Here is a 144179-nt window from a genome sequence, read left to right on the forward strand (position 1 = left end):
TGAATAGGATTAAACAACTCAGGTCAAACTACTTACTTAATCACTGTATATTCTTCATACAATTGGCAAGAAATTATATTTCATACAGCATTCTTTATAGTCTCAACTTTTAGTATTCTGAGAGAAGAAAAATGAAAGGCAAATATCATGACCTTTTGTATCTCAATGACCTGAAACTGGAGATGAGTTGCAATTTAAATACAGAATTCAATCCTAACTTAAAAGTATCTGTAGGCACTTGTAAAATATGTCTGGGACATTCAGAATGGAAAAGATATAATGTAATATCCTTCCAGGGAGAAGAGCTCTGAAAATTGCCATTTTCCCTTCACACATTAAGGCACTTACTGATTAAAATTCATGAATTTGATTAAGAAAATGTCATAATTTCTCCCAGAAGCAAAGCTGTTTTCCCTTTTAATTGTTTTATTTGTTTCTAGTACAGGAGAGATGACTCATGTTTTGGTTTTAAGCCAGAAAAAATGCTGATTATTTTACTGTTTTTCTATGCAAAAGTGTTTTACTTTTTAAAGTTATCATTAATGACATGAGTATGCAATTTCTGCTCAGTATTCTTTAATAGATTGAATTCTGACAGTCAAACATCGGAATTTAATTTAAGCACATGAGTGTCACTAGGAAAAAAATAAAATCAGACCTTAACAGAGGTGTGTTCCTTCTCAGTCTGAGCATGTGTTCAGCCCCATGGAAACCTGCAAAGGAGAATTATACCTCTAACACAGAGAGTAAATTTTAGGAATGGAGAGACTTGAAAGAATGATCTGTTTCCCCCTGAAATTAAACTTAGCAAAGACTTTCCTGGAATGTACTGCATGGGCTAAGAGGTCAGTGAATGCAGTGGGACATGGGAGGCTGTTCCCTGCAGAGGAGACCCCAGTGGGTGCTGGCCTCGCTTCTGCCTCTGACAATCACGTGTTGAGGGTCCCCTGCAGCTCCAGCAGTGGGATATGACGATTCCTCACCACACGAGTTCTCCAAATGAGGGATAAGGTGTTAAAATCTGAACACTGACTTGAACTGCCTCATGCTCAGAAGTAACTGCCTTGAGTACCCTTCAAGATTCTTAGAAATTGCTGAGCACCTACGTTTTAAAAGTCGTGATTCACTGGAGGTTCTTAGCTCAGGGGTTCAAGTTCATTATTGATGTCGAAGTGCTGACTGAAGGCAACACTGTTTAATGGGATAGAAAGAGGATGGTGCAGCTGACCAGCAGGAGTGCAGTGTGGTTGTGATGGCACAGGCCTGCATTAGGGGATCTTAAGTGTTGCAGATGATCCAGACAGGTTCAAAAGTGTGTTTCAGCTCCTCACTCAAAGATGCAACAAAATTGTGACTGGCAGTCATTGAGATGTAGTTCTGCAGTTATTTTTCCTTCCCATCTGGTGCCAGGCAGGCTCTGAGGCAGTGGGCTGGACCAGCTGTGCTTACACAGCTCTGGTCACAAGGAAATCAGAAAACATGTCATGATTTTTCTGACTGGAGTGGAACAAAGGCAAACATCTGGGCTGCAGCAGGAATATGATGGACAAAGGGAAACCTGCCAGCAGTGTTTCTAACACATGTGCCTTGTAGAAGAAACCATTGTGTTGAAGGTGTTATTAAGAGTTCTTGCTAGTCATTTCTCTAATATTCCATTTTCTTCCTAAGGTCATCAAGAGTTCTGTACCAGTAAAGTCATGAGCAGAGTATATTTAAGCATAAACCTTCAGTGAGCTTTTTCCCAAATATGAGATGCCTGTATATCCAGTGTCAGGGAAGTAAAATTCTCCAAGTCAACAAAGGTATTTTTTGGTAAAATTTTTAGATCTCATCAATGTCTCACCTGTATATTAGTATTTTTTGAAGACACAGAGAGAAAATGCCAGAGTTAGAAATAGGATCTTGAACCATGTTCTGTAGTTTTTTGCTTACTAGCCCAGCATGCAAATCCCAGGAACAACCATGAAGATACGAGTGCAGGATGTGAGCAAAGAGGAAGGGGCTGGTTGGTCATCTTTGACTTCTGGGTTTTGCTGACAAAATTTATCTCCTTGAAGGCAGTTTGTCTTTAATGTTCTTTCACAATTATTTCCCTAGTTTGTATTTCCTTGCAGTATTTGATATTGTTTATAAAGCTCCAACTGCCAGGCTGATTCAATTTTTCAAGAACCAGCTTTAATTTTTTTAAGTGTTTTATTTTTTTTTCTTCTCATAGTTCCAGAGAAGTTGAAACCATGAACCATAACACCAAAAAAGAAAATTAAAAAAAGAGTGGAAAATAGAGGAAATAATACCAAAGCTATTATTTTGGAAATAAGATTTTTAAACCTTTAAAAACTTGCTTATAATTTGGAGGGAGGGGGATTTTTTTTTATTATCACTTTTAGTTCTTGTGTTTCTTTAAAAGGAAGAACCCTATCTTTCAGCAGTTATAGGACCAGTGAGAGACATCTCTCTCTTAAAACACTGAATAGAAGGAACAATAAATTGATAGTGGCAAATTAAGGAAAACAAGAGAAAGCAAAAGCAAAATCAGATCCTAAAGAAGATATGATACTATAGGATCCTAAAGTATGGATTTTAGTTGGTTTATTAAGAAAAATATAAAGCAGGGTGAGAAGCAATCAGGAACTGTGGAAGAAAACATTTGCCTCTGTCTCAGTTAACCTTTTTAACAGCACCCAGGCTCTGAGCAGGGGAAGGCCAAAGAAAATGATGCCATCGACTACAATGCTTTCCTTAAAAGTTCTGAGTTTTTTTAGAAGTTGGGATTTTCCCCCCCTGTTTTTCTTCAGATCCTTCAACAGACTAGCATTTTTCTTCCTGTAAATAGAACAGCTCATAGGAAGAAAAATGCTAGTAGTCTGTAACACTTTGGTCAAAATTGCTCTTAAATTTTATTCAAATTATATGCATTTTTTTGTCTTTTCCTATTTTTTTCATCAAGCTCATTTCAGAAAATGAGGCTTTGTCCTTGGAAAATGTTTTGAGATTTTGTGTAATTAAAAGCAATTTTTCTAGAAGTATTAGTTCTTTAAAGAAAGAGAAGTTTATCTCTTATGGAAAGAAAGACCAGCACAAATAATCCAGTGAAAAGAAAAGATTGAGTCAATTGTTCTGTGCTTCCATTTTTAAAATTGAATTATTCATTATTTCCTTTAAAAATGCACAGAAAGTAACCTTTTTTTTTTAAACTTAAGGCTGCCACTGAAGTTGCACATTAAACAAAAATAAATCCATGCCTAGGAAGCATCCACGGATTCTGACTAATTATCATACGTTGAGAGTTACCTGTTTTGTGACTTCTCTGGGTTTATATTTGAAAGCAAAATCAGATGCCATTTCCCAGCTGTGGTGCAATCTTATTGCAATTCCTTACACGTTTTTAGATGATTTCTTTTTATCATGTTATTTTTTGGATATGGAGATTCTACAGTCTGGTCATATTTCAGGTTCACTCCTGTCTGTATCAACTGGCATTAACCTAAATTGTTAGGGCATGAAAATATAAAATAAGTGAATTTAAAATATCAGCCTCACAAAGCACAGATCTGGGAGGTTGGTGAAGGAGGAGCAGTGCTACAGAAGGGCTGCTCCTGGAAGGGAGGTGGGCAAGTGGCATTTGTCTGTCTATGAATAGAACCCCTACTTTTGACAGCTCAGTTACACCAATAGTAATATGTGAAGGATGCAATTCAGGATATAGTAAACCTCTTTTCTGAGTAGAATATTTGTTTATGAAAGAATCAGACTGTCTCTGACAGTGTTAAATGACTTGTGCAAACAGTCTAAATGTGAGCTGCAGTCAAGGTGAGCCACAGGGTGCTAACCCACAAGATTTTGCCGTCCTTTTTTTATTTTTTATGACCTTCCTTTTGTCTGATCTCAACAAATTCCATCATTTGGCAAAGTCTCTCTACAGCTTCCACTTTTCTCCTCTCTCTGCCTTGCTCTTCCCTGCAGGATGTCATTTTTCAGCAGGTTCTGGGGTGTGGAGAGGGAGGAGATATTTGGGGCACACGAGGCTGAGCTCCATGGAGCGCTTCACACGGTGCCATTTTCCACTAACGCATTTTCCTGGGAAGCCCAAGAAAAGATGGATTGTAGTGCTTTGCATTTCTGATGAAATATTTTGCATGTGGTTTTTACCTGTTTTCAAGGTTTTGGGGTTTTCCAAAGCTTGGAGTGGATGTGAGCAAGGCACTGGAATGTCCTTTCTTGATGGCATTGTTTTCCTAGGCCTGGGTACTGTCAGACTCTGAAGCTTTTGTAGCAGGGAAACCTGGAGCTCTTTTAAGAATCGTACCGGTGCTTGTAGAAAAGAGGTGACATTTCACATTAGAGGCAGATGGAAGAAGTATTTATTTGGCATGTTGATTTCAAGCAAATGATGGATGCTGTAATCTGCTCGCTGGATTGGAATGTTGAAGCTCCAGGGAACACAGAATTATCTGGCCAGTGAGGCAACAAAAAGGACATAAATAATTTATTTATCATGTGTGTCTGCAACTTTGCCCAAGGTTTTCATTTCCACATCTTAAGATATGTGTTTATTATCACACATGATATTTCACATAGGTGGAGTTAATGTATACAAATGCATACCCAGAAAGCTCACACATTAAACACCCTATATGTATTATAGAAATCAAGCAAACACATTATTAAAATTCTAGTGATAAATATAGCATTTTACATGGAAGTTTCTTACGGGGAAGGGGATAGAGGAGGACCAGTAGCGCAGGGGAAGTACTGCCAGGTCGTAAGTCTTGAACTGGGAAAAGAAAAGCTTTCCCTGCTCTGCAGTGGGCTGAGATTGTTTCCATCTGAAGAAAAATTATTTTCATGTCATTGATATTTGACCTTCACAGTGGTTAGTGAAAGAAACTTCATTTGCATCTTCAGATAATCATCTCACTATTTTTTTCACCAAAGAAACAGCTGCTGCCTTGTCCACTGTGCAAAGGAAAACATATTTCATCTCTATTTATACTCAGAGAAGGTCTCATCTTAATTTATGACCTATAGTAATAATAGCCATCATCATTTTAATGAACTAATTAGATTAATTGCTGTTATTGCTCAGTATTATTATTATTCTTACTATAATCACCATGGGGATAATTTTAAGTATTAGGAATCAAGAATTGTATTATTACAACTCTAATTTGTAGTGTGCCAATATTTCCCCTGTAGGCCCCAACTGTGTGGTGTAATAATAGAATGACTGCAATTCATAATTTAGCTGCAATATTATGAGCAGAGTTTGAGTTTTCAATACTTCTGAAGTTTTTTTTTTCTAAATTCTTCACTCTTTTTGAACAATATCATGGCTGAATAACTTTAAAATGTGTGTTTACACTGTTTCCTCTATTTTCTCCTATGTATCTTTGAAGCCTTATGTTGTTTTATTCATGCAATAGGATCACTCTTTGTCCTGTTTTTCGTTAAATGGATATAAATTTGCTTTTAGTTTAAAGAAACTAAGTAAGGAAAACACCTGAATACAGATGCCTTGGTACATGAGACATTTTCCTCTAAGTCAAGAAGAACCTAAAGTCATTTTTCAGAACCCATTTTTACAATCTCTTTTACAGAGATGGTCTTTTAGCTGAATGTTTTGTGTGTGTGTCAAATATACAATGGGATTGTCACCCCGGGATCAGTTTTGCAAGTCACAGGAATGGAAATGATGATGATAATAATTAGGCCATTTCCTTGTGTTAACACAGTTCTTCAAATCCTATTGAGACGCTCAAGTCAGGCATCAGAAGATGTAAAAAGAGGCGCTGTGAGAACACCTTCAGACTGACATGAAAGGAGCTGGGAGCCAGAGAACAAGGGAATGATCAAAACCTTACTTTGCAGGGAGGGAGCAAGGGAAGGAGTAGAAAATTGAGACCACCACAGAAAGCAGGTGTAGCTCTCGATTTCTGAAGGACGGTTAAAAATGCACCTGATGAACAAGAGTCGTGTCACAAGGCTGTGAGGGCAAATCAGAGAATGGCAGAGGAGGGGTGGCACCAGAGGAAATGACTCCAGCTGAGGGCTGAGACAGCAGAAGGTGTGCTCTTCCACTGCTACTGGGACAAACAGGCTGTGGCATAGGAGTCTGAGTGGAAAGGAAAAGTCAGACCTAGTTGAGAGTGCAAGGATTAGGGATTAGATTGATTGAGATAAAATTCGTATGATGTTGAAGAAAAGTTATTTCAAAGATTAATTAATTTTGCCCCAGCTGTACCTCTCTAGTCCATGAGAAAGCAATTTCCTATATTTCTCACAATTTCTTAGCTCTAATTTTAGTTTAACTGGACCAGCTATTTTTCGTTTACTCTAAAATCTGTGACACAAACTTTTGTCCCTGAAGTCAATAATGCTGATGTTGAAACCTGTCCTGGTTTAAGCTGACAGGTGGCTCAGGATCAGAGTTGCTTGCTTTCTCCTCAGCCCCACCAATGGGATAGGGGAGAAAATTGGGTAAAAAATTGTGAAATTTGTGGCTTCAGATACAGACAGTTTAATGGAACGGAAATGGAAGGTATAACAATAATTATTATTAATAATAAAAATTAATAGGATATACAAAACAAATGATGCACAATGTAATTGCTCACCACCTGCTGACTGATGCCCAACCAGTTTCTGAAGCAGCTACACCCTGGCCAACTTTCTCCCTAGTTTATATTCAGTGAGCATGATGCCAGGTGATCTGGGATATCCCTGTGCTCAACTGGGATCAGCTGTCCAGGCTGTGTCCCCCCAGGCTGCTCACTGGTGAGGTAACATAGCACTGTACCAGGTATTAGGAAGAAAACTAATTCTATCCCAGCCTAAACCAGAATCAATCAAACTGACCTTCAGGTTCTTGCCTTGCTTTTTCTAAAGTCTTATCTTGCCTTTGCCTAAATAATGAATCACAGGACAGTGGGAAAAGATGGGCACACTTGGGCAGTGGGTGTAAGATGAAAATAAACATTAATAAGATTGATTATTCATATAGCAACTCATCTATTTGTGTTTGGATATGAAGACATGTTGGAAAAATCTCTAAAGTCAGTTGGTAAACTCATGACAAAAACCTAAAATAAAATAAAACCCATCACAAAGTTGCAGCATCTTAAAATTGACTGTAAAGAAGCCTTTTTATGTGCAATTTCACTATCACTCAATAGGTAAGTAGAACATATTTGATTTAGTTGTGCCATTTTCAAATTGTGTTATCTGACAAACTTAGTAGAGAATACATAATTAGATCATACTACTGTATTTATGATAATGAATGCTACATTTGCAATACTTGAAGCCTCACATTAAGCAGATATTTAATTTTTTATAGCTGTTTTTGACAGGTAGCATTTTTTATCCTGAACATAAATCTGTCAGAAATTCTATTTGTACTAAAGGCTTACATGTAGTATATGACAATTTTGATTTTTAACTGGCAAATTTGTGCAGGCATTTTATTTTCCAAGCAAAGAAGCTTTAAAGAAATTCATTATAATTGCCATTTCTTTATTGTATGACCTCATTAACAGTATAAAGCAGGCTTTAAAGCACTTAAAATTATAGTATTTATCAAAATGTTATATATTCCACAAGAAAAAGCCTTATGATACACCAAAACCCCCCCTACTATTAGTTGCTGGCAATTGATAGAATGTGAATGAGCAAAAGCACAGAAATTAGAAGTTGAGATCTGACAACTTTGAACTGGATGTGGTAGATGAAAGTGCCTGTGTGTATTTGTGTTCAGGTTAATTATATTGGGTAGTAAAGTAGCGGAAAATATGTCACGGAGAAGAGGAACAGAAAAGTGAGAAAGTTCAAACATGGAACTGAGTTTCCTACCTAAATGTAGAATGGAGGGTTCAAACACTTTGCAGGAATTGCCTTGTATGTGCTGAATGCAGTGACTGTGTACCTGGATGCTAAACACTTCATTGCTAATTAATTAATCATAATACTAGGCTTTGATGACCCCTCATGCTGCCCTGCTCACCTGTTTTCCTGAAGGAGAAGAATATTTTGGACACATATGTGTCTGATACCGAATAGCTGGATTCACAAAGCCAAATTTCTCTCCTAGAGAAACAAGATAATCTACCTTGGCACCAGACCTTATCTTCTGTTTGTCATTACCAATATGAATGTAATGAAATCACTTCTGGACCTGATGCAGAAATCAGCTTTAAAATATGTAGCTACTCTAATAGTAGTTTCAGCACTCATGATCTCTCCGGTTATTTTTGTTGCCAGAAAAAAAGTGAAACAGCCTGGAAATCTCTGGATGGTCCTTTTGGCTTCTACAGTCCCAGGCTGTATTTGCCACAGGAAGATAATTTAAAGGGGGGAAAGTAATTCGTCCTTATTGCAGTTGTGTGTTTTGCCTTCAAAGGGCATTCAAATCCTCTGTGGGCTGAATAATCAGGAAGCAGGGTGAATAATCAGTGATGTGACTGAATTCATATTACATTTACTGGAAAAACTCTTGTTGATTTAATGTGGACGTTGGATCAGGCCCTGATGAGAGCACAGGGGAAAGCCCAGCCCAGCAGACGAGGGTTTAATAGACCTTCCTTTCTTTAAGATGCTGTAGAATGCACAGAAATACACACTGGGGAGCCTGGAGAGTACACAGATAGGTATGTGGAACAGAGGCTTATCTACAAATAAGTCCAAGAAGAGGAAGATTATATTTATCATAAAGCAATTGGGAAAAGCAGTGTGCCTATGAATCAGACACTGCATCTTCTCCTTTATCTGTAGAACTTATAGCAGGAGAAACACAGAAATGCCCTTGTCTGTGAAGTTTGCATTCCTGCCTCAGAATGGAAAGTCTCCAAATCCTGGGAAACAGTGACACCAAAGTGATGATTAACTTTATAGGCTAAATCACCTTCATTAAGTTTCATTTGATCAAATTAAAGCTCTTCTTTTTAAGCACTGCTTTAAAAAAAGAAACAATTAACACTGCTACTCTGAGGCCTTGAGTACAGATACTGCAGTCCCAGAGATTGGATGCTGTCAAAATTTACTGCCTGTATCAACTAAAATATGAATATTTTATTCTAAATAGTTTGTTTAAGGCTTGTTTCTCACGGTATGGCAGAATTTAATGAACATGCTTTCCTAAATAATTTTTTTTTCTATAGTGCTTTAGTGAAAAGGCAGGAGCACATAATTCTCAGCTGCATCAAAAAAAATGAGTTGTGCCAATTACTTAAATTGTACTTTGAAATCTCTGCAGTTAATTAATAACTTCTACACCTGGCTTTTGTTAGAGATACCCCCCACCCCACCCCGTTTTTTTTCCCTCATCTTTACAATTATGCCTTGTGCATTGTTCCTTCCAAGACTGTTAGCTGTAAATTTGACAAAGATGAACAACCAGGATGAATGCAGGTGGACGAAGATGATGACTGCAGGTGGCAAATGGGGGTCAGAAGCATAATGGGCACAATTTCAAGGACTGTTCAGTCATTATCTGGAGGAAATATTTAGATACCAGCGTGGGGTATGACAACTTCTTCCTGCTGGATGAATAATAAGAAATGGTGTTGATGGCTGATGTGGTCAGTTTAAATGACACCTTGCTCTGTGTACACAGTACCAAAGAAATGGATGACAAGGAAGCAGCTGTGGGACAAAGGGACAAATGCTGTGTGGTCTGGGCAAGCTCAGCAAGAGCCTATGGAGGGTGACCCCACCCTGCTAGGGGGCACTGGCAGAGGCCAGAAGGGAAGAACAGTGACAGATTTAGTAGAAATAGAAGTAAATCTCTCAGTTTTACTTAATAGGAAAAGCCTTCTTGAAGCCAGGAGAAAATGAGCTTGTTGTTGTTTGAAGTAATGTGGGATGAGAGGCTGCGAGTCTGGCTCAGGAAGGGTGGGAAGAGCCTCATCTCTGGGTGCTGGAGGGATCTGTTGCCTGTAGCCAAAGGGGAAAGGACCCTCAAGAAGCAAAAGCCCCAAACCAAACCCAAATAAGTGTGGGGGCTGGTCCTACTTATGTGTGGACCTTCTGAGCCTTGTCAACCTTAATTACTTTCTGCCAAAAGCCACAGAAAAAATAGACCAGCCCGACTGGGTCACTATTGAATTGTGGGACACGAAGGAAAACTGGGAGAGTTCTACGAGGTAATTGCTAAGAACTAGTGACTTAAGCTTTTTAAAATCTCACAGTTCTGAGCTGGCCTAACAGAAGGTGATTGTCATCTGGTTTCAGAAACAGAAATATTATGTGAATTAATAAGTTTCCAGACAGTCTTGTGGCTGATCACTTTTATTTGCTGCTTGTTTCTCTTGTTTTCTTCTTGAGAAGTTTCCTTGCTGTTCACTGTTAACCAACTTTTAAGTAAAGTAGTTATTAGACATTAGGGGATTAAAAAGAATATTCAGGTTTTAATCTCTGTAAAGAAATTCTCTTTATAAGGAGAAAGGTGATGATGTATTGAAAGGTAAACCTCAACATTAATTGTGTTTGGTTTCGGGTTTTGATTGTGGGCTGTGTCTATTTTAAGATACATGGCCAAGAATGTAGGATTTCAGATACTTGGAGCTTCTTGGGAAATCTTCAGGAATTAACAGTAGGTTGGACATCTTTGCAAACTATATTTTTTTCAGAAACTATTCAGTAGTAATTTCAGTTTTTGTTTCTTCTTGTGCATTTAGGCAAGTAAGTGGGATCTCAGCTTGGTAATTCTTTTTCTGAGGAATATCTGAATGAAAGTAGAGCTTAATGCTGGGTTTTTTTAAAGTAAGAATCTTTATGTGAGCTGGTGAACTTTTAAATTATTTTTCCATTTTAATTTTTAGCAATTCTGTGAAATGGCTGCAGGCTAAGTAGTGCACCTGCAAGAGTGCAATTATGTCACAGTGAGCTAAGGACCTCTAGTCGAATTACTTGAAGTGTTTTTTATAAGCATTGCCTTCCCTAAGCCTTGGACACTTCAAGATGTAATAAAAGTAATCCTGTGCCATTTCCCACTTTACTGTGGTGCAGCAGTATTATAGTTACAGCCTTCTAATGTAACTGCACTAATGGGGAAGGGAGAGAAGGAAAAGGAAGAATGGGACAGACAAATGATAGGAAGGAACCCCTTTCCCAGCATGGGGAGGAGCAAGTGGTTTGCATGATCTCTTCCTTGGTGTCTTGGGACTGCTCTAAGATCCTGTTCAACTGAGGACAGAGGACACTTGTATTTTCTTGCTGGGGCTGTTTTGGAAACAGCTCAGAAAGGAAAACAATGTCAGTCCAGTGGTTATCTGTCAGGGAGGAACTGACAGAGACATCTCTCAAAAGCTTTCTGTGGCTGTGTCCCTCTCTCAGAGGTGCTTCCTGTGTTCCACATACATTGATGGCATGAAGAGTGGGAGAGGATGGTTACCTGTGGCATACATATATTAAAGACAGGACAAGCACAAGTTTTGGATGGCACAAGGCATCAGTGACACAGACCTGAGGGCTGGGAATTGCAGCCTGCTGAGAGAAGCAGCAGAATCCAGGCAAAAGTGGGAAACTGGTCAGAAATCCTGATCAGCAGCTTTCTATGCAGGGTCCTTCTTGCACACTTAACCCCTAATTTGGGAAAGAAGTACACAGCTTGTCATATCAATCTTCAGGGGTCGTTGACCCCTCTTATAAAGCATTGAAGAATGTGTCAGCTGAAAAGGCCTCTTTCCAAGCCATTTGCAATTTGGCTACTACAGCTACTTCTTTCTCAATTGGGCTTTTCCATTGCTTTCAGCAGCAATTCAGAAATGGAGCCAGTTCCAGTTCCAGCTGTGATAAGCAGCTTAATGGTTGCTCTTTATTTTTTTTGGTTTCCATGATGTTGTGAAGGACTGTTCGCTTGTGGCTTATATTCTCAGACAACTGTTGATTATTTTCTTGTCGTTTTCAGTCCACTAGCTGAGGGAAAATGGCTCTAATAAACAGTGACAACTGTTGGGCTGGCAACAAATCCTACTCAGCTTGGGGCCATATGCATTATAGTCCCCCCAACAAACCCAGTGTGCCACCCAGAGCCCAGTCCTTGTTCTCCGCTGGTGAGGTACATCAGCACTGCAATTCCTGAACGCTGCTTTGTCACCCTTAGTCTCACTGAGGGCTTCTCTTTGTGTTCTCATCATGAATTCCTGCCCTCCTGGTCCCAGTCCAGGAAGTTGGTCAGGTGCTATTAGAGTGGAGTGCTCATACAGATCGTAGAGAACAAAGTAGTTGGCAGGTACATAGAAGAGAAAAATGTTAATTTTGGGGAGCTCCACTGATTATGCACACACCTCACGTGGGTAATTTATAAAACAAAGTATCTCTCTGGATGTTATTAAAAGTTGAAAACAAGTAGTACACTTGAAAATATCTGTTAGCAAAGAAAATCTCTGTTAGCAATGAGTGCCCTCAGGCAGCTCAACTTTTTAATCTTGATTTTATTTATTGAACAGAACATAAATAACATATCAGCAAGATGAAAAGGAGTGAGAGGCAGAGAAACTCAGTTACCTGTATGCTTTATGTGAACTAATTTGTTCAGTCAACTGAAATGTGTTTCTCAGAGCGAAAGGAAAGTTGGACATTGCTTCAGATACTATTTCTGAAAAATATTCTTATTGTTAGACATAGAGACATCTGATTTGGAGGAGGGATGGTAGAACATTGTGTTCATAGAAAATAGGAACTGTTCAACCAGTGTTGTCGGCATCCTGCGATTTTTCATTAAGATGTGTCCTACCTTAAGTGATGGAGTATCCAGATAAATCTCTGGACATGAAAGTCTCATTTCTGATTAAAAGCAATAAATTAATGAAAATATGCTACTGTGATTTGCATTTGCGATCAAAGTGTAAGTCATGCATGAGCCTGTGAAATGTGAGGGAGTGGCACCTCCAGTAACCTTCAAACTTAAAGAAAGTGGATTAAATATGCTCAAAAACAGCCAAGGGAAAAAAAAAAAGTGAATTGCATGGAAAATGAGAGAGCTTTTGGGAATATCCTGCTGTAAAGAGGAATAATCTTGGATGCAGCACACATATGTAGCCAAGAATAAAACAAACAGACTGACGTTACCGGTGTACGTTGTGCCTCTAATGTGACAGCATTCGTAGACCTTTTGCTGCTACTAAAGATCTGAGTAATAATTACAGATAGGGCAGAGGAATGACTAAGCAGACTTGGAGAAGTAAAATTTCTTCCAGCAGAATGGAAGCATAATCCTACTCCAAATGGGTGATATCTGCCTGGGGACCCGTTGGCTGACACTGATCATACCTGTCACAGGACCAAAACTGCTGTAGCCCAGACTAGTCTAGACTGGAGTTTGCCTGGTGGCCAGTGGGGTCTGGCTCAGAGAAGCTTTTAAAACAACAACAAAGACTCTTTTCAGATGCACTACTGATCCTGTCAGCAGGCAGATAACATATTTTAAGCAAAATGTCTGAAATGTGAGTCACTTAGATGTTGTGTTATATATATATATGATTTTTTGTTTAGCTTAACTTTTCTTTCCCTCCAAATGTGTGAATCATATGAAATCATTTTGCACTTCAGAAGATGTTACCCAAGAGCCTATTACTAAGATCCTTGGATCTTACAAATTCTGAAAATAGGGTAGTATAAGGGCTTTTCTAAGCAACCATTTTTTTTTCCTTCTCCATAAATATAAATGTTTAATGAGGCATGTATGCATTCCCTTAACCCTGTAGGTGTAGGATACAAGAGAATTTGGCCCTTTGGATCTAGGTGAGGGAATGAAAGCCTGTGTGTGTAACTCAGCATCTGTATCACCAATATTACAGGAAGGGATAAAAGTCAATTAAATGTTTATGGCTGTCTTAGCCTTTAACTAGAGGAAAAGAGGATGGAGACTGTGAGTCAAGTAATTTTCTGTCATAGCTAATGAATATTCTCTTTTACTTTGCAGTACAGAGCCCTCTTTTGTGGTATGGGGGAAGTAGGTAATGACTGTCATTGTAGATGTCAGTGACAAGCAACAGATTGCTATAGCAAAACAGAAATACTGAAGCTTTAGCAACTGGAAATCAATAATAAAATACACATTTTTATTTAAAAAAAAAAAAAGAAATGTAGAAACTCATTGCTGGAATACCAGCATATTCTAATAGCAGCAGTAGCCTCTTGAACAGAAGCACTGTGGCTTCTCTCTTTTCAACTATGGAACTAATTAGCTGTTGCTACTTCCAATTTTTAACCTCGGTCTATTGGTTCATTTCATTTTTATTCTGTCTTTAATCGTAGCACGTCCATCTCGGCTTTATGTGGCATCCAGGCTTAAAATGCTGTGAATGAGTGAGAGAGCGGACAGGAATGCCTGCAAGCTGAGCACACCCCGTGTGAAGGTTGTTTTCTATGGAATCACTGCGGACGCCCAACAGAGACAATTAGAATATATCTACTCCAAAATACCCTCTGGTAGAGCATTGGTGACTAGCTAATTAGAGGCACTTTTACAGCCCACGGAGATAATGAGACTCTGCTGCCACCTCAATAGAAGGGCACACAATGGGCCAGAAAATACCTTGTTGCTGAGCTTACAGAGGGCTGAAATCTGGCAAAGGACTTGCTTCCTTTTAAGGTTACTTCTCACTCTGATGGCTCATCTGGTTCCTGGGCTCTCCTGGCTGTCCCTTAGGGCCTGCACTCTTATTTTCTGTTGCATTTCTGATGTAAGTCTGCCTTAAAGAGGGATGTATTTGCCAAACTCTTTGTCTACTGGTGTCTCAGTACGCTTCTGTGTGGTCTTCGATGTGCTTCTATGGTTTTTCCATGTTATTCCAGCAACATATTCCAGATGATTTGCGTGTGAGCTTTGAAGCATTTCTTCTACTTTATTGTTGTCCTGATACATGAAATTCAACATAAAAATTAGAGGTGTTTACACATGCTGTGATTAGAAATAATTGATGTTTAGCAGCTAATAACACAGGCTAATGCTTGAGACATGAAATTTGTGTCAAAGCTTGTTTATGCGACTGGTCAGCTAAAATCTGTTCGGTGTGGAGATTGACTGAGTCTTTACAGGAGAGTGTTTAAGCTGTTGTGAACTCCTCAGGGTAGTAATAGAAGGTGCAGTGTGTGTCCAAAGCTGCAGAGTTGGGGACATTTTTGTTTTTTAGCTCAGAAGGGAGGCCCTGGGCTCTAGTGCATCTCCGTGTGAGCAGCACTCCTGTGGTACCAGGGCTGACTCCTGGGGGCTGCTGCCTGTATCCTAGCTAGGGAATATAGAATCAGAGCCTGGAAATATTAACAGGTACATGTTAATAAAAAGAGATGGTAGAGGCTGAAAGCCATTCACACCAACTTCTTCAAGTATTGCAAAATGTGTGTCTGGAGAGGCAGCTCAGGGATTCTTGCAATAAATCTAGATTGGCCCTTGGCCAAGAGAAGTTATTGAGCTCAAGGATCTGGGCTTCTCCTGGGGAAATAAAAAAGCCTCATACTCTTGTGTTTCTGGTTGCACAGTTTACGTTGAATTAAAATATATTTTATCCATTTAGCAGCCTGAATAATAAAAGCTGTATACAGCTGCACTAGCACTGTGCTGTGCATTTTAATGACAAGCTTGTGACTACACTAGAATTGCAACTGCAATTCAGATGTTTCTTAATGCAGCCCAAATATTTTATTAGGGCTTCTTTTAACTATTCATGCCAGAGAAGGAGGGGAAAAGAAGAGAAAATAGCATTTAAGATTTTAATAACCCTTTGTTAAAGAGAGTTAATGTAAGGGAAATATGGAAATTATATGTTTCCAGACTGACAAGCATAATGATTTTGCCAAAACATGATTCAAATAACTGTCTAAATATTTGGAGTGTCTTCTAATAAAAATATACTCAACCTGTTTTCCATGCTAGGATTAATTTGAAAGCAAAAATGACATATGGTTCAAAAGAAAGTATTAAATCAGAAAGGACCCTATTGTTCTCTCCTGGAAATTGTGATTTAATATTCAGACTTTAAAGTCTTAAATGTTTGTGTATTTTGCCAGCTGTTTAGCAGCTTGAGGCACTTTGAATAGTTTCAACAAAATGACAATAAGACTTGGGCAAAGTAAGATTCATTAGTGGAAATAACAGAGTAAAGTATTCAAATAACATGAAGGGGAAGAAAAAGGAAAGAAAAAGGAAAATGGCAAAATTCCTTCACTTTGGGTTGGTTTTTTTAGTTTGAAAGGTGTGTGTCTGTGTGTAAATTGGAGAGTATTCTGCACACAAGGGAAAGCCTATAGACTGAAAATGGATAGTTACATATGGCTTGCAGTCCTCTTAATAATCTGTGGGAAGAGTGGCAGTTCTTTATGATGACTTTTCCCTACAAATACAATAGACACAAGTTATAAAGAGCACAGTTGAAGAAGTTTCAGGCTTTTAAAAAATATCAGCTTCTTACTGCACTAGTTAATGATAAAGCTTTATATAACAAACATAATTTATTAAAGAAATGGATGAAGTAGAAGGTGCCACATGTTATAGTATGTCAGGTCCAAACAGAGCTTTAAAACAAATAGTGTAACTGCACCTCAACTCCACCTGTGACACAATGTACCTGTGGTTTTTGGTCTTCAGACTGTTGCATAATTTGTGAAGTGCTTTATGTGAGCACAGGTGGTTGTCTGCAAATACAGAATACTGGATCAGGATAGTCATTGGTTCTTTTGTCTTACAGCTTTGGGTTGTGGATCCATTTTGATTGTGAGTAGTGTAGTTTCTTTGGGCTGCTTCTGTTTGGCTGTTGTGTCAGATTTATCTTGTTTATAGGAAGGCTTTGCTACTAAGTTACCAAACTGTTCAGTCAAGACTGAATAATTTATGTCTGTAGGGAGAAAACACAGAGCACTTGTGTGTGGTGAGGCCAGTGGAGGTCCATAGCCACCCTGGGGAGCATCAGAATAGGGCACTCAGTTCTAGGGAAAGTCCAGGGCATAATAAAACTTGTTTATTCCTTGTCACACTGTATTGCCAAGCAACATTAGATAAACATAATAAAGGTTGCATATTAAAATCTGTTGCCATCAAACTATAGAAACTATTCCTCACTTCTGGTATTAATACAAATTTAAAGTTCAGATTTCAGGCAGTGAAAATTGCAGGTTTAGTTTGCTCACTTGGCCTTGGAGTTGAATAGTCTGTGATTTGAGGAATGTAGATTTTGGATCCCTTCAAACTAAATAGCAATTCTGTATTTAATACTTCTCATGACCTTTCCACTCCCTTTGCATACAGAACACTGCTGCACATACGCTCACCAATGTTTCATCTAGGCTTTAGTTACCTTTTTGATAAGTGAAGAAATGCAGCAGATTCCTGAGGGCTGTGTTCACCTCAGAAAATGCCTCACATGCCCCTCCCTTGCAGCTCTAAATGAGGAATTATAAGAATACCTATGTACCTGTCTGTCCCTGAGTCTGCCTCGTTACCATGCAGTGCAATGACAGCTCAGTCAGTCAGTCTGTGTCCAAGACAATTCCTGGTGCTGTGGAAAAATGGAGAAAACTGCCCAGGTGGTTTTAATGTAGAGGTAAATTAATAAAAATGCACTGAGGGCAGCTAATATTCAGTCATCATCACTTGTCTTTATGAAGGTAGAGGAGGCCACTGGTAAGCCAGGAAAGCTCTTTGGAGCCTGATGTAGGCAGCCATCGGATGTCACTGTTGCACTGCTCAACCCCGGCTGCAAGACCGGCCCTCCAGGAGAAATCCTCTCTCTTAAGGAAGATAAATAGATAAGAACTGGGGGAGGGGGGATTCCGAGTCAGATTCATCCCCGTGTGTAAATTGAAGGCAGGAACTCACAGAAGATTGAAACGAGATAGGCAGGGCTTTTTCCATCGGTGCGAGGGCAGCAGAGTCCATTAAGGCAGGGGGGCGAGGAGCTGCTTGATTGTAATGAAGGAAGGAGAAGACTCTTTCTCAGCGACAGACCCTGGCTTGATTCTTTTTAATTTCGATGGATGTATGAGGGACCAAAGCACAAAAAGCTTTAAGCGAGGAAGGAAAGAGGGACTAGGCAGTGTAGAATACTTTTTTTTCCTACCTCGGGATGAGGACACTTTCTGTGTTAAATTGGAGCATTTTCTTGTTCATTTAGTCTTCGAGACATTGAAAATTGATCTTTGAGGCTTATTTTAGTCCCCACGTGGTTAACGTGTTCTTTCTCTATTTCTGATTAAAGCAGTGTATAAATGTGTTTGTGAGCAATAAGTATTGTGGACCTGTTAAAGAAACAGGAGATTTCCTTGTGTCCTTGGGTGTCTATCTATAAAATATGTAGTCTAATAATGTAGGGAAGATCAACAGCAATGGTTAGTCTAGAGATCTATATCAAAACTGATCCCTCCCAGACTACATTGGTTTTATGGTTCGTATTTGCATAGTAGCATCCAAGAGGAGAATTAAATCTTGTAGATTGCCATAGCTTACTTGGGAAAAAATAGTTCAAATTATCTTAGATATCAGCATTATCTGTCACAAAAGTTGGTAAATAGATACACTGAGTTACAGGGAGATATCTCAGAGTTTATTGTTACACCTGGTTTTATTTAACACCTTAATAATCCAGAAGGCACAGTAAGCAGCATGGCAAATAAGTTCACAGGTTGTATTAAATTTTGGAAGAGCTGTGAATACCTGTGAGATTGGATGATAACTTAAAGATCCTGCAGTTAGAAATAGGACAGAAAATAATAAATAAAATAATCTAAAAAGTGTGCAAATGGAGAAACTAGTGTTTAATGTAATAAGAGAGAAATACTTCAACACAAAGGAGATGAGATAGTGAAACTAGTATGGTTTTACAATGTGAAATGTGTGCAGAATAATGGGGAAGGGATTGTCAAGGAATAGTTACAGGGCTATTATGTAATAAACTAGGTGCAGAATAATGGTGAAGACTGAATTCCTACATTTGCTTGGACTTGCTGTGGATTTGGCATCTGAAATTCAAAATCAGTAGTATCTTCTTTCTTAAAAGCCCCTGTGTTCCTGATGCTATTATTATTAATTTTCAATTATTATTTTTAATTTTCAATGAGTTTTTAGCTTGTGGCATTTAAATAAGAAAAAGAATTACCTCATAAGACTAATAAAAAGAAACTGAAGTATTTTTGAAAAGCACTGTGTTTTCAACCTTATCCTGGTGTATTTGAGTCTTAAATTGTAAATAACTACTTTGACAATACTGTTCCTTTATGCACATGAAAAGTTGACAGCAATTGCCAGAAGTGGAAGTAGAGTAGAAAAGGTCAGCAAACATGATTGATTAAACAACTAGAAAGGCTGATTAGGAGGAAACAGTAAGCTGAATAAATAAAAACAATTTGCCAAAATGATGATAAAATATCTATATAATAAACATTTGACAACACTGAAGGATAACGAGGTTCATTCCTGCCACCGGCACCTTTGCACCTCACCACCTCCTGGGCAGAATTGTAACCTTTGGTATGTCAGTATGAGACTTTGGGGGTTTGTCTGTGTTCCTTTATCTTTCTTTGAGAGGTAGAGGACGGTGTCAAAAGGCTCAAGTTTTAGGGTAAAAATACCAAACTGCACAGTGTGAGGGAGCTAACTTGGCTACAAGGAAGTTGGCACTTGTTAAGCTGTTAGACTGGCAAAACCATGTTAAATCTTCCAGGGAGGGATCTTTACCACTTAATGACAATCGATGTAGAGTGTAAAACATCACAGCATGCTGCATATATACCCAGGAGCACGGTGGCAATGGACATCAGAGAATTTTCTTGTTTTGTGAACAAGGAGCTGTTGCGTTTTCACACAGAATTGGAAATGTTGGCCTTGACTACACAGAACGAGGCAAATAACTGCTAGCAGCAGGTTCTCCATAGGTGCCTCTAGAAAGGACAGGAGTTTTTGCATTTAATGACTTTTCAGAGCTGGCAACAGCATTAACAGTTTTTTACTTTTAATGTTCATGTTTAAAAGGACTGCTTTCTGCAACATGCTGGTGACGGTTTTTTCCAGCCCCATCTGGAGTGTCTTAATTGGTTCTGTGCATGTTTAACTTGTTTTGCTTTCCAATCAATTACTGAAGGCTTCCTGTCCAGTAATGTCCAACTGGGTGTTCTTCTCTCCTATTATGCTTTCAGCTCTGTGTGTTTCTTCAACATATATATACAAATTTACATTGCTAGACAGTTTTGTCTCTGATTACAAACACAAATGCTTTTAAATGTGTGAGGTAGCCTGTTGCAAAGTCTGAATGTGTATGCAAGTATCAACAAGAGGAATTCCTGGATAAATGTATAATGATTAGGTAGGAACCTTTAACTGAGCTAAGGAAGATGGCAGATGTGCATTCATAGGCTCTGATGCAGCAAAGTGCTTAAACACCTGTTTTACTTAAGAACACAGGCAGCCCAATTGACGTTAATGGGACTATTCACGCTTAAAAATAAGCACATAGATTGAAGAGCTGGATTGGAGCCAGGAATATTAACAGGCAGCAGCCACGGTATTTATGAATTGTCTTTCTCTCAAGCAGTAAGTTCATAAACTAATACCTGCAAGAGAGGGATTGTTTCTGCTTTGTGCAGCCACAGAAATGGAAGAAACAGGAAGGCTGGAATAGTTCTACAAAAGGAATTAAAAGCTGCTGAATTAGAATCTTCTCCCAGACACCGAATACTTCAAAGATTGAAAAAGCCACTGAAATCAGGGATTTGGATCAGGCTCACCATTTGATAGAGTAGCTCTAACACAGACTAGGCATACCAAGACCTGAAGTTTCCCTTCTATTAGCTGTAACTTTTATGATGCCAAATCAAAACACTCATGACAAACTTTCATGTTATGTGTGGATCTATCCCTGGGCTTCTAGCTGCAGAGGGAAGAAACCTCAGTTTGGTCAGAGGGGAATTTTGGTGGGTGTCTTTTGCTTTTCACTCAATGAAATGAGCCTTGCTTACATGGTATTTTTCAAAAAGCAGTAAGAGAGCATGTGTATGCCTTTAGCTCTCTTTGGGCTAATGCTGCATCTTCAGACCCACTTCTACTACTGCTCTGTACAAATGTCTTTGGATGTCTTGCAAGGAAAGAAAATGATGCTGATGAATAAAACAAAAGCATTTGCTGATTCCTCTGTCTGAAATCACACTAAGTCCTAATAAAAATGCTAGAACTGCTTTGTTTGAAAGCAACTCAACACAGAACCTCCACTCTGAGTTCTTTTACCTGAATCACCCATTCCCATTGATAATAGGAAGAAACTCCTTTTCTTACATCCTAATAAATCTGAAGAACATTATGCAAATTGAAAAATGCACCTTTGTCAGGATGCTGTCAGGTAGCACCTTTCACTCTGGAGAACTATTTGTAAGCACAGGGAAACATCGAGAAAGTAGTAATAAATTGCTGTGGTACACTGTTCTGGCAGCCGTTAATAAATCAATGTGAAGGGGAGTTCTGAAGGGCAAAATGTTGCTGTCGGTAGGTGTCCAATTTAATTTTGCTCAAAATTAATATTTCGGATATGATAAGTGAGCTGGCAGGAACAGATTTCATGATTAATTCTATGGAGTCAAAAATGCTTTGATGGCACTTTAATAGCAGCTTCACTGATCTAAAAGTCCCTTCAACTAGCCCGTGCGCTTCAGTTCCCAAATTATATTATTAAACCTCTTTTGTTGGCTTGTAAATAATGAAATGTTGCATATTAAAAGGTGAGGTTTATACTGCTTCCAGTTCTACCATGTAAAGTGATGGAGACTTGGATGTATAGTGGTTTAAACAAAATCAGGTAAAGGTCAGCCCTTTTGAGAAAACAACCATAAGTTATTTTGTTAGGTACCTAATTGTCTTGACCCTGCTAAAGGAGAATTTGGAAGTCCTTGATTTTGTGCTGGAATGAACTAGAGAAACATCTGAAGGTTCATTAGTATCTAGTTATGGTGGGCTGGGAAAGCTTTTAAATGCAGAATGATGTTAACAACAAATGTGCATTTTGTTTCATAGTGAAGACCTTTCATCCCTGCATCTTAGAGACCTTTGCAAATGCTAATCAGTGAAGATTTGCTGTACCCTTGTCAAATTTCATACCAAACATTTGTACGTACAAAACCATTTCTTTAATGGAGTTGTCCTTTGTGTTGGACATTTGCTGATATGCCAGCTTCTGGAGGAGATTCTTCTATTATCATTTTACTGATAGAAAAACTGAGTTACAAAAGGGCAAGTTCACATCTAAGTTAAATGCTGCCTTGAATCTCTAAGTATTTTACAACCTTTTGCTGATAATTTTTCTTGTAAGCCACGGACTCCTTAAATCTTGAGACAGGCGTGGTTCTAGAAATTTGTAAAAGCAAGAAGGCACTGTGAGTGGAGTGTTTGGATGTACATATGCATATTAAAAATGAGAAGATGCATTTATGCAATACAGATGAAAAATCATGCGGATGCATAAAATGTATAAGAAAACTGATTAACTTTAGCAATGTAAATTACCCTTATGTTTATGCATTTCTTGAATTTAGAATATTCATTAAAAGCCATAGAAACAAGACATGTTGCTAGTTGTTTCCAAGAAGGTAGTACTCAACCTGATTAACTTATATTTTGAGCATAGTACATATATATTGAATTTGTGTAGAGTCTGCAGTTTATGTCCTTTGTAGCAAAGTGTACACAGGATGAGCAAAATGAAGGCTTATGACAATTTTACCCTAGAAGGGACTGTTTGGGTGGGGTTTACACCAGCTCATCTATCTCAAATTTTATCTGTTTATATTAGAAGATGGATTGTTCCAGATTCAACATGCAGCCATTAAAGTCAGCAAACACCAGTGGCAAAAGGAATCTCACTGGCAGCAGCAGTGTGTGGGGCAGAGGTGTTTGGTGCTTGGGAGCCTCTGCTTTCCCTCTTCCTGTGCTGTGACACTGCTCCAGACTTCCAGCTGCTGGTACTTCTTCAAACCTGTCAGACTGGAGAGGAACCAGGGTTTGTGAGCAGCTCTGAACTGGACCCAGGGTACCTCAAACCTGGGTGACAACACTGGGTGTCCCCTAATTATTCCTGGTGACATCTGGGCTTGCCAGAAAGGTGTTTCCTGCCCTGGGTGCATTTCCTGCATTGTGCCCACCCTCAAGGACGTTGCTACCATGAGCTGTGATCAGTCTCTGGATCCTGGCTTTGTCTCAGAGGACCTGAGCCCAGCTTTGCCAGAGGCTGCCCAGTTTGGATGTTCTGCTTTGCAGATACACAGAGTGCTGCCACTGTCACTGCTGTCAGAAAGCCATTAGGAAAGAACAATGTAAACCTGGCACTGCTTGGCATCCAAACTCCAGCTGTCAGTCACGGGAGAAGCACCATTAATTTCTGAGGGGCTTTCTTACATATCTGGATAAGTAAATGAAAAGGTGAAAATGAAAAATAAATTCCCTTATATAAATGGAGCACTTGGATTATAAACTAGCCATAATGTTCTGTTTCTGTGGCAACACAGAGGGACTGAAGGCTCTTACAGTAGTAGTTCTCTGACTCACTCCTTGAAATTAATGCAGTCTTTTAATTTGAGGCTGTTGGTTTGGCAAAAGAACTTCAGAAGCAGCACTTTGATGTTTTTTTGTTGCTGAGGAAAAGCCTTTAATTAGGTCACCTAAACTTCATTTTCTTTTAAACTGTTCACTTTCACAATTCCTTTTTCCTTTTCCCTCCTTTGATGTTTCAAAATATATGCCAGTGATATTTATTTATTATGCACTGGCATTAAACCTTAGCTATTAACATTTACTTATATGCTTGAAAATTGATTAATTAATTAAGTGTAGAAGGAGAGTTATTCATTCATGTTTCATTTAACATTCTACATGCTTGTCATACTATACAGGTGTCGCATTCTGTAGCAGTAACAACTGCATAGGGTGGAAAAGGATGTTATGTCTCTCAGCACAATGGCCTTTGTGGATTTAATTCCATATGTAGGATGAAAATTAATTTTGACTAAGTCACTAAGAATGGACTAGTTTCTGAGCTGAGCTGCGAAGTCAGACACAGACAGATAAGCCTCTATGTGTGAAAATAACATGTAAAGAATTCTATAGGAGGTATTGGTGGAGTATGTGATTGCATTATCTAACCGTTCTTTATTGTTTGGGAGGTTCAGAGGAGGAAGGTTTTGTTGCTGTGCGTGTTCAAACATGCACAGTTTTGATCTGAAAGTTTACACAATTATTCTCATCCAAAGGGGGAGCAGAAACAGTACCAAATGACCTGTCATGCAGTTAAAAGGATGAAATTCAGCCTGTGCAGTGGTACAGACCATTACCCTCGCACTGTTAATGTTCTATATTAGCAGCCCCATACTGAGCACAGTACTGGTTGTGGCTGGAGATTCAGCTCTGGTAAATGCTGATGAATATTTGTAATGCCAGTCTGTGAGGCATCTGATGAATGAAATTAATTTTCATGAAGCATTGAGTGTCTTTTCTGCTTGATCTGAGGTTTTGGAGCTCAGGAAACAGCTCCATTTGGGGGATGATGTGTTTATGGGCAGTTCTTCAGCCAAACCAGGAGCTGGTGGTGGTGTTGGTGCAGCAAAGTGGCTTCTCTTTCCAGGCTTCAGTATGTCCACGTGTGTCTCACCCTGCAAAGGACAACAGGGACATGTGGTACCTCACCTGGTACAGTAAAATAAGTCAATTGATACAATAAAATGTTTAGGAGTGAAAAAATAGGTTTGGGAGCAATAAACCAATGGTTTCTATGAATATAATGCTGTACTGAGAAAAAATTAGTGAAATGTCTTTCATCATTTTTAGATCTGTCCTTTTTTTAAAGATTTGGTTTTGGTGTGGGTTTTTTTTTCTGTTTTTCAAGGAAATTCCCAGTTTAAACCACAAATAAGGTATATCTATAAGATCAGACTACATAAATGTGTCCCTTTTATGTTCAGAAATATGTCTCCTTGTCAGTGCAGTGTTATGTGGCTCTTGTTTTTTTATCTCCTGATGTGGTGATATATCAGAAAATCAGAACTAGGTAGCTAATAGCAGAGCTCTATTATGTCGAGAACAGGCTTCTTAAGAAAGGGAGAGCTATTTAGGAAAAGTAACTATGCTTGTGCATGATAGGGTATAGAAAAGAGTTATTAGTCATCTTAATGCCTCTCTTTCTTTACCAAAGCACCATTGTTCCCTGCAGAACATTCCCCTTGTTCTCTGTAGCTTTCAGTAATCCAGATGGACAGAAATCCATTGTCACTGCAATGATACAAAACTCTTAACAAAGAACGGGATCACAGCACCGTGTGCTGAGATTTCAGTCAGGTGCAGTGGTGGGCAGGGAAGCATTGAAGGTTTTTGTTTGTGTAGAAGATGCAGAGACAGAAAGTGAAGACATCGAGTGTGATCAGGAGCAAAACATTGTTCTTCCAGTAGGTGGTTTTTTTGCACAAAGAATAATAGAGGAGCAGGGGAAGGGGGTAGTCAAATGTGAGATGAGTGACATATAACAAAGAAGATTTTATGATCCACCCTTGGGGAAACTTTGGCAGAAAAATCTGACACCTGATATATCATCTGGTGCGTTCCAGAGAGGAAATAATGTCTTCTTGGCAGTTTCTGTAAACACCTCAGAGATAAGAGCTGCCTCTGGCTGGGGAAGGCACGATGGTATTGAGAAAGAAGGGAACACTTGCAGATGCAGGGAGATTATTGTGAATTTGGTACTGAAATGCTCATGGTCTCAGCAGTGCATCATAGGTTGAAACTGAAGACACACAGTATGTTACATTTGTTTTTCCTGTTCTCTGGTGCTTTGATTAGACTACGTAAATAGAATCGTATTAATTGTATGTCATCTTACCATCTGCAATTGAAATTCAAGACTATAGCTTGCAGCCTTTTGATTGAGATGTAGAAGAGCTTCTGGTAGTACCATTTTGTAAAAGAATTTACTGTCCTTGTTTTTGCAAAAAGATCCAGTTTTCTCTCCTTTAAAATTTTGTCAGTCCACTGAGTTATTTCGTTGCTCAGGGATATTTTTTTCTACTGACAGGTGATGATTAAAAAAGAATAAAACTCCTGCTCCAAAAGGTATTCTCAATACTCCTGTTATTGATAAACTGAGGTCAGATTCAGTGATGTACATACTGAAAAATAAATATGTATAATGAAAATCTTGCAGGCTTAGGATGATTGTTGTCATAACTTCTGCCATGAAAGAGAATGAGTCTAGGCCATACACAAAGAAAATGAGGAAAAAATGGTATTTGATATTATGTCCTTTCTAGCATAGATTTTGTGATATTTCTTTAGAAGATGGCTTTGGAGGTACTGGTAGGAGATTCTTACTGGAAGCAAGAGAAAGAGTCAGATCTGTTTGCCAGCCCACAGAAAGACAAGGGTCAGCTGTACACAGATGTTCTTCCCTGTAAAGTGAGAGTGTGGAGCTCCTAAAATTCTAGTGTGCTTAATGGATTTGTACTCTGGATATTCACTCTTGTTCATAGCATGCTTTTATTTCTATTTTGTACTCTAAGGCTGAACTGGGATAAAACTTACACATCTGGGTTCTTGCTGACTTTTTTTGTTGTTTATGTAGCCCTACATACCTGTGCAAAATGACAGTCTAGTGCAGTGGGGGTTTGATCTCCGGGGCACAAACAGGCAAAGCAAGACCATTTTCAGACAGCTGCACTGAGTTTACACCTGCACTAGCAAACTGTTGAGAGTTCACAAACTGAAAAGGCCTGATGGGTGTAAGATGCTGCCTAGTCAAGCATCCTGACTTGCTGCTGTCCTGTCAGCATTTGTACACTGCTCAAGTGGGTATGAATTACTCCCATTCAGATTTAGTAGTAATTATGTGCAGGATGTCAGACACTTCACACAGTCTCAGTGTCTGCACCAACATAAAAGACAGTAGAGAATTTAATTTGTAATCAGCGTTGATGTTTCTGATTTTAGAGTGACCTTGAGCGCAGGTTGGTTACCCTTACAGAGGCTTTGAGCAGGCTTACCTCAGATGGGGTCACTACCCACTGCTGTGTGTGAGGACAAGGAGTTGTGAGTGTTGATGAGAACCTCCCCTTGACCTGGCAGTGTGCACTTACAGCCCAGAAGGAGGGGGAGATGCTGAGTTCAGAGGAGGCCAGAAGATGGTCAGAGTGCTGGAGCTCCTCTGCTCTGGAGACTGGCTCAGAGAGCCAGGGGTTGTTCAGCTTGGAAAAGAAAAGGCTCTGGAGAGACCTTAGAGCACCTTCCAATCCCTAAAGGAGAGCTGGAGAGAAACTTTTGACAAGGACCTAGAGGGACAGGAGAAGGGAGAATGGCTTCACATTGGCAAGAGGGCAGGTTTAGATTAAATGTTAGGAAGATATTCTCCCCTGTGAGGGTGGTGAGGCCCTGGCACAGGTTGCCCAGAGAAGCTGTGGCTGCCCCATCCCTGGAAGTGTTCAAGGCCAGGTTAGATGGGGCTCTGAGCTGCCTGGGGTGGTGGAAGGTGTCCCTGCCCATGGCAGGGGGTTGGAAAGAGATGAATTTTAAGAACCCTTCCAACCCAACTCATTCTATGTTACTTTGTGGTAGTCCCTGTAAGGCTGTGTGAATCTGTAATTTCTGGACTATTTCGATACCAGTCATCGTTAGTGAGATTCTGTGAAATAAAGAATCAACAGTACCCTTTAGTTCCTGCTTGCTTTTCTCATTCCTGATAAGCTTGGACACTCGGGACCTTGTAGCTAATAAATCATTGACAGCAAAACATAAGAGTACCTGCCCAACACAGAGGTTCTTTCATCTTTCATGAAGGATCTGTCATCTAATTGACACCTTTAGTCTGAAGTTTCTGAAACCATGTTGCTCTTAATAAATGTTAACTAAGCATTAACCTGTCATTGATCTGTACGTGTTAAGGAAAAGCAAAGCCAGCATGCTGTGGAGCACTTTAGATTTGCATTTTGTGCTAAAGTGCTCTGATTTTCACAGAATAAAGCAGCGATGCTCAGTGATATGCAAAATAATCCCCATATATCATCTCTGGCAAATAAAGTGGCATAGCTGAAGGACAGGCTGCTTTCAGGATAGGGTGACTGCTGATTCAGTCTGCAGGTGTAGTCTAAGTCCTAGGCTGTCAAGGAATAGCTGGTTTTACTGGTGTGCTGTATGCACAAAATTATTTATATTTTTTTTCTTGGTGTTCTGAGAGGTCCTGAACATCTTGAACATCTGTAATTCTTGCTTTCTTACCTCTACTGTCTCTCTCCATCTTACTAGTGTTTTCTGTTACATAAACATGTGATTCAGTGTTCAACACAAGCAAGGATAAGAAGTCTCTTCAAAATGCTAACTGGGTTGAAGGCAGTGTTTTTTCAAGAGCAGGGAAGCTTCCAGTGACCATGGCAGTTTTTAATGTACAGTCAGTATTTAGTATTACCAGTTGTGCTTAGAAAATAAAATTGAGAGCTCAGCCTAATGTTGTTAGAATAACTGTGCTGAAACATAGGGCATATTGACAAACTGTATGGGGCAGCTGTAAGGCACACTGGGCTTTTTTTGCTCTTTTTTGTTCTGATTTCTTGAGAGGATTAATTTATTCCATTGTAACTCTGTCCACTATAAAGCTTTTACAAACATGACTGAAAAATGTTGCAAAATCATACCCTTTGATAGTGTTACCTTAAAAGGTTTTGTTATACCTGTCCTTATTGCCATTATTCAGTTCTTATAACCTGTAAAACATGGGCATAGAGGAATGAGAAGAGGAGAATGGGGCTCATAGTTGTGCTCTTCTAGCACCAAGTAAGTTTATTTGATTTTCTGGCTGCCTCTGTGTCATTCTTGTCTGGTTAAAGTGCTGAAGAGGAAGATAGTTGTGATATTTAAGGAAATATCCCATCTCTGGCTATTGGAAGTGTCTTGTTTTTCAGAAAGATTCATTCCACTTTAACCACAAAAGAGAGACTTCTAATTAGACTTTTGAATCCCACTAGGAAAAACAAATATCAATACTTAACTACTCATATATGACTTGATAGAAAATTGCTAATGTAATTAGGTTTTAATAGTGTTAATGACTCTCATTTCTTATTAATAAGAATTAAATCTAACACAAGATTGTAGGAAAAATTGTTACTGCCTGCTTTCCTACCCTTAAATGTAAAGTAGTAATATGTACTTGATGTCAGTTTTTTGCTTGTTCTGGGAAGTCAGGTGGTGCTGTGGTACTTTGTAACATAGCTTGACTGACCCATGGCAGGAGTATTTTCAAGTGGATCCTGTCAACAGGTAGAATATTTGAAGTGTAGTAAGTGGGATTTGTATTCTTAGAAGTATTGCAGCAAGCACTGAGATGCTGTAGAAGAGAACGAAGAATAAAAACTTAAGGTCAAGATTTACAGGAAGTCTGCACTAACCAGCCAGTATAAGTGCAGTAATAAATAGCCATGGAAAGGTTTTTCATTAAAAAACTTGCCAAAATTTGGCCAGTGGAGGAAAGTATGATGATAAGTGGGGCAGCATGATGATGCAATTATAAAAAGAAGTCTGGATACCTCTGCTGCTGTCAACACTTCACAAGTGACCTTGTTGAAAATGTGAATCATCTATATCAGGTGACACATCAAAATGCTTTCTGGGAGCAGCCCCAGGCTTTGGCCTTTCAAAATCCAAGTCTGGACTGCTGGAACACGAGCGTAAAAATTGCAAATGAGTTGTATGACTCCAGCAGCAGACTAAGGAGTAAACTATGTGCTAGAAGAGAAGATTAATAGAAATTGTGGATATTTGTACAAGTAATTTGAAACATGAGAAGAGCTACAAATTAAACTTTGTTAAAATGCTTAAAAAGTATAATGTTCGTTGTGATTCTGGATAGAAATACAGGTAGACTAACACTTCTGTAATTCCTATTTTATTTGTACAGACACAAATGCAAGAGACAGAAATTAGTCATGAGGATTTTATACACACATTCTTAATTTATATCCAAATCCGGGCTTTACATGTCACTGTCTAGGCAAAATTGCATAAAACTTTCTCTTAAAGCAAAAGCCAAACACCCTGCAAAAGAAACCCCGATACTGTGCTCATATTTCTTTCCAGCCTCATATATCTTTACTTTCAGAGCCTGCCATTACTTTTGCTGTATTTTCTTTGTGACAGAACATTGCATTCAAGCCCTTAGGCTGCCTTTCATCCTGGCATTCAATAATAATGGACAGCGTGTAAAGATCTGTAATCAAAAGGTAAACACTGCAGCATTGTGTACAAATAACTCTTGAGATATTTATCCTGAAAGACATCCAGGTTAACATTTTAGCTGAGGACACTAGGGAAAACCTTCCTTGTGGTGAGTGAATTCCTTTTTTTTTTGTTTTGTTTTTGTTTTTTGTTCTGTCTTGTACTCAGCTGTTTCCCAAGCACACTGAGCTGTGTGAGCTTGCAGCACAGAGCTGCAGCACTGAGGCCATTTTAACCTGACAGCTCTCTGAAATTCATCCACTCCTGTTTTCTTCTTGTTCCTGTCCTGATCCCCATTTAAACAACAGATGCTGGAGGGTTCTACAACCTTGTCTAAACATATATGTTCTATTAGCTTTATGATACTGGTGTCATTTAATCACTCCTGTCCTCTCCAGATGTAGTTATCCTGGTGCAGGCACACTCCTATTTCATAACCCATTCCTATTTGCCAAGAGGAATAAGCCTTATGGTATAAGGTGCTTTCTAGAGATCTGTTTATTGCTGTGCCATATGCCATTCTAAGAAATTACACCCTAACTTGGTTATAGTTGGTGGTAGTATAAGTGTGCAAGCAGAAGAGACAGCTGTCTAAGGAATGGAAAATATTAGAGCCAACACAAATGAAGATAGATAAAGCAGAGTGGTGAAAAGCAAGGGACAGCACAAATTTCTTTGGTTTTGCTGAACTATAAGAAATCTGTATCAAGTGCCATGGTTTAGAGGCCATCTGAGGAGACAGACCCACTGAGCTCACTGCTGCAAGCCCTGGCAGGGCTCCAGGGCTGCTTTGGGTCTCACCTGTGCAGAACAGAGCCTGCTCTGTTGCTCTGGACTGTGCCTTGTGCGTGGGAAGGGGCCGTGAGGATGAGCTGCAGCCTCCTGCTGAGTCTCTTAATCAGACACATTCCTTGGATGCCTCCACTTCTTTATCAAAAAATTTTACTTCATGGCCATATGGCACTCTGACAACATCTGTGACATGACCCTCTTCTTCATCATGTGAACTTCTGCAGGGGCTCTCTTAGCACCACCACTCACAGAGGCCAGCAAGAAGCAAACAGCAGTAGGAGCAGCTCCTGTGTACTCTTGGCATTTGCACGCCTCTGATCCCAGTTTAACTTTGTCAAAACTTTTGAGCAGGTATTGCAGGAGCCCATGAAACCTGTCAGACTAACCTCCTTCTATTTTAATGTGTGCTAGACCCCTAGAAGCCGAACAAGTCGTTTAAATTTTCCAGGTGAGCTACATATGAGCTTTGATTTTAGGAAGCTTCTGTTTCTTCTCTGATGCCCTTGGATTTGCTGAAATGAAGCCATATGAAGAAGACTTTCGTCTCTTACCACAGAATGGTATTGTTTACCTTATCATTTATTTGAACTTGGATTAGATGCAAAATGAGAGAGTGAAGAAAGTGAAAATTTAAGTCTTCTTTTCCAGTCTTTTCATTTTGCTTCTACATTCCTTCAGCTCTAATGTGCATGACAAAGTCAGCGCTCTGTACAAAAGGTACTTAGGCCTTGGGCAAAACACCAGGTTAACTCATGACAAATGGAGTTGTCCCAGCTACAAACTCATGATTCAGCTCCTAAAATTTATTTAGTTTGACACCAACAGTAGCAAACAGAGCCCTGGATCTAAATGTCCAGTGCTCTCTGATTCCTGCCTCCATACTCAGCTTTCCAATGCCCTGGCTGATCTCCTGTACACAGCAGCTATTCTGCAGTTTCCTTCAAGCACTTCAAGACTGAGCTGTCTCTTTTTGTGTCTGTAGTATTAATGTCCTGTTGTGGTATAATCCCAGCTGGCAACTAAGCCCTGCTTACCAAAAACCAAAACATCCCTGTGTTATCAACATTCTTTTCATACTAAATCCAAAACACAGCACCAGCTACTAAAAAAATGAACTCTATCCCAGTTGAAAGCAGGAGGAAGCAGGCTGGACGGGGTGAAGTACAGATGGAGGTGGGGACTGAGTCATGCTCTGGCTCTGTCCTCCCTGCCAGCACAGTGCTTGGCAGCTCAGCCTCCTTGTCTGTGATCTGTGGAGGATGAGAGGAGAGCAGGATATGTGCCCTGAGCAAGGTGGAAGCCGGGAGAGAAATGTAGTGTTCCCAGGGCTGCTCAGGAAGCAGGGTGAGATGCTGACATGTCATTAGCCTCCCAGGATTGTGTCTGGGCCATCGAATCTTATTTATCACTGTTAAGGTTTTCCTTTCAAGGTTTCCTTGGCTTCCTGTATCTCCTGTTTTGTTTTCTGATAAAGAACTGAAATACCATGGAGACAAACTCCTTATAAACACCAAGCAGACAGGTAGGTCAGCCAGTTTTCAGCACATTATTTTACATGACATATTGAGTGGGAGCATAGTGAAGGCTGGCAAAACATCCAGTTACACTGAAGCCAATCAATTGTCTTATGCAGTGGATAGAGATGATTCTGTTCATAATAAAAGAAGAATAAGCTTTCTGAAAAACCAGAAGTGACATGCTGTGTGATGCATTTCTGTTACAATTTGAAAATCAGATAGATAATTTAATTATGTTCTCTCTTTGTCTGTGATGTTTTGAAAAGCAGCAACTTTAATCTGCCTTCCCATACCAAGTTTATCCCTCTTAGTCAAGGATTACTAACTAAGTCATCACTAATTACATCAAAGTTAACAGGACTACTTACAAATTAAAGCAACACTCACTAAGACTAAGTCTGGGTGAGTCACATTCATATTTTTACCCTGAGGTATAAAATAATAAAAGAATTAAATGAAAAACATTTAATTCTCATGGCAACCTGTTGGTGACAGCAAAGTTACACTGAAGTGCAGCATGCATTGAAAAACAAGCAGAAATACACCAAGCTGAGTCCTGCATATTCTCAGAGAGAGGTGGACACAACAGATTTTCATTAAATTGCCTAATTATGTTTATATAAAAAGCACCTGGTTTCTTCTAGTTTTAAAGTGACTGTCTGACCCAGCAATGCCTTGGCTAAGTAAAACAGTGACTGCAAAGAAAATTGCAGATGCTGGTGGGGGGAACCCTTTTGTTTCTTTTAGGGAAGAAGAGAAATTCTCAAGAGTGCAAATTAAACCTCGTCTTTCAAATGGAGTCACTGTGTTGCCCCACTTTGTGGGCAAACACGATGACTGTGATCAGGTGTGGGCAGACAAAATGACTGACTGTGATCAGGTGTGAGCATGATGTAGCACCTAATGTTGATGAGATCTAACTCACCTGTGTCTTAAAGCCTAGTTGGAGGGTAGGGAGTGTTTGCTCCTATTGTGCTTCTGGCCTGAGGAGACAGAGGACCCTCTTCAAAGTTCTGAGTGGGCATCTAGAATGGGAGGATTCAGGTAAAAGTTATTTACTTACCTAAGGCATCTCTTGTAGAAAATTGTCTGAATGTGGATCTAGTTGATTGGTAAATAAGTTAGTAGGATTAGATATACATCACGTTTCTGCTGAAATGTAAAACTATTCCAGAGGAGAAACTGTGCTCTCTGCCCCATTGAGTTCAGTGGAGTTTAGGGCAGTCAAAATTGTTCACTTGAGTGTTTGTTGAGGCCTGAGATGTTGCCAGTAGTTAAATACTGAACAAATAGGGTTGCTTTGGCAAGCTTGGCTTGATGATTGAGTAGTGAACTATTTATAATTTTATTAATAAAACTCCTTTTTCCCTTTTCTTTCCCCTCCATCCCTGGCAGAAATAAGCTGTTTTGTTCAGACCCACTGTATCTAAGCAGGATGCTGGGAGCAAAATGCAGCTGAAACACAGCCACAAAAAGGTTTATGCAAGCTGCTGTGAAGAGAAAACAGTGAATGTCATAAAGCAATAGCTGAGTTATAGTACCTGGTTATATCTTGAATTCTTCCTACCTTTCTGCAGAAAAATGGATTGCAGTGGATGTATTTGGAGTTAAAATTGATGATGAAAGATGGAGAAAAGTAACTAAAGAAACTTAGACTTGTTTTGGGATTTGTTTTCTTTTTTTCTTTTTTCCCTCCAGCATGTATGTAAAGATACAATAGTGTAAGTGGCAAAAATCAACTGATTTGCGCCTTTAATTTTGTCTGATCAGCTGTAACTCTAGATTTTCATACAGATTTCCTGGAGATGAATCATTCAGTCTGCTTAAAAAATGTGAAATGATTGATATCAATTTTCTGTTGAGAAAGCCACGTTTAGTTAAACTGCAAGCTTCCCCTAATGAAATAATCTGCCAAAATCTGGGCTGTTGTCCACAAAATGCAGAGAGGCTGAAAAACAAAGCAAGTTGATTGCTAGCAAAGACCTATTTTTGCTGTCAATCAGGGCTTTTTATTTCAAGCTGGACAAAACTTTTAGATGTAATTTTGTAAGCCTTTTGCAACAAGTCTGTGGCATTTCAGGAAATGCAGGGATCATTTATTCAGGAAAAAAAACCCCTTCACCCCAAATTTTGTCCTTTTTCATCTTCTTTGTGCCAGTTTGAGCAGATTCAGTTCTGTGTTTCTCATTCCTGCTGAAATAGTATTTGCCCTCATGTTCTCACTCTGCTGTAGTGCAAATGTACAGAAATGATTTTAAGAAATCAGGCTATCTTTGTGTCACCCCATAAACCATATTATCACTCCCTGTCTCTGGAGGAAAAGAAGGGTGAAAGGCTTCAATTTTTCTCCAAGGACATGAATTTCTGAGAACTTTAAGTACTGTATTAACAAGTATAGCCTTCAGTGCCTTGTTCAAAGTGTAATTCATTCCTAGTAATGCATTGTCAGGAGAGCAGATTGGAAAAGTTACAGAGATGTTATTTTTTGATGTTTGCCAGAAAAAGATGGCAGGTTTGTTTAAGAGATAATGTTGGGTGAGGATTTGCCAGTTAGGAATTTTTGGAGTGATCTCCTCCACGCTTGTGAGACAAATGGAGTTGGCTCTCTCTGGCTTGGCTTTGTGTCAGTGAAGCTGAGTGATATTCTTGTCCTTGTGGCTAACCTGGACTAAGGCTGTACCTTAACACAAGAAACACATCAGTTTCCAAAAGAATTTGTAGATTCAAGGTACTGTGAAGCTATATTAATTTCTTCTATGCACATTGCATTTAAGTGGAGAATCTTTGATAATCACCTTAAGTTGCAAGCAAAAACTCAACTAGTTCTGATCAGCTGATAACATAGTAATGATGGAAACTTTTCATCGAGTGTGTCTTGACATTTTATGTTATGTCTTTTGTAATCCTGAGGAACAGAAATACATTCCTTCTGTTTTTTGGGTTTGTAGGTAGGAGCAGTGCTGTCTGAGGAACTGTTGCTGCACAGCTCTGTGTTGTGCACTCTAGTAATGTTAGTCCTGTTTGGGAATTCAAGGGGAAACCTGAGGTACCAGATTTACCAAGCACTTTTCACATAATAAGCTTTTTCTCAGATTCTCAAGTGCTGAGGATGACTTAGTTCTTTGATTAAGAACCTATTTAAAAGGTGCAAAGACTTTTCCTGCCTCATAACTCTCACTTGCACAACTAGTATCTTCCTCCTGTCCCCTTCCCTCCTCCAGCAGATGACCTGTTCTACTAAAAGGCCAATTTAGTCATCATAAAGGGATTTTCGTAGTTATGATGAGGTAAAGCAGAGTGTGGAAATGTAGATGTTTGTATTTAATGGGGAACTGATTAAAGGAGGATTGATTGCTGAGCAGATAGCTGTTCCTGCACACAGGCATACATATGTAAAGAGAAAATACACACATACATATGTATGGCTTTGTCAGCGTGACACTAATTGATGGAGAGACTATAGATGTTAAATAGACATCAACTTGGAGGGCTCACTGGAATGTGGATTACTGGCAAATCCAGCTGCCCATCTCGAATGCCATTATGCTGCCCCTCATGTCCTGTTGTGATGTGACACTGTACAACATCCCAGCATTGACATTACACTCCACTGCAAAATGCAACCCTATTGCATGGGGAAGAGGGAAAATAAACATTTGCTGTCTATCAGTTTGGATAGCAAGACTCTTGTCAGCTCCTGCAGTGTTTGAAGCAGGTTAGGAGGGTAAGTGTCCATGGTTCGCTGCTTCAACATGTCTGTGCTGATAATGCAAACTAATATGTGGTGAAAGCTACTAGCAAGTTATTTCTCTCTGCATTGTTGCTCTGGATGGGGAGCTTGAGGTTCATACTCTCACCAACAGACACAGGTTATAGATGCAAGAAGAATTACCAAGTCAATCTAATGTAGACTGTATTCATACAAGTTGGTTTCTCTCGGCAGATTCTGGCAGTGGGGAAATTGCAGATAAATGCAGATAAATGTTCTTTTTTAATCATTGCATTCTCTGGCAGCTAAAATAGACAATTTTGTGTAATTCTTAAATTCACAATTGTACCCCTTGATTTGGGTCTCTGCTCTTGTAACCTAAATGATTAGGCCAGGGCTGGTGTGGCTGCTGGGGCAATCAAGGTCAAAGGAAGCCCAGAAGCAGGAAAGCCTCCACTCCTCAGTCCCACTCTATTAGCTGACAAGGGGGAGCATGTGCTCTGCAATTTTGCTGGTAAAGATGTGTTTGGCTGCCAGTCATTCATAGCTGATGAAGAGGAAAGCAAAGCTACGAGGAACTCTGAGAAAAGGTAGCAGGTTTTTTGCCTTTTGAAAGGCAAACAATGAACTTGATTGTTTTCCTCAAGACAGCTGGCATGTGAACACATGGCTCTGCCTGCTCTTCATTCAGAGTTATCCTGGAGGGTGGAAATTAATTTTCACATCATGTGTAGAAGTCAGCTCTCGTGTGTTGGTGGTAGAAAGGCTCTGTGAGTTACAGAAGCACAGTGAAGCTGAACATTGAATGCAGGACATTCAATGCCCTGCATGGGTAAGGAACCACATGGCTGAGGCCTTGTGGGGTGGGGGAGAGGGAAGCAAAGGTCACCTGGAAGGAAAATGAGTCATCATGGTGTTCTTCATGTTTATTTGCAGAATGAAGGTGCAGAATGCCACTCAAAGCTTGTGTGCACTGCCAGCTGGGTACAGCCTGGGCTGTATTCCTGTTTTTGTCGTTGATTTATCTCAGTAGAAGTTTCTGTTTCTCCCAGATGCATGTTGATATTTGAAGAGGCTGTGATAGTTACTGTGTGAAGGTGATACTGTAAGTTGTTTTCTTAGTGAGACAACCTGGAGAAGGACTTTGCATTTGAGCAGAGCATGATTCTTCTGTGTCCTGTAATAACAGAAATGGTTGGTTTGCTTTTCCAGGATCTCAAACCCAAGAGATTGGGCAAGAGGAGTGTGGGAGTTAATTTGTATTTTGTTTTAATTCAGTTTGTTTCTCTATCTTTAATGTATTTTATTGTGATCCAGATAATGTAAAGATTGTCTTGGAAATGTCCCATTGACTGATCTGGAAAGGAGAAAACAGCACATGGAAATGCTTTTTAAAGCAGCATAACAGCTTCAGTGGCAAGAAACAACAGGCTTGGTTCTGCTCCAGCATCTGCCAAATAAAGTAATTGAAACTCCTGTTTATTACACAGCATAAAAGAAATGGAATAATACTGTTAAGAGTGTTGTCATGGGAAAATGACTCCACCTCACTGAAGCATGACTGTAATGATGAGGAATTACGCTGCTAAAGCATCCCAGTTTTGTGGTATGTTACTAAAACATATACTCAGTGGTGTTCTTCGTAAAGGCTTTATTGCAGATCCTCTTGTATTAACATATTGTCATGAGGCCAAACTTGGCATTGTCTTTGTCTGGAGCATTCTGGAGAGAAACCATAAGTTGTCCTGCCCCTTTATCTGGGGCTTATGAAGGAAAAAGCACTTAGTAGGATTTGTAGTCCTCATTAAATGATTGTGATACTGGATTTATCTTGTCCTATGGGTAAATTCTGCTTGTCCTTTCCATTTCTTTGCAGAGCTGTGCAGATGAAGCACTCTCAGGACACAGCAAATTCTGATGGTGGTAGAATTACATTCTGCAGGGAACGAGACAAGATTGTTTTATAACTACTTTGCTGCATGTCATAATAACTGACTGAGCAGTGTGGGTATGAATGTGGCTGTTGGCCACTTCTGTGTGTTTTCTGACCCAGAATCTTACCAAGGGCCAGCTATTCACTGTCAAAATTAAAGCCCCTTTGACAGTGTTCTGATAAATGCTGTTTTAATGGCAGCAATCTGTTGATGCCTGTAGCTCCAGACCACTTCTGAAGTGTCCTCTGTCTTATTATCTCTAGTGCTGGATGCCAGGTGATGCAGTGAAGATGTATTGACTTCCCACGAGTTGAGAACTCCATTCATATTTGCATACTGTTTGACTTTTTTGAGGGAACCTTTTTTAAGTTGGGCCCTCAGTTTAACCATTCACTGCATCAACTTCAAGGAAAGGACCTCGTTTCACTGCTGGACAATAACCATGATGGTGTGTGTACTTAGCTGTGAATTGTTAGGATGGTGTTCTCTGTGCTCTGTGGCTTTTAACATGTGAGCAGGGACAGTGGTAATGCAGCCTGGAGCCCTGGCAGCCATTCCACCTGCAGCTCAGCATCCTGCTGCAAAATGACAAGCATGCTCACTGCTTTTTCATGGAGACTAAATGTTTTTGGTGATTTTATTTCCCTCATGAAAAATGAAGAGCGATTGTCTGCAGAAATGTGATTTCCCCATGCACACAAAGCAAGGGAAGGTTCTTTGTTTAGTACCTGCTTTGCTGTAGGCAAACTTGTCTGATTGCAGGGACTGTTTCATGGGAAGCTTGCTGGAGAAGGTTTTTGGGATTGTAATATAAAAGCTAAAGAGGTATGATGCTAACAGGGAATGACTTACTCGTGGGAAGATTTCATGGTTTTAGTGCTGCTCTGACATTTTCACAAATAGCCCTTGTACCAACACAGACCAGGGAAAGCAATGCCTGGTTCTCCCATCTTCAAGTTCTGGACCCTTGAGGGTAGGAACTGCAAGGTCATCTCAGAAAAGGAGCTATTTGTCTCCTTAATTTTTCAAAAGTAAATGTAACCTCCTCTCCATTCTCCTACACTTTCCATTTATTTTCTGCGTGTTTCAAAATGAACCCTTTTCCCTGCATCAGTATGTTCTGCCACCCTCAGTGCTTGGGGCACAGAATGTAAATTTTGTTCCTTCAGAGTTGTCATATAGTCATGATAAATACAACCTCTTTTAAGAGCAATGAGAACAGAGACTGGGAGGAATGGAAAACTGTATTATATATTTAAAAAGGTAGTTCATCCACCCCTACCTGAGAAGAAATAGGCAAGTCCCCCGGGAATGCTTCCTTTCCCTTCCTCCTCTGTAGTCTTCAGACAGGCAATACAAGAAACTGATAATAGCTGTGAATAGGTTTTGATTTATCTTCCCATTTCCCTTTATCCCTGTTTACCTATTTTGCTTGCACATGCCCATCTCTGTTACTGTCATAACACCCTTCCTCTTTGCACTGTTCTCTGTTTCTCGTTCCAGCTCCCTTTTGCCTCTTCCTCCAGGCCTCCTTCCAATCCTTTCTACTCCTTTCTCCTTAAAAGTGGAAGCACACCAGGGCAAACTGCAGGTGTAGAGGACAACAGTTTGAATTCAATCCTAAAACCTTCTTCCTCACAGAAACATTGGTAATGCCAGTTCTCTGATTTTTCCATCTTGTTCTTTCCACCTCTTCTTTTTTTTTTTTTTTGACCCTTCTCATGCTCTTTGGTGGGGCAAATACATTTAAGGTTTTCCTCTCATCTTAATACAAGAGAATTAGTGCACACAAACATGAAGAAGCCAGGGATTAGTCCTATCTACCAGTGACAGTCTAAACTTTGAGTACCTTTGGAGCACAAGAAATTCCTCTGCAACTTGCTTTCTCAACTGCAGGCAAACACATGCTGTCTTCTCAGTGCCTCCATGTCTCTCCATGTTTTCTTCATGTCTCAATAAAGTATTACAGATCACCTCATAAGGGACTGGCTTGGCATGACGGTCTTGTAGCTCGACCTGGAAAACATGGGACAATGGAATGGGTTGTGACTGTTTCTTCCACCTAAAATTTGCCTTATAACTCCTGCCTTGACTTTTTTTTAAGTACACAGATGACCAGCAGCATGAGTGTGTGTGCACATCCTTTTAACTATTGGTCATGTGGTGAATATATGACTTAACCAAGACTGATTCCCATTAGCCTTCCTTCAGTACTCCAGAGGGAAATTTGTGTTGAAAGAAGTTGATAATTGCACAGCCTGTGCTGTTTCCCTTTCAATGCTGTCTGAACCAGTGGAAGCCAGACAGGTACCTGGAAGTGTCCTGCAACCTGTCTGCTCACTGGGACAGTGTTGGCAGCCTGTGCAGCTCTTGGTTTGGAGCAGTTCTGCTTGGTCACCACAGCCAGGAGTGATGTGTTTTGCTACTCTGTAATTGTTTTCTGTGGTAAGACTTAATTTTGGGGTGGATATCTGAGTGTTGAGCAGTATGCATGAGCTATAGCCAATGGAGAAGCAGATTAAGATATGGCTTTCTGGCTTTGTATCACTTCCTCCATTCCCCACCTCTTCAAAGAATTCTGTCCCTCACCTGTTTTCAAAAAGCTGCAGTAACTCAGAAGCTGCTGCTGAGCTAAGAAGCCTTCAGCCATTTCTTTTGCCACTTACAGAGACTTGAGGCATCCCAGAATTTCTCTGGAGGAGTATTTTCATATGGGTGACTTTAGCCTTAAGGATGAATAGTAGGGCAAATGACAGAAGATTGCGTTTGCTTGTTTTTAGTGCCAGCAGTGCAGTTTTCCCCACCTCTTACCCACAGTCATGGCACACAGTTCAGACAAGTTACTCACTTTTGGCCTGTTCTGCAGCCCTGTGGGCTCGTGGAGAGAAGAGGGTGTGTTCTGCTGGCAGGAGCAGCTCTTAGGGTAACCCTCTGTAAGAGCAAGGCATTACTAATCTCAGTACATGTTACAAATGTCTCTCTGCATCTAATGTCTATTTTATATATTCTGACCTTTATTTCATGGCCTTTATCACCATGGTATCTTAGAGCTGAAAGAAGATTTTTGGCTTTGTAAGCTTTAGATATTGATTTTTTTCCTGTAACTGTCTCCTCTGATTCAAGGAAAAAGAGAAATATGTAATTTTAACTAGTGCAACTCATATCACAGCCGGATTCAATATTAATGTACTAGATAGGCATACATCAAATATTGCCTTTTAATACCCTTATCAGTGCTTTTAATGCACTTCTTTGTTCTGCCAGCTCAATATGTGGGGATTTTTTCAATTTTTTTTTTTTTTAATAGGATGTTAAATGGCATTTCATGTTGATTCTCAGCACTTTAATAGGTGTCTGCTATCAATAGCAGTGTCCTGGAGGCACCCATTGAAACCACACTGCCTACACCATTTCTTTAACTGGAACTGTGCTCACACTTCTAATGTGGACGTGATATTAATTAAGATAAGTGCTTGGATATCATATGTGAGTGCAGATGTCTGTAAATAGGAATGTCAGTGGTGCAGGCAGTGAGCTGAGTGTGAGGTCTTGTCTTTGTTGCCCAAGTTGTGCTGTGCTGTGTCCTCGGGTGGAGATGGTGGAAGTCTTTGTTTCAGTCTGTTCCCCAAGAAAATAAGCTGAGTGCTATCCAAGATTTGGAATATTTAAAAAGTATTAATCAACCTTCCTAATAGTTGCTATTCAGCTAATCATGCTCAAAATGGCAAATGGTTGTAAAGATGTCAAAGAGATATGCAGAACACCCACTGTTTGAGCTCTTCCCATTCTCATTAAAATAGGCTCTTATGGCCCAGCTAGTGTAATCATGTGATAAAATACTCAAATTAAGAGTATTTAATAAAAAAACATGGTGGGGAGCTTTGTTAAAGATCTTTTTAGTGTATTTTTGCATTCATGTTGAGGACATTAGAAATAATTTAATCATTGCCTGATTATAAGAACGTTAGAAATAATGGGATCATTGCCTTATCACACGTGGGCTAATTCAAAGGCTCATTATTTATTTGTCAAGCATTAAGCATCAAATCAATTTGGCTTGATACTTGAAAGTAGGAAATTTAAGATGAAAGTTGAAATGAAGATTAAGAAGTAAGATTAAACCTAACAAGAGCAGAACAATTTTGCTTGCTGGAGTCGAGTCACGCCTGCAAAGAGATAGATGGATAAAGTCAGTCTTAATCTAATGGTAATATATTGTGCAATGAATGGCTTATGGGTTTGGACAGAGTGCTGTTTTTAGTGTCTCCACATGTTTAGTTTTCTTCTATTCCATAGCTAGGATTACTTTGAGGTTTCCAAACAAACCTTTTTTATACTTACCCTTCCTTTAATGAAAGTATTTCCTTTTTTAATTAATCTATAAACTGAATACTATTATACGCAATCACTAGAATAAAATCCATTCCTTAGTACTTTGGGTTTTTTTTGTGGTAAAATGGTTAAGGCTGAGTTTCAGAAGTCCAAAGTTCAGTGCAATGCTCTCCTTTATCTGTAGCAGTGTGGATATGTGTGTCTGTCTGGTGCTTTGTTTTTACTACAGAAATACATTCTTTTGTGTGTAAAAGTAGAATCAGAGAATGGACCTTCCAGGAGCTGGATACCATGCCCATTTGAAGGAGGACAATAGGACAAAATAGGAATTCTTTAATGGTGGCTTTGATGGAATTGTATCAGTTTTCCCCTCTAGAGTACCTTGGGTTAGGAAGCTTTTCACAATATTAGAGAAAAATGGAAATATCAGTGTTAATTATGGAGGAGTGATCCTCTGCTGCTATTTCTTGGTGGAATTTTGGTTGACTGTGTTAGAGGTATTGATTGTGAAAGAATATTAAAAAGAAAAAAGAAACAAAAAGCTTGGGGAGAGGAAGATCTTGATTTTGAAAAACCATTTCCTTTTCCTCTGAGTTACCTAGAAGTTCTCTTGTTTGTCTGTCCCACAGATTGGACCATTTATAAACTTACCTAGTGGTCAGTTTACAGCGGTGTAAGAGGCAGAGTCTCTGCTTCACTTCTCAAGCTTCTGCCTTTTCCAGTAGTTGTGCAGAATTCAGTGTGTCACACCTCGCTGGGGCTGCAGGAATGCTCTGTCTGCAGTGCTGATCAGATGGGCTCAGCCTCAGAAACGAGCTTTCCAGAGCCATCCAAGAGCCCTGCCACTGCTGAGCAGCCAGGAGTTGGACTTGCTTCTTTGGGCTTTCAGTCCTCAGCATCTTCCTTGGGCCTGGAGTTTGTAAGATGCACTGGGATACGTGGATTTGTTGAGTCCCCAGCATATTTTATGCTTGCTGAATTAATCTTACTTAATACAAGCTGTCAGACAACATTACTGTAATTTATTTACATAACTTGAGGAACTTAATTCACATTAATCTGACCTCGCAGAATGTGTAATGTGTATTTGTGCCACTGCCCTCAGTTTCCTGGAGTCAGCCTGCTCAAGTGTTTCTCAGTCTGTGATTTGATTTGTCTTCCAGCTCCTAATGTGAGGGGTGAATCTAAATACTGTTGTTACAAAGATCTGATAGTTGGAGCTCTCTTTGTTGTTTCATTTATTGAATCAAATGAACTGCCCTGTCTTGTACTTAATTCAATAAAAAATGTTCTAATTAAATTCTTTTTCTCCTAAAGCAACGCCCACAATGCTGACTTTGTTTTATACAAAGTAAAAATCTATACTTTTAAGGAGGAAAACATGTATTTTGTTAAGTGCTTTTTTTGTGTATATTAAGAGGTTGATTTTTTTTCTCACTTGGGATGGGCACCATGTCCTGCTACTTGCAGGTGGTGTGTTCATAGATATATAGACCCCACTTCTAATGAAGCAGTTAAAATGTTCATGTCACAAGAAAGCAGCAATGGATGGGTCCCTGCAGCTGTTGCTTCCTCTCTCTGTGGGCCGTGGTTATTATATTGTCTTAATCTTAAGGTCTATTCTCTTTTTTCTTTCATAAAAAAAAAAAAGTCAAAGCTGACACTTCTCTAGCTTCCCTCCTCCCAGCTGTATGCAAAAGCTCTTATTACTGGGGTTTATGCCCAATAAAAAAGAGAAATCACCTGTGCACTCATCCCAAATGTCTCAAAAACCTGAAAAAGGGCCCATTTCTGACAACATCTCAGCTCCTCTTGCCTCTGTGCAGGGCTCTGCATTCCCCCTTCTCCTCCAGATCCCTGTCTCCTCTGATGGCAAGCAGCTGGCTCTAAGGCAAGAAATTAAACTTTCTTGAAATAGGAGAAACAAGAAAGCAAATAAGCTTTTGCATAAATCACTGTCACTGTGATCAAATTGTGTGTTTTCACATTAAGGAAACCTTTTATTTTTTGTCCCTTTGCTGCATAGGGGAGAGGCCAGTTCCTGCTTTCAGGAGGAGCATGCTTTCTCTATGAACACAGGAAATTTGCCTCTGACATAGAATTAAACGCAAGACACCTTTTAATGACTTAACTGTAGAGTCAACCTGTTGTTTCAGTATTTTACAGTCAGATTGTTTCTTTGTCACAGGAAAACAGGGCATGAAGCTATTTTTGGCCTTGTTCTCTGAGCCACACTGTTTTTCCTTCCATGCCATCCATTCTTCCTTCCCACTGGTGGCAAGTTCAAGGAGAAGCCTGGGCATTCAGAGCAGGCTGAAGGTTTTGCTTTAAAAGTATCTGGTCTGTTTTATGGAGGAGGAGGAGGAAGATTGAGAGGCAGTGTCAAGGTTTCCTCCTGCCCTTCCCTGCCACTGTTGTAGCCCCATCTCAGAGATGCCACCCTAGGGGAAGACAATGTGCAAAGGTAGAAAAGTAATTTCAAAATACAAGCAGGCATCTTTTCTGGTTGAAAAGAAATGAAAACTCTTTGCTTTTCTGATTTTGAAACAGCATCTGAATTATGAGGAAGGAGAATATTTTCTTCAAAAGGACAAACAAACTCAGATTGAGGGCCAGGCATGATGTAGTTCCACATCAGCTCTGCTGGGGTCAATGGCACTGCAGCAATGCTCTGTTTGATGGTATGCCCCATAAAGCTTAGCACTGGGGGAGAAAATAACGTTGCAGGAGAGAGATTTATGTTTGCAATTCCTTAAAGCAATTTTATTGTGTTCTTGGTGGGTTTTACCATATTGGTTCAGTTGCAGCTGCTGCTGTTATGGAAGTTTCCTTTAGTAGCAGAAATATTAGCACAACTTTGTTTCTTGCAAGTCACTTGTCAAAAAAGATTAATGAAGTTTCTGTTCATCAGGATAGCACTTAAATGCTTAGTTATCCAAAGGTGCCCTGCACGATAATTTTGAATTTCCTCTTTCCATTTCATTTCCCTGTCTGTTCAATTCTACTTTCTAAGTGTCTGAGTTCATTTTCATTATTTCTTTGTCTGTTCCAGTTAAAATCTTGATTTTCTGTGTGTCTTCTGCAGTTCTCTAGAGCATTATTTAACACCAAAATGAAGGGGATGGCTGTGGCTGGCTGCTGAAGTTCCTTACTTTCTCCTAATGACCTAAAACCTTTCAGCAGGATGTGCCCCAGCTCTTCTCTGCACACATCCACGTGTACTGTGTAGCTTATCATTAGGGTAAAGCCCATCCTTTTTCTTTCTGCTTTTCAAGTGTTTATTTCATTTAAAACACATTAACTACGTATGTAACTCATGGTAATGATGCTATATTTTCCTAACACATAATCAGAAGTTCATAATGTTCTTTTTCTTACTGAAAGAGTGCAAAATCCTTGTTTCAGTATAGTACTCCCTTGTTTATTTTGAGTGTAATGGAAGTATGGATTTATTGACATACATACATACTGTGCCATTTATAACTAGATATTTTGCAGTATCTCATATTTTAGTTAGAAGGCACTGTTGCCTCTGCTGAGCAAAGGAAAGATGGACCTGAAGTTTTTCATGTAGTGTTGAAATCTTAGAGTTCCTGTGAGAAACCTGTTGTGTCAGGTGCTGAGGCCAAGGGCATTGTCCTGCTGTCAGCTGAGCAACAACCCAGGGAAGGGAGCAGTTCTAGGAAATAACACGAGGTTTCCTGAGACATTGTATAGCTCTCACATCTTATCCTGGTATGTGTAGGATTGGTTTTCCTGCTGCTCCATTCTGCAGCTTTGTGGTGAAAAACCCTCTGGTGTATAGCACTTGAATTTTTTTTTTTTGAGCCATATGAACAAGGGGCTGGAATTTAAATAACTAGGAGGAAAAAAAAAGTCTTGGTCTTGGTCAGGTTTTGGGCAAAGAAGCATTTTGAAAATATATGTTTGTTAAAGAGGCCAGTTTGGAGGAAGTTGGCATTTGTGGCAATTATGTATTGGTAGGTTTTGTGGCTTTAACTGTGCTCTAAAACTTTAAAATTCATCTCCTCATAAAAGGTTTCATTCAGAAGCAGGATACACAGATCACTAGGGTCAGTTAATGAGCAAAGTGTAACAGATACAGGTTGAGAATAGAAGTTATGAGTGTTAAGAGAATACAATACCTTTGTGCAAATATTTAAACTGTAAAGCTTAAGGAGGGGACTGGCTCTGTGGGTGTAAAGGAAGCTGGATAAAGTGACATGGTTGAAGTACTGGATGGAGAAACTCAGGCTTTTGAGATTTGCCTGGGTGAGACTGACTAAGGGAGGTAAATATTTCTCATGTTGAGGGAACAGTGATGGGCCAAGTGTACCAGTGGAGAGGAGGAGGTGGGCTGGCACTGCCCGGGCTTTGCATTGGATTTTTAGGCATTAGGGATCAGGAGAGAGTTTTGTAGCTTCCTTGAGTTTTTGTTGTAAGCATTTTTAAAAAGTGTGATAGTGTTCAAGGTGTGGAATTGTAGGTGAAAACAGACACAGAGGTTTCAAGTTCAGCCTGTCTGCCCAGTGTGGAGGGCAGTACCTTGGCTTTTTCTGTGATCCCCTGTTTGAATGAATCCTCCCATCCTCGAACTTCATGCCCTTCCCTGTCCAGTTTGACCCCTGAGACACTGTGAAACCCTGCTTGAAACCTGCATCTTGTATTGATTGTTTCCTTCTCTTTTTTTCCACCTCCCCTTTGGAGGGAAGATAGTAGCAGTTCAAGGCAGTAGGAAATCAAATCCAGACACAGGAGAGGAGATGAGCTGTTAGAATTTGATGATAATAACTGGCATAGAGGGAGTGAAGATATGCTCTTTCTAAGAATTATGGTGGTACATGTAAGCAAGTCACAAACTGATGATGGTGCATGTGTTGTCTCTACACACACTGCAAAGGATTGGCCTCCTGTTGGCATCTGCTCTAGGGCCGGTCTGGAGGGGATTCTGCCTCCTGAGTGCAGAACAGGCTCAGAGTGTCTCTGCCCCTTAGAGTTCCTGATTTTCATCACTGTCAGTGCATCCTACCTGTGCTATTTGCAGGCTTGAGACTGGAGCAACGGTGTCTCACTTAGTGTGTCCTCAGAATGCAGGTTTATAGCAACGGCAACAGTTCCTAACTGAGTGTTTTGTTACAGAAAATTAAAGGGAACATTAACAATTGTGATAAGGAGGTGATCTTCAAACTCTGAGTGTAAAAACTCATGCGTTTAAACTTATTACTGTGAAGCCTGAGGTAAATTACTGCCAGATAATAGCTAAGTAGTGTCCAGAAGGCAACTCTCATAAGCATGTAATTTCTATCTTTTTATAATAAAAAATCTACTGCTCCTCCACACTACTTGTTGCATCTGTTCTCGAATTCTGCCTTAATTTAGGTCTCCAAATTTGCTTCCACGTGGGAGTTGGTACCAGATCAGGATTTAAAAGAAAAGCCACATGAAGGCAGACATTGTTTAGTGAATAATAGCTTTGTTTTCCCTAGTTTCATCCTAATTAGGAGGAGTGACTTCTGTCTCTGAGCATGTGATTTTGTAACATTTGTTTACCTGTTTATTTCTTTATGACTTTACTATTGCAGAGGAAAAGGAGTCAGGTCAGTCTAGATGGAAGTGAGTTCTTCTTGCACTAATACTGGTGGTCTGGTGTAACTCTCCTGGATTTGATTCCTGAGTAAACCAAGTTAGATTATTAAATCATAGGTGGTATGAATCTTGTATTCTCTTTCCCTTCAAAAACTAACTGTTGAGGACAGTTGGAGTGTGGCACTTTCAGATAGAATATTCCTTTCCAAAATGATGTGTGCCATGAGGACATTATTTGTTTTTATGAGGAATGGATTATTCTCTACAATGCTTTGAAGACATCAAGGCTGACATTCAAGATTTATTTTCTGAAGAGTTAATATGAAATTCTTACTCTGCATAAATTAAATACTTAAATAAGGCTGTATTCTCAAAGCATGATGAAGTATGAGGCTGTACTTTTCCTGCTGACTGCCTCTTTAGCAGCTTTTTCTTTCAGTTAAAATGGAAGTTTCTTTTTTTTCTCCTATTTTTAATTTTTTTTTTTTAATTTTAATTTTTACCTACTGTTCTTTGTGTTGATTTCTAGTTTGGGGGTAAGTAAGAGACAGAGGGTGTCTCCCATGTCTTACTACAAAAGTTTCCTTACACTCCCCTTTCTTGGGGTTGTCAAAAGGGATCTTGTTTGGGTAAAGCTTATATTTAATAAGCTGGAATCTCCATCATAAGGCATTATCTTTCTGAGGTTTTTTTTTCAGAATACTTATGGGAGGTTTTTAGTTTTGTTTTTGCCTGTCTAATTTTCCCCTTGGAAATAGACTGTGCCCTTGCTAAGCTTCCAGATGTGCTGGGCTTAGACTGGAAGCGTTTGAAAGGACTCTTTCCTTAAGGAAAGAAGTTAAACTTTCATGTTGGACTAGTTGTGGCAGCAGGAGAACTGTTTAAACTGTTTTTGCTACTCTATTTTCTTATTATGCCTCAATTTATCCTAGTTTGTTGGCTTCATCTTTCAGATAATCTTGAATTCTTTTTTCCTGTTTACCAACCAAACACGTTTCTTTGTAAATAGAACTTTCTTGCACTCAAGTCAATGACTCTTGAATTTTCAGAGTGCCTGTTAGAAGTTGCTTTCAGCTGAAGAGGTCACAACAATATCACAGATGCATAGATTGCTACCCGATTAATACAATTATCAACATGGGGAAATTATAATTTGAGTGTTTGCATTTGAATATAGCTTTTATTTTAATGCACACTTTGAAAAGCATATTTTAAGGAGACAAGTTGAAATTGAAAATGTTCCCAAGGAATGATTTTTGTCTTTTGTGCAGATCAAAGTGGCAAAAACCCTCTAACAATTTGTCTGTCTTTGATGAAATCTAATGGGTTTTCTGCATTTCTCTAAAAATGATAACTGGACACAAGTCTATTATTTCTTTTTAGTGCTGTAAAAGCCAGTGTTATATTACTTAGCGTTCTTAAGACTTTTACAATGAAGATTTTTGTTATGTCACATGTACAAGCAATTATGTTTGACAATTTGAATGCAAAGTTGAATTGGCAGCCACTTCAGCACACTCACCAATAAAAACATTAAGCATGTCTATTAAAAATGTTTCTTCTGTAATTTATTTTTGATATGCTTTCAGCTGTGCCAAAAAGCCTCCTGTCCCTTTTGCAGCTCATTTCCTGCAGACTACTTCAACTTAGGGGTGAAAACTCCTTTTGTGATTAGCTTTTGCTAAAAGAAGGGCCTACATGCAATGTGGTGACTTAACCTCTCTAAGTCAATATTAATTTTTAAAAGTTATCCTTTTCTTTGATCAAGTATTTAAATATGACCACAGTTAGGGCCACAGTTCACTATGTGGTCATCAGTGAATATCATCAGAATAATATACAGAAAAGTCCTAATTCAGGACAATTCAATTTGTCCTGTATGTGTGTGTTAAAGAATATATAGAAATATATGCTATAGTTATATAGTCATCTAAGCAAAGCTGATGGGTATAAATATGGTGTATATTATGTACAAGAAGAATGAAAGAGTTAATTGTGATATATGAACCTATTTATCATGTGAAAAGGGGAAGTAAAAAGTTCAAATGCAATGTTTGTGGATGAAGACATTTGTTCAGTTATTTCTGGGATGAGTGGAGGTGCAAATTCAGTGTCCTATCAGAGTATGTGTGTAAAGACAAAATATGGAATGATGCTGTAAATGTTACTGAGTCAATTTTACTTGTGAGGATATTGGTTTAGTTTGGCCCTCTGGAACAACAGTGTGATTCAAGTGAAGCACCTCTGTTTGTGGTGAGGAGTCTTGTATGGGGAAAGCAGCTGGTGACGAGGCTGATGTGTAGGCACAAACCAGTCACCTCAGAACTGAATGAATGATCTTCCCCCAAATTAAAGGAGTGTCTTGGTATGTTTAGTTACCAGCCATTTTCACTTAAGACTCCAGCTGTCCCAGTCAGTGTGGATTGACTTACAAGAATGTTTGACAGTAGTTTGAATGTTAAATTTAAGAGGTCTTTTTAAAGCTAAATTGTAGATCATGTGTTTGCCTCAGAAATCTGCCATTCAGAGTTACTTATTGTAAGTTATGATGGTTCTATTGGGAATAAACTAAGAAAGATGAAATGCAATATTTGGGTAGTGGAAATGTCTCAAATACAGAGTGGTGCAAATAAGGAAATTACGTAGAGGCTGGGAAACTATTCAGAGTAAGTGTTTGAATAATAGATTCTTTTGTGTGGAGAGTAGCATTTTCTTGGATATCCTCCTGTAAGAAACAGGCATGAGATGTATTTAATAAGTGAGGAATTAGGAACCCTATCAAGTGTTTTGGCTAAGAGGTCAAAAATGGAGTGAACTGTTCTTTGTGTCTGCCTGGCTAGGAAGCAATAAAGCAGCAGAGAAGTTTGGCAATGGAAGCTGGACTATTGCTTTGGAATAGTGACAGAGAGTTAGAGTTTTAATTGTGGACTATGATGGTCAGCTCCTGCAGTCAGAGTGTTTGGAGAAGGCAGAGTAGCAGAGGGAATTGGGTACTGGGTGGTTCCTTCCAATAATTCAGGACATCAATCCTTCTGCCCTCTGTCTTGGGCATTGCCCTGACAAGTGGGCAATTGAACAATAAGAACATATTTATGCATGTCCCTGAAGCTCATGTGAGAAGAATGGAAGAATTTACGTAGAATATTTTAAAACTTCTATGAGAAAATGCTTCGCTCACTGTGCACCCTCAGATGGTTCCCTTCTCCCAGTATGCTATTAAAGGATCCTACTCCTAGGCAAACTTGTGGAAGGCAACAGTCTCATGATTTCTAATTTTACAAAATGTCAATACCAAAGTACTCCAATAAATGAAATTTATTGATGATCACCTTTTTCTTCCTGTTATAGCACGTTTCAGCTCCATTTCATAACAATTTCTGGCTTTTAATAGGAAATGTGAACAAAATGTGAACAAAATCTCTTGTTCCTATTACTTACTAATCTTATTTCTTTGAAGATCATTCCTAATGCATTGTACATTTGTAGCCTGTGTACTTTTATCCAGTGATCAAAGTTGTATAACAAAAAGCTCTACCTTGACATGGAGTAGCTTAAATCTATTCCAGGTAATAATATCATTTGCTGATTAATTTGCCAATTCGTTCAGTGCTCATTTTGTATCAAATAAATAATATCCAACAATCACTCAAACACTGATGACATTTCTGCTTAGTTCCATCTGTAAAACCAGTGGAATAAAACAGCACAGCAAATTCAATTTGTTTATGCAGGTATTGAGTTTGAAATGGGGGGAAAATAGTTTGAATGTGGAACTAGTGTCATCTGTATTTGTAGGAAAGAATATTTGTTTTGTGGTTCCTTGAAAACTAAATCAGACAGATGGAGTTCCCAGGGGAACTGTTAAAGGGATTCACTGTGTCTGCCTGAGCTGGTGTAAGTGTTTAACTCTTCTTCTGTCTAGTAAGGACATCAGATGATGGAGAAAACAAATGTTGAGCAAGAGTGTTATTGAGAGTGGATTACATGTCTTGAATAAAAAAAATACAGAATAATTGGTGTTAAAAATAGAAGTGAGAAGATTTAGAGGAGATATTTTGACTTTTCCAAATTAAATGGACATATGGTTTCCATTTAAAATCTTTTCTTCATGTTATAAAGTATTTAAAAGGAAATTATTAGGCATAAATTTGCCTTTCCTGTGATTAAAGACTCCTAAAGTTTCATTTGAATCAATTCCTCTCCCTAAATTAGTGCATCTGAGGTACATGGTGGGAATCTTGGGACTGTCCCGTGCAGGGCCAGGAGATGGACTTTGATGATCTTAGTAGGGCCTTGCAACTCAATATTCTGTGAATCAGTAAAATTCTGTGCAGTACTGCTTTGCAATAATAAATGTCTGGGATTGATTCTGCCTGGCAGTGTAAGAGAGAAGCTTCAGAACTGCAACAGAGGGAGGAAATGCAGAACATATCAGGAACAGCAGCTGGAGAAATTCTTGTGCCAGTGGGTTAATGTATCTAACAGGGATAGATATTTACAAGCCACAAAGACTGGCAAATCCATGCAGGTTTTTAAATCAGGCCCAAATAGTAGCATCAATCTAAATTAACAGTTTTTAATGTGCTAATTGGATATTTATATGGTTTCATAGTACACCTCAGCAGATTTCCAAACCACTTCTTTCTAAATCTTGATAAACCTCCCTCACTATATAAGCAATATTGAAGCTTCTTTCCTATCCTTGTTTTCTACCTCAGTAACATTTCAGCTTGGATGTTCAATAGGGTGTTGTCATGTGCATCAGGGAGAAAAATTTTGATTTCCTTCCTCATTAAATAAGCCAATGAAGAAACATAACCCCAATCAGTTTATTGCATTGAGTTCAAAGGGTCTAGGCAGTATGATGTAATTTTTATAGCTGTGTATTTTTCTGATTAGACTTGTTCATCCTAAATCCTTTTGCTGTTACTTCTATCTCCATAGTAACCAATGGAACCCCAGAGTGGATCAGTGAGATGTTTTTTAGGTGTTGTACAAACACAAGGGAATGCTGAGCAAGTTCCATGGCACTTTTGGGCTACAGAAAGACAAATGTTGAGGAAAAGCTATGAAAAGGACTAAAATGAGGATTTGTTCATACGTATTTTGTTAAAAGGTTTAACAAGGGCATATGTGAAGGTGAACTGGGCAGTTTTGGAGCAGGAGAGGGTAAGAGAGGAGAGCAGATAAAGGGAAGGGAGGGACATAGTATTTAGTGTGTGTGGATTACACAAGGGAAGAGTCTGTCTCAGCAGACTGAGTGCAGGCTGCTAAAGCTGTGGTTCACTTCCCTGTGCTGCTGGGAACTCCTTGGGTGACTTCTGGTACTCCCATAGCCCACATTTCAAACATGGATCTGCTTAGTGCTCTGAGGCATAAAGTCTATGTCCAAAAGCATCTTCGTTAAAGAACATCTGCCTTGATTCAGAGCATTTAATGAAGCACTTACCATTGTTTTGTGGAGCAGACAGGCATCCAAATGCCTTTAAAAAACCAAAACAAGAATAAAAAAACCCCTCCAAACCCCAATCAGATTCATCTTTCTGCTTCATCTGTAAAATGGGAATAATCATAATTTGTTTCAGCAGAAGTGTCCATGCTGAAAACAAAACATATCATGTGATACTGTATGATGTGTAGACATTGTAAGAGACACAGTAATTGTAAGAAAAATAGCTGTAGTCTATGAATTGGTCAGAAATCATCCTGAGTTAGAGTCAGTCAGTGAGCACATTGCAATGGTTCCAGCCATAGAGCAGCTATTTCAGGAATATTTCAGGAGTATTTCAGGAATGGCTGTAGATAACCTGGTTATGGTTTTAAGACAGTAAGAGATGAAACCTGAAGTATGTCACTTAGCATTATTGTCCTTGGATGTTTCGTGGATTTGGGACAGGGAGTGAAATCTTCTCTTATTCCTAAGAAAATTATTCCAGAAAGTGCTGTAATAATGTAACACATCCAAAGACATCTCTCTCATGCACAAGGCTGGCTATCACACTTAATTAGCTGTTCACAATCCATTTAATGTTTTTGTTGGAAGCCTTTTCTGGAGCTTTCAAGTGCCATGCCAGAACCTGAACCCATTTGCAGTTGTAATGATTGTATATTGAAATAATAAATGAACTATGACTGGTTATCTAGAATACATATAAAGATAAAACCCAAAATCTTCATGGAAAAGTTCACTTCTGAGTTTCTCAGAAGATGGCATAAGTGCCTATAAAATTATATATGTGCCTGCATATCAAGGGTCTAAACTTCACATTTCTGTTGTTGCTGTTGATGGAATTAACTTTTCAAGGCTTCAGTTTTAATTTGTTAGAGCAGCAGAGTGGCAGTGCATTCAGCTTTTACAAGTCCTCACCATCTGCTGGAATAGCAATGAAAAGCACTGTAATCTCACTGTGCTGACAACCAGCTCAGTTAGGACTGTTTGGAAATTGGAGCATTGTTAAAATAAATATTCTGCTTCCCCTGGGCAACCTATTGAAGTTCTTTCCATCGCCTGTGATTTATCCAGAATAAAGTCAGGATTCAGTTTTGTGTGGATGTTGCAGGAATTAGCATTGTTACACAGCACTTCTGCAGGGCCCTGGCAACAGCAAGGTGGGATGGGTGGACCTGAGCCAGGCTGGGGGGGTGCAGAGGAGAGAGAAATGCCTGTTTCTTCTTTGAGGCATTTGTTGAAGATACACTGTGGTGAACAAATCTGGGGTAACTGACCCCAAATAGTAATGTTTATCTTTAGTGTAATATGGGGAGAAGACCAATGCTAAACAGATCTCTGCTGTAAGAAACTGTATTGTGCAGGACAGAGAATAGTTAGATGATGTTCAGTAAACATTTTGGAATTCACTAGAACACTATGACAGAAGAGCCTGGATTTTTAGGACTGGTCAATGAATGGAAGAGGTAACTTGGGCAGAGACAAGCAGGTTCTGTTTTACTTTGTTTGGTATTACATTCTGAGAGGATGCTTTCAAATTAGTTCAGAATTCAACCACTACAGAGGAAATTAAAAACTCACAAAGTGACATCCTTTATTTTATCCAACGACGTGTAACCTTCTAAATTTAAGTAAACTCTGCTGTGACAGTAAGTGCAAATAAGGCTGCAGATCTGTGACAGACGGGTCTGGGTGAGGATTAACCACTCTTGCCTTCTGCAGTGTCCCACTATGAAACCAGGTGACCTTTTCCCATTGCATTCCACTAGATTTTACAAACATCAAATCATCCCAATTCATGTCATGGAAGAGCTTCCCATGTGCAAACAGCAGAATGGATCTGGCATTTGAAGTGAGCATCTTCCTCGAGCTATTCTGTCCAAATCAGAACAACCAGAAGGTGCTATGGGTCAGTAGTTTGGCACGCTGGCAACAGAAACAAGTGTTTACAGCTCATCAGGGCTTAAGGAATGGCTTGCTGGAGGGGCAGGATCCATTTCAGGCTCAGAATATGGATGTGCAACACAGGAGGAATAAAATTCCTGATAGTATTCATGATTATTAATTTAAATGAATTTGATTTGTTCACAGGTCAGTCTCTTGTTTTGGGCATCATTGTCTTAGCACGTGTATCACAATTAAAGATTTTACTGAGCTGGCCAGCTCAGAAAGCAAATGTTAAGCTTGCATGTTTTGAACTCCTTTACAGCAGATATCAGCATTTTTTTCTATCTAAATTTGAAGCAGGAGCTTCATTTATAGTGATTGGGTTTTTCCCATTTAAGTAGAGGATGGAGTGTCAGCTTCACTTTTGCTGTTTAAACAGTCGACTAGACTTCAAAGATCTGATATGTCAGAAAAAGTTGTTTGGTAGTGCCAAATTAAAATAGTTGATAGTTAAAGGAGCTAAAAAAAAAGAAAGTTTTTACCATCGCTGAAGAAGGTCCTTGGAACAGAGACTGTTGACTGAAGTACTGAATGATTAATTAATTATCTTTTCAAGCTTGCAGATGTAGATAGAAAGGAGAAAAAAAAGTAATTCATGCAATTATTAAACTTCTTTACATTGGCTCAAGGTACAAACTCTGGTATTTACTTTTCTGATTAGGAAGACGTGACTGTGGTCAATGACGAGCAAAATAAATTAAAAATTTCCATAATACAATAAATCTTTTCTTTGTGAGCTGAACTGCCCCATCCCCAGCTTGATAATATTGTTTGCCCATATTTAAGGGTATGTTAGAATGTAATTGTAACTATTTGCCATGGCTGACTGTTAGAATGAGAGATCATGCATTTGCATCTCATATAACCAGAAATTAAAAATGAGGGACTGACCACTTGACACCATTGTAGTTCTTGAAATAAAGCCTGCTGAGCTCAATTTGTTGTGGCTGCTGAATGACTCTGCTCACCAATTTGAATACATGATGAAATTCCTATTAGAAGATGGCACTATAATAATTGATGGCATAATGAAAGTGCCAGGAACAGAATGGAAATATTACTCTGTTAACCCCTTATTTCACAACTTTGGAACAGAGTTTTTGAAATGCACATGTGTGGCATTTGCTCTGACCTCTGCAATGATACTCCTTTCCCCCCCCCTCCTCCCGACGCTGGAAGGTGATCAGAGCTGTGATATTTTCAGTCTTTCAACAAGGTGCTCAGAATCATACACTGTATTCTGTGGATGAATTGTTTCTGTACTCCAGGGAATCTGCTGTTTCCCCTCAGAGCTGTATAAAAAAGGAAAATGAGAGTTGGTGGCATTGATAAGAAGCATTGCAGGCAGGTGCGAAATACAGAGTTTCCACCATCTTAGAAGGCTGATTAATAGAAAACCCTTAACACTTTGCATCTGTTTGTGAACTATGTAAACTCACATTTTTGAATTCTCAACCTGTCCCCTCCCCAAGGTTCTAATTATTCTATATCAGGAGCCTCTTAATTCTTGCTCTGGGATGAATTTCCATGTATGGGCCTGTATCAAAGCTTAGATTCCTGTATACAGGAATGCAGCTTTGAAAATGATGGGCTGAGTTTTTTCTATCAACTAGTTCAATTTCTCTACATACCAATATTTAATTTTCATCAAAATAAAATGTAGTCAAAAGTAGTATTTAAAAGTATCAGTCAACAAAACGGTGATCCTCCTTTCCATTACAAATGTTTCTCCCTCTTCTTCCTATTTCTCAGAAAGCAGCTCAGTGCAGGTATGTAGAATATAATTCCACTCTTGAGTTCTTTTGTGAAGACCTCACTTTTTTCTTCCTATATGAAGCTTACTAAGTGAATGTCCTCTGTCCTCAGTGTGTCTAATGCATTAAAAAGCAGACAATTTAATGCTGCAATTATAAAAGCTTAAAGGAAGAAGCCCATTGAATGTACTTCAGATAGGTTATCAGCTTTACCTTTCCAAATATGTTCTATTATAGAGGCTGATTTCCTAAAGAGTTTTGTCGCACACGTCTGGCTGAGAGTGGCTCTTGCACACAGGGGTGTGAATAAATTATTTTCATAGCTCTAATGCATCCATTTTTTTTTTCCTGTATGGGTCTTAGGCTTTCCTTTTCCTTAAAAGCATCATTTGGCTGCTGAATCAAAAACTGTGAAAAGAGACTATACTGAGTATTCACATCCAAAATGCGACAGCAATTCAGGTCAGAAAAGAGCTGCAGCAAATTATGTCTCATCTCTTCTCCAAACAATGGGTATTGCAACTAATAATCAACTTGAAAGTAATGAATGAGGAAAAATCATATATTGATATTCAGAGGAATTAATTTAACTATTTTTGATATTATCAATAAATTAGCTTCTTATTTTTCTGTACATGCAAGACTTTAACTGTCTTAGGTCCTAAGTATTCTTACATATGTTTTTTTCAGGGTAGTGAGGATATTCATATTCCTTCTCATTGGTGATTGCTGGAGCTCATTGGAAAGGCCTAGGAGATGCCAGTTGTTGTAAGGAGGCTTTTTTTATTGCAATGAGAGAAGTGGATTTTCAAACACACACACAACCATTAGAAGAAGATGTAATCTAGGGAAAGGAATAGACCCAGTGAGAGCAGAGAGGGCAAGAAGGGACAGAGAGCAGTGTTTTGCATTTCCATTCAGATGGGGCAGAAGGGCAAAGGAGAAAACAAAAGTTAGGGAAATCTCACTGGTAGACAGTTTGGAAAAACAGTCAAGGCATCCTGCTGAACAATGTGAGTTTTGGATCAGGCTCGTTCCTGCTGCATTGGCATCTGAAAGCAGTAAAACATTGCAGTGCTTGGGGAAGGGGTGACCCTGCAGCACAAAGGAAGTGAATTGTCCAGCTGCCAAGGGTCTAACCCTACAAAGAGTGGCTGCTGTGGGGCTGTGACTTTGACATAATCTTCAATTTGTAGTTGTATTGATTTTTCTCGTGACTGGAGATGTGAATAAATCTATTTGGAAAACTGGGCACAGAGACCTGTCTCCTGTAATGGATGCCCAGCAGATCATTCCCAAAGGACCACCAAGTTGAATTCTATTCTCAATTATGTTTTATTCTCCAAGTAGTAACAAGGCAAAATTATAACCATGTCCTTCAAAATATCAGAGAACAGTTGCTGGATACCTTGAATAGTGTTTCATACCTTTGTCTGAAATTGGACTTAGTTCCAAAGTCAGTGAAAGATGTTTCATTGATCAGGTTCTTAAGTGCCATTCCTCAAAACGTTCAGGTGTAGGTACATCTCATGAATAAACAAGCTCCTGGGGAAATGAGCAGTTAAGGCTTAATGGTTATTCTTGCCAGCAGGATGCCTGGGAGGTAGAGCAAAGCAGGAGAAAAAAAACTTCGAAGAGGTCTTATCCCTGGAGTTTTATGCCGAGGAAAAGTGCCACAGTTCCTGACGGTAGGCAAGCAAGTCCTGGACTTGACAGGCTGCTGCAATGAGCTTTTGGAGGTTGTTCTGTCTCTCTGCTCAGTCACTGCACTAACTGATAGCCAGATCTTTTTTTTCCCAAGGGCTGTCCAGCAGCTGCAGCCCTGGATAGCTCCTGCTTTACTAAACGGTAACAAATGCAGAGTGAGGCTGATGTAAGTTATTTCTTGCCCATAAGTAAACTTTGGTCCATGCCATAAAACCAGCTTTTAACAAAGACTTTATTTGCTTTAGTTTGTTGTTCTGCTTAGAAATCCATGTTAAAATATGTTGGTTTTCCTAAGGGATCCAGAACGCACTGGGAGGGTAGGAGAGAGCTAACTTTCATGGTTTGGGTGTTAAGATTCATGACTTATTCATCTTGCTGGGCCACTGAAGACTGTAATTAAGCCTGACAGCACTTTGCAGTGATTAAGCGATAAGCATTACATGGCATGCATTAAAATGAATATTTTTATTTCTTATTTTGAGATTTTCAGGTTCCCGTATCTGTTTAAAAAAATAATTAGGAAAGTGTAGATCTTGTGTGACTGTTTTCTTCACCTCCCACTCACATGCTTAAAAGAGCAGATAATAGGCTTTTTGCACTTTAGAAATGGCTTTTCTTTCAGGTCAAAGTTAATCTTGCTCTAGTTAGAAATGGATTATCAGACATGAAGCCCTCCCCATCACTGGCTGGGAGTCAGTGCTCATCTGGCAAAACTCACCTTTTTTTTTTTTTCCTTTTCTTTCTGCTGATCTCTTGGGGTCCCGTTCCTAGCTGTGAGCAGCAGTATGCCAATTTCAATTAACATTTCCTTTAAAACAAATGTTATCATCTGCTTTAGTGCTTGTGACTTTCTGTTTCTAACAAGGGAGAGGCAGGGATATGGCTTTGTTTCCTTGGGTATGATGTCCCTGGGCCTTGGTGAACATCGTTAACCGTTATCCATCTGCGGCATTTCTTTGGGTTCCTTGTGATTTTTAAAGGTCAAGCCATTAAAATATCTGACATAAGGATATTTTCTATCCCACAGCAGAATAAAAGCCCGAGTGCATTGCTGTTAAACTGTTGGGCTGCTTTCTCGTTGTGACCACCAGCCCAAGGCTTCTCCCAAGGTTTTTGAAAAGTGCTGTTGCAGGTCCGTAGAGTTATTGATTACATCTGTGGGAATAAATGATCTTATTAGATTGCTGATTTTACCAGAGGAGAAGGCAGCAAGAAAATTTTGCTGAGTTATCCTAAATTGTGTTTTTCTCAGGCACAGGAAAAGAAAAATAATTTTGAAAATCATTTTGGGTTACCAGAGAAACATTTATTTCTGAAAATCCTAATTTTACTTTTTTTAGTCTTGAAAAATTAAGATATATATACGCATTTTAAAACATAAATCCAGGTACTTTCTTTTGAAAATTTTTGCAATTCTAATGTTTTCAGGGCTTTCTTGAGTTTGTTGCTCTGTGGAATCTTGTTTTCTTCTTTTCCCTCTCCCTCCCACCATGGCTGCTTGTAATTTTGCCTGTAATAGTTTGGCTCTTCCACTCCTGTCTTTTTCTATGACTCTTTCACCATACATCAAACACAGAGATGTCTTGTTGTGACAGTCCAAATAACTGTGTGTGCCCAAGTGTTAAAAACCTGGAAAAAAACAAATCAGAAAAATAAACAGTTCTTGATTCCAAACAAATATGTACTGGGCTTCTTCCTGACTCTTTGTCACAATAAAGCTCCAGTTCCTTTTTGTCTGGGGTAGTGAAAAATGGGAAAGCTAAGACTTAGTTTTACTTTTTTAAGAGCATAAAGAAAAAATGGGGAGGGAGCCACAGGCCAAAAGATATATACAGAGAAGGTTTCAGTCATATGTTGTGGGCCAAATGATCACTTAATAGTGGTTCTTGTCAGTTCATAATTTTTCATGATTATTTAGGCTGCCAAGGCTATATCTACTCTAATTAGGGTCCAGGCAGATCCATAATGCTGCTTTATGGACAAAGAACCAGATATTTAAATATATCGTTTGAATTGTTTCAGAAACACAAATTGTGGCTCTGCCAAAACAAGAGGTCAGGAGCTGCTGCATGGGATGGTATCTGTGTTCTGCCCAGCCTTGGAACCTGTTTTAAACAGATGCAGTTTCCTGATGCTTTGGAAAAGGTTGCCAGAGCCTCCATAATAAATAAAATAGAGCAAAAAATTTTAAAAATAAGACAAAGTTACCAGAATTGAATCCATCTGAATGCATCTCTGCAGGTGGTCAAGGGGCATGCTGCTTGCTGGCTGTTGAAAAAGGCTCAAAAGGACTTAAGAAACTTTTAAAGAGGTAACTTAAAAAGATGTTAAGTGCAGGTAGTCAAGCGTGTTTTTTGAGAATAGATGCCACTCCAGCTAAATCTTTAGACCCTTATGAGTGCCTGACTAAATTTAATAAATAATTCTTGATATTTTGCTTAGTATTCTTTTTTTTTCTAAAAAAAAATTAGTGTCTATCTCCCTTGAAGTATTCATAATTCATTTATTCCAAATTCCTTTTCAGCTACTTGAGGAAAATTGTCTTTTATGTCACATTTGGAGCAAGAAATGTAGAGCACTGAGGAGTGAAGGCTGTTATCTTATTCACATGACAAAGGCATATATTATTCATACTATAATACCCAAACTGCAGGAATTGATAGATGGGACTTATATACTCAACTCTCGAGCAAACTAAAAATATATTTTAAAAATAAACTGCTTTTTGAGCGGTTAATTCAAAATCAGATGGATTACTGCAAGATATTCTATGTGATTATTTTTACTATTGGGACTCAAACTACCTACATATATTTTCTCACTGAGACTGGAAAGTCTTAATGCATTTATTTTTCCTTCTGCTTAGGTGATTTAAAATCTGAAAAAGGGACCAGTAGATCAATAATTTAGTGCAGTCAGATGAAAAGTGTCTTAACCTGTTGGTTCGATTGTAGGATAACTATAGAGTCTTACATACTGAACAACTGCATTTAGATTATATAATCCATATTCAAAATAATGCCAAGTGGAAGGAAAATTGGCCTTTGTGGGTGAAATGAATGTCTGTGTCTGCTCCTTTTATATTGTATAGAAAGGTTTGGTCAGCATAAAATAATATTGCAGGATTATTGCTCACTTGTTCCTCACCCCGCTTGTTGGTGTTCTGGCCACAACTGCACAGAGTTTTTCTTTCACATAATTTACTACAGTAAAGAAGTTATAAACACCAGGTTCTTAAATTATGGCTGTCACAGAGAAATGTGTGGGAAACAATATCCCAAATCAGGCTAAGTCTCCTTACTTAGGAGTCAATTACCTTACTAATGATTTAGGGAGAGGTTTAGAAAAGTCAGTGCTTCTACTGCAATAACATTCCAGTTAGATGTAATTAATTTCCTATTTCTTGTGACTGACAACATCTTGTCTCATATTCCCGGTGGTGACTTGGTACCTTTGGCAGCAAAGGTTCCTTTATTTTCCCAGGATGGCTGGGAAAACAGAAACACACTGTTCATGTTTCATGAAGGCCCCTTGCTGGGGTCCAGCTGTGGTGGGTTTTGAATAATTTGGTTTTCTCATGAACAGCAAAAGCAATAAGAGTGGTTCTTACAAAGAATTCTGTAAACCTCCTGTTTGTTTCAGGGATGTTACATTTAACCACTGGTTTGATACAGATGATATGCATGCATAGTGTGATCAACCATAGCAGCTGAGGAGATGACAAGGGTGTCATACAAGCCATTATTGATCTGTTCAGCATTTGCTTTTAAGATACTGGGTGTTAACTTCGATTACAGCTGTTGAATTCTCACTCCTCTTTAATCTCTTCTCTCTCAGCTGGAGAGCACCTTTCTTATTTCTTAATTCTCAGAAAACTTCTATCTGGCCCAGAAGATGTAACTTGTGAAAAATCATAGCATATACTGTATTTTCTCAGCATTAAGCTCGGAGATGAACATGACTGAAAATCGATAACGTGCTTGGCCTGCAGCCTCGTCATTTATTGATTTACATGTCGTTTGTCTCCATAGAAAATGCAGTTATAGCTTAAATACAATGCAGTATTTTGCTAATAGGATACAAATGTCACCACTGAGTAAAAAGGTCACACTTGCATGTAAATGATTGTCAACCCAGTCCTGTGCTCATTGCTGCTGTTATTTTGAAGAGGTTGTTAAGAAACATGAGGCCTCAGCTTATTTCTGCTGACATTGAGGGGAGCTCAGCTGTTGATTTAAGTGGCAGCAATGGTTCCAGTTCTCTGGACTTACACAGGTGCTTTGTGCTTCTTCAGTTTTGTAGAGCTCAGTCAGGCAGATCCCAGTTGATGGGGGATTCCCTCTGCCCGAGGTGGGGCCACTGCAGGTCCAGCACTTGTGCAGTGGTTCCATTACTGGTGTGTGTTTGGGAGAAGCTGCTGTGGCTTTCTCAAGGTCATGGTATAAAGTCTGCATCTGAACTCACCTGCCTTGAATTCTCTGTGACCTGAGCAGTACACAATACCCTGACAGGGCCCTGCTCCTTCAAAGCTCCCAAGTGGTACAGAATTTTCAGTGCCAGCACCTTTCCTGCTTGTTTGTCTGTCACAGCTGTGACTGTGATCAGTGCTGGTCACTGTGATAAGCACTTGCTCCTCAGATGAAGAGCCAATGCAGGAGAGTCAAGTGTACCTGGACAAAACAAACCAACAAAAAAGATAGGATTAGTTTAAATATATTTTTGCCTGTAGGATTGGAAAATAAAGCCTTGAATAGTTCAGTGAGAGTGGAGAATATCACAGAATACTGCAGGTAGCTCACAAGCATGAAGGATTTGTACTGTTCTTTTTTTCAAAATCTGCATTCATTTTTGAAGCTTCAAGACTGTCTGCATTTGCTTCACTTTCCCTTTTTTCCCTCTAACTTAGGTTTCCCATTTAATAAAGACCTAATCTCTGTTTTAGCTCTTTTGGGTTGTATTTTTTGTTTTTGACTGTCCTTCTGCCTGCCCTAAATCATTTTCTGTTTTCTGGTGCCCATCATTCTCCTCCTGCTGCACTGTTGCTGTGTTGTTACAAAGCCTGCTACCAAAGTGGCAGAGAAAAGGACAGAGGGAATGAGCCAGCCCTGAGTCAGGCCATGGAGCTTGTGCCAGTGGTTAAAGAAGTCATCTTGGCATTGGAGCAGGGAGTCAATGCCAGTGGCAAATGGCTGGTAGGTGACAGTTTAGAATCCAGCAAATGAAGTTAGAAAAGTTGGTTTACAGCACTGTGCATCTGCTGGCCTTATTCACTTTGGTGTCATGTTTGTGGCTGACAGTCTTTGATAGAGGTGAACAATCAGCAAATTAAGATATGTCATCTTTAAATGATACCTCCAAATACATTGAGTCTTTGCCTTCTTCTCTGTCTTTTTAATGGGCATTGGAGATATTTGGCTCAAATGAAGCAATGTATTAATGAGCTAAAGAACATCTGTTTTGTAGAAGAATAACATCAGTAATTCAAGCAGTGATATATATTTTTTTTTTACTCGTGTTCCCAGAAGTTCAGTGAATGGTATTATTTGTAACTCCTTATAAAAGCAGTTTGGTAAGGGGTACCTGGACCTATTCTGTAAAGAGATAGATAGTGTGAGGTTCTTTACCTCTCACTTTGTTAAAATCTGAAAGTGATGACCAGATGTAAAGATCTGAGCATGTACCCATGGAAGGGATTTTAGAAAATGGTATCTGAAAGCTTTCCTGCCCATACTCCCCTGTGGTGACATGCAGTGGCATTTTGAAAATAATCAAACACCAGAATAAAACTGAATAACTGCTTTTGGGTAGTCCCTTGGCAGCATAAAGTTCTACTGATATCAGTATTCCTTCACTGATTTTTCCATGGATATGTTTGCTTTAATCCAAGTAATGGAATTACCTTAAGGAAAGAGTGCAGTAGCAGTGAGAAGAATCAAGCCAAGATGCTTAATTTGGCTGTAGCCAACCACAGACATTTTTCTACCTTTTAGAGCTTTGTACAAGTTTGTGAGCAGTAATTTAGTCCTTACTTTAAAAAATGCTATGCCACTACTTTGTACAGATTTCATATATATGCGATACATATCAAGGAAAAACTATATTAGACAAGTACAACTCTCCAATTTCTCAACATTTAACATAAATAATTGCTGCACTATGAAGATTTAAATGGGGATTGCCACTTTTATAATTAATTCTTTTTTGTTTCATCCTCCTTACTAATTGAAAATGGGCTTTCAATGCAGAATGCTTTGAAATTGTGTGAAGAGATGGAATTGGAAATGAACTTAATTAACTACAAACTGTCCAAATCAATCAGTGTTTCACAGTGCCTTTGTAATGTACAGAGTTCATAATTTACTTGGGATTGCCATAATACGTATGCCATAATTGCAAAGTAATCATGCTAAGAGTGTAAAAAATTTAGTGTTGTGCTCTGTTGCTCTGTTGGAATGAAATGTCTATGCTTTCACACACCAAAGTGGATTGGGGGCAAAAGGGTGTATTTTTCCATTAACCAAACAGAGAACTTGTATAAATTAGGGCATTTCTCCAAGCCTGGCTGGGCTTTCAGATGTTAATAGTCAGAGTGAAAAAATTCTTTGAATTCAGTGTCCAAGCAATCTGGCATTTCAAATGGTAGTGTTCTTGCTATGCTATCCATGATGTTTGCAGCATGGAAACTGTAAGTTTATATAACAAGATCAGGGAAAATCCGTGCACAAACACTTGGCAAAATTTCTGTCGGTTTCCAGAAAGTTTTTACAATGAAAGTTTCTGCAGACTCAAGGCTGTTGAATTGAATCAAGTGTGTTATGCTGACACTGTGCAATTTTTAAGTCATTCTTGTGTTTATTATTTAAAATACTGAGGGTGACATGAGTGCTAACTTAATAGAAAGGTTTTTTGCCTGATTAATTTTATGGACTATGTTAACAAAGGTTTGATTTCTTTGGCTGGTTGAAAATAATCTGAATATAGTGCTTTGCCCTTGTCATTTAGGGAACAGAGGGTGCTGTTTTATTCACTTGTGTAGATTGCCTGTTGTGGTATTGTAGCAGAACCTTCTGATAATGAAAATGGACTTTTTGATTGTGTTCTATTAACAGGAATTAATAAAAACAGACTTTGTTTTCACTTATATGCAAGAGGAAAATAGTAAGAATCACGTGTACTCGGACTTGCTGGCTGTTCAGAGGGATTAAATGATTTCTAAACTATCAAACAACAATAAAAAAAAATGATACTTGCAAGGCTAAAATATGTCATCCTACCCCATACCAGGAAAACCTATTAGCCACATAATATTTATGATATTTAATTCTTATCCTCTTATTTCCCCTTCCCATTTTGTCTTTCATTTTTGGTACTCCTGGAGTAGGTATCTAAATCAACAGGTTAGGTAGGTTCTGTAGGAGCCCACTGTATTCAATGTTCATAAGGAAAGTCAGCCAGTGCTCTTTAAGCTATGCTTATTCTGAAACCTGCTCTTTGGAGGAGTGTTTCCTTCCCTCTCTGCCCCTTTTATTCTCTCAAACTCCCCCCTACCCCCTCTTATTTCTCCCTCAAAAATGAGATTACCAGGCTTGCTGGTGGCGTGATGCATTGGTGGGAATGCTGCAGATGTCAAGAGCCCTTCAAGAGCCCTACCTGACCAAAATTCCTGCTGTGTGACACAGCATCCCCTGTCAAGGGTGGGAAAAGATCCAGGAGAAGGTGAAGAAGCTAATGAAGTAAGGCTGGTTTGATTAATAGCTGGAGACCAGGTTGACACCTGATAAGGGAAAGGACTGAGGCACCAGATAAGGATGTTCAGTCCTTTTATTTCCACAGTAACTCAACTTTCATGGAGAGAAAATGGAAACTAGCCACTTTTTCCCTCCCTTCCACCCACAGTTCTCCAGAAGTTGTGCTTTCTGCTGGTATCCATGTTCTTTACATGGTTACATGGACAAGTCTTAGTTCAGTTTATATCCCTTCTTTTTTATAGCAAAAATTCTCCCAGGATGCAGGGAGAATGAAGGTTTCTCTTGCCTACTTCATGATATGTATTTTTTCCTGGGATCACAGGAGGGTGGATGCCCTCTGAAAATATTCCAAAGATATTCCAAAGAACTTTTTGCTTATTCCATGGGCTTATTTCATGAAGAGTGACTTTTATCTCTGTAGCAGATGTACCTGACTATTTTTTCTTGAAGTCTGTGGTAAGGAACATTTTGATGTTTGGGAAGCTGGCAGGCACTGCCCCTTTGTGGAAGGGGTATAAATCTGGGCATTGGTAGAACTCCAGTTTGTGTTTCCTCCTGGCAGTGACAGCTCTTTGTAGTGCTTTCATTGCTCTGGGCACAATAACCTGGCCTTGAAAATGCCCTGTTGAACAAACTGGTTTCAAGTGATATAATAAATGAGCACTTCTCTTAATCCAGCCAAAATCATTATGCCTGGGGTATTCCCTCCAGATGTTCACCAAAATGTGCCAGCTAACTGTATGTCAGGAGCATATCTTTAGCTTGGTCCAGCAGGGATTAGCTGGCAGGTCAGAGTCAGCAGGAACTAGACTGGCTGTCTGGGGCAGTGTGCAAGGAAAATGAGAAGTTAAATATCCAATAAGTGTGGTATAAAATGCTGTCCAGAGAGCAGAGGTCAAAAGGAGCCAGCAGGCACAGAGAGGGGATCGTGGGGCTGCCAAAGAGAACTGATTTTCAAGGTGTGTGATTCATAGCTATGTAGTAATCACTTTGCAAGCTGTCTGGACAGGGAGGCCAGTGACAGCTGAACAGACATATCCCTGGGACTGAGCCCAGCCTGCAAGCTCAGGGAAGTTTCCTGGGAAGCAAGTACCAGCCACTTTTTTGGATGGATGATAAGGTGGGACTTGCTGCGCTATGGACAACAAGCTGTCCAGTTATTAGGAACTGCCAGCTGTCTTCAAGTGTAGCATTACTGCCATCATAAACAGAGAAACTTTACCCCTGATACCAATAAGCCTGAAAACGTGAATATTTGGAATATTTAGTGTCCCTGTTTACTCTGACACTGAGCTAAGTACTTGGAGAGGTGAGTGTTCCTGCTGACAGTCAGTGCAGCCAGTAAACAGACATTTTGATGAACAGGCAACTGAGCCCTGCTGTGCATGGACAAGTCACTATTGATTTAAGTAATCTTATGCCCATAAAGGATTTTTTCATCTCTTGCTAAGAAACAAGAAGCAGCAGATAAAGATGAGTTTCATCAGAAGGAGGTTATTGCTGGAAATCCTTTTGTCTTTGAGTCTAATGTGTGAAAACACAGACAAGTCTGCTGAAACAGAATAAAACAGAAAGCCAGATAATACCCATAAAGCTTCCAGATGCTGCTTTTTAGTCCTCAGAGCCCCAGAAACAGATGAAGGGCAATTCAATTGCCCTTAATGATACTTCACTGAATGCATGCTTTATTTCAAAAAGACAACTGCTCTAAATGCCATAGACAAGTACAACACTAATGTACTAGTGTCAGTGTCCATATAAAACTGTACACCATTTTAGACGTTTTGTGGCTTGTAAACATCAAATAGCTCATCTTGATACACAAAGGAAAAGCTGACTAGGCTCAACAGTGATATGGAATAACTTCCTTAGATTTATTTTTAATTTCAGATTTCTTGATGCAATACAACTGCAGAGAATAGTAGTAGCTCTGTGTGGGATTTTTGTTTGTTTGTTTTTAATGAGCAAAGCTACATAAAAAGTGTGATTCTTTGACACTAAAATAGATATTTCTCCGAAGTCTTATATGATGTCTGTACTCAGCACTGGTGATGCCACACCTCAAATACCGTGTCCAGTTCTGGGCCCCTCACTTCTAGAAAGACATTGAGGTGCTGGAACGTGTCCAGGGAAGGGCAGTGGGGCTTGGGAAGGGTCTGGAGTGTAAGTGATATGAGGAGTAGCTGGGGAGGCTCATCCTGGAGAGAAGGAGGCTCAGGGGGACCTTCTCACTCCCTTCAACTCCCTGACAGGAGGGGGGAGCCGGGTGGGGGTCAGGCTCTGCTCCCAGGGAACATGTGAAGGATGGGAGAAATGAAGAAAGTGGGTAGTTTAAAAAAAAAAGGGAGAGAAAGCTGAGGAAAAATTGACATCAAGTGACTTCTGCATCTCAAGTAAAGGATTTTAAAGTATTTAAGGAGCAGACAAACATCACAAACTGAAGACAAGAAAATTGTGGGGATGGTAAACAATGATTTCTTATGTTTCTTACAATATCAATAAAATGTGTGATGACAACATCATTCAGAAGTGAGACTGAAAGTACCAAAGATGATGAGAGATTCAGCTGGGAGACTGAATAAGCAAAAGAGAGATACAGTTCTTCCTAAGTTATTCTTGATTGGCTTAATAATTGATTTATCATGAAGTAATGCTTGACTTGTGCATTGACCACAAGTTTAAAACTGTGACATATGGATTGAATTATTGTATTTGCTGTGTTAGTCATTGTGGGGGATGTTTTTTTATTTATTTAAATTTTCTGCTTTAGGAAGACACCTTGCTCTAGGATAATTTGGATTTAAGTGTAAAAACCCAGTTTTTAAGAGTAAAATCCTTTCTTTAGAGAGCAAATTCAAGCTTTAGCTAATGATAGTTTTAACGTCCCTCCCACCACTTCAGCTCAGTCATGTTGGTGGCAGCAATTTTGAAAGGTTCCAGGTGAGATCAATCCTCTGTTGTGGGAGGTGCTCTACAAAGACACCAAGAGACAATCTGTGGTTCAAAGCCTTCACAGACTCTACAGTCACTACAGATCAAAGGAGTGAGACGTGGTGAGGAAGTAGCTTGTTTCAGGTTAAACTGCCAAGACTTTCCCTTATTTAAAAATAGAAGCATGAATGCTTATCAGCAGTGTGGAAGGAGCACTCACCTGTCCAGAGAGCAGCAGGTGCAGGACAGGCAGAGGGACTGGTGAGGAGAAAATCGAGCTTGTGGGTTCTGCTGTCACCAGTTTTTGGTTGGCAGGTACTGATGTGAGCTTTAATGGTTAATGTATCCTGCAGAAACAAGTGCACCCTGAAAGCTGTCTGGGAGAGAGAACTAGACTCCTAAGGATAAGTTCTTGTCACTGCATTTTAAGAGATTAATATTTTACAGCATAAATTAAATTGGCTGTTTTTGTGAAGACCTCACAAAGAACCAATAATTAGGCAGCAAAAGTTAGCAACACACCTCACAGGGATGAGTTTCCTTAAATCTATTGCTAAGGAAGTGCTGCAGGTAGGTATTTTGGTCTCTCCATTATCTAGGAAGACAGGGCTGAAGCCTTGAGTGGCTGTGTAGAATTCCAAGGTGTGGGAATCCTTTGCTTGGGAGAGGGCAGTGTGTGTTGGTGAGGGAATTTCTGCCCTCCCAAATGACTGCTGAATTGAACAAAGTCCCTCAATCCCTTCCAGGTCAACTCCAGTTTGGAAGCTCAGATGTACTAGCAAAACATTTTAGTAAAACATTGTGAGACAGAAATATCAAGAAAGGGATTTTAGATTTTAAGTGCTGTATAAGAAATTAAACTCACATCACTGAATTTCGCATTAGATTTCTCTTGCAACTTGCTGCCATTGTCAAAACCTTACATATTGAATTGAATCTCATAAGAACTGTGATAGAATTAGCCAAGAAGCTTGTTTTCATTATTTCACATTATTTCACTCATTTTACTTTATCACTTCATTGTCTCAGTAATTGTTCTCCAGTTCATTTAAACTAATCAGCTATTTGTTATGGTCATTCTTAGTTTAGTTTAATTTTCTCTTAGGAATCCCTTGGTTTTTTAAGAGGTTGACTTGAGCTAAATGTCTGGAATAGAAAGAATGAAGGCAGAAGGAGAATCGAGGCCAGCAAATATTCCTTGTACTGCTCTTGGGCATTTATGATCTGTAACTTCCAATGAAATTAGGTGCACTATGGAATTGAACTGCTAGGAATGACTGTGCCACTGCAGCTGCAGGAGGAACCCTTTCTGTGTCTGGCAGGGCTGCAGCAGGAGCACATGAGGGTAGAACTAGACCCTACATAACAGAGAAGCCAAGAATTTGCTGCAATAAATAGTCAAAAATGAGTGAGTCTCTGTGGTTTTTCCTGAGCCAAATCATTTGAGGGAGGTTTGGGATGTCAGAGTGCTCACTCAGCATTGCTGGGCCAAGAAGTGATGTTCTGACTTGCTGTGCAGCAGTGCTGAGTGGGCTGGTGTCACTGTGTTCTCATGTGGAACTTGTTACAGAAAGAGTCCAAGAACAGCAAGGCTGCTGTTTTTTAGGTTTTGTTTGTTTGTTTGTGTTTTTGTTGTTATTAGGGGTATATGGCAACATTGTTCATTTTCAGCAGGTCCTTCTGCGGAGTCCCCACAGCACTCAGAACTGCAGAATTCCCTGGTGCTTTTCCTCGTTTAGCTGACAGTGCAGCAACCACCCACAGCACAGTTACTTTTATATCTCATCCTCAAACAAATGAAAAGCATCAAGGAATGCCTCCCTCCACTGTTTTGTCTTAATGTGTGTGTGAAAAGCAGCTTATTCTAAAACTAGGAAAAAACCGTCTCTCAAAATGGCAATGAAGATTTGCTCCTGAAATCCTCAGATAGCAAAATGCAGGCAGCACCCATTCTACCTGGTTATTTGAATACCCAGGAGAGTTCTTTTATTCTGGTTGAGAAGTTCTGTAGGTGCTCCAGAAAAAGTTACAGACAGTGTATTGCTTAGTCTGGGAAGAAATTCACTTTAATTTAAGGCAGCTTCAGTGAAATTTGTGTCTTAGCATATTCAGACATATTAATAATAACAGTTTTGTTTTAAGGGTTCCTACAGTTTTTAAGACTTAAGATGAACTGGAAGAGAGCATTTACAGATTTTGATGCTACCATATGTGCAAGTTTGGTTTTTTTTCCCTTTCATCTTTTCCTAAGTTTTATATCTGAATGTCTCCCTGATATATCTCAAAATACAGCATGCTAGAATTATGTATTTCTGGATGAAAATGGTACCTGGGTTTTTGCATAGTTTTTAGATTAATCTTCCATGGTAGTTTAGTCTATAAAAATAAGAGAAGTTTTGAAAAGCTCTGATTACCTCAAATAGACCTTCTCTGTCAAAGGGAGGTGTTCCTTGTAAAACAATAATCTTTGGGATTTACCAATCAACTTAATTTAGAGGATTTTAGTTCTAATCAGTACCCAGTATCATCAGGTTGCTTTTGAGCCAGAGACAAGTCAAATGAAATTTTGTATTTTCAACAGAATATAGGAAAAACATAAGTATGAAGTTGTCACTTGACAGCACACTAAGCTTGTTTATCTCACCAGCACTTCACACAGACTGTTTGCTGAGGAGAAAGTGTCCAGAGATTATATTTCTCGGGAAGGGCAATGCAGGCAGTCCCTTCTGTAAATATTAAAAAAAAAAAAAGGTCAAGTTACTATCAGTGCAGGTTTTACTGGTGTGCCTGGTGTTGCATTGTTTTGTGGGGCTATGGGCAGAGCATTACCTAGGAATGCATAACTGGAGTATTACCTCAGCATAGGTTCAGGACAGCATCAGAGCCTCTGCTGTTGAATGGAAATAGCAGTTGATATCATCTTAATCATTCAAAAACCTTGCTAAGATATTTTTGCTTGTTCTCTACAAGCAAATTTCAGTACTATGTACTATAAACCAGTACATTCTCTGAACACGACAAAACAGTTAAACTGTTGTTTCAAATTCTAGATCACACTATTTTCATCACTCTCTAATCTTATATTCTCCTTTAAATTATAAATTGCCCAAGTGGCTTGGACTTAGCCAAGGGAACTTTTGGAATGTATTTAATATGATTTTATTAGCTTTACTGGAGGCTCAGGATATGATTTGGTGTGTTGGGGACATATCTGTATTCAGTGATGCCTCCCTCAGGATTCATTCTCTTTTAATGAATAGTGAGAGACAGTAGCAGCATGTGTGATGTATGTTTTAGCATGGTTGATGAGTTTCTGCAGTCAAAAAGCATGTGTCATTGTTATTTACTCTGTGTTATTTACACTGCAAGCCTCTCAAAGGCCCCAGCCCCACTGCACTAGGCAATGTCAAAATGCAGATAGCATCTGTATCATTTAGCTGCTTTTCCTGAGAATAAGAGGCAAAGGCAAGACTTGAAAAAAGGGAGTCAGACTCCTTCCTCCATGAGCTTTCCTGAAGCTGTGAGCTGAATTCTCCCACAGCTGATTCCATTGCTTTTGTGGCTGGTACCAGCTCTGGAAGTCATAGTGTGTTCTGTTAGGCTCAGCTGTGTTTCTTCTTCTTTGCTATGGGTGAAAAGACAGATCACCCCCTAAAGTATAATGTTGCTTCATCTTCTAAAAGGCCACGGACAGAAAAAGGGGAAGGAAAAAAAAAACCCAACCCCAAAACACCTGCTACAAACACCCACAAAAAAGGTAGTAATTCTTATGCAGATGCAGCTCCAGGGAGGTGCCTACCTGAGAGTCAGAGCAGAGTGAAAAGGTCAGGGATGGACTGATGTGTGTAACCTCACTCACTGTGCTTTGGTTCATTGAGGAATTGCATAGAAAACAGGCTTTTTCAGTTGTTACTCTGAATGTCTGTGCACTTCTTTTATAGAAACACCCCTATTTTTATCCTTTCCATCCTCTCCAGTACCCAAAGATCTGCAGTACTTACTCTGTGTGCCAGTACTTTCTCACTTCACTGATAGACTTGGATATCCCTTCCATGATAAAGCAGACTATTTCATGGATAACGTTGTTCTTGAAGCATGGTATATTTGCACTACCTTCAAGGTTTAAATTAATTGGTGCACATCTTTAACTATGACTCCTAAAATAGTTATAACTTGCATTTCACAGCCAAAACCTCAATAATTCCAAAGCTTTATCGACGTTTGGTGATATTTGCTTGCTTATTAAAATTGCAGGAAAACAATTGACGTTTCTTATCTTTTGGCTGTACACTTCTAGATAAGTGCAAACAGTTTAATCTTTGCTTCCTGTAACAAGGTATTGGATTCTGGCAAAACTATTAATTATAGAAGTTTAAGCAACTTTTTCCAATTTTTTTTTTGATATATCAGATTTTTTTTGCTTTTTAAACCAAAACAATGCCAACTAGAAAACCTTCCTCAAAAAAATTCCAAACAAACCCAAACCCCAAACAAACATTACATAAAACAGGTAAGAATGTAAGCTCATGTATACAGCCATAGATATAGGGCTAGAAATGTACTTTAAGGTGACATTGGCTACAGTTAGTTCATTTGCATTCGCTTTAATGTGCCCTCAGACTTTTGGACTATGTGTAATAAAATGTACCTGTGCCATGCACTGCACTGAGAGATTAATGCAGTCAGTGTCCTAATAATTGGCTTGTCCCACTGAAAATTTTGGAGATGTCCCTTTCATTGTCAAGAATCGATTCCAGTAATCATAACCTACCAGTTGACGTGTCAAAGACACAATCAAACCTGGCATTTACGCTGTTACACCCCCAACACAACGCTCTCATTGTCCTACAAAAGCTCAGCCATCATCTTGATTATCAATACTATTATTTTTTCTTTAGTTAAGAGATTGATTCCTTTAACATTGCAGAGTGGAAGAAATAAACTTCTTGCAGATCAATAGCATAGCAGGCTTTCTTTTCTTGCCTCAGACAATCCTGATAAAAGCAGTTTTAGATTGCTTATCTTACTGAGTCAACCGCTAAGGTAGAAACGGCAGAAACCTCTGTATTTAAAAAATGTTCTCCAGGTCTGGTCTTCTGTTTTTATTTTATTTTTTTTTTCCAGTGTCATCTGAATTTGGGCTGTCTGCTTGCCATTAAGCTGCCTTAAAATTCTCTAGTAAGCATCAGTTTGGCCGGTAAAGTCTGACTGCTATAAATTTTCTGTGTTATGTTGACATTACATTCCAGTAGTTTAAAAAGCAGCATCAGAACACCCCGGGTTCACAGTTCAAATTAATTTGAAAGTTGGATGGTGCACTGAATGCTATTAATGGAAAATTGATCCTGAGAGATAAAGCTCATTACCTAGGAATGCATAACTGAAGTATTACCTCAGCATAGGTCTCTCTGTGTCCTCTGTGGGAGCAAAGTTACCAAACGTACAAGGAATTTTTATTTATATATTTTCTCCAGAAGGATTTAGAGGACACTGCAGTAACTAGTATGCAAACTGTTAAAGAATCTGTTCAGGGTTTGAAGGAGGAAAAGAAAATCCATCCAGAATTTTCTCTAAGTATGAACTCACTGAATAAACTCTTGAGTAAAGACTGAGTGAACAGCCAATGTGGGGCCTCAGTGGTGCAGAGCTGCTCCTCATCTGGGTAGCAGACATCTGCTGGAAGAAGAATCGGCTCTGAGGAGAGAGCATCACTTTGAAATCTCAGGATAACTACATAGTCCTGGGGTTTAAGTTGTGTGAGCAAGTTGCTTTTCTGCCGTGCTTCTCTGTCAGCATTTCTGCCGCGTGTGATTCTGTGTGTAGTATCTTAACCTCATCCTAGACGCGTTTCAAAAGTCCTTTTGTGTTTGGTCTGTCAGTCAGAAGATGTGTCATTGAATGCTATTACCTCTCCAGGTGTCCAATCAGACCCAGTGTCTAACTGGAGTTGCATTGTCTGGAATGCTCCGGATAACAAAGGAGGAACCATTACAGCCTATTACATGTGAAAGGAACTTTCCCTGGACTCGGTAAGTGGCGCAATTTGTTTAAGAACTCCACCAAAGTGCCCTAAGTGGGTTCTTAGTGCTGCCCTGTAGATTCTGGATGGCTCCCCTGCTGTGCCCCTTTGTTTAGTCCTCACTCAGGAAATCTCAAACATTCATTTCAGGTAGGTTATTAGCATAATTTCTGTCTCACCTCTGCTGCAATCCTTTATCCCTGCTTTACCAGAAAAGTGAAGCATCATCCTACCAAAAGGTCTGCGTGGGGTTATTTAATTTTAAATTTACACTAACTTTTAAAAAGAAGTGGTCTTTATACCTGGGAATTAAAACTTACTGATGCTGGTAAAAATAATAGCACCTCTAGTGGTTATTATGAATGCCTAGTATATGTAGTGATAATTCCCTGCTGTAAATTGATGTACAGCAAACAGTGTACCTCTCATCTCTTTGACATAAAAATCAGGTTGATAAAATTCAAAAACAGAAGACAGGAATTGCAGGGAGCTTTTCAACAGAGGTCCAGACTCTGCAAAAACATGCCCTAGGCACTCATGAAAAATGTAGCCTCTCTGCTTCTTTTTGCCCAGTAGGGTCATGTCCAAATCCTTTCACCTTTAAATCACGTTGCCTCTTGCTTCACTATTGCATCTTGCCCTTGTTTCTAGTTTGTTGCTGCCTTAGAGGCTTCTGTTGTTCCAGAAACTAGAGAGGAGCATTTATTAAGAGAGATTTATTTGGAAAGGTCAGACTCTACATTACCTCAGCATTAGGTTCAGTCTGCAGAATAATGATTTCATTTAAAACACTGAGGTTCTTCAGACTTATCGCTTATTTTAAATTATGACTTTGAGGAATCAAGCATATGTCAAAGTGTGGTAAATAAGTGAATCTCTGTTCAGCTCAGGGTTTCTGAAGCACTGGAAGCTTTAACGTTTTGGTCATTCATTTTTATTAGATTTTGATTTTAATAAGAAATCCGACATATTGTTGATATTTAAAAAACAGAGCACGTCTCCCCAAAATACTTTCTTCTCCAAATTAGAATTCAGGTGGCTTCACATTTCCTGTTTTAGCAAGAGAAAAAATTATAAACATGCAGGAGGCAGAAAATTACTCATTTCTTGTAACTATGGATGTTAGCCTAATCATATACGAATAATACTGGCAAGCTTTGCTCATGTCAGTCTGTAAATCAGGCTCTGTTGTTTTGTGTTACAATTCATTAGTGCTTCCCCATAAACTCCATCATAGCTTCTTTATAATACTTGCACTATGACAATAATAGAGCTGTTGTAAAAATCTAGATTTTGGAGCCAGTGATTTAAATCTTGGCTTCGTTTACAAGGTCCTCATTCTACCTGTTATAGGGCTTTATACCTGCATGATTTAGTAAAGTACACGCTTCTATGTTTGACAATGCAGCACGTGGGAACTGTGGCCCTGTGTAGTAGCATCTGGAAATTCACAGATATATATATTTACAGATATATACCAGACACATTATGAACACAGATCAAAAAGAGATACAGACATCTCCTTTAAGTATTTGACAGGATAAAAGAGATTTGGATGTACAGGGAGGTAAGAAACAGTACTAGCTGGCTGTGTTCTTATAAAACAAGTGATTTAGGCATTGTTAAAACTTTTGTGGGCATCATAGTATGGTTTAAAGAGCTGTTTGAAGATGTACAATGGAATAATTTCATGGATATTTATGCGACTTCTTCCCAGTGTTTGAGCAGTTGGGGATCAAGTGCTTGTTTAAAATGTAACAAGCAGATAAAAGATGCTGAGGTCATGGTCTAACTTGAGGTGGGGGTTGACCTCCTAACACTCAGGGAGAGCCAACAAGATGGACAAAGGCTCAGAAGGGCTTTGAAAATGGAGATGAGCAGCTCACGTTTGAGCTAACTGTTTTCTTACACACCCTTTCTTCAGGCACTTCCTCCTTCTCCTCTGCTAAGTCAGGGAAATTCTGTTTTCAGAGACCAGTATGAAAGTTTGCATAAGTACATGCCCCAAGAAGAGGACAGTAAAGGAAGGCTGAGAAGATTGTAGGTACTTTGTTTGTTTTATGAGGGAGGTAAGGGAAGATGTTAGGGAAGAATGAGGGTTGAAGAGCTCTCTCCTACTTATGTAGATAACTCTATGGAAGTAGCATCATGTAGATCCATAAGGAGAGGTCACAGATGCAGTTTTGCTCTTTTAGTCTGAGCAAAGACACGTCTGGAGTAGAGAGAAGAATGACAAGACATCATAGATGAAGCCTGAGTTGTGTTTGTGGAGGAAACATTTGAGAGCATGTGGGACAGAAGAAGGGCAGAATCCTGAGAGACTCTTGCTAAATGTTGTAGAAAGGGTGACAATATGAAAGATTAGAGGTGTGAGTAATAAATATCACAAGAGGTGAATCAGGAAACTGAAAGAAAGACAGGATTTCAGATAGAACAGTGCTTTGTGTATTCAGTTTTACTCCTCTTTCTCCTTTTTTTAATCTCTCTACTTATTTTACACACTGTTGTCAGCTCTTTTTTAACATTTGCTTCTTGCTTAAAACTGTATCTGTTTTGTCATCTGTTACTTCACTCAAGGCACCCTAGTTTTCCTTTTTTCCCTGCATTTTTTTGTCACCCTGCATCCCTTCTTTGATACCTTCTTAGGCTGTATTTCTTCAACAGCAAATCCAAGTGTTTTTACTCATTTCAGAGCTTTTCAGCATGCTGGCTTCCTCTGTCTACCCATGTGTACTGGCTTCCTTCCTCTTTGGCAATGTCTATATTTGATTTAACATCTTGAAGTCTTCTTTCTTACTGTCTGGTGAGCTTGGAGCATCCTTCCAAGGCTGATGGATAACTTAATCTCTTCTTTTTCTGCTGCTATTACACATAAGCAGCACAGAAATTACCAACAGAAAATAGCTTTCTGCCTTCATTTTTGTAGCAATTATGGGATGCTGGAGATGGGATGTCTACTTCCATTCCATCCCAGGTTACTAAAATGAAAGCTAAATAACAGTTGTTTAACTATTCAAATTTCTGCATCAAAAGCTTGCTTCCTTACCACCTTAAACCACATATTCTCATTATGTCTGTTCTAAGTGAGTGAAAAATCATAACGTAAAGGAACTATTCAGGATTTAAGTTGATGGAAAAATTGGGCTTGAAACTAAAAAAAAAAGTCAGCTGCCCCTACCATTAACACTTAACAGAATATGTTATTTTGTCAGTGACTGAAGGAAACATTTCAATGAAAAAAACCCTAGAAGATGCACATAGTATGGGAATGATAACTGAAAATTGCTTGTTTTGAGACTGACCCTTGAAACCTCAATAAAGACAGTACCGGGTTTTCCAGTCCAACTGGGATTTTTTAACCCTCCCACCACAGTGGTGTTTGGGCATCTGCTTTGCTTAAATCCTGCAAGATGATTCACAGAGGTCAGATAGACTTCAGCACACCTGCATTATTTACAGTATTTTGTGCTTAGATCAAGTCTAACACAAAAAGTGACTTGCCAAAAGCAACATAGAGATCAATGACTTATCTTAAAAGTAAAATTCCGGAAACCTCATTGCCAGCTTCCTCTCTCCCCACTAGACACTATTTACTCCATAAGCATGTGATTAAAAGATTGTTCTGGTGCATGCCTCTACTTAAAAAAATTAAAAAAAAAAAAAAAAACAAACCTGCAAAAAAATCAATCTCCTTGGAACCACTTAATAACACTGAGGTGACAATTTTTTAATTGTAAATCCCAAATGAATGAGGGTGTTACTTGCCATCTGTGTCATATCTGTTTTCATTCCTGAAACATGACCTGTCACCAGTAAAATGTTTAGTAGACAGTACAATGAAGTCACTAGTTATTTATGGGAACCTGTGAACTCTGATTAAGGAGGGAAGCTGTTGTCCAAACTGGCACTAAAATGAACAGGAAGCCTGACAGGCTGTTGTGTGCTGCCACCCACCATTTAACCATGACACTGCCTGGGTTCAGTGTCTCCCTTCTTCTCCTCCTCTACATACAGTGCCTCACTGTGAGCAAGAAAACCAACCTGGGATCAAAAAATGAGGGGCACACGTGCTTATGAAAGATTTTTCTATCAGAAAATTCAATCAAGGTTCTTTTAATCAAAACATTCATCTCTCAGACACGTATCACAAAACTTAGAGCAAACCGGGCTGCCGTTGCTCCTCTTCAGTCATTCTGAAAATGATTCTGAAAAGCTATCAGCAAAAGGTCGTTGTGAGGAGAGGCAGCACAGATGCTGAGAAGCAGTTCTAAACATGATGAACTTGATATTTTTTGTTTATCCCCCTCTGTGAGTTCAGTCCTTTGGGGAGGCAGCGAAATAGGTTTGGGCAATACCAATCAATAAAGTGAAAATCACCGTAAAGGGTAGGCCACACATGCAATAATGAGAGATTATTCTCTTGCACTCAAAAATAGGTCCAAGTTTATTTGAAAAAAAAAAAAAAAAAGTGGTGGATTCCTTTTTGTTTAGGTGACAGTGAAGTTTATTGTACATTGCAGGGATCTTATCCTGGACCATGTTAGCAATGAAGTCACACATACACCAAGCTTGTTTTGCTGCTGAATCCAAGCAGAAAAGACAGTGATATCTGCTCTCAGTATTTTGAGGCCATTATTTGGGCTTTAATTACAGTCAACACCTTCAACAGGCTCTAAAACATTCCTATCAGCTCAGGGCACTAGTCTGTTCACCAGGATCTCTGCAGCCATTTCTTAATATATTGACCTTCACAGTTGCAAGGTTCAGTGTAAACAAGGATGGGATCCTTCCTGTCAGCTTCTTTTTTCTCATGCAAGTTTTTTTTTTTATATGAGATGTGATTCTCTTCCTCCTTTGCCATAATTTGTCATTTAATGATGATTTTTTCAATGAAGACTTTTCCAAACCTTTTTCTTTCCAAGCTGAAATTGTGCTGGCATAACAAAGTGATCTCCTGTCAGTGACTTTATCCAGGATACATCTGCTCTCCTCGTTCCTGGGCATGGTGTTAATTAGATTTTTCTGAAGCCTATCTTGCAGCAGATGTTTTAGGCTTACCCTTTCCCGTGTATCCAAGAGGTCGGAGACAAACTTTCTTAGGAACAGAGTTGTTTGTTGTATCTTGGAGATGCAGTTTGTTGCCTTTTTAAGGGTCTCACTTTTCACAGATCAATGAAACACTGTCCCAAATTTAATTGCAACATCAAGCAATTCATCTCCATCCATTAATAATACAGTGCAGTGATATTGTAGGGCTCCCAGTGTTTGGTGGGAAGGATATAGATTAGTTTTTCTTTCCTTTTCCTGAATAACAATAAACATCTGGGTGCCATAAATGTTGATTACAGCCAAGAAATGTAATATCTAGGGCGCTCACTGCTGCCTAAGTGAGTATTTAAAATTGTTAACATGCTCCCAGGCTTTTGCACATTATTTTGAACAGTTTCCCTGTGCTGGGACCCTGGATCGAGGGTGATGCAGCACTGCCCTCACTGCTGTTCTCTTCATGTCACATAGTGAGATGCCAAACTCTCCCAAAGACTAGAATGTGCAAAAATAAATTGGGACATGATAAAGACAGAGAAAAAAAATTATACTTCTGAGTATAAGTAAATTAAAAAAACCTAAGCACGCTGCAATCAGATCCTTGTCCCATCATGTTCCCACTGTAGAAGTAGAACCAATATAATGTCCATCATGTTCCCACTGTAGAAGTAGAACCAATATAATGTGAGCAAATTAATTATGTTACAAATACTTGAAAATATAAGTCAAGCAACAGTTGTGAACGTAGAGAGCACATACAGCTATGGTTGCCTGAACCCTATTTCCCTAACAACCAGAAAGCGTGGGTACATCTGCTTAAGCCTAAAACAGAGAAAGAAAATATTCTGGCAAATTAAAATGAAAATGAGAAAAATGGGCAAAATTTATTGTGGAAGCACTTACTGTGACTAGTTCTTGTGATATGAAAGAAAACCAAGGCTTTAAAGCCTGATTTGTTCAGAGTTTTTTTAAAAGCTGTTTGCTTTTTTTTTTTCAGAAGAAGCAGTTCTGCATTAACTTCTTCAAGAGCTTAAGAAGGACTTCCTCTTGCTTCACAAAAAAGGTAAGAAAAGAATTGTTTCTATAACTCTTCTGCCTTATTTTTTACTCCCTCTGAACACAGCCCGATATGGACTTGCAGTGGGAAGCCTCATGTTCTGACTGAAAATGTCCTGCAAGGTGCTATTTCTTCCTGCCTCTGTAGTTCTGTCTGTGATTCCAGTCAACCAAATCTGGGGAGCTTTCTCTAATATATTTTGCTAGTTCTCCATTGAGGAATTCAGAAAAAAAATGTCTCCATGTTACCAGTTTGTCCTGGGCAGTGCTGGGACAGGATGATTATTTCCCCCCCCCCACTCCCTTGTTTCAGTGCTGCAGTTCAGAAACCTGATGGGCAGATAATGAAATGGGTGTTGTCTGGCAGGGCTCCCTCCAGACACTTGTGCAGCAGAGCCCCTGTGAACTGGAGTGTAAAGGACGTGGAGCATTGGCAGTGACAGCCTCTGCTTTGCTGCTGCACTGAAGGTTCAGCTGCTTCTTTCCCTCTTTGGTAAAGCAGCACTGGGAGCAGCGTTGTGACAAATTTATAGGATTAAGGACAGAGGGCAGCCTTCTTCCAGGAGAGAGTTGATTTGCACCGGGCAAAATGTTGCAATTTGGCTCTTTAATATGTAAAAATGTTGCTATGCTTAATAAGTAACAACAAGGTTATTTTGCCATTTTCTGCCTTTCTTTGTCAAGTGCCTGAGACAAAGTGGTGGCTTTTTTTTTTCCAGAGAAGGCAGTGTTGTTGTGGACAATGCCTCAAAAGCACATCTTTCTGGTGCAGCATTTTTTGTTTATAACTTCTGTTTGCTGGAAGAGTGCAGAGAAAGGAAAGGAAAGGAATGGGCATCAGAAGGAAAGGGAAAGACAGCAATGAACACCTTTCTATTTACACTTAACAATGTTACAGAATTGCCAGTGTTAACATATTGCTGGGGCATTCTGCTACTGCAGACATTTCTTCTTCTTTTCTTTCATGATAATGAAAATGAAATACTATTTCACCTTGAAAGCTTTACTTCTTCAATGGGATTTCAATCATAGTGCATTTGTCCAGAAACCACCAAACCTTGAGATGAATAAAAGGTTTGACAGCTGCACATCGATAAGCTCTAGTGACCTATTTTCCTGTGCTCCTACCTGTATTATATTGTGTGAGCAGGCTATTCCAGAAGTGTGATTATTGCTACATTTATAATGTGGTCCACCCAGAATCACGAATAGTGGATTACAAGAAAAAATACATTGTTTGGGGAAGTCTTAAAAAATCAAATTATTTAAAAAAAAAATATCTGCTGCCAGATGACTTGCAAGTCTACCTGAACCATTTTAAATTAGCTCAACAAATTATTTTTTTTGATGGCTCGCTCTGTCTTGGAAGAAGGGAAAAATTGATAAAAATAAAGTTTCCTTCCAGCTAGCTCTTACACCAAGCCCCTACAGAAGAAAATGCAAATTTAAAAAGTATAGTGTGCAGTATAATTTATTAGTGTACAGGTTGCCTACAGTATGTGCTAAATCTTTTTCATAACTTATTAGTGATATGAAGGTTTTGAATTTTTTCAAAGTGCTGGCATTTCTTTTGATTTATTAAAATGTGAGGTTTGAAAGCAGATGGCCTTGGTGTCCTCTCATACAATGCGAGGTGTACAGACACAGTGTAATGTTTGAGTGCAAACCCAAGTGGAAATGATGAAATCCCAGTAGTAAATCAGCTCCTTGTGTACATCCATTGAGGGGTGGTCACTGTGAAACCTACAGGTACTTCTAAAGCTTCTGAGCATAAAAATAGCACATTTATTTCAGCACCTGTAAAAGTGTGATCTCCAGGCATGTGATACTATTTTGACTGGTACTACATAAGTTGACAAATAAACAGAAGTAAGTCAGGGCAGATGTTTGGTGAGATCAGTTTCTGCCAAACAGTTCAAACTTAGCAAAACTTTAAACATCACTCCACAGTCTTCTGTGAGACAACCATAAGTATCTGTCGAGCATGGCATTGGCTCTGTCCAGGAGGAAATGTAAGTTATTGATGAGCTGGATCAGTCATGACCCATGGATTAGCTGTTATGTCCTGCAAGGCTGTCCACTTTTCACTGACAAACCCAGAGTTATGCCTGACTGCAACAAATGGCCATGTGGAAAAGCCCTTCCTCTGACACCGAAAGAAAAAGGTAGGAACAGTCTTTGCCTATGGGATATGAATAGATTCCCACTTGCAAGGGTTTAAGTAAAATTACATAACTTGTAAAACTAGATCCATTCTCAGAAAAAGACAAAATCCCCATTTTGTTATTTTTTTTTTTTTGTTAAGGACTGTAATGGTAATTACTTCAGTAATCATCAATCACTTCCTAATGGAAGACTAGGTAGGTATGTGGTTCCCAGCTTCAATTAGTAAATAAATTCGCAACAAAAGAAGTGCAAATACTGTAGAGGAGGTGCTACATAAAATTCATGAGCAGCTGTTCAAGAACTTCCTGTGACAGAGTTTGAAAGTTAGCTGTAGCTTTCTACCCTTTAGCTGTTACTTCAAAAATCCCTCCCAGACTTATGGATCATTCTCTTGCATCTTTCCTTAGTCATGTTTCTGTCAGTAATGAAGAAATGAAAATGTGTTGCTCTACTTAGAAACTTTTATGTAATTTACACACACCCTCCCTGTCCCAAGCAAACAGACAGAGAAAAGTAAAACTGTGCCTTGAGAAAAGAGTTTGTATGTAGGAAGTATAAAAAAACTAAGTACTGCAGTCTCACAAAGAAATGCCTCCTTTTGTGGAAGCTATAATAAGAACACAAAGAATATAAACAGTAGGCATTAGATAAGCTGGCTGGTCTTTTAAAGAAATACTTTCTCAATTATTGTAGTACTTGATAGTTTGTGAATGCTTCCTGAAACGGTGTGTTTTTGAATTTTGTGGAGACCACTAAGCATGAAATATCAAAAGTGACTTCTACAGAGGAACTCCTTTCAGGGAGGGCATAATACCAGTCTTTGGCAAAGTAAGTTGTCTTTTATGTATTTTTTCTGAAGCTCAGTTGGGAATTTTGTAAACCCAGATTCACTTAGTCCCATTTAGTAGTATTGTTACAGGAGCTCGGCTTTGCATTCAGTAAAGTTCACATGCATTTTTCAGTAAACATAATCAATTCATGTTTTCTTAGAATGCTGGTGACTGACATTTCAAATAGGCAAAATATGCAGCTAAACCGTATGAAAAGTAACCTTATTTGTAAAGTACTGTTTTCTCAGTTTTGGGGACTATAGGAAGATGTTCTGTGCTTATTCTGTCCTATCCTTACAGTGCATCTCTTACCACAGTATTTGGATCCCATCAGCAGTGCAGAAGGTGACATGGGCTTGTTTTCCCATGTAGGAAATGTATTCAGGGGAATACTTTGTTTGGGGAGGACATGTGTGTGAATCTATTAGAGAAGTTGAGGTCAAGACCCCCTCATCTTTACCTGAAGTGGCTTACGTAGGTCCTTAGACCTATGGGATTTATAATCACAGGATTCCCCAAAGCTGACTGTTACATTATCTCATGTGCTCTGTGTCAGATTCCATACAACTTCATCCAGCTACATTTTCCTGGAGCCAAAAAACAAGTGTCTCTTCCAGAAAAGCATGAAGCATTTAAAAAGTAGAGTGTCTGCCATTTCCCGAGGAGATGCGTTCTGATGGAGCACTGCACTGTGCAAATGAATGTACTCCAGTGAAATTAGAAATCTGAATATTTAATTATTAGCATAAGGGAGTATTGGGAAAAATCAGGGTACAAATAGGAGACACTGAGTTACTGCAGAACAGAATTGATTTGGTAAATAAGTTACACACTGAAGTGGGAAAGCTTTGGTTTGGTCCAAGCTGGTTTGTAGCTGGTTTACAGTTATAACTCAGATTTATCATTCGAGCTCACAGTGACCTATTTAGTGAAAATGTTAATGTTTTTAACTGATTAAATGTTAATGTTTGTAACTGATTAAATCAAATATTTATAATATAGTATCACATAGGTTTGTTACTGCATTTACCATGTCCTTTCCTCATTGCAGCTCATTTATACAGAACAGAGTGCTTTTGTGATTTTTAAGACATCTGATGCACTCCTGGTAATAGAAATTAATAATAATTTCCAGGTATAAATGTACTTTTGACTTTTAAGCTGACTCTTGTTCACATCCTTTCATGTGTTATTCCAGTTTTCTGTAGTGTAGCTGTACTCACAAGTGCTTTCTAAGAGGAAGAACTGATGAATTCTTGCCTCAGTAAACTCTGTTCCTGAACACTAGAAATTCAACATACTTCAAAAAAGATGTATCTGTCATGTCTCCTTATATTATTATTACCAAGTTTGCTTTTTTGATTGCTTATTGCATTCTGTACCTGTCTCTGCTACAGCTTAGGTGTCTTCTTGGAGTACATGTGCTTGTTGGGCTGGGATATTTCAGAGATTGGTCTCTCTTTAATGATGATTTTTTCAGTGTCATCTCACTGTTCACATGTGCAATACAGTAATGTTTGGGGTTTTAGAACTCTTCAGCAGTAACCTGATCCTGTAAAGGCTTACATGTGTCTGAGTCTCTTGGCTTGAGATTGTGGGGCTGCTCACAAGGTGAGGAGATCTGCAGAGCCCCAGGCTTTCAGGACCGCTGCCTAAATTATTTTCAAGCCATTTGGAATTCCCTCGGTCACAAACCTCACTGAAAATCACAATGCCAATCATCCTATTTGTATTCAAAGATGGGCATATAAATGGACTGTTTGTAAGTCTGACCTGTGCAATGTGATTTAAGAGCAACTTCTCCAAGGTAGGCTGGAGAAGGCAACAGCAACTCCTTTTTCCTGCTTTTTTTCATTGTATTGTGGGTAGAGGTCTAGCAGAAGGTACATGCTGTACTATGCATGCTCTTTTCTGTTTCCTTTAAGATTCAATGAGAATTAGGTATTGTTTCCTTTAGAATTCAATGAGAATTGGGTACTTAATTCTTTTAGGCATCTCTAAAAATCCCAGTGTCAAGTTCAGGTGCCTTTGTAGGTGTAGGTAGGTATTTCATCAAAGTGTCTTGAACGTGTCAAGCTATTTGTGGGATAAATAAATAGAAGTGACTACATCTTATGCTATATACATTTTTAAATATTTAAAATAATTTCTTGGTAGTGCAGCAATGAATGTGACTTCTGTATACTCTGATATATTGTTTTTAAGAGCATGGGTAATATTTTATTCCCAATGTTACTATGAAACCTTAGAAGTTAATTACTTGAGATAGCTGGATTATTTTTGCTTATCTTTATTCAGATGGGATTACATACAATTTGAATGTAGCACCGTGGTATGAGTCCACTTCAGATACAGTCAATTATATAAGTCTATCAGCAGCTATTTTATTATGGGAACAACAGAGACAGAAGGCTTGTGTTCTGTGATGAATGTAGATTAGAAAGAGGTCACCCTGACATACATAATTAGTTTCAGAATTTTAAATTAATAGGTAGTGTGCCCCCAAGGCATCCATACATTCAGGCTGAGGCTGCAGGATGTCTGGTCCAGCTCCTGCCTGCTTTTGTCAGCAATGACATGGCTTAATGCACTGCTTGTATAATGGCATAAGATATTATGGCAGGGCTAAATCACTGTAAAAACAACATTTGCATAATACTTTGGTCATACTACATATAGTTCCCCTTGGAAACATTTGCACTGTTAAATTATTATGCAGATTTCTAGGAGATGGTTGGCTCAGCCTGGTATGTCTTGAGGTGCTTTATGAGACCTGAGCAGATGCTTAAACAAGTTTCTGCAAACAGTTAATGGAGAGGAGCTGGAGGTGGATGAAATCACCAACCTGTCTCATGACATAAATGCTGAAGGTGAACTCAAAGACATTAACTGTCAAAACCTGAATTATAGCATAGAATTCAGGCCTCTACCCTAAACTGGAACAAACCAAACCTGAGAATTCCATTTCTGAGGAATTTGACTGATAACTCCATCTCTCATCTTGGATCAATCTTTTAAGGTTTCTGTCTGCAAGAAGTGGTTATAGGCAGGATCACACATACTTTTCCTTCCTGATCTATAGGCTTAGGCATGATACCTAAGTTACTTGAACTTTTTGAGATTCACTGAGTTTCAGTTTGAGTTACAAATTTATCTTTAGATGCTCCAGGAGATAAAAATTCTGAATAGCATGTGAAATCGAATAGCATGTGACACTTTTCAATTAATTTACCCACAGATTAGTTTTCAGTTTATTCAGGCATCAAACTGGGAAAAAAAATAAGTAATTGAGTGTTTCACAAAAATGGAGACAATGTGGGCATCCATTTCAAGGGACTGAAACTACTGAATTATAGTAGTACTAGTGAAAGGAAACTATGGCAGGATTTTCAGTGGTATGGGGTTTTGGTGTTTTTGTTGACATCTGTAATCAAATACTTCATCATCTTTATGAAAAAAATGTTTCCAAAAGACATCTTTCTACTTCACAGCAAGCTTTAGTTGAGGGGCAAAATATAAGTAGCTTATTAGTGGTACATTTTTAGATATGTTTAAGAAGTGTGTTGGTCTTATATGAGTCCAGAAATCTGCAGATGAGGACAATTGCATAGTGCTAATTTATGGTCTTTTTTTCCCTTAAAATGACATTATTTGCCAGTCAATGGCTCTTATGGAGCCTCTTGAAGGTAGGGTAGGGTAAATGGAGTGTGTGATAGATCCACAACGGATCAGTCTTTTTTAAATTAATTTTTTGTTGTTGTTTAGAGATAATTCTGTTGAAAGAAAATGTCACCAAGCAGTGGTTTCCTGCTGCCACTTGAATGCTGTAGAAAAACCAGTTATTTATTTTACAATTATCTGTTTTATGGAAAATAAGTAGTGGAGCAATCCCCAAAATGTTTATTTTGAAAATAGAAGACATTGATCCTGTGACATCCCTCAATTATGATGTATTTACTTCCATTATTATGGCAAATGATTGATGGGTTGCAAATTGAATCCTTTTGTCTTATGGGAACTGATGTAGCTGAGTGATTTTCACGAAATAGTGGTTTTGTTGAATTCCTGTCTGCCTTTCTCTGTGGTCAGTTCAGACTACCTTTCTTGACTTCCTGTCTATGACAGGTTTTTGTGTTCTTCATCCCTTCTCTGTGCTATCCCATAGTTTGTTGATGAGAGGAGTGCAGGAGTTCCCCTTTAGCTCTTCAGTTCCTCTTTAGTTAAGACCCCTTTCTTTGAAATTCTGCCTTTAAATCTTTCTACTTACTGGCACTGGTATCATACAGGGCTCCAACAGAAAAATAGCCTTCATCTCTAGCAGATATTCAATTCCATGGATGAGAGCATGTGAGAGTACCACAGAAAAGGATGAACAAACAAAGAAAGATATTTATTTATACTCCATATTAGGAAAACATGGGGAATCTGTAGTGAGAACACAGGCAAAAGCCCATGGCAAACATTTCTATAAAACTACCCAGAACTGCAGAAACATATAGTTTTAGTTTGTGTGGTTTGAAAAGATATAAAACAGCAGAACTCTGAAGACATGAATTCAGAGAAATGTTTCTGTAATCTTCTCTTGAAGATCATTTTTGAAAAGTTGTCGTGTGCTCCACAAGCAGCACATTTGTTTTTCTTCCCTGCTGTAAGAGAGAATATGTAGAGGCAACTAAGGACCTTCTTCCAAAGTGAGATAGAATGAGGAAATAAAATATAAAATTCATTTCAGACAAACTGAAATTACCTTCATTTTTCTTTTGTTGGAACTAGTCATCTTTATTTACCTTTTCCCTCTTTTCTCCCTGAAATCAAGTTTGCTTCTGCTTTATTCTTGCCCTTACTTAAATCCAGAAGACTTTTAGGCTCCCCTGAGTTTTTCCAAGTTCATATCTCTGTCACCAAGAACAGAAGATGAATTCTTATCTTGTTGATATTTTATGTAATGGATCAAGAGTCAGAGAAAAACAGAGCATGGTAGAGGAGAAGCAAACAGAACAAAGCTAACCCCTCACAAATCTACAAGGATAAATAATACCCATTTCCCAACATTAGTTTTCTCTTCTGCTTGTCAGAGACGTAGAGACTTGGAATTCTCAGATCTGTATTAAATATGTATTAAAAAAAAAAGTGTGGCATGGGGAAACTTGTTATAAAATAAAAAAAACCCTGTAACATGTAATAGCTTTTATTAATATATCACTAATACTGAAGTAAAGGAAAAAAGGCTGCATTTTTCAACCTCACTGCTGTAGGTATGTATTTTTTATTTCAGTCACAATTTCCTACTGTTCCAAACATGCCATATAATCTGCAGGGATCTGGGGAATTAATTAGGTACATTTCATTTCTCCTCTAACTAATCCCCTCAATTCTCTTAGTTTAGGGAGCTGAACACACCAACGACTGATAAGCCACAAGGGCCTTATTTACTTTACAGAAGGTTCTGCAAATCCCAGTGAGATGCTGGCCTGTGCTTAAATGTTCTCCATTTAGTCCTTGGGATAGTGGCATTTGAATGTGACCCTTGAAATCAAAAGCATTACTGCACTTGGAAAAAAGCAAATCAGGGTAGATTAATAAAGAAGAACAAGCACAGCAGTTTAACAATAAACCTCTTCTGTAGCCTCAGAGAGGATACAAAACATCATTTGAGATAAGCAGTATCAACTGTGTCCGTTTCAATTCAAAAAAATAATAATTCCAGTGAAACATCCTCATCTTTTCTGAAAGCAGTTACAGTTGATTAAATTGACTTGTTTTCAGTCTGATTTTAAACCTCTTTAGAATCAGATTAGCTTTTATTATCAGAGAACTGAAAACATTATGCATCTGAACTATGTTATTGATAATACTGAGCCCGTGCCTGGGTGTGAGCTGTGGCACAGCAAACACAGCTCCTTCTCTTGAGCACACTAAAACTGTGAGCAGCAGCCTCACCTCTGCTTCTGCTTGGTGAGCTCACAAGGCCAGGGAAGAGAGGGAGGTATTTTGTGAACAGACACTAAAGGGAAGCAGTGGCACTTACTCATTTTGTCACACTCACCTGGGGCAGTTCCTTCATGGCTGCAAACTGAAACTATTTGATTTGGGTGAGGGTGAGCTGGCTGAATAATCCCATTGATTTTGTTGAGTGTTGACTTGCTGTGTTTTTATTTTAATCATTTCAGGACAGGGGTTAGTGAGGACCTATGTATGTAGAACCTCTAAGTCCCTTCTGAGATTTATTTTTAATGCCTGTTTTCCTAGTTTTGGAAGACTACAAAAGAAAGAAAACAGGCAGAATATTTTCATCTGTTGCCCATTACTAATGATAAGACCAAACATGGAGTGCATCCCAGCTTTTCTTGATTGTTCCATGACTGGAGGGTGACTACAGAGAAGTGTTGAAAAAGGCCAATCCTTGCCAGTACAGCCCCTCATCTCTTACTGGTTCTGTATCCTCTTAAGAGCAACACAGTTGTGTCCTTTGTGGTATTTTATACATATTTTTTTCTCCTTACATCTCTTGTGTCATTTATTAGGGCAGAATCCCAGCTTTCTTCACCATTGGAAATAAAAATTTACTTCAGATACACATATGGTTAAATGTAAAGAGTGTGAATAAAATCTTCAAAACAATTTTCTTGGAAGGTTCCTTATTATAGGGAAACCACGTTCCCAGTAATTCATCTAAGCTATTTCTTCCCAAGACTTTACCACTACAATTGTGAAATGCTGGGAGACTTTAACAGCTCTGAAGCATTAATATATTCACTTTTATCATTAGAGTGAATCATGACAATTTTTTAACAGAGAAAATTTCACATTAGGTTGTTACAGGAGGCACAACTTAGAAAGATTTGTAAGCAGTTGTCTCTCTTTTCATAATTTTTGACATTACATATCCAGAACAGTTTTCCTGATAAATGTGCAATATCAGTAATGTACTTGCAGTGTTTATGGTGGTTGGAAGGTTGTGTGAGGCTCCTTTGTCAGAGTTTGACTCTTGCTCTTCCTAAGACAATTGACTGGTTCTCCAGAAATGAACCAAAGAGCCTTTATAGCATCTCTTCTCTGTATTGATCTTTCAATAGAGCTCAAAGAGCTCTTTTGTAGAGCTCAAAGAAGCATTTTTATCCTGTGGCTCATTAATGTGGCAAATACTTAGCCATTTATCTGGAGAGAGTAATGATGTCATCTGATGTGTTGTAAAATCACCCGTTCGATTTTCCACATTTGAAATAATAGCTTTTCATTGCCTTTTCTTACCTCGAGTAAGGCTGGAGCTAATTATGCTTTGCTAATTTCCTTTGTTTTATTAGTTAAATAGAATAGTTCAAGTGTACAATCTTTGTTAATGCTATGCTTTTGCTATGCTATTAGGCAACTGTAAAAGTGCTGAGATTTAGAGAGATCAGCTAGCATTCAGTAGGCTAAGATCCAAATAATTCTGCTGTTTTATGGTGCTTTTCAGTGATATTTTGTAAAGTTCACTTTAATTCAAGTAAGCAGCCAGGCATCTTTGAAAAAGTCAACTGCTGTGTTGGAAAAACTGGAGTATTTCCAGGTTTGCAGCAAACTATAACACATGTAATAGCTGTGATCCTTCTAAGCCTCATAGAACAGTGTTTGCTCTGTAATACAGGGTTGGTAACTACCTTTAGAAGTCTCTGCTCATGCCTCCCCAATTTAAGTGCTGTGGCTAAAAACCAGGAGCACTTTATACAAGCTGTCACCAAACTACCTAAATCTCCAGTGACAATTCACAGAATCACAGAATAGTTGGAAGGGACCTGCAAGGATCATCGAGTCCAACTCATGGCCTTGCACAGGACCATCCCCAGGAGTCACACCCTGTGCCCCAGAGGATCAGCCAAATGCTTCTTGAGCTCTGGCAGCCTTGGTGCTGTACCCTCTGCCCTGGGGAGCCTGTTCAGTGCCCAACCACCCTCTGGGGGAAGAACCTTTCCCTGATATCCAGGCCAAACCTCTCCTGACACAACTTCAGGCCATTCCCTTGGGTCCTGCCACTGCTCCCCACAGAGAAGGGACCAGTGCCTGCCCTTCTTCTTCCCATCACGAGGAAGTTGTAGACTGCTGAGGTCTCCTCCTCATCAATTTTAGTCTTAATTTCTCCTCTTCTACCAAGATATTACATTACACAGTAATATATGCAGCTCTGAATAAGGGTTTTTTTTCCCCCACATTGTAACCAAGAAAATTGTTAGCATGTCAGAAGGTGTCTGACACAAGAACAATGGAAAGAAAAGAAACTGCCAGCAGTGTTGTGACCGTATTGATTACATGGAGCTTATCTTACCTTTATATTCTCTGCTGTCTAAAATAATGCTATTCTTTTTCCTATGTGTTGAGCAAGAGGGTGTTTGGCACTTTTACACTGGAAACCCAATACACACAAAACATCCTCCTTTTAGCTGTAATAATTTAGTGCTCCGAGGTAAAACACACACGCTTCTTGAATGTTATTCTCATTTAATGTCATAATCAGAAAAAACACTTTCAGAGAAGGAGTCTATTTAATTTCAATGACTATGGACGAAACCTTTATTTTTCAGAATGAAAGTGTAGATGCCCAGCCCACTAGCAGAATACCTTCACATCATTGATGTTTGTTTGCTTAACTGTCAAAACAGGCTTTTTATAGGAAGGTCTGATATTAATGATGTTATTGATATTGCTGCTCAAAATATGTCAGTTTTAATATTGGTAAAATGAACATCTTATTTAGAGATGCTTCTCTAGCAGTAAATCTACTTGCATAGAAGATTCAACCAACTCTTCTTCCTCCCTGGAGTTCATAATGAAAAATGATTTACGGTCCCAAAACCCTGAGACACCCCTCCCCCTGCAGTGTCAATAATCTAGTTTCAAGATTTCAGTCATCACACCAGTATCTGATAATTGCTGGCTTGGGTTCAGGCTGAGAAGCTGGGCTTTTAAACTCAGAATTGTGTGGCTAAGAACTTTGAACTAGGACTTGGCTTTCTAATTTGCAAGATACATCTATGCTATTAAAAATAGAGTTTTAATGGAGCATCATCTGAGTTGTTTAAAATTGCACTTTGGATTTGCTCTTTAACAGGAACTTTTGATGCTTCATGTCCAATTATGTCAAAGTGTTTTGGAAATTATAACTTGCTTTTCAGTGGGAATTCTGGAATCTTATTTTGAAAAATTGGAAGAACCACTTATTTTGCAAACTAGAGTGATAAAACCCCGAGTTCTCATAGGGTTAAAAACACTCCATGTTTTAAGTGCCTTCACCCCTGCCAGGAGATACATTCAGTACATGTTCAGAACTTGCAAATCAGGCTGAAACTCCAAACTCAGTGTAAATAAGTTAATTCAATGATCAAGGTGACACTCGTGGGACTGTTAGAAATAAGAAATAAGCCTGCTTAGCCCTGACACATGAAGGTGAGGTTTGAGGGTCATGAAAAGACTCCTTCAAGTCTCCTTATCTGGTTTTGTACTCTTTGTGTAGCACCAGAAGGAAATTGTTGTTAGTAATCCTCTTTGCCAGAATGCACATCTGGATATGTTCCTGTGGCTCTTTGGTGCTCAAGCACAACATCTTCATTTAGATTTTAGATATTTTCATTTTCTCATCTTGAAGTTTTAGTAATGCAAGTTTTTATACTTCCTGTTCTAAAATCCCAAATTACAAACAAAGGAAGCACAATTTAGAGAGTTGTATGGCTCATTAAATCCTCTAGAAATGTCTGACATTTGCTAGCTAAAATATGAGAAACTTAAAATATCTATATATTTAATTCTTCCATCTTGTAATAGAGGTAGCAATCTCATCATGGACCATTTCCTAAAGATTAATAAACAAATGCAGTTAATGACCCTAGACTATATTTTGGGACATCAGCTTCTCCCAAGAGGTCATTAATTCCCAGGAAGCCTCCTGCCTAAGTTGTCATTGTTTAATTAGACCATTAGGATATTGCATGTTGATTACAGTATTACAAAAGGGAGATGATGATCGGATGCCTACAAAGATCAGCAATATAAAAGCAAAATGATTCCAATATCTGTAAGGGTTTTAACCACAGCAGCCCTGAAACCATGTTAACCTGTATTTCCTGAGTGAAGCATGGAAGTGACCAAAGCAAGGAATACAAAAGTCAATAGATTTCTACATGAACCAATCTGAATTAAAATGCACAATTAAAATATAGATTTGATTCCAAACCTAAAATAATGTAAGGCATTATAATTCCATTCAGTGATATTTTATAATGTTTATGTTCTGCATAATCAGAAGTAGTTGCAGAAGATGTATCTTAGAATTCAAGTTTCACAGGTGAGGTTACAGAATTTCTTTCAAGGGAGTGTCACCTGCATCAAATTGGGAATTAAACCCAGAAATTTTTTTTAATAGATATATGAACAAGGAAATGCTTCTTTTTCACTGATGCATACCAGTTTTTGTGAGCGAGCCATATGAATTTGCCTCTAACTTTCATACAGTTGTATAAAATAGTCAGGAGTTCAGTGTTTCATTTTATTGTAACCTGCCTAGACACGTTTTTTTATCCTAAGTCTGCTATTTTTTAATGGAATGGCTGCTGTAACTGTAGGTGATTAAACAGCTGAAAGACAACAGCCAACTCCTGGTTACTTCAGGGCTAAAGCCCATCTCTAACCAGAGTGTGGGTGGTGGAACTGGAGAGTGAAGGGGCTCCTGCAGAAGCCTGTGTGCTGAGCAGGAGGCTGCTTTAAGGGAATAAATCCTCAGCTCAGTTCCAAGTCAGGAGGAATCAGAAGCAGTTGGGTAAAGGCAGTTGCTGGCAAGAGAAAAATGCATCTACATGTAAACCATTAGTCAGATTGCACAAACCCAGGGGTGTTTGTAAATCAAAACAAGCTTGAAAGGCAGGCTGGGAAGACTATGATCATGTCTTTGCTTCAAAAGACAAGAAACACTTCAGTTGCATCTTAGTTGTGTTTTTTTTTTTTTTTTGTTTTTGTTTTTTTTTTAATTAAAAATATTTACTTATAGCCTTTATCCTTGAAAAGCTCCTGATCTATGTCTGAGTCAGAAGAGGTTGTCTTGATTTTTTTTTTTTTTAAACTTGTATCTTATTCTGTCTTCACTATACCTTTTCAGATCTGTAGAACTCCTTATTAGGTAAACCACAATATTTTGAATTTTATTGTAATGTACCAAGAGATGGTGCTTTACTGTCTTCATAGTGAAATTCTGAGAATAAGTAAAATTGTTTGGTTAGAACTAATATGTTGCCACATGAAGCTAAAGCTTGGCCCCAGAAAGGCTTTTTTCCTGCTTTCTCACTAAGATTTTTTTTTCTTTCTTTAGACCTGGAAGTTATGCTTCCTTTATTTTCTTCAAAAATAAGATGCCCTATTGTGGCAGAAATTGTCAGAGTCAACAGTTAATCAGGTGTTTTTTTGTTTTTTTTTTTTTTAATCCTAAATGGTTTTTTTATTTGAAAATTTGAGTTCTGCCACCTAATTTGATGTGTTGAAACATAAATTTGTTTTAAAAAAAAAATACCATCTGGGTTTGCATCTCCTCTGGTAAAATATCTTGCTCAGCTCTACTTCATATTATGATCAACTTAACAGTATTTAATCTCTATTCTTTTGTTTGACCATCTGTTAATTTTGGAAAGTATTTCATATGTGTCTCACAAAGGTATTGTGAAGCCTGTTTCATCCAGATTTTACAGCCAGTCCTTGGGGCCAAGAAACCAGAATCAACCAAGTACGTGAAGCAAATATTAGAAATGCTTTTGCTCTTTAATGTTAGTAAAATGGTATTTACAGGCAGAGCAGTAGAGTACAGGATATCAGAGTGGTCTGTTCTGCACATCCAGTTTGGAAAAAGGGGGTTATTTGCACAGTTTAGGAGTGGGTTTTGTGCAGTTATATCCAATGTCTGGCAGTGGTCATTTGGGTTTTGTCCATGGATGGTTTCTCTTTCATTAACTTGACATCTTGTTTTCCTAATTTTTTAAATTTGGTAACCTGTTTACCTGTGGACCACTCTTTAAGGTGTCTCGTGTTCTTCGGGGTCTGGACAATCTGTCCAAGTGCTTGGCCATCCTCATTATGATTTTTTTCTCCAATATCCAGTAGGAATTTCCCTTCCTCGTTGCAACTTTAGCTACACACCTGCAGGTGCTTCTTTTCTGTGAGCTCAGTGAACCTGACTCCCTCCTGTGAGCATCTTCCTGGCCCCCTTCCTACACTCAGTTTCTCAGCATCTGTCTTGTACTGGGGACCCAAAATGGGACAGTTCTCCAGGTGTGTCCTTCTGAGGGCTCAGAAGATGGGACCAGTCACTTCCTTCAACCCTTTAAAATTTGTTACTGAAGAGAATCATGTTTTTGGAGCTGCTTTTTTCTTTTTTTGTACTGTTATTACTTCACCTAATGCATTTCTATCATGGAGTCTAATAAATATAAACAAACATACAGGCACACCAGCAATTACATTTGAGCAATATACTGACTTTCTGGATAAAAATACAATGTAATTACGCAAATACAGTGAAGGAGAACAGGTTATTTTTCTCCTTATCAATACAGAAATTTCATTGTCTGTCATTGAGAATTGGCCTTCCCTGGACTGAAAAATAGAGAAGGAGGATAATGAAAGAAATAAGAAACTTCTTAAATTTATTTCAAGTCATACATTTCTCATTTTGATGGAAAAGATTTTTCTCAAATGAATGGTTTATTATTGATCTCCCTGTAAATAGTGTACTTGAATTACCCTTTCTGCAATAACATATTGGAAAAATCTTACAATTTATTCGATATCTCAGTAGATCTGCAAACTCTGTGTTCTGCTTAGTGTAACAGCATCAAGTGTAGCCCATCCGCCCTATATTTTAGATATTGATTTTTTTTTTTGAAACTAAAACAATATTCTGAACTTGATTTGCATTTAGAAGGTAGCTCACATCTTCACAGTGGTGATTACAATTGCTGTACTTAGGTTAATTTTGACTTTACCACATGCTTTTTTTTTGTGTCAAGGTGATTACCAAACTATTGCATTTAGAATTAATTGATGGAATTCTCTGACACAATGTATCATTAAGTCTAAAGTATGTAAAATTTGAGAAAGGATAGATGTGAGGTAGCATTCTACAGTTACATTTGTTAGATTCAAACAATTCAAACAATTACTGAAATAGTTACATTGAGATGCCTTGTGTTGTTAGATCTTTCTGTAATTGTGATGTGTATATTGTCTTATCACTTCACCTTAAATACCACAATGGGAAACAAAATTCATTACTACATGGATGGTTGTTGAGATTCTACCCAGGAGCTGTACCAATATTCCAGTGTATAAACAGTTACTTGAAATACAGTATTTTTTCTTAGAATGACTAGTGCAGTAATTTTCAAATTAGGCTCTGACTCTGTGTTGGCCTTCAGGTTAATGCATTTTTTCCTTATGGCAATATTAATCCCTTTTCTCCAGTGGCTCATTTTTCGCATTTTCAGTACTGAGAGAAGACTGCAGTGTGTTAAAAATCAAGACACTTCAAATTATGCCTCCTGGATGGTATAACACTTGATAGCATGACACACATTTCATTTACGTATCTTACACAATTATTCAGTAGAGAGCAGGGTTAAATTGTTAATTCAGGGGAGGTAACATCTCAGCTGGGGTTACACTTCCTTGGAGCTGTGCTTGCATCTGCCAGCTGGAAAAGTAGATCCACAAATGTGGCCTCATTTTCTGAGTTCCCAGTGACTCGTTTCATGACCTTTATCGTGGTACTTCTGCCTCATTTCTCTGTCAGTTTATTCCTGAATGTTACTTTTCTGATGTGTTTGTATGTAAAGAATAGACTTGTTGAGATGCTTCAGTGGAATCTGGAGGAAGGTAGGAAATAAAAAGTAGTTGTGAGTACTTCTGAAGCTTAATTTATGAGCACCCATAAACTAACTTAAAGGCTCTATGGACAAAAGGACATGCATGCATTAAAAAGGTATCTCTAGAACCAAGTTATTGTCTTTATTTTTTACTCTTACAGGATTAAGTTTCTTAGAAAGTTAAATGCAGTGATGAAATGAGGAAAAATATTACATCTGCAATAATTTAGTAAAGTGAATATGAGGTGGTCTTGCAGTGGAGGTAGAATCAGGTGGGCAGAGCTTCACTTACATCATAGTTCCAGTGATTTAAATAGACCCCTGAGGAAGCAAGATACTGCTCAGAATAAAGTCAAGTTAGTGGTATGGTAACCCTGGGTTCTGTGCACTGAATATTGCATCCTAGTAGTGCTAATTTAAATTTCTGTAGAACATATCTCCAACTGCCTTTTTATACATTAGTGACTTTCACTTCATTTGGATTAAAAAAAATAAAATATCAGGATCTGAAATTAAATACCTAGAAATGTTTGGTTTTCTATTCTCAATGCACTTGAAGAAATTATATGACTGCTTCCCACCAAGATTGTGAACACTTTGCAGTTCTCCAGCTTGTTAGAATAGCCTTTCATCCATTCTAGGTAGTCAAATGAATGATACAGATTAACTGATTTTTAAAATACCTAGTCACCTGACAGGTTAAAGGGTTGATGACTGTTTTGATCATATTCAAATGAAATGAGTGAAAAAAAATTAGAAATAAAACCCCCCAGATATTTTAGGAGTTTGCAATCAGAATTGATTCTAGTACTTGGGAAAAAAGAGTTGGAAAAGATGGGTGGTGTGTGGCTGGCATTGCACAGGGATATGTATGTATCTCAAATGGCATGTTAAAACTGATCTCATTAAAAAAAAGGAAGAAATTGATACTGAATCATCAGGATGATAACTGGGTATTCAATTCTGCTTTCCTTTTAATATTTATTGTTGCTGCATAAATCTTGTTCCATTTCTTTTTATTAGTGTAATGCTTTCCACATTTCCATTTCCATTAAAACCACATTCAGAGTTATTAGTGGATTGTTATTACCCAGTACTGTATCAATTAATGGAGCCAACATGCAAAGCAGAGGCTGTAAATCAATCCTACATGTGAGACACTGGCCCTGTGCACTGATTTTCCTGTTCCCTAAAGCCTTCACAGAGAAGTGATTTCTGATCATGAGGTGAAAGGTTGAGAAAGAGAAAATACATACTGAGCAGAAATCTTCAGCTTCAAGGCATCAATCCACATGTCCTGTATCTTAATGGAGTCAAATCAGACTAGTTTGATGCATTTTGATTTTTGCTGTTTTAATTTTTTTTTAAGGAATGTAAGAAATTCACTATTTGGTTGATCTTCTGAAAAATATAAAAAAATAGCTGGAGACAGACATTTTAAATCTGATGGATTACTGGTATCATTAATACTTTTTAGATTCCCTGCATCCCCAGACTGATCTGACTTCCAACTAAGTATTGAAGACTTCTGGCAGCTAGTTTGAAGCCAATTTAGTGTATTACTATAAATCTACTATTTAGAATAGTAGATGTGATAGGTTTAAAGGATTAAGTAAAATAGGTAATGAATATGAATCATGATTATTCAGTTAAGTGGTTCTGCTCAATTATTTAGACAAATATGTGCATGTACAGTGTATTTCAAATCTGAGTAAACAGATGGTTTGAAAGATGGGAAAATCAAGAAAAAGACAAGTGGTTTGCTCAAGAAGTAAAGTGATATCTGGTGGATCCCATTCCTTTTGACTGATACTTACTTGTGGAAGTTTCCATCTCTCCTGTTTTAAACCTCCTTTATCATTATTAATATGCAGCATGACCACTGGTGAAATTCAGGAGTTTTCAAGAATCCAGTGCCAATGAAGCTGTCAGAAACCTCAGGTTTTTGTTTCACAGACTTGTCATAAAAATCATTTCTGCATGCCAGCAGGCACATCATGTTGAAATTCATTCAGGAGGACAAAAGTTGAGCACGAAGCTGTTCCATATACTGGGAGGGGGGTCTTTGCCTGGGCATTGTGTTCATGCATTCCACATCCTGGCATATGATGCCATGTGATGTTTTGGCATGGGAGAGGGCAAGGAAAAGACTCATGTTCTGCACATAGAAATATATGTGTATATATATATATATATATACACACACACATAGATGTTTGTATGAATGCTTCCTGAATGTATGGAAGTTGACATATAGGAATTTATAAACTTACTGTATTGCAGACTTACTTTCTCTTTTTCATTTTATTTTTATCAGATTCTGAGCTGTAGTGTGTTTATTGAGCATAGGTATCAATACATGCATGTTCAGACACATTGGCTTTTCTGTGTATCAGTTAGGAAAGCACGAGATAGGCTACTAAAAGGTGGATATGAATAAGCAAAAAGTCTGAGGCAGTGTGTGAAACCATACTATTTTTTGGTTTGATATTCATACTTGTTCCTCAGTGCTGGTTGATATTAATGTATGTGTATTGCAGTTTATTATATCAAAAGTTAGAATTCTTTGAGGTATAACAGATGAGTTATTATAAGTTTATTGTGATTGAAGAGCTATCCTTTTCCATTCCTTCTTCAATAACTTGTTTTTTGTTGCTAAAAGGGGAAGGAGTGATAATCTTCCTATCCCACAAGGGGTGTTTTAAGTAACGTAATAAAAGCAGGCAAATAAAAGATCCTTGAATCTAATGATGAGCTACCCTGAGGTCCAATGTAAATTTTTGTAGCATATTGGCACTCATGCTTCATAAAATTTGTTGCAAACCCCAACCAACAGTCTTGAATAGAATTACCTTCAGATTCGATAAAACTTTAGGAACTGGAATTAGTGGTGTTTGCTTTAATCTCATTGATAGAAATGAACTCAGAATGATGCTCTCTTATATCTGCTTGCTTATTCATCTGTTTCTGTTTTTAATAGGTGTATCTCTGCCTTGTGAGGGTTATTTTAAGAAATGTAAGATATTTTACAGAGGTAGGGGAGGCAAAGTATAGAACTGTGAAGTTCTCTGGTTTGGTCAGAAGGCACAGAGCAGAACAAAGCAGTTTGCCATTATCCATGGTTGTTATACTTCCCATCCCTTCAGGGAGCTGGCAGCTGTGTGGCCACATTTTAACAGCTGTGTGCTGAATGCCAGGGAAGGGCCAATGTCCACCAAGAGATGATTTGGAACCGTTTAACTTCAGACATTTCAAAATAACTTAATGATTTCCTTTTGCTGAGCTTAAGGCTGGGTTCCAGTTCAGGCCACAGAGCTCAGCATTTTACATTTCATAACTCTTTTTTCTGTGTCTCCCACACGGAGGTGAGAGGGCAGAGACTCTTTTGCTGAGTTGCCCTGGCAGATTTCAGACTCCTGCAAGTCATCATCCAAAACATGCAAAGTGTTTTGATGGAATAAGTAAGTACCTGATACAGCATACAGAGCATATGGAGAAAACAATAAAAATCCCTCCTGCTCTTACTTGTTTTCATATAAACCAAGAATAACTACAATGAATCTACTGCAATTCCATCAGTGTGAAGTTAGTGCAAGGAGGAGGGGAAGCAGCTTCCACGAGCTCAGTGCCTGTTAATGTTGTAATCAAATGCTGGATACATTCTGGCTCTTAGCTGGGGAGTGATGCAAGTCAGGGCTGCATCAATCAGCTGACATTTTCTCTAAGAATAATCTACAGATAAAGAACATTTCTTTCTCCTCATTTTCTGTTTGTGGTTCCTGTCCTTTGCTAGAAGAGTAAATTTCTCCCTATTAAGACTGCATATCTAATGTCATGCATGTGATTTTCTACTCTTTTCCTTCAGCATTATTTTCATCAATTACTTTGCCATTATCATGTTTTCTTTTTGTATTGAAACATCAATTCCTTTCATTTTAAGAAAAGGAATTAATTTCCCCCCTCCCCCCCCCTTAGTTTGTTACAAGTCCTAAGGCTTCAGATTTTATAATGTCACAAAGTACCCACTCCAAAACATGGAGTCTGTTAATTAAAAACTGCAATTGGGAGGTAAAGGATTACTGTTAAGGTTCAATTGGTTTGATCTTGGATGGTCCACAGACATGAATACCTGTAATGTTTAATAAACAACTGCATCTCCATGCAGTCAACTTGTCAGTCATGTAGAAAGTGTGCTCAGACAGAAAACATGTTATTTAGCATTTTCTGTTATTTCACATTTTATGTAATATCACTTCATAAGATGTAATTTCTGGTAACAAGAGAAAGCCATTCCTAGTAAATAAAGAACTATATTCAACATGCACATACTTTTCTAACCTGGTATATACCTGTGTGTATAGATGAAGATAGGGAAGATGTTCTATTACCAAGAGTTCATTTCAAGCAAGAATTACCCAGGTGTTACAGGTTCAAGTGCAAGACTGAAAGGCAGAAAAATGCAGAAAGTAATAAGAGCAACTAGTAATTATTTTTCTTTCAGAATATAGATAAGAAATACATTGAGTTGGCAGAAGCCTGCAAGAATCAATGAAAGTGAATTCAGTGATTTAAATTTTCATGCTCCTTGTCTTTTCAGCCTAAGGGTATTCAGAAATTAGAATCAGCCCTGATTTTCAGCATCCTTTCCCCCCCCTATTTTAAATTACAAATGTAACATGATTTCAATAACCTATCATATACTGTGGTAACCTGTGTGAAAAACACAGTTGTTTAAATCATTGCTTGTATTTTAGATGTGAGCTCAAATGTCTCTCTGATATCCTGAGCCTGAGTTAATTACACAGAGCTGCACCATTACAATCCAGGGCAGCCTAAATCTCTGCCTGCTGTGCTGCTTTACCCCCTCCTATGGTGGGATCCTAACAGAGAAATTGGTTCTGTAAACTACAAGCCTTGCAGGGAGATGGAAGACAAACTGCACTATAAAGAAGATTAAAGATTTTCACTGGAAGGCTGGTATCTAGAAAACAGGTCTGAACCTATTGGATCACTTTATTTAAGCCACTGAACTGTGGTAATTAGGCTCAAGAGCATCCATATTTTAAAAGACTGAATTGCTGACTCTAGTTTGCCTTCTGGGGTGTGCACTGCTGAGTTCCTCCTCTGGGTCAGCTCTGCACCTGATACTCAGTGATCAGCTGCTCGTAGGATTTCAAGGCAAACAACAGTGGAGTAGATGGCAGGTGAAGGTCCTTCATTCTGCACGTTTTCTTCCAGGAAAGGGGTTTATAAAACATAACACAATGGCAGCTGCCTCTGTGTGAAATACAAATGCTGTTGGTGAATGATGTAGTCAAGCAGTGCCCAGAATTTTTGGTTGTGGTAGTGCTTAGGGCAGGGAATAAAGTGAAATGTGAGCTTTTGCTGCACCTTTCCTCTTATTTTTCTCTACCACAGTCGTTTTTCTCTGGCCCAGGAACTTGTTTCTAATGGTGCTTATCTTAGATTACCATAGCAAATCGTTGCCACCTAACCTGCATAGCTTGTTCCTAGGGTTTTGTTACAACTGCCTCTACCTGAGAATTAGCCTTTTGGGCCTGGCAGGTGCTTTGCCAGATAAGAATTATTTCTTAGCATGTGCAAGACTTTTCCTGAAAAATACCCGATGTGTACAGGCTCCCTAAACAAGTCCATAATATTTATTGCTGCCCACACTCCCATATAGCCATAAGTAGCTTTCTAGACCCCAACCTTATTTTAGAAAAGGAGCAGGTTTTCTCTTTCTGTTTCCAAAGCAGAACACCTGGGCATGACTTGCTCCTAGTTTCTGAGAAGATGGCACTTAACACAGATCAACCTGTGTTGTCAGACAGGTAAAATATCTTGCCTAAACATAATATTCCCCACACACATACTTTATTTGGAGGTACAAAATGTTTGCTACATCACAAGTCGTGGAGGCATCTCTAGCCCTAATTAATGTGAGCTTTGGAAACATTTAATTTTAATCTGCCTTGCAGGTCAGGAGTCACACTGATAAATGTAATTTAGGATACTGTGAAGAAAGTCCCCTGTAGGTGAAAATTTAGGCTGCAGGGGGAATATTATGCTGTCTGATAGATTTCAAAGGGGAGGGGGGAGTGAACACCTTTGCTTTAGTCTTTACTTTTGGGAATTTTCTTTTCCATACTTTTAAGAGCATGGAAAAACTATGTTTATTTGCTCTTCCTAAGAGAAATGCTGCATTGAAATTGTTTTAGACTAGTCAGAGCAGGTAATGCAGAGCTGCTATTTTGCCTGTATGGGTAACCATTTAACTATGGATAACCTCAGTGACTTGCTCAGCACTGGCTCTGAATTTGGGGGAGGAGGGTCTCTGTGTATGAGTATTTGTGATTTAGGAATTACTTGTTTCTTGTTCCTTTGCTGAATTTTTCTCAGGTTCCCAAGCTTTGGTATTGAGAAAGAGATGATGTCAAGAAATTACAAGGTTTTGTCTGCTACTACTACTAAAGTGGATGGCAGGGGTTAGTTGGAGTGAAGGGTTGGTGAATACCTGTCTGGGCAAGTACAGGTATAAATATAGAGGCTGCTTGCATTTCACCAGGTCACAGTTTAAATGCCACTCAGAACAGCCTTGCTCTGCAATCAGATGGCAGAATATATAGGGAGGGGAGCCTGAGAAGGATAAGAAGTGAGTAGCATAGGCAGTGCAGTGGGAAGGTACACATATCCACCTCAATTCTTGTATAATATTTATTGTTTTAATTTTTTAATGTCTTTTAACTGTATTGATCAATTTGAGAAAGTCATGCTTCTGTCATCTGTTTAATTCTCTTATTCTGTTGACACTTAAGAGCAGTGTATACCTTCCAGTGGGAAGAATAGGTCAAAGATGTAGCATTTATGTTTAGATTGTGACTCTCCCCATCATAAGGATTATCTTTTAGAAACAAACTAGCCACATATTTTTCCTGTAGTCAATAACACCAACATTACTCACACAATAGACACTGTATTGATAAAATAAAATTCCAACTTCACAAAAACAAAAGCCACAGTGTGTCCAGGTAGACAGTTTGGTGGCTATTTCCCAGGTGTGTCTTGTGTAAGGGACAGAAAAAGAGTTGTGAAAGATGCAGTGGAATTCAGCAGCCTCACTCAGTTTGGCCCAGAAAGAGATTTGCCATTTTCTTTTCACTTTGCTGTGTTTATCTTCTTACATTTCTCAGCATTTTCAAATCTACATACCTCATAATCAGTCAAAAAAAACCCCCAACTTTCTAAATTTCCATGAGGCTTTGAAAGCACCTGCAGATGTTTTCATGAATATGTATTTAAAGGTAGCATAACTGATTCAATAAGATTTAAAATTCCTGGCTTTGCATGTGTGTGTGTTCATGGCTTTGCTGTTTCTTCTCACAGAGACAATTTCTCGGTAGGTGTTGCTGAGTTCATACAGGAATATGCTTGTCAGAATTAGTGCTCCACAGCACATGCTCCTGATGGAATCAATCACTGAAATGGGCACCAAGAATTAATGTTAAGTGTAAACCATACGAGGCGGTAAAAGACAAATAGCACCACTGCTTTCATTCTCCATTTGGGATACATTTCATCTAGAGGAACAAAGGTTAATTTTCAGTCCCTTGGCTGAACTGGGGAGATATTGTGGGGACAGTTGTGGACTAAGGGTATACAGAGCCCTTCCAAACTGCAAGTCTTGGAGGACCAAGGTCAGGTGAAAGACGTGAAACACGGTGCTAAGTTACTCAAATAGAAATGTCCTGTTAAGGCAGTGTCTAGAATGCACATTTTTGTCTCTTTTGACGGAATGAAAAGCATTCTTTTTTATAGAAATCTTGTGTGCCATAGGACACACAGTGCTGGAGAATTGCTGCAGAAGGCAGTGCAGTCCAGTGCTCAGAGACTGAGTGTCACATCAGCTCTGCAGCTGAGCCCAGTTGCTCCAAGGACTGGATGAGTGAGAGCTCTTCCTGCAGCCAGGCATTTGATCCACCCTGCACAAGTCAGCTGGCTAATGACTGCAGTTTGGACCACAAAGAGTTTCTGAGTAGCTTAAACTTCACAAAATGGACCCAAGTGGTGAGTGAGAAGATGCTGCAAGAATTTTGCAGTTGATTCTGACAGTCAGCATTGACAAGACAAGCTGATGCTTTAAAATAATAAATAGTAAACTTACAAACAGGGGTAGGACATATGAGGGATGAAGCACAGGTTATTTCAGGAGGATTGGATTAAATTGTTTTATCAATTTTAGAGTTTATGGGTTTATATACAGCACATTTATGTATAAAATAACAAATACCATATTTGTCCTTTATTGACTACATTTATTTGGCTAAACTTAGAAGAATTGGTTCATCACTTTCCCTGGAGATTCACAAACTGAGTTACTGAAAAGATGAATGATAGGTAGGCAAGTACCTATGGAAGAAAGACAAGACAGTTCAGGAACAGACTCATCTACCTTTGTCAGAAAAGAAATATTTATTTCAGAAAATAAGAAGCTAAAACTCTATTTTTTGTTTGATATTTAAATACCTGTCTTTTTAAGATCAAGTGAGGCAAGATTATTCACTAGTGTAATTAAAGAAGGATGTGGACTTTGACATAATGTGTCCTTGGAGCTGACAGGCAATGCCTATGATTAGAAGTTTGCTGTGGGCCACATCTAAAATGAAGGCAGGTAATCTTGAGTGCTTTGGTTGGTTGCTTTTTTTTTTCCTTTGCCTACTTCTTAGAAATGCCTCAAATTGACACTAATTTGATAGTTTCAACTCCCAAAGCCCTTTCGATTGCGAGGGTTGAATGTGAGAATTTTTTCCTGGTGTCAGTCAGTAACTTTTGCCTTTCTTCAGGTTAGAAAAGGTGATTGACAGGAATAGCAGCTCTGCTCAGTACCACCATTCAGTTTGAATGGAAAATTAGATTGTCAGGCATTGGATATTTTCCTTTTAAACAGCTGAAAACAATGACAGTGAGCAGGGTACAAAGAGATCTTGGTTGACCTGCTGAATGATTTCTTTTTTAAAAAAGCCTAGATTAAAAAATATGTTGTAAGCTCAAAATGCCAACAGAATCTGCTAAATGAAATAATTTGTTCCCTCTTTCTTTGCATATGGGGTAAGTTGAAGAAAATGGTTACAAATCAGGAAGGAAATACTTGGATTGTGCTGTTTGCCCTCTCTGTTATATTCATCTGGTGATAGGGATCATGCTCCCTTTGTCCCTGTTCCCATGTAATGCAACCTGACTTAATCTGCAGCCTACTGGGAATGCTGTGTTAGAGTAAGGAGAGCAGGGCTGCTTTGAAGAGATTTTTAGGAGAAGCTTCTGTGTGGAACCTTTATGAACAGATGCTTCACTCTTAAGGTTCTCTTGTTATACCCCTGCTGGTAGCACTTACCTGGAGCCATGATAAAGTCTGGAACATCAACCAGTGAGTGTGTTGGGTTGACTGTTGGCAGTAAGGATTTATTTGACCTCCACAAAGTGTTCAGAAGACAATTTAATCAATTGATGGTGTCTGCTGATTTCCATTTTAGGCATCTATCTTGGTATCTTAAATTTAGGTGACTGCATTCAAGAAAATTTACTTCTTTCTCTTTTTTAAAAAGAAATTAAAATTTGCTGTGTGGATGAAATATGTAGCAATATCATTTGCAGTCAGGGATACTGCCCACAACCATGAAATAACATTAGTGCATTTTATCTGTGTCCCATTGGTGGGTCAGACAGTAGAGGTCTGTCTTCCACTGGGATTGCAGTGTTCAGTATTTGTGTTGCACTTGATCTATTACTTTACTAAATGCACTGGAGGGAATTTTTTGAGATCACAGAGCACAACTGGTGTGAGCAAAGATCCTGAAATTTGTCTCTTTGATGTTTCAAAATAGTATCTCAGGATGGTTTGTAAGTCACCTGTGGGATCAGTACTTTGTTTTGAACAGTTTCTGGCAGATTTTGAATTTCTCACTAAGTTATTAGTTGGATGATGCAATGCTCAGCTTTAATTTAGCAGGAGTTTATGCAGTTACTCTCCCTGTCATGTCTGTGCTCTGGTTAGAGCTGGAGCTCTTTGAAGAGGTTATTCTTGGGTGACTGATGATGACCTGATAATGTTCACAAACACCACATTGTGTTCAGCTCCTGTTTGTAGAGGGGGCTCTTTGCACTGTTCTGAAAGCCTCAATTCCACTTTTTTGAAGGTGCTGCCTTTTTGTAGCAATTATCTAAGTATTTATTCTATTTATCTTTCTTGCTGGATATCTGCCTTGTAGCTGGAGTTCTACAGTAAGAAGTGGGAAGGTTCATTTATGTTCCTGCATATTATGGCAGTGCATGGTAAAGTGAAATTCTCCTAACAGGCAAGTTTGAAAATGCTGCAGTGACACTCTCTTGCATGCAGGTTCAAACTTCTCTTGTAGAACTAAAAATAAAATCCAGGTCTCCATTGAGCTGTGGAATGACAGGGAGATGATTGTGGCACCTCTTGTCAAGGTTTTGGAGTTTTTAAAATAAATTTTATCCTCCTTGTTTTTCTTGAAAATGCTTGAAACCACCTGTTTTCTTCTGCTTGGCTAGGTACTTCTGTTCAACACACATTTCTCCTTTTATAACAACAGCCACAGGGCTTCACAAAAATGATAGGGTAAAGACAGAGCCCTGATTCTGAGTGCTCACCAGCCAGCAAATCTAGTCAGGTGTGAAAGGAAGTATGTGAAGCACCTGCTGAAAGAACAACAGGAGCATTGGGCATGGGCAGATGTGTGCAATACTTCCTGCCCTTTAGGAAAAGCTTCCTAAAAAAGCACAAACAAGCCCCTGACTTCTCACAGTAGGCAAAATTCTGGTGGGCAGTCAGTGTGCTTCATTTGTTACATGGGTGAATATGTCCAGCTGAAAGAATTGCAAAGGTAACGATTAGAAGTTTAATAATATCTAGGGAGTAGAGCAAAGAATTAGCCATTCAAAAAGCTTGAACTGATAAAAATTATGTCTAATTCTCTACTGTATAAACTGTGCCTCCATGTCCTTGGGAAACCTGAGACAAAAGAAAACTAGCACAAGATAGGCTGCACACTGCAGGCTGTAGAAGCAAAGAGCCAGCTCAGATCCAGTGAAAGTTTCATCTGCTTAATGAGTCAGACTCCAGTATTTGTCCTGAAAAAATTAGTATGACACTGCATTCATTTATCTGCACTTGTAAAATGAACATTGCAATTAGAAGGAGGGGTGTCCACTTTGTGCATTATGTTTCTGCAAAATTATGTTCTGGGGACATCACTTCTGCCTTTTAGTCCAGCCTTCAAAAAGTCCTTTGTCTGAACTAGTGTTGTACATCTTTTCTTTGGAAATTCTAAATTCTATAGTGTTGTGTTCTTTTACAGACCTATTTCATTTACTGAGCAAAACAGAAGATGAAGTTTTTGCTGTATGTTTTTTTTGTCCTTGAAGTTCAGTTTGTGTCCCGTGTCCTATTTATTGCCCTCTGCACAAACCCAGCTCCCAAGTCAGAGTTACTAGTTTTCTCATGGGCTTTTAAATGGTGTTTCTCATATTTATCACTGAGGTATGTGAGTGCTTCAAAAACATTAATGAACTTGCATAAAACAGCTTTGAGATGAATGGTAGTGTTATCTGCCTTTTGAGATGGGAATGGAAGTAGAGAGACATTAAGGCCAGGACTCACTATGGGTGTTCTGTTTCAGACATTTATCACCTTTCTTCTGTTTGCAGAAGATATTTAGCATTTCATAGCAGTTTGGACATTTAAAACTCATCTCCCATCCTCTTTGATGTACCTGTGAGTACGAGGCAATGCGCTCAGAAGTTGAGTATTGAACTATTTCCATGAGGGCAAAACTCTTCAGGTAAATTGTGCAGTTTCTGAACTGTTTGAACAAATTGAACAAATTCCACCAACGTTGTGTACAAACTGTCAGAAAAGGAAAAAGATCTCAGTTCCTCAGGGTAGTGCTCATCTTTCTTGGGCATGAGACCATCCTCTTTTACTTGCTACCTCCATCCTTTTTATTCCACACTCTCCAGCTTTTGCAAAAAAAAAAAAAAATTAGAAAATTACCTATATGTAATCATTAAGTAAGTTTTCTGTACTAAAAAGCTGTAATGAGGGGCAAAATTAGTAGTAATGGAAAGGAGTTCACATAGATTTGTTGAAGGAAATAATGATTATAAATACATTAGGATTTTTTGAAGCAGCCAAAAGACATGTGTTTAGGAATGACTTGGCTGTTGTGCTATGTGCAGATTTCTCCAAAGCTTATAAGACTTCTTATTATGTGCTTTAAATCAAATAATGTCAAAAGAGTTATTGCAGGGATGTCTAGGGACACATGAGGGAGATTTCAGACGGAGTCTTGTAAAAATCTTTAAAGGCATCTTTGTTTTACATGTTCATGGAACAAATAACAAGGCGTAAAGTTCAGAAATTATAAATTAACAGTAACAGCGAAACTAGACCTTGCTGCCATGAGTCACTGTGCAAAAAATGACAGATAAATTGAAGTGTTAATTCTGAAATGCTGCCTGTATGCAACTTCAGAAATGCTGTAGTTTTCGCTACATTATTCAGGGACATCTTGGGCAAATGTGGATGATTCTGCAAAAGTGCCCACATAATTGCAAAAATAACTTAAAAAGGCAGACATGTTTTTAGAAGGTGGTCTCCCTCTTTAATTTGGCAAGAATATTTAAGTCCTGGAAAAGAGGTGGAGAAGAATCATGTTATGACAAGAAAGTTGGGATGAATTCCTTGTGTGGAAAAGTTAAATGGACTAGAACTCAGAAAGGAACAACTGAGCCAAGCACACAGTAAAGGTCTCTAAATGAGTGCAAATATGGACTGATTATTCATCACCTCTTGTAACAGAAGAGCCAGTGGGCAACCACTGAAACTCTCTTATAAAGCAAATTTAAACCAAAATGCTGTGTTTTACATGCCATGCATAATTCAAGTGTGTAACTCAGGATTTTATATATATCCATATCCAAAGTATAAAAAGAGAATTTAGCAATTAGAGAAAATCATGGACCCATCATGGGCTATTAAACACAATGATGCAGATGCAAGCTCTAGCTCAGGAAGTTGGGACATTATACTTGCAGAAGTATTATCTATATTTGCTGGTTTTATACTTTTCCCACACTTATAAAATGTTCTCCATGCTGAGACAGGATACCAGATAACATTTTTCATCTGACCTAATAAATCTGTTCTTATTTTCTAACAACCTTCTGACAGAAACCCAAGGCAGGTTTGTCCTGTGCATTCAATAAGGCAAGAAAAATTTGAAGACTATAATGTGCAGTTATGCATTTGCACAACAGCAGTGGCTTTCACAGGTGGTTTCTGACAGTGAGGGACAGATCTTTTGCTGGGGCTTTTCCTTTGTACTTTCATCCTCAAAGTCTCTCTCATATCCTTGTCCTGCCTCCTTTTGCCAAAATTGATTTAATCCATCAGTTTGTATCTCCTCAGTTTTGTTCCCTTGCACATCTTTTTCTTAACTCTGACATTTAACTCAAAACCTCCAGTTTCTTCTCAGTTCCACATCTCACCCTAGAAGCTCTCCACTACTCTCTGTATCCTTGTTCTTCCCACTTTCCAAAGCCAACCATTAGGGGTCCACATTTAATTTGTCTTTATTCTCAGCAGTTCTTTATTTTTGCAGATTCCAGTGCCAGCATCTAAAAATCCTGCTAGGGAGGTAATTTTTCTGATAAATTCCCTGAGGGGCAGGCTCCTGTAGATGAACGTGACTGCAAACAGCTCAAGTTAGGAAATATAAACAACTGAAAACAAGGCAATTAAAAGCATGTCAGTTTTTACTTTTATGATTATGAATGTAGGTGCTGTTATGTATTTATGTGTGACAGATGTTGAGGCCAGAATGCTGGTAAAATACAGCTGTTCCCCAGCTCCTGGAGCATGCAAAAGAATGGAATTATTTCTGGTGTGTTTGTTACAGCTGAGTAGGAGCTTGACTCAGCCTCACCTCTTGACACTTCCTCTCATCTGGTGAGGAAATATTCAGGAGTCATCTTTTTCTCTGACTGTGATTCTGCCTTCTCTGAATAAAGGCTAGAGCTACACTTCTTGAGAGAGTGTCTCAAAGAAATCTAAAGAACTGAAAGAAGAGGCAGACAATAGACTCTTGAGTCTTCTTCCCTGTATCATGTCCCCTCTGACACTCACAGCTAAAGCCAGAGGAGATAGCAGGGTCTGCTCTTTGATGCCATCAGACCATCCTGCATCAAAGTAAAACATGGAAACAAAGATTAAACACCAAGCACAGAGATGCCATGCTGCCCGTGCTGTGCTGGCTGAGCTGTTTCAATCCATGGCAGTTTTTCAGAACCATCTGCACAGGGAGGTGCTGTCACTTGTCCCCCACCCACACCATTCTTTATGCACCTTAGGCCTGTACAGTTGCTGGCTGTGTTACACCCCAGGTTCTCAGGGGGTTCCTTGTCCCTCATCCAATGCAGCAATGGTTTTGCATTTCAGGAAAGCTGACAAGAGTAAAGACATTCAGCTCTTCTGCTGCTGTGTTCTTGCAGTAGATTGATGTATTCTCATACACCCACCATATTCTGCTTCAGAACGTTTTATTTCCAATGAAAGACAAAAAAAAAAATCCACATTTTCGTACTGTTACTGCTGTCTGGAGCCAAGTTGTTTTGCAGTCTTAGACTGAGCAAGCTTTAGCTATTGCTGCCTCTGCCCTTCTCAGTGAGGGAAAGCAGCAGAAGCAGCTCAAAGGGTAGTACTCCTTCAGTCAGTCATGTTCCCTGGATTCTAGTGGCCCCTGCACAGGGAAGTGCTGGGTATGCAGGGTGAGAAAAAGAGTGTTCCTTTTTTCGTCATATGCATTTCTAGGCATGCTCAAGTAATTGTGTAAATTCAATGAATTTATGAAATCATCTCTAGCCAAAAAAAGTGAACCCAAACCTTTTTATTGAGGGGGTGGGTGTGGGGGAACAGAGAACAAGTTCATGTAATTATTATTTTTTTTTTAAGAAGGCTTTGGGTTAAAATTATCATGGTTTTCCTGAATCTACTTCATTGAATAAACAACTGTATGTGATGCAGAGCATCAGGACCAGTCTGTAATCTATCCAGCCATATATCCTACTGTTGAACCTCATCAGCAGGAGATTAAATTAAGATGAATCCTATCAGCTGAAAATAGCAAAGAATGAAAAAGAAAATGGTTTAAATTGTGCCTGGCGCTTTTTAGAGGATATCACTTTGAAGCCTGACAGTCAAAGACTCAAAATGCTTGAAGCTCCCACTGTAGTCAGGAGGAAAATTCCTGACTAGATGACCCACATCAATAATTTCTTAAGGAAAGATTGGTTAACTCATCAAGTATTGCAATTTGGATGTTTCTGGGTGGATCAAAGGTGACTTTCTAAAAGACTGCTTAGAAAAATCAATTTTCTTATCATGCTTGGTGGTTCAAGTTCAAAATTCAGCACAAAGGTGTCAGAGAATTGTGTCTACTGGATAAGAGAAAAAGCTGGTGAGAAGGGTATGGACACAGTGTTTTGTAACAACCTAGAAAAGGAACAGGTTACCTTACTTGAAGTTGAAATTAACTGTAGAGGTAGAGTGAAATGCAGATGTGTTCATGCTTCAGTCCAGGCCTCCTTTCTAGTAGGAGGACAGCTATGGGGTGACACTGATTCTTCACTATGTTGGCTCCTTACTACTTACATGTAGGAGAAAGAATTGCTATTTCCATTTTTGAACTTCCAAGCCTGTGGTGTGTTGGCCCTGGGCAGCAATGAAATATCCAACCAGTGTCTTGCTCCAAAAACTTGTTGTTCAGAGTTTTTCAGCCAAAGCTCTTCCTAGGGAAACAAAACAGTAAGAGAGTTAGGGAAACAGGTATGTTAAAAAATTCCTCTACCCCCACTAACATGTGCACAGAAACAGTTGACTGGTTCAGTTTGAAAAGCTTACATTTAGCCTAAGACACTGGAGGAATTTTGAGAAATTGTTTGCCAGCTAGGCTGAACGTGACAAATTGTTTGCTAGAGACCCGAGATTAGTTGCTTTGATGCTACCCTTTGCTAAATTGAGGGATGGATTTCAGTATATTCTACTGGTGATAAAATTGGGAAGCTCTATAGAAGGTACTGAAAACTAATCAAAGGCTGAGACCAGAGATGGACTGTCCAAATGACTGGATTCATCTCCTGGGTAATGGCTGGAGCTGACAGACTGATTGGACACAAGTAGCAGTGAAATCCAGGTGGAAAAAATGGGTTAACCTGCTATCATTAGCTTTCCATTAACGTGGCATGGTTTGATTTATTACATCACCTAAAGAGCAGAGCTATTCAGAAGTGGATAACTCTAAAGTTTAATGGCCAGATTAACTAATGCTGATGCTCAGAGGTTTAAATTAAACCTCTCTAAGCTATCTTGGGCCACTGCAGAATTCCACAGGAAGGATGCCTTTCAGACCCATTCTCTGCTGAGATTATGTCCGGGCACCTTTGAATTTCAGTGTCTAAATGCTGTAAAGGAGATGTGTTAAATTGCCTCAGATAAGGTTACACATCATTCTTTTAAAGTGTTTATTTTTCCCTTGAATTACACAAGCTTCCTAGACAGGATATCCAGTTCCATGAAGATGCCGAGTATTTTATCTTTGTTTTCCTTTGCTGTAGAGTTTTACACACAGTCTTCCAATAGTTGAGCTTTTATGGCTAATTTTCTTCCTCTTTCATTGCACAGACTTCTGATTCTGAATTGTCCTTAATTTTAGATGTGCCAAAGTCACTTGAAGTTTGGAGCTGCAAGTTAATCTCCATCTCTATCTTGCTTTATGAACAAGGGGATTTGGTTTATTTGCATTTTCAGACTAAAGGCAATGCTTTTGCATACGCTGTTTTCTTGTTCTCTTTGCAGATATTTGAGTACAAGTCTGCTGCTTTTCTTTCACTTTTTTATTTCCAGTATGAAATGTCGGAAGCCCCCAGAAGCTACAGCACTCCCTTGGGTGCACAGTTATCTGAGCTAATACACAGATGATTTAGATAGTAATGAAATAATGATGTATAATGAGGGCATTTAGCATTTCATGCATGTGAAGGATCCCAGTAGCTCAAAGGCAGAATTGATCTTGATTTTCTGTCTCATACTCTAGGAATAACCAAGCTGTTACAATGTTATCTGACGACCTACGTAATTGTAAAAATTTACTTGCATAGTGTTTCTCCCCTGACACATTCTCTTTTTTCTGTCAAATGCATTGTTCATTATTAAAAGGGAACATCACAAAAGAATATGACAAATTTCTGTCTTTTTTTTCATTAAGAAACATTTTATTATACCTAATGTATTTGCCTTCCTTTATGCTGAAAAACTAGTATCCTGTGTAGAGAATATTGTTGTCAACTTTCTCGAGACTAAACTTCAGAATTTCCATCCCTAGTGATTTTCAGGCTATCATTCAAATTGGGTACTTTAATATTTGAAGTATATCAAGTGTAATTTAGGCAGTTGTTATGCTTTTGACTATTGAAATGCACTTGGTTGGTAGTTTAATACCCCTTGGCTTATGAAAAACTTGCTGTGCTATAAGTGAAAAATATTGAGTTATAGAACAGTGTTTGAAAGGCCAGATACAATAGGTGGTATGGATCAGTCAATGTACAAAAGAAAGGACTTATTACTTGTTCTTCATCCATCCAAATAACCTTTTAAGCCATTGAGTATTGCATGTACAAAAAGTATGCAGGGTTTGGCCAGAATTTTTTCTCCCTCTTTATGTGTAGACAGGCAATCATTCCTAAACTAGCAATTTAAGACTGCCATCCAACTATGTCTCATATCCCTTACAAATCTAACAAAAAAATCTGACAAAAGTTTGTGCACTCGTTGTGTTTTCTACTTTGCTGAAAAATGACCTTCATGCTTATGAAAAGGACTAAAAGATCTGTGAATGAACAGGGAGAAAAGGGATTGTGGAAAGAGGAAATTAAAGCTGCTCCTGAACATTGCCTGATTTGGTCCAGACACTGACTAAATGTAGCAATAGCCCTGACGGGTACAGAGCACCCCAAGTCCTCAATGAGAGCATCTCCAGCATTTGAGATCTGCAAAATCCAGACAAATGAGCAAATTCTGCATTTTGAATACATACTTTTTCTGTTTCATTTGGTGTGGTTTGTTGTTTGGTATTTTCTTTCTCTCTCTCTTTTTTTTTTTTTTTTTTTTTTTTTTTAAGCCATCTCTGGGAAACAATGGATGTGGCTTTATCTGGTCCTTGAAACTTCAAGTTTTTCCAGGTTGCTGGTTTGGTTACTCAGGAATGCTGAATCTTAAGTAATATTTACAATTCTGAAGTTGTGATGGCAAGATTGGTGGCCTGCATCACATAACCCAGAGACATTTTCTGTGGCAATACCTTCAGCAGATAAGAAAGGGAACCTCCTTTCCTCCTGTCCTGAGTTTGACTTCATTTTTAGTAACTCTTCAGCTCTGAAAGTTTAGAGGACTGTCAGGCCTTTTTGTCCTCAACACATGAATCAGTAAACTACTCATACCTGTCAGAAATCACATGGAGTCAGTTAATTAGCTTCTGAATTGATGTGGAGGCAGCACAGATCAGAGTCTGGCAAAACAGCTGGGGGTACCTTAACTAGCAATAAATAGGAGTCTATTCCTTACCTTCTGCCCTACTCTTACTCACACACTCTCTTCATGTTCCTTCTATATGATAGTGATGTACAAGTCAAAGAATAACTGTAAAGAAACATTCTACATTTATAAATGCAGGAATACTAAAGAACTGGTAGGGGCCACAGTGCTGCAGTAGATGAAGGTGAAGATCTAATGGAATATGCAATTAATATATGCAGCATCATTCTTTCATGTGAGAGCATCTGATTAGAAACAAATGATATATCCAGCGTGGGGATTTGGAAGCATCCCTGTTTATTGTCACACTGCCTGCCCATCACGGGCAGACTTCAAAAGGTAAAAGGTATGATTTTGTTTGTGATATGAAAAAATAGGTCAGTGACAGAGGTGATATTTTAGCACCATCTATTCATTAAGGTTACCAGGTTTGGCAGTTTGAGATGCCTTGTCTCAATTTGACCAATTACCCATTCTCACCATCAGCTGAATGCTGTTCAAACTTTAAGGTGACATGGCCCACCCTGTTAGAAATAAAGGGAAAAAAACAAAACCAAACCCCAAAAAAACCACTTCTTCTCTACAATTTTAAAATAATTGGCTCCTAAAATTTAATTTTCATAGTTGTTTTTGTTCGTTAATTCTCCACAGGTGTGACTTCAGTATCTCCTTGCAATGCAGGTCATCAAGGAGTATCTGGAGGTCATCTTTTCCTTACACTACAATGACTTAATAGTGATTTTAATTCCACTGAAGTATTTCAGATTCAAGCAATGTCTTGCAAGTGGAAGAAGCTGCATCTCATGGCTCTTTTGTTAAAATCTTGAGATATACGAGTCACAGAGAGGGATTGGGCAGATCAGACAGCAGTGTACAATATTTTGGCAAAACTATTTGCATTTTCATAGGAAAAAACTGTGGTGCTCCCAAACTCACAGAATTTATGCCATGGCTGACCTCATTATGGAACTCATTTAAGTGGTCTTTAGTTTCTGATTTTGTTAGGCTTTTTTTTATTATTTTATTTTGTACAAGTAGATTAGTTTGTGAGTATTAAGTTGTTTGCTCTTTCTTTGGCAACTGACCTTAAATAGAATTTTTTCTATTCCTTCTCTACATTACTTGGTTTCTTAAAAGGAATCCTCTCTTTGTTTAATAGTTGTTCATTAGTTATTTTGCAATGAATTATTAGATGGATTATTAGAAAAACTTCTTCCAGTGGCTGCCAAAAATACTTCTACAGTGAAATGCTTCTAGTATTGGTGATGGCTTCTTTGCTTGAAAATTTTTGTGCCCATAATTTTATGGCTCTGAATATTCACAAATAGGGCATTTCTGCTGAACAGGATTGGACACTTTACTCTGTAGTATATGGATTTATTCCCTTTAGCATGTCATACACAATGAGAAACTCTAGGAGGAGTTTGAATTCTTTTCTCTTGTCCTGTGCCACTGGATTTGATACATTTAATTTTTGAACTCAGATATTAGTATGAGAATAAAAAACTGGAAACACTTATATAAAATAAACATGGACTAGATTTTAGAGTAGTGGTTATGTTTTAATAATATCTTGTTTATCCTTCCTGCAGTTTTATCTGTAACCCTTGGGATGCTGACTATGTAAATACAGGATTAGTGGTGTTTTATGACTTAGGTCTGTTTCTGCTCTGGCTGCAGCTGCTCAGCAAGGTTCTAATGCTCAGAGTACTCCACTTCTGTGAAAGACAGAACTGAGAGCTTCCTCTTCCTCTTGGAAATCTGGGCACTGTGCAGCCTTTGACTCACTAAGAGGTGCTAGAGAAAAAAATTATTTTTTGTATGTGCGTCTTCTTTTCCCAGAGGAATTTACTGCTGTATCATCCCATAGCACCTCTGTGCTACACTGTACTAGAAAAGCAAAGGATTTCTCATCCAGGCTTCAAGATTTTAGCTCATAAGAAGGAGGAGGCAAAGAGGCTTCAGTACCAGTGTTAATGCTCAAGCTTTCTCTAATGATTTAACTTCTTAAACGTAAAGCTGAGTGCCAAGTGCTTAGTATTTCCCTTAGGAAGAGCAATTTCCTCATAAAATCAAGCTTCCCATTAGCAGACACAACAAATTTGGGAGTAACATCCTTGGGAAAATGAGTAGATCACTATTGTAAAAAGTGTGTTGTCCCTGATGTTCTTTGTTCTCTACGTGCACTCATAAAACTGGCACAGGCTGCCACATATTATTTTTGTTTCTTGTTACTAAAGTTCAGTGAAACAATGGCAATGTGATTGACAGCTGGATCAGGTTCAGTGTAAATATCAGCCTGGGACAAATTGCATTTTTCAGTGTTTATGCTTGTTATGTTTTCAAACCATACAAAATTGGACAAGAGTTCTGAAATTTCACAGTAATTTCCCTGCTAGTCAAACCTAAATCTCACAGTGCCCAGGATTGGAACTGATGGGAAATGGATTTACTTTCATTTGCAATGAAAAATGCACAGGGCATGTTGCTGGAAAGAGGTCTTTATTCAGTATGATGAATGGTCATTATTGCACTATGACAAGACTGTGGAGGTTCTTGTGTGGATGTGAGGGGAGTGGCTTCATTCCTTAGCCATTGATACTACAAAAATCTGACACCCTATAACCATTGTTGCTACAAAGTCAAGAGTTTTGTCCAATTTCGAGGTTTCTGCGTAACGTTTTGTGGCTCCATAACTATCCAGCTTTTACAGGGCAGTAGAGATGCTTTCAGGAATTGCTTATCCTGTCTTCTCTTCCCAAATACATCTCTTTTTTCCCCCCAGTCAAAGCATCTTTGTGCTTTGAGATTTCCAGATTTCACAACCACTAATGCAGGAATATTTGGTGAAGAAGTTCTTGTCATATGCAGAGAGCGGGGAGAAGGTTCTTTTCAATAACTATAAAAGAAATATTAAAAGAAAAAAGGTTTATGTTTGTTTTTTGTTTGTTTTTCTGGTTTTTTTTACCTTTGCTGCCAAGGAAGAAGGCTGATAGGGTTTCATGTTGGGCACTGAAACAAAAGTTTGCATATCTGACAAATGCAATATTATAAGTTGCTATTCTTTTTTAATAACTTTGATTTAAGACTTCTCTGCCTGCTAGTATTCAGTATCCACAGACAGGCACATTGAAAATAATAATTATCATCTTAAAATTGCTTCAAGTCCACTGTTTGGGAACTTAAACATTTCCCATGTATTCAGTATGGCTTTTGAAATCAGTCCAGTTATATGGTGTTTGGCAGCTAGGTAGTTTTACTTTCTGTTTACTGTCATCTTCACTCCATTTTTCCAGTGGTATCATTGTTAGTTTCCACTAGTTAACAATTTTACCTAGGAATTTTTAACTTATAGTGGAAAAGAAAAGGGGACGGAGGAGCAGAGGGGAAAGCATTGTTAGTCACATGCAAAACTCTTTAGCAAGTATCCTTTAGGCCTTACCTCAGTGCAAACCCTAAATGTGTCAGCGAGGATTTTACAGGGGTTAATTTGCTCTATGGAAAGCTGGCAGTTTATCCAGTTAGCTACCCATTAGCCATAAGAAGAAACTAGAATTAAATTGCCCTTTTTGATGCAGAAAAATAAAACCATATAGATAGCCATTTCCAGAGGGCACAGCAGAACTGGTGCCAGCTGCAGAGCTGGAGTTCCCCTTGCAGGGGAGGTGTGGTCCCCAGCAGAAGTTATTGGTGCAGGTCTCCAGTGAGGAAAGCAGGATGAGTTTGTCCAGCTGCGTTTAAGGCTTGTCTGCCTGCTGAGGAACAGCACAGCACATCCTTGCAGCTCTTACCTACAGAGTGATGTGGTGCACTGGTAGAGGGCTTTGTCTTTATTCACAACACATTCAGTGTGCCTCGGCAGGGGAGGAAACAACACTGGCAGCCTGTTCTCTGCCACCGTCTGCAGAATAAACTGAACTCTAACTCACCATTTAAGAGAAGGAGGGAAAGGTAAAGAGAGAAAGAGAGAGAAAGGGATTTGCTCTCTGGCTTATTCATACATTAGCTCTCTGCAAAGGCACAAAGCAGAAGGAGCAGCATCAGCAACCTTGCAAGCAGTGACTCTGTTTCCAATTAATATGGTCTGAGCTACTTTGAGAAGCCAATTTATTACTTACACATATCACACTTGAGCTTTGCTGAAAACTGGATGTGCCAAGCACACCTTTGCTTCTGATTTATACATAAAGACTTGCATCTCTCACAGAGCAAACCTTATCAGGAGAGATTCAACCAAGGCAGGTAAGAGATTTCTACATAAGTGTCACCTTCTACATTGTTAACATATGTTAACAAATACTACTTCTGACTAGAGTGCCTGGCTGTCGTTGAGTACTTAGAACTACTGTGTTTGTCCTTATGTTATGCTTTCTTGAGGCAAGTTTAATCCCAAGAACATCTGCAGTATACTTTAAAGATGTATTTTAAATTTTTCTTAAACATTGAATATCATAGTGAATTGTAAACCTTAAAAGTTAAGTTTTGAGTGAAGTAATATGTTCATAGAATGTATTTTGAGGTATATCTCTTGCTGTTTGTATATGATGTTTCATAATCAATGTACAGCATTAAAAATTAATTTCGTTACTCTTATGTTTTGATGCATAGGATTTGTGCACCAATTAGACTAATAACACATATTCCCAGGCAGCCCTAAATGATCTAACTGAATAGTTTTAAGAGTTTAGTCATGTTTATCCAATTGGCAGAAATACAGTCATGAGCTTTTGCACATGGCATAAGTGATTTTTTTTTTTGTTGCTTGTTATGGTCAAGTGAGTTGTTTTGTCAACATGCAGTTCAGTAAAAGCAATGTAATATGGTGATGATATTACAAATACAGCCTGTGCCCAACTATGTGAAAGAAAACATGGCTTGGTTATAATGCAGCATTGTGTAAATAACAACACTGCTGATTATTTGACCTGCTGGTATCTGGCAGGTCAAATAATAACAAAGCACGTTTTTGGGCAGAGAGTTAGAACCAGTCTTCTCTCCAGTCTTAACACTGACTGGTACTTGGAGACAGAGAGTAACACAAAAATATATTGGCAAAGGTTCCATCTTTATGAAGTTTATAAGATGATAATTTTTTTGGCTCTGACTGGGTCTGTCCTGTGTGTCATAGATCATTTTTGGAACTCTGTGCTTAACATAAAGAATAGTCTAAATGAATCACTGTCGTAGGATGAGAGGAAAGAGCTAAGGAAACTGTAAGAGAATGGATAATAAAGACTGCTCTAGTGACACTGAACATTAAATTTAAACATAACTTATTCTAGTAAGTGCATAAATAAGCCTTTTCTCAAATACTTTTCAAATGCTGATCTGTAACTTTCTTATTTTCTCTGTCACCTGTTAAGTCTTTTACCATACCGTTGTTCTTTCTAATTATTTCACATATACAAGATTTTCAGTGCTAATGGAATAAGGACTTTTGATGACATTTTCTGTAGTTTTTAATTTGAAGTTGTCATATTTCTGCCAATCACAGTGGAATTCAGACCAGCTCTCACAGTGCACGTGGTCTTGACTTTTATCCAGTTGTGACTTAGTGAAACAATGTGAGGAACTAAAAATGAACAAATCTCATTACTTGTCTGGACTTTAGTAATTTTTTTCATTTGGGTTGATTTGGTTCTGGGAAGATGTGGATGCTCTGTATGGAAAATGAACTTTTGCATGAAATAGTACAAGTTTCAAGATCTGTAAGAAGCTGAAGACTTTCTTTAGAATTTTTCATGGCTTTTCAAAGTGTGGTGGCGTTTTGAAGGGACAAAACAGCAGCTCTGCATTTCTGAGAGAAATGTTAAATCTGATTAACTCAAAATAAATGGAACATCTGCTACAGTTTCCTGTTAAGTTATTGCCTAAGATCTACAGGCTCAGAATTTTTACTTGTCCCAAAACAGGGGGGAAAATAAAGGACAATAGTCAAAGGATAAAAAGTTTGAATGTGTTTGATAGTTGTTTCACACTTTTAGACCTCTGAGCATAAAACACCTTCGGGGTACAGCCAACAAAATCTTCAATTAGATCCTTTGAGTGAAAGAGTCAGTGTAGCTCCAGCAACATCAAAGCAGAAACACCTGTTGAGGATCTGGCTTTTGGAGAGTCAACAATATTCATTTTGGGATGCTAATGCTGTCTGCAGGTTTTCTACAGGGATGCTGGTGCTGTCTGGACTGCTCTGCACTACAGGGCTGAGTGAGCTGTGGTCAGGAAGAATAGCTGAGGTTGAAGATAATGGGGAGTAAATGAGAATCCCAGGGTGGCAACCAAAAAGTGCATTTACACAGAACACTGTGAGACTTTGAGTCCTATTCTGAGCAACTTTCTTTCCTTAGGACATTGGTAGAGAGGGACTGAGGAAGCTTGAAGGTACTTTAGCACAGCTACAACAATCTCAGGCCTTTCATATGCCCCCAGAAGTGGTGCCAGAATGAATGTGATGATGCAGGAAGGCTGTGCTGTGTATCATTAGAGTAAAATCATGTCCTAGAAGAGAATCCAAGCAGTCTGTCGGAAATGTCAGTTTGCTGTGTAACTGTGCCTGCAGAAATCTCTGGTTTGTGGTTAGTCCTGGAGCTTGTCTGCTGAGCACCCTGATGGACAGAGTTAGGCCAGCAGAAATCCTAATCAAGTCTTGGCATAAACACATTTGCAAAGTCTGAGGAAAATGCTTATGTGCTATAAAGCACTTTTCTTTAATTAGAAAGCATTAGAACAGTGACGGCTTATGCCAAGCTGCTGTTTGGCCCAACATTTTATGGATCCATCCAGAGAACTGTGGTTTGTACTGAATCTGATCAAACTTCCATTATTGTCATTCCCCTGCGTGGCCTCTCAGAAGCAAAAAATGAGCACAGTGCAGAGCAGGTGTCTCCAAGTAGTTCTCTGTGCCTCAAGTGGGGAAATGAGCTGTTCAGAACACTTTTGTCAGCACTGCACCAGCCAAGAAGCCCTTTTGCCTAGCAGAGAATGAGGATTTTTTTGTTCTCCCCTGTCTTGTCCTGTCACAGTAGGAATAACACCTACTGTTGTAGCCTCTGAGGAAATGCACATCCCTCACGTTCACCAGCTTCATCCCACCTCCAGGAGTTGTGCTACTGGCATTTTTCAAAGTGCTGTGGTGCATTGTTAGTGAACTGAAACTTATTAATTCCTGTCACTTTAAGGATAGCTTGAGAATACATGTTTTTTCTATACAGTTTAGAGGCTTTTTCACCTGACTGCATTTATACAGAAAATACATTTGTTTACTTCCATACCCAAAGGAGCAGTTTATGTATGCACAGAGATGCAACTTAAGAAGCTCTTGATGTTTCTGATACAGGCTTTTCACTGTGATAGTGAACATATAAGTTTCCTGATCTGCTGCTGCTATGAAATAAAAAACCATGCTAAAATCTCCTCTTTCTCTGTGGCCCCCTTTGTGGCATTGCAGGCACTGTGCCTGCTATTGTGTGGTGTTTGGAGACTTTGTAACTCATTCTTTGGGTGTACAATGCCATGTGTTTACCTGTCCTATTGCTTCTGAGTTAGACAGAGGATAATAATAAAAGCTCCATGCCGTGCTCTGCACTCCCTCAGTTCAAATCTGAAGCCTTTCAGGAGTATTTAACCAATGAGGTCAGTTGGAAAGCATGTCTATTCCAAACCCTATTTTATTTTCACCCAAAGGATTTCTGACTTAGGAAGAATTAATCTCCTATTTCATCATGAATTATATTCCTTCTTGAAGAAAAATACCTCTTAATTAACTGATATATATTTCACAGAATGGATTCATTCAGCACCTTCAAAGCATAATTAATACAGATATCTGGGAAAGGGCAAACTGCTGCAGTCACCAACGCTGATAATTTCTTTTATAAAGACAAAGGATTTTCTTGAAAAATGGTGCATATGGCTTGCCTGAAGCATCAAATTCAGGACAGTCTGAACTTGCAGTTACATTTAAATTTCTCTCTAATGCAGTGTGTTTTATTTACAGTCTTCTTGGAATTGCAGTGATTCAGTTTGGCATGGAGGACAGTAGTTATGTTGCTTACATTGGGTTGGGTTATTATTCTAAGCTGGCACTGCTGCTTCCCCCTCTTAAGTCAATGGAGAGAGGCATGTACCTCTAAAAGCACTTTGGCAACAGGAGTCCAAGATGCATGGTAGGGGTAGACTGAGGAATAGACTCTCCAGTGACTAGAGAGTGAGCCTTAGTGAGTACAGAGTGCCTTGATCATAAGCTTAGATAAGACAGCTGGCTTTAAGCAGCCAAAGTAGTAGTGCTACATGTGTGTACAAAGTGCTTGGTGCAAAGGGCTTGAGTCGGGATTAAAAATGCCGTGGTTGATGCAGATTCAAATTTTTGACACGTCCAGGTCCTCCCTCAGTGTATATCTGCTTTGTAAACCAGTTCTTCCCAAAAGCAGGCTAAGACTTAGAGCCAGGGTAAATTGCAGTTTTGACTGCAGCTTCTCACAGTGCAGTTCTGGGAAATAGGTAGTTTTGCTCCTTGACCTCAATCAGTTGCCGTGAGAACACCGTGTCTGACAGTGCCCATAGTGAAAAGTATGCACTGAAGTGGATGGAAAAAACTGAAAAGTTCAGTGATTCACGTTAATTCAAAACCATTTCTGAATTTATCTTGAAAAGCTATATTCAATAAAAACCCAGTTCTCCCTCTCTAACGTTATGGTAGGAACTCTCTTGGTATTCAAATAGTTCACTAAACAAGGAGATGGAATGTGTTAGCTCTGAGTGCATTCACTGATATTCTAATTGACTTTTATTATCCAGTTAATAATGTGTATCTACAGTGCATGATGCACACTGTTATTAAATATTCATTCTACACCCTCTGATAGCCCCAAAGATGTAGGTGCAATGACTGTTGTTAAATGTATTAGACATAGTGTGAGGATATAAAAGAGGCATTAGTCAGGCACACAAAAATTAAGAGTTTGGGTTGGTACACAGAAGGTTTTTATTAAAAAATACTGTGCTTTGGAGGGTTCTCCAAAGTTATTTGGCTTTCAAGCCTTTTTCCTTAACTGCTACACCCCTAATGTTTGTTTGTTTTCATTTACAAAATAAAATGCAATCACAGACTTCAAGGAGGTGAGACTTTGAAACCTCCCACTAATACAGTGAAATAAAACTTGCTGTACAGACTGTTAGATAAGATTTAGACCAGTTTTACTGGTCTAAAATCCTTTTACACCAATGAAATCCTGTGATTTTTTTTTTTGGTAGAACTTTCAGTCCATTCTAGCTTATATTTGTTAGTTAAATTTATCATCTGAAAAAATAATTAAATTTGATCAATATGTAGATAGGATAGCAATGAGTAAGGTATAAAAAACCTCACTGATGGGTAATAGAAAAAACTTCCTTTCTGTTTGGGAACGTCAAGAGATGGAGAGAAGTGTCCAGGTTGCATAAGTACTTACAGAACTTTCCTCATTTAGTTCTTCCAGTTTACTTGCTTGTTTTCTGACTTTAAGACCAATGCTGGATAAAGCTTTATATTATTGTTCATAATTGCCTCTGTATTTGTGACATTTTAGAAAAAAAAGATTTTGAAATTAACTGCTTGTGTTTTCCTTTATTGTGTGCAGGGAAATAATGCTTATGTTAAGGTTGTTTTGTAAATTATGGACTCCCAATTAATTAGTTACTGTTGCCAATTATGTATATTGTGAATACAAAATGATAAGGTTCCTATAGAAATATTGATTTAATGCCTAACAAAAAGGAAGGACTCCTGTGTGTTACTGAATGTTCAGGTGGCAGAGAATCAGAGTAGCAGATTTCCATAGCTCCCATTTCCAGACTCTCATGTAGAAAAACACTTCAAGGAGGGATGTGAGGAAAAAATGCTGAATTCCCTTACAGAGTCCAGGATGCCTGAAGGCTCCATGAGATCACAGTAACCCACTAAAAAAAGAATACCACTGTCTTTAATTTGTAGAGTAAAATCATTAAAAGACTCCTCTAGTCAGGTATGCATCACATTTTTTTAATTAATTTTGATAAATTGAGGTGTTAAATAATAATGAAATATTGATTATATACAGATGGCACTGTAATATTAGTTAAACTTTTAATAAGTACAGACCCAGTTGAACTGTGAAACTACAAACTACCTTGCTACAGACCCAGAAAAGCATCTCTCTTTCCATTTATTCCAAAAACTTTCCAAACACAACCTTTTTACAATATTTTCTCATAATGCATTAAACACATGCTGTCGAATCTTCATCAACCCTCTGCTAATACTCATAACTCATAAATGATGATTTATTTTCAGTAGGAAACATGTGGTTGGTCCAGATGTTCAAACAAAATGACTCCCAACAGGCTGACAGCACAGGTTAATTCAAGAATGAATAGGTCTAAATTTGTGTAGAACAAAATTTGTCATAATTCAAAATGAGGATGCAAGGTAGGAAAGGCAGCAAAATGTGAAAAAACTGGAAAAAATTGTTTTGCTTCTAGCTTTTAAGTGTGAGGAACCTATTATGTGCCTCCTCTATATTATAGACATATAAAAAGATTTATAATTTATTTAATGAAAGTGATTAAGTAATCAGAGTATATTTGCAATATCAATATTAAAAAAAAAAGCCACCTTTTTTTGCTTCATTCAGAAAAGGAAGTTAGGATTTCCCTAATTGATGTTAAAAGGTATTTAATTGTTGGTTTAATGCTATTTGCATTTGTCGTATTCTGTTTGATTTCTTGTCCTGGATGTCAACAGTGACTATCACTAACACCAAAAAGTTCAACCTGACATCTTTATTTGATTATTTAGAAGCCTCCTGTGCAATCTCTCTACTTGGCAGCCCTAGATCAGAGATGGGTAGTGGCTTGAATGGTTTCTTGCTGCAAAGCTTCATCTGCATTTTTTTGTTAAAGCTGTCTAGGAAACCGTGGAGAAAAGGAGGATCTTTCCTGTTACAAGAGATGGAGTTTGATGCTACCTAATTGGCAAGAATTTATTTATCCCTTCAGTTGTGTTGTTTTGAGACCATCCTGTTTTCCTTCATACCAAGTTTATGACCAGGTACCACCAACCCTTACGGTGTCCTGATGACATCCTTTGTTAGAGAAGAAGGCCACACTAAATGTCATATTCACATACAGATTAAGTGCAATAGAGTTTCTCCTGGGTTTAGCATTTAATCAAAATTTAAGAAGACATAGTGAAGTATTCACTGTAAACCTTAATGAGTATTATGAGCAGGTGAGTGCTTATTGGCACCTAAACACATGCACACACACACATGCACATTTCTCCAAGGTAATTTTTAACATTAGTCTCATTTTCATTGTGATGTGTTTTAAGCAGATGTAAAAATACAGAGTTCCTTTTGCAAACTACAAATGTTAAAGGTCAGTGTAGAAAGTCAAGTCATTTTCAACAGCTGGTGATCTTATAAGAATTGCTGATGACATTTTACAGTTGTGGAGTAGTGAGGGATTCAATAATTCCTTTTCATTGCTCTTGTAAAAGGGAAGTCTTTCATATTGCAGGGTAGTCCCAAAGTATTTTCACAGAATAATTACAAAGGAAAAAAAAAGGTGGGGGGAAAATGATGAATGTAGAGTTTTTAAAATAAATGAGAAGGATTTGAATTTTTTTAATTTTGTGAGAGAGTCTGGGGAGTGTGAGTTTGGATTACCCAAGATGGGAAGTCAAGGAAACGAAGTCTAACTGAAATATTTTACTTATAGGCTGTTTTGAATATAAATCATTTGCAGTTTCAGATAAGGCTGGATACACTTGTTGTTTGGGAGAGTTAAATGGAAAAGGTGATAAAGGCGATGTTTTTACTTTGATAGAGGAAATGTGTCTGGCATTTGCAGTTAAGATTCTTGTCTTTGGGTTTCTAGAGAGTCTTGAGATACTCTTAAGAGCCAGAGTAGTGGCTGTATTTATGTTTAATGGGTTTGTCTCACTTGGGCCATGGAAATATGTAATTTTTCCCATGAAATTGCAAACTTGGGCTGGAGTAAAAATTGCTTTCAAGAGTCACTGTCTCATACCACTGCAAACCTCTCTATTATGCCATTCACATAAACACTGTTGTGCAGTGTTGCATTGTTCTGCTTCACCTCTGAGAGAACAAATATGATGGACAGTCAAAGTCACACTGTGATCTGTTGGGAATGGTTTACAGCTGGCTTTGGGAGCACAGGGAAGAACAGAGAAGGGGACACAAGTAATACTCTTGTATGTGAGGTTTATGTTCTACTGAGAAGATTTCAAATTTAAGTGCACAAGAACTTGATGATAGAAACTGCTTTTTAAAAATCCTGTATCCTCTAAATACAGACATTCCTGTTGGGTACAATTTCAATTGCAGTCTGTGGTAGAAACTACTTGGTGCACACATTTTATGGTTTAGCTAAATATTGGGGATGATGCTTTTCTCAGATAGAATAACCTGTCAGAAAAAATATTATTAATTGCTTATTAAAACTGATTATTTACTATGCATTTAGTAGCCTCAGCTGTGCTCAGAAGCAACTATATCAAACCATGGTTCCATTTGCATTTGCTTGATTCCTCTGCTGGGGTTTGTTGGGAGGATACACAGACAGTTTCAGTACCATTCCTTGCTGTGTATATCTAATTACAGACACTGGAACCTCCCTGCACATCAGCACTTGAACAAGAAGGTGGTTGCCTTCTTGCAGGGTTACTGGTGGTGTTTGTATGCTTTTAATAATAACTAGAAAAGCAGAAGTATGTACAAAATTGTACTTACAATACTGAGGGTAACATGGTGGAAAGGGTGAAGTAATTTCAAAACTTATTAATGGGAAAAAGAAGCTGTCAGACAGAGCAGGTACTGGGAGAAGTGTGATTGTATGGGGTTTTGTGTGGAAGCATTCCAGACATTGACTTCTGAATGCTGTAGCTGGACCTGTCTCTTTGGGGGTGTCTGTTGAATCTGTGGAGGACATTTCATTAGAAGAGTTTTTCACTGGGAAAAAATAAATGTGTACATATTTGGGTGAAGAATACTTCAGTGCAAAATTCTGTGGCTTATTTTCAAAACAATTAAAGATATGCAGGATCCTGGCAGAGTTACATCATAAATACTGTCTGTCTATGAAATGTACTGTTGGTGGTCCATTGGTCATGCAAACTCTAAGTGACTTTGAGTTAAAGTGCAATTTTGGCTTTTCTCAAGGAATGGTGAGAATAATGGTGCCTAAAATACCACATGCAAACCCAAAGATAGTTGTTTCATTTACCAGCCTCTTCATCACATCTGTCATTTTCTTCGTAATTAAAATCTGATCTCTGAAGAACAAGCAGCTTCTGAAGATCAGCAATGCTGCACCTTCCTAGATCGTGTCATTCAGAATAAAATTCAGTTTAAATGTCTGCCCTGAGTTATGATTTGTTTAAGAGAGTGCTACTCCTGGCTTCTGTGATTTAATGTGGTTAGCCTTTCAGAAAATGAAAGTTATATTTTAATAGCTCAAAAACATGATATGTGATGTGTGGGACATATACAGTGTAATTATGAAACTAATGAGGGGTGGCTTTCCAATGTGATTGGTGAAGATCTGCTCCAGTAGCTCCTGTTAATGAACTGTCTGTCTGTGGCAGTGCTAAGCTTGGAAAGCTTTATATACTGGATGGTTGGTTAGATTGGAATGAGAATCTTGTCATGATCCCATAAATGAACTGGATTTTATGGCAGTTATACTTGCCCTCAAAACTAACTTGACTGAAAATCTATCTACTAATTCTTTAAATGTTAAAACAGATCTAGCATTAACTTGTGCTAACTCTCAGTGTTAACACAGACTGTGTCACAGAAAGAAAGGCAGAACCCTCTTCCTGGTCCAGGCTGTGGCTGCGACAGGGCTGGGTGTGCTGACCCAGTGGAACTGCTCCTGTGCTCCTGGGTGAAGGGAACAGAAGTCAAGTATGCTGGTGATCCAGCTGTGCTGGATCTGTTCAGTGGGTATTTCAAGGGAATACACAACAGAGGTTGTGATGAACCATTATCAAATTACTTGACTATGGGGGAACTTGACTGTAATTTCTTTCTAACTCCAGCAGTTAGTCATTTTGCTTTCTCCTCTCACTTACAGTAATGCAACCCTATTGATCTCAGCAGCTCCAGGTCAGCTTTTAGCAGCTGGTGATGTGCAGCCTGTTTCACATACTGCAGTTAGTATGATGGCCCCTGGTTATCCCTTAAAATATCACTAAAGATTATCAAGGTCCAGTGAATGCCACAGCAAACAAAATCCAAGTTTTATGGCAAAAGTAATGTAGCAGATTGCAAAATGTATGAAAACCTTAGGAAAATTAGAACAAATGGATTTCATATGGAAATTAAGATGAGATAAAGTATAATTTCTAAGTAGTTTTGAAGCCATTGTGTTGGTCTTGAATCCATATTTGTTGTTGTGCTCTAAACTTTTTAGCAATGAAGGTGCTAGAAATTTCTGTGTTGATAGTTCTGAAGGCAAGATGCTCATCTGAAGGTTCTTTCACCTGTAGGACACAGCCAGATTTTTTACCACATTGATTGATACAACCAGTAACTTCAGTAGGTGATAGTTTCCTAAGCAGTAGCAGTAAGTGACTAAAAATCTGAAATCGTCAACATTAGCTTATGTACTTCACAACTGCAAGTGTTTAAATGCAATAATTATTGTTTTGTTAAATGAAAGTTTTAAATAACAGAATTTATTTATGCTGTGAAGGTTCAGTTTCATGGCAAGTATTAATACATTTGACTTAAAAGCTAAGTTAGTGAAAGAGTTTGGCATTCTAATCTAAGGATATACTATTTGGAAGCAAAATTAAGCAGCAATTGGATTGCAAAAAGCATTCCAGTTACTGACTAATGCAACTGCATGGAATATTCTTCTTTCCTACTGAAAGAGATGTATGTTACTCATTAAGTCATAAGCAGTGAGAACCTTCCTTATCACTGAGGAGAGTAGTGTCCACTGGCAGTTAAAGACTGGTTAATTCACTTACATTAGTTGGATTTTAGCTGGGGTCATTTTTATTTTCGCATTTGTGATCCATCAAAAATTACTGGTTTGTTCTGAGAACCCACCTGAAAAATGTGGCTGGAGTCAAGACACTGGAAGTAATGAAATACTGACACAGGAAAAAAAACCACTGAGAATTAATGGATAGATCTCTTTCATTGGTATTTTTTCCATGGGGGGGGGGAAGGATGAGGCAATTGAATTATTATCTCACGTTATGGATGCTCCATTCCAAGGCAGAAGTGAGAAGTGTTGGCAAAGGAGAGCAGGGGTGCTACCAGTGCCAGTAATGCTTGAGACACTGCAGGATGATACATCCCCCTCTTCAAGGGTCCACATGCTGTTATCTTATAAAGGCAAAGCTTCCCCCACTGCTGCTGTGTCTTGTTAGCTGTGCAGGGATGTTCTGTTCTCGACTGCCAGAACAAAGCCTGTGCATCACATTATGGGCAGGTGATCCTTTGCATTTCAGTCTGTTAGTAAGGAAGGGAATTTATGGTTTTATTTTTTCAAATGTTTTAAATGGAAATGGATTTGAAGTATGTAGGTGTTTTGTAAGAAGAAAAGGTTATTCTAAGTACTTTTTAATGCATTTTTTTCTCATTTGGTCCTGCTTCACCCAAACATGAAAAAAAAAAAAGAGGAATTTTTCTTCAGGAAAAATAATTCCTTAATAGGATACATTCTTTCCCTATGATGCTTTTCTCCAGCTTTCTTCATAGGCTGCTTGTTCCTTATCTGAGTTTGTCTTTTTCTTGGCGCTTCCCTCATGTTTTCCAAACCTGAGGCTTTGGAGTTCTGCTGCTTGGGTGATTTGCACTTGCTGATGCTAAGAATTACAAAACAGGCAGCTGTGCTCAAGGAGGCTTCTCTGTCCTCAGGTGTCACTGGCTCCATTTCCCCATTTTTTGGAGGTTGTTGTCTCCCAACCCCCACTGCCTTTTCAGCAGAACTCCCTGTCTGAGTGAGGTGACCTGTTTTACCAAGACAGGTGAGGGACTGAGTCGATTTTCAAAAGCCATGGCCTCTCTTTCCCGAGAGAGGCTGAGCCAGCCAGCAGGTTTTTCATACATTGTGTTCACTTTTAGTTCAAGGAGGAAAAAAAAAGAAAATAAAAAAAAAAAGGATATCCAAAGCTGATTGTATTTCTCCTCACAGGCAGCAGTAGTTAACATTGAAGTGAGCTGAATGACTTGTACAATTAAATGTTCTTTGAAGCCGTAGATGTTTTGTCCATAAGCATCATCCATGCTCACTGTTTTTTATCTTGCTTGGGAGAACAGGGAACTGGGCCTGTACAAAAATCAGGTGGGCTTTGTGGGATGTACACAAGTTATGTGTATGTATGTGCCATGTGCTGAATTAATAGGTAGTGGCAGTCACTATCTGTTACAGTAGAATTAATTGCTTGGCTTTAGTTCGAGGTTCTGATACTTCAAATTTTGATTTTTTTTTTTTTGATGGGTTGGTTGATTTATTTATAAGGCCTCAATATCTTTCCCTGGTAGAAACAATTTAATGGGATTTATTGCTCTTCATCTGGATCTTTACAAAGGGAAGCTGTCCTAGGAGAGAGCAGGGGCAAGTTCCCTGAGAAGGCTGCTTGGGCAGAGGCCCCTGAGCACAGGTGGCCTTCAGCAGAACTATGTTTGGGTAAATATGATCATGTTCTGCCATATTAATAGGAAAATGATATAGTCAGTTCAATAATAGTTTTCCTTTACTTTCTGCTGGGTAGAATGAGGAAGCTGGTGAAGCTTAATTGCTTAGAAAATATGCATGTGTATGAATTGCAAGACACTGTTCACTGTAAGTAGTTTACTTATGTAACTTGGTATTTAAATCTTTTTTTTTTAGTTTTGCTTACCTTGTGTCTTTGCTTCATCCTCTGGATGAGATAATACTGTTCTGCTTCTGAGCACATGAGCTAACCTCTTGTCTCTGTAACAAAGCGATAAAATGATGTATCATTTAAAAAACTGAGTATAAATGAATGTAGCTCATCATTTTAATCATAGGTCAGATCCTCAGATCTGCCATATTTTGGCACAGCCATATGCCACTTAAACCTAAGTGCTTCCTCTATGAATTAATAAGTGTACTTGCTAATTTTATGCTTATGTATGAAGGCGAAAACCTCTTGAATGTTTTAATCCAATCACATGAATTTGTATCTTGAAATATTGCTGGAGATTTGACAATGACTGATTTGATTACCCGGGTTTCATTAGTCACAGGGAGAGTTAGACATTTTGGGGAGTTTACTTTCATGAATGTGCATCTTTAGCTCATAGTCTTTTGCATATCAATACATTTTCTTCCTATTCCTTTGCTGTTTTATCATTGTAAAAGAAAGAAGTGATGTGACAGGGAAACAGATGCAAATGATAGAAAATATGATTTTTCTCATGGAAATTGCTTCCTGGCAGATGTAAATGAAGTTGGTAACGCAGTTGGTGCAGGTCCTGCTGCTAGCTCAGGTCCTGACTGAATCTCTGTAGGGTTTAGGGAACAATTAAAAAAAATGAAAGCAGTATTTGGAGGTTAAGTTTTCCTGCTGGTCAGGCTGGGACAGCCACCAGAACAACTGCCTCGAGTGCTACTGAGTTTTACTGTGCTTGATCCAGAGCCTGTTAAGGAAGGGCTCGAGGCACCAGTCATTTCCTATGGGATCTCATGGTAAGATTTCAAGCAAGTTATAAGGGATCTGCAAAATCTCATAGTGGGCTGATGTGAAGGTGCAGTATAAGCAAACATTTAAGTCATTAGTTCAAAAATTAACTTAGAAAGGTGAGAGATCATCCCAGTACTGGGCAGCATCTTTTAGAAGAGTTATTAGTCTCCACCTTAAGCAGCCTCTTTTCTGAATTGGAAAAACACATTTGCAGCCTGTTCCATAATAGCCCTTTAATCCAACCAGTCTGTCTCAACAGCCTGTTTACAACCAAAGAATTTAGAATTAATAATCTCGAATATATGCAGCTGTGGAATTAAAATGCTTTTCTCCTGGCACAATGTCTTTCGTATACTACCCCTATTGCTTTTCTTGTGGGAACAAGAAATTACTGTTTCAGGGATTTTTTTCTGATTGTGGAAGAAAGTTTTCCATAGAGACTTAAATTAGCCGTGCAAAATGTGGACATCACTCAAAGGACAACACCATATCAGGAATTTTAGAGTTTTGTCTGATGTAATAAGTGAGCAATTTTACCATCTGCTGTAAAGCTACACCGTTTTGAATAAGCGTGGCAAGAGACTGAACTCAGTTTTCTGAGACATTGGAGAAGTAAAGTTTTAGTCTTTTTTTACAGCGTTTCCCTAAAACTGTCCTTAATTACCACTGGAAGATTTCCCCATCGTGTGGGCTTCTCCCCACTGCTTTGACAAGAGGTTTTGTCATGGCCAGGGGCTCTATCTGGAGTCACACGTGACTGGAGAGTCTGTAGTTGCCTGTCACTTGTTATGTGATGTATTTAACAAAGTCTCCCTGGGAGCTGGCCTGGCACAGGTCTGGTTCTAGAATGAGAGGAGCAAAAGGCTGCCCAAGTTCGTTTCCTCTTTTTGCTTCACCGTGCTGTTGAAGGAGCACCAAAAGCTTTTCAAACTCCATTCACAATTTAGCTTACTGTGGCGTTCAGGAATTCCCTGAGGAATTCCTACTCTAATGACCTTTCATTGTGGAGAATACTACACCGGGTATCCCATGAATGGGCAAAAGCAGCCTTTCTATTATCGTGAATGTTTGCCTTGAGAGTTGAGACTGTTTGTAGCCGTGGTGATGTCCCTGGCTTAGAGATCGATGGCTTACTGAAGAAAAAACCGTGTCACATAGATGACTATTTTGTTGCGATTCAATTCAAACTGTTAATGATACATGGAGTCCAATTTAACATAATGTTTAAGACTAATTTCACATGTGCTTAAGCCTTGGCATAAAATCAGGCACATGCTTAAATGCTTTCCTTAATTAAAGCTTTATATTAGGACTTGCAAAATACTTTTACTAATTTTCTTTGGTTTTATGAGCTTTTTTTTTTTTCAGTTTGGCAGAGAGTAAAGTTAAAATATTGCAAATGAAGTAAAATTGTTGGAAATGGGGGCACTAAGCTGGCAAGCACACGTTCATTAAAAACAGATTAACTAAAAACAGACTCTGATAATCCTGTAATCAAGACTTGATACACAAACTCATGGAAATGCTAAACATGTGCTGTAAATAAATACATGATTAATTTCCTTTATTCTAATATGTGTGTCTTAGTAAGAAATTATATTTCCCCTAAAAGATCATTTTCTTATTATCTTACGATTGCACCTCCTTTGCAGCCGTGTGATGTGTAGGAAATAAAGAGATAATTAATAGTATGGAGACAGAGTTGGCCCCTTGAGGGAGAGAACTTCACACCACAGTCTCAGGTCTGTTAGTAAATGCTGCAGCAATTGACAGCTGCTGAAGCTGAGGGAGAGAACATTCCTTTAGCCCCCTTTATTCCTGAAATCTTTCTGGAGGAATTACGGCGACACATGGGATGAGTGGAAATCTATGCACAGCAAAGGGTGATGCCTCATACCACAGAGGGATTTTTTTTTTAGCTTCCTTCTTAATAAATTTGATTTAGTTTCTCTAGAAACATCTGAGGTGGAATGAAAAGGGAGAGGAGTGTTTTGTATGAGAGATTTGAAAAGATTCATTACTAGGGATTATGCTTAATGAAACACATCCTGAGTGCGAGGCCGTGTGGTTGGGACGCTTAATACGTACAAATTAAATCTTCTCCTCGAAATATACTAATAAAACCCAATGAATTAAACATCAGGACCAAGAGATGTTGGCTTATTAATACAATGTAGCCCTCTTTGGAGAATTCCAATTTACTGAACACAGATGTTGCCAGTAAAATAATTAGAGGAAAAAATTTAGCATCCAGCAGAATATCAAATGTATTAAATAACAAAGTTTAATAAAGATTTGAAACCCCAGTAAAAGTTAGGTAAAAGAATTAGTGGAGGGAAATGCTAGACAGTTTTATGGTATTTCATGCAGCTAAACTCTGGAAAATGAAACTTACTGTTTAAAATCAGTCTTCTGAAAATACATACCAAGGAAAACAAAGCGTTGCTCTTTAGCTGTAATATGTAAGGATTGCTGGCACAGTGTTGTTACAGAAATGAAAATTAGTATGATTGGAAACAGGCAAGAGAAATTGCAAGGAGGAATAGAAACATAGTTCTTGACAGAAAGGCATGGGAGTTAAACCAGAGATAAAACAGTGATTGGGAAGAGGACCCTGAGGACAAAGAAGTATCAGAATATTAAGTCTAGCATTAGAGTAGCAGAAAGTTAGAATGTGGAGAAGAGAGATGTGAAGAACAGAATTATGTGCTACAGAAAGACAAAGAACTCACAGTATATTAAAAATACTACTACAAAGCACCCTCTGAGCAGGGTTTTTTTTCAGTCCTAAAAGCACTGTAACTTTTGGAGTTAATCTAGCACATAAATATAGAAGTTCATGACCTAAAATCCATAACCTTTCTAACTTTTCAGCCCGCAGAAGCTGTAATCAGCATTTACCTGTAAGTAAAGCTAATTTTGTACCCTTAATATAATAGATGATATGATAAAGTTCCTTGGGGAGGTAGTTACTAAAATTTGAGGCTGTAGCAGCAAAACTCAAATAGAAAGAATTAATTTAGACTGGAGCACCATAGTATGAACTGTGTGTCTTGGCAAGGCTGTATGGATGGGAATAGGTAGAAGTGACTGCAAAAAATTGGCCCTAAACCAGCAAAGTCAGCTCTGAGCAGTCCCCAGACAGGGGTTTAGGAAAATGAGAATGTGTTGCTGGCAGGGATACTCATCAAACTGGAATTAGGGTGCATTGTTATAAGAATAGAAAATTAGCTTGTGAAAGAAGCACTGCTGGAGTTTCACCCCAGTGCTGTGGTGTTTACAGAAACTGGGAAGCCTCAAATGAAGTTCCAGAAGTTGTCCAGGTGCCAACTCTATTATTTTCTAACTGTGTCTGACATAGCAGCATTTTGATTCTACCTCCCATATCAGTTTCCAAATACTTGCCTTTGAATCTCTGTTTCCATCCCTATTTCCCAGACGCATCTCCTGCTTGTTTACTTTGGAAACATCAGTATTTTCAGCTGATAATTACGAAATCAGGAAAAGTATTTAGAGTCTGCTTTTTAGAAGAGTCAAAATACTTCAGCCTCACACAGGAGAAGATTTTACATTGCAAACTTATATTAGCATCGTTTTCTTGTGCATGTCATTAGCATATTTGTAGCAGAAGATAAGCATCACTTATGACCACTTGTATGTTATTGATTGTTTATGTATTTAAAGGTGAAAAAAAATATTTTTGCCCTTGTTTTTGTCATAATTAATAGCATTTATGCTATAAACAGGAAGTTTAACACTGGAAGAAAATGGAACTTTGAAAATATATTAAGAAGACTGACTCAGGATATTCCCTGTGTTCATTAGCATTCTTGATTTAATTGTGTTAGGAGAGCTTAATGCATGGGCTGCATAAATAAATAAATGCATAAGTTATAGAGCTGATACATTGTCACTTTGCTCTTGTATCTCTCACTGGGCTTAAGCAACACCCTGAAGTCGTCAGAAGGGATTCATAATTTGCATACCTGAGCTGGGTAGCTCAAGTTTTTTGAAATATTCCTAAGAGGATTCTATTCACTCCCTCTTTTCTGACCTGGATTCTTTGCCTTGTAGTGAAAGGAAATGAGTGGCCTGGAAACCAGGGTTTGGGTGTGCAGTGAGTACACTGACTGAAGTGAGCTCTATGCTCTAAATGCCCACTGATGAAGCTGCTGTAAGATTTAATGACACTTCTTGTTTTCTTTGCTGTGCAGGAGGATGGCAGTGCAAAATAGAAACATTAGTCTTTTAATTTGTTTTGCTGCAAGTATGACCCCATTGCAGAGGGTGAAGCAGCTGCAACTATTTTATTTTATCCCCCCTCCCTTTCTCTAGAGTGTCTCCAGCCTCTGGGATCTGAGAATGCTGACAGGATACAAAGCTAATTTTCTCACCATTGTAATGCAGTTATTTTGCTACATTCTATTTGCTGAAGTGTGTAAGGGGTTGCACATGTCAGCCTGAAGTTGTCCTCTGTCAGGGACAGTGAGTTCTGTGCATTTGTATGTGTATGTTTGATTTATTCATCCCCTTCCATATACAGGACCGGTAGCAACAAGGAGGAAATCTGCCTGCTTTTGTAGGTTGACAAAGATCATTCAGGGCTATATTTCAAGCTAGCAAAATTTAGATTTCCCTTGCTCTGATTCCCCCACTGATCCCTGAAGTTATAATTACTGAGTTTCCAGCACAGGGGTTGTACTTTCATTTCCCAGCCTGCCAAGCCTGGCCCCGTAACTTTGGCTGAATCAGGTAAATGAGATAAATGCAGTCCCATGCTGTGAGTGATTCTTTTTTATCTTTTCACATGCTCCAGTTGATGATCACACATAATTTCTATTGTGGTTTTCCCTTTTCACAGTTTTCCAGAAATGGTAATTTTTGCAACATTCACCGCTACTTTGAACTCCTTTGTGAGAGTTATTTTGTCAGCCCTAATAATATCAGAAAGACTAATAAGCTGTGTTTTCTAGGTGTTTGTGCAGAATAAATGGGAGATCTGAGTATCAAACAAGAGTAGGTGAAGAAACTTCAAAGGACAGAAGTGAAGTGATCATTATCACACTTCCTTTGAAACTGTGGAGTTTAAAGTTGAAGCCAGATTAAAACAACCTAAAATACTCCTAGGTCAATAGAAGTTATTGTGCTTCACAGGATCATTGTGCTCTGTGATGTATCTTCTTTGAATTACCTTAAAGGTTAGCAGAGACTTGTTGTGTCCACCTTTCTTTTAGAGGAAAATGCAGATCTGCTGAAAATATTAATTACCTTTGTGGCACATGCAGATCTAGCGAAAATATTAATTAACCTTTGAAAAAAATGGTTTCGTGCCATCTTGCTAACACCTTTTTTTGTGTGTACTGTGCCTCTTTTCTAGTTTTTTTTTAAAATGATGTTTGATCAGATACTTGCCACGACTTTTTTATAGAAGTCAATGTCAGTCAGTCAGTAGCCTGCGTAGTCTTTGAGAGCTCTGAATTTCCATGGGATAAAATTAGGTGGAAAATGACTGGTGACTGTGAAGTTCATTGGGCTTTCCTTTCTGTTTATAAATTGTCATAGTCCTGTTTTAAAATAAATAAATGATAGAAACAAAGGAACTACAGTAGCCTGCACAGCTCATTAAATAGGTCCACTGACATTTAAGAGTCTGTTTCGATTTTTTCCTGCATTTTCAAGGGATGGAGGAAAAAACTCTAAAATACACACACTTTAGAGACTCAGTCTAATCCTGCTAGAATGTCTCTGTTATCTGTCATGCAGAGAACCACCAGGTCATCACCCGAGAGCTTTTCCATTGTCATATGGCAATTATATTGTTTTATCTTTTATTGCCATTAAGGTGTAATTGTTGTTTGGTTAATACTCTCAGAGTAACAGCAGAGCATTCACTAATGGGGAGTCTGCATCCCAAATCCTTTCTTCTTTACCATCTCCAGAGAGATTATTGATCTGTCTTTGTGGTAGCTGAGTAGCTTCAACTCTCTAAATTTGGCAGAGTAGAATCAAGTCTTCCTTGGTAGAATAACTTTCAGGATTAGGACTTGGAGGGAGTTATTACTTAATGATGTAATGGAAATAAGAATGACAGGGTGCATGGTACAGCACATGGAGAAGAAGGTCAAATATAATTTTTCAAAGTGTGTTGACAGCTGTGAAACTCAAGGACATTATTTCATAAGAGTAAGAGAAATGCAATTTTAAGCATTTTTTTTTTTTAATAAAGTTCTTAAAGGAAGAATTGAACCAGTTGTCAGTGGCGATTTACAAAGTACGTAAAAAAAATGAAATTGTACTCTCATCAGGCACTTTCCATGTATTGAGCTATAAAGAAGTGGCAAAAAAATGATGACACTTTTAAAAATTGCTGCTTCAGCTCTAGTGAGACATTATATTTTAGCTGATAAGTGCTAGGAGTAATGTTTTGCATAAATATTCCACAATATTGAGCATATTTCGTGTCTATAATTAGAGCTTTGATTTACTCACATACAGAATTAATTAGGGAGTAACAGCTGTACTGTAATTCTTCTATTATAACCCAAGCTCATTTCTTCTTCCTCTTGTTAAAATCAAAGGTATACAAATATTTCTTTAACCTTCCTTCATACACTGTAAAAATAATCTGTTTAGAAGATAAATACCCTGGTACTAAATACAAGAACATGTGTTTTGCTGTCCAAACTTAACTTTATACTTAATTTACACTTTAAAGGGTCTATTCCAAGACCACCAAAACTCTTCAGTGAGGAAAGAGGTGGAAAGAAAGTGCCTGAGCAGACTGAAGCACAGTTGAATGAAACAGAGTAAATCCTGTGGTTGTGCTCTGCCACTTCCCGGCATCAGAGTCCTGGGATAAGGAGAGAGGAGACAGCTTTACTGTAACATCTTTCCTTCCAGTGCATTTGTGCAATACGCAGTAGATTTCTTGTATCAGTCACAAACAAACGCTCCCTTTAAAAATGGGAGTTGGCCATTGTAAAGGTGGAGGTAAAAGCTCTCAGTGTGGGATATTTAACAAGGCTGGTTTCCTTGGGGCAAGTGTTTGCTGAGGCAATGCCCGGTGCTCACAAGCTGCAGGCAAATGACCATTGGGTATTTAAGTTCGTTTCAGCCGCTTCCCTTGCTTGTTTAGCTGGAGAAAGGTGTGAGCCAAACTGTCTGAGCTGTGCTCTTCGCTTAGGATCCATCCCCACGTGGGAAGTGAGCAGCTCCTGTCATCAGCTGCTCAACAGTTTGCCTTTCTCGAGCTGCTGCAGCAACCTCGCGGTGTCTCCAGAAAGCCCCAGTGAGGAAAGCCATGCTGGCAGAGGGCTGAGGAGGATACAAATCAGCCTTTTAGATTTCAAAGAAAACCATACATGCCAATGAGAAGTGCTTCTGTTTGATTAAATATCCACTGAGTGATATGTCTGCAGGCTGCAGCCTCATTTGCTGGCGGTGGATCCCACGGCCCCGTCCCCCAGTGGAAATGATTCAGAGAACTGTATCAGAAAATTGCTTTGATGAGTCACAAGTTTGCCAGTTTGACTTTAATAGAAAAATTGCGAGAAAGTATTTGAGTTATGATTGTGCTGGGCTTTTAAGGATGCATGAGTGCAGTTTCCATTCTTCACATTTAATTCAGGTTTTGAGAACAGAGAATAGTATGAGAAATATGGGCATGATTTACTAGTCACTTCAGAACAGTGATGAAAATGCAAGTGGTGTACTGGTGATATATTAGCAGAAGAGATTCAGTCATAAATAATAAACACCTCTGAAGGTGACAGAGATTCCAGTTGTAGTTCCAATATTTGATGATCTTATGAAAACTGTTTATGTTTACATTCAAGAAAGGATATAAAATTGTACTCCTAAAACTTAATTAGCAGTATCTCCTTATGGGATTGCAGTTTCTCTTTTAAATGTGAATATACTGCTGAAGGAATGCATCAGACTGACAGCAGAGTTATTACTGCAACTTCCTGGCACTGTCCTAAAAATTGATCTTGGGATTAGGGGAGAATTCTAAAAGTCAGTCATTGGCCACCCTAGATATTGGTGTTCTTCTGGAAATAGGGAGCAACCAAAAGTAATTCTGACCAATTGAGAGGCAGAGATCTCCTTTTGTTCCTTGTTGCTTTTCTGTACCAAAGAAGCTCAATTAAACCATAAAAGAACCAAACTTCAGTGATTAATAAAAAAAACTTCTTATGCAGTGAAGTTTGTTTTAAGAAGTTATACAGCAGGTAGAAGGTTGTTAGGAAATATAATACAATATAATCCTTGCTTGTAAGGAAGAAGTAGTAGAATAATTTTTCAGGAATTAAACCATTAGCATGACAATTAAAATGGACCAGAAAATTAGACCTGTTTAAACCTCTGTTTAAACAAAATCCCCTATTTTTGTACTCTCTGTGGGGTTTACAAAAGGCCTGTGCTTCAGTGCCGGGAAAACCTTTCCCAAAACTAGTAAGCCAAAGTCTCTGAATTTAAAAGCTTGTGCTGTCCATCATCATGTAAAGGGAGGGAAATAAAAGCTGATGATTCAAAATGTGACTATGTGGCAAATGAATTATGCAGTGGTTCATATGGTGTCACATAAACTGCATTCTTTATATCTTCTGAGGGAAGTACAGCAAGGGCCAAAATTTCTACTCTTCTGTATATTAATAGTTGCTGGAGCTGCTCAGTTATTGTGATCTGTAATTCTTGAACAGTCAGAATTATCTATAAGCTCAGCAAACAAAGATTTATATTCAAAATGCCTCTTGCAGAAACCTGACAGTGTCCAAGGTTGCCGTGATAGATGGAGTTTGAGCTGGAGGAAACTATCCAGAACATTATTTTGATATTTGCAAGCATCTTAGAAGAAAAAAAAACAGAGGCCCAAAACTCAGCTTAACTGGTGAGCTAGTTGGTACAAACCCAAGTTATCATGACTTACTGTAATAATGAGGGTGGTCACTGCATTGTTTTTTTCTAACCACAGTTTTCTGCAGGATTCAGTAGAGCTTGAGATGTTTGTGAGCTTTCCTAGAGCAGAGCTTGTATACCTTTCAACTGAAAGAAGGAAGAAGAGTTTGGATTATAATAGTCCAAAATATTTGTCATCTGTTTCTGATGAAGTTTGGTAATTATGTTTTTGTAGTATGAAACTCATACTCATGCTCTGCTGCTGGATTTGAGGACATGATGTCTATTGCAGTTATGTAATT

The sequence above is a fragment of the Manacus vitellinus genome, unplaced genomic scaffold, assembly GCF_001715985.3.
Source record: "Manacus vitellinus isolate BGI_N305 unplaced genomic scaffold, ASM171598v3 scaffold_25_pilon, whole genome shotgun sequence".
NCBI lineage: Eukaryota > Metazoa > Chordata > Aves > Passeriformes > Pipridae > Manacus > Manacus vitellinus.